The sequence below is a fragment of the Dendropsophus ebraccatus genome, chromosome 14 (genome assembly GCF_027789765.1).
Source record: "Dendropsophus ebraccatus isolate aDenEbr1 chromosome 14, aDenEbr1.pat, whole genome shotgun sequence".
NCBI lineage: Eukaryota > Metazoa > Chordata > Amphibia > Anura > Hylidae > Dendropsophus > Dendropsophus ebraccatus.
This window is the reverse complement of record NC_091467.1, coordinates 21,284,315-21,400,814: the sequence shown is the minus strand read 5'-3', so window position 1 is coordinate 21,400,814 and position 116,500 is coordinate 21,284,315. Positions and strand designations below refer to the sequence as shown.

General features: G+C 43.7%; 5 protein-coding genes across 9 annotated transcripts; 2 read left to right on the top strand and 3 right to left on the bottom strand.

Annotated features, from left to right (window-relative positions):
- Positions 1 to 21,012: 21,012 nt before the first annotated feature.
- On the top strand, positions 21,013 to 48,925 carry TBX21 (T-box transcription factor 21). Its single transcript, XM_069953248.1, has 6 exons — positions 21,013 to 22,186; positions 43,239 to 43,393; positions 44,084 to 44,205; positions 45,893 to 46,039; positions 46,457 to 46,542; positions 47,988 to 48,925. The coding sequence occupies exons 1-6, from the start codon at positions 21,594 to 21,596 to the stop codon at positions 48,487 to 48,489; spliced, it is 1,605 nt and encodes a 534-aa protein (XP_069809349.1). The 5' UTR covers positions 21,013 to 21,593; the 3' UTR covers positions 48,490 to 48,925.
- Positions 48,500 to 57,690, bottom strand: MRPL10 (mitochondrial ribosomal protein L10). The gene is made up of 5 exons (XM_069953261.1): positions 57,612 to 57,690; positions 56,814 to 56,989; positions 50,396 to 50,560; positions 50,168 to 50,312; positions 48,500 to 48,952 (listed from the first exon to the last, which is right to left on the bottom strand). The coding sequence occupies exons 1-5, from the start codon at positions 57,649 to 57,651 to the stop codon at positions 48,741 to 48,743; spliced, it is 738 nt and encodes a 245-aa protein (XP_069809362.1). The 5' UTR covers positions 57,652 to 57,690; the 3' UTR covers positions 48,500 to 48,740.
- On the top strand, positions 57,390 to 65,643 carry LRRC46 (leucine rich repeat containing 46). 2 transcript variants are annotated; one of them, XM_069953253.1, is made up of 8 exons: positions 57,392 to 57,778; positions 57,856 to 57,946; positions 61,390 to 61,498; positions 62,300 to 62,346; positions 63,128 to 63,237; positions 63,329 to 63,398; positions 64,369 to 64,517; positions 64,648 to 65,637. In XM_069953253.1, exons 1-8 carry the CDS (start codon positions 57,769 to 57,771, stop codon positions 65,358 to 65,360), a joined length of 1,299 nt encoding a protein of 432 aa, XP_069809354.1. In that variant the 5' UTR covers positions 57,392 to 57,768; the 3' UTR covers positions 65,361 to 65,637. The 2 variants fall into 2 exon arrangements, with proteins under 2 accessions (XP_069809356.1, XP_069809354.1); XM_069953255.1 differs by lacking the exon at positions 57,856 to 57,946 and having other exon boundaries at positions 57,390 to 57,778; positions 64,648 to 65,643.
- Positions 65,325 to 77,967, bottom strand: SCRN2 (secernin 2). Of its 3 annotated transcripts, none has more exons than XM_069953258.1 (8): positions 77,895 to 77,967; positions 70,077 to 70,248; positions 69,803 to 69,984; positions 69,443 to 69,642; positions 69,092 to 69,307; positions 66,725 to 66,890; positions 66,116 to 66,296; positions 65,325 to 65,678 (listed from the first exon to the last, which is right to left on the bottom strand). In XM_069953258.1, the coding sequence occupies exons 2-8, from the start codon at positions 70,242 to 70,244 to the stop codon at positions 65,508 to 65,510; spliced, it is 1,284 nt and encodes a 427-aa protein (XP_069809359.1). In that variant the 5' UTR covers positions 70,245 to 70,248; positions 77,895 to 77,967; the 3' UTR covers positions 65,325 to 65,507. The 3 variants fall into 3 exon arrangements, with proteins under 3 accessions (XP_069809359.1, XP_069809357.1, XP_069809358.1); XM_069953256.1 differs by lacking the exon at positions 77,895 to 77,967 and adding an exon at positions 73,211 to 73,337; XM_069953257.1 differs by lacking the exon at positions 77,895 to 77,967 and adding an exon at positions 73,221 to 73,337.
- Positions 77,968 to 78,577: 610 nt separating this feature from the next.
- SP6 (Sp6 transcription factor) lies at positions 78,578 to 102,143 on the bottom strand. 2 transcript variants are annotated; one of them, XM_069953259.1, is made up of 3 exons: positions 101,611 to 102,143; positions 84,723 to 84,778; positions 78,578 to 82,126 (listed from the first exon to the last, which is right to left on the bottom strand). In XM_069953259.1, the coding sequence occupies exon 3, from the start codon at positions 82,094 to 82,096 to the stop codon at positions 81,077 to 81,079; it is 1,020 nt and encodes a 339-aa protein (XP_069809360.1). In that variant the 5' UTR covers positions 82,097 to 82,126; positions 84,723 to 84,778; positions 101,611 to 102,143; the 3' UTR covers positions 78,578 to 81,076. The 2 variants fall into 2 exon arrangements, with proteins under 2 accessions (XP_069809360.1, XP_069809361.1); XM_069953260.1 differs by lacking the exon at positions 84,723 to 84,778.
- Positions 102,144 to 116,500: the final 14,357 nt, after the last annotated feature.

Here is a 116,500-nt window from a genome sequence, read left to right as displayed (position 1 = left end):
CAAGATGTGTATATACAGGAATACACCAATATACACACTATAGGACGTGTATACACAAGTATGCCAACATTTGACCATTCAGGCCCCCAAGAGTTATATAGTGGTACATGCTTTATTCATATAGTGCCCACAGTGTGCCATAATGCCTTCCCAGCTGTGCCCATATAGTAATAATGCCATCCCTGCTGTGCCCATACAGTAATAATTCCATCCCAGCTGTGCCCATAGAGTAATAATGCCATCCCTGCTGTGCTCATATAGTAATAATGCCATCCCTGCTGTGCCCATATAGTAATAATGCCATCCTAGCTGTGCCCCCATATAGTAGTAATGCCATCCCTGCTGTGCCCCCATATAGTAGTAATGCCATCCCTGCTGTGCTAATATAGTAATATTGCCGTCCCAGCTGTGCCCATTTGGTAATATTGCCTTCCCAGCTGTGCCCCCATATAGTAATAATGCCGCCCCAGCTGTGCTTATATAGTAATAATGCCATCCCAGCTGTGCCCCCATATAGTAATAATGCCATCCCAGCTGTGCCCATATAGTAAGAATGCCATCTCAGCTTTGCTTATATAGTAATAATGCCATCCCAGCTGTGCTTATATAGTAATAATGCCATCCCAGCTGTGCCCCCATATAGTAATAATGCCATCCTAGCTGTGCCCCCATATAGTAATAATGCCATCTCAGCTGTGCCCATATAGTAATAATGCCATCCCAGTTGTGCCCGCATATAGTAATAATGCCATCTCAGCTGTGCCCCCATATAGTAATAATGCCATCTCAGCTGTGCCCCCATATAGTAATAATGTCATCCCAGCTGTGCCCCCATACAGTAATAATGCCATCTCAGCTGTGCCCATATAGTAATAATGCCATCTCAGCTGTGCCCCCATATAGTAATAATGCTTTTAATTGCCAAGTGAGGTTAGGAGATATAGAGATGTGGGGGGAGCTGGGACGACACTTAACTGCGCTTGGGGGGGGGGGGGGGGTGCCACCGGCCCAGAGGGCATATGCTGCTCTGCCCAGTCCACCCTAGTACTTGTAGTTCCCCCGGGCGGCCCGTTCTGCTCATACCTGGAGGAGGTAGAGGGGGGCGAAGGAGGACGGGAGCCCTCACTTCATCCATGGTGCAGAAAACCGGGCGGGCATTGTGGCCAAGGGCAGCGAGGCGGTGCTGGGGGGACAACTCGTCCGCCGAGCCCATCTTATTGTGAAGGGGGGCTGGAGGCAGCGGAGACACATGAACACTCCGGGCGGGGGGTCAGGAGGACGGGAACGCACGGACACGGTGGGCAGGGGGTCAGGGGTGAGGAGACGCACGGACACGGCGGGTGGGGGGTCAGGGGTGAAGAGACACGCGGACACGGCGGGCGGGGGGGTCAGGGGGTAAGAAGATGCACGGACACGGCGGGCGGGGGGTCAGGGGTGAGGAGACGCACGGACACGGCGGGAGGTCAGGGGTGAGGAGACGCACGGACATGGCGGGCGGGGGGTCAGGGGTGAGGGGACGCACGGACACGGCGGGCGGGGGGTCAGGGGTGAGGGGACGCACGGACACGGCGGGGGGTCAGGGTGAGGAGACGCACGGACACGGCGGGAGGTCAGGGGTGAGGAGACGCACGGACATGGCGGGCGGGGGGTCAGGGGTGAGGGGACGCACAGACATGGCGGGCGGGGGATCAGGGGTGAGGGGACGCACGGACACGGCGGGCGGGGGGTCAGGGGTGAGGGGACGCACGGCGGGCGGGGGGTCAGGGGTGAGGGGACGCACGGAAACGGCGGGGGGTCAGGGTGAGGGGACGCACGGACACGGCGGGCGGGGGTTAGGGGACGCACGGACATGGCGGGCGGGGGGTCAGGGGTGAGGGGACGCACGTACACGGCGAGCGGGAGGTCCGGAGGACGGGGACGCACGGAAACAGCGGGCGGGAGGTCAGGAGGAGGAACAGATACGTCGGGCAGGGGTGAGGGGGATGCAAGGAGGAGTCTTAATTGGGGGGGGGGGGGGGGGGGGTGAAAATACCGCAGATACCATCCTGGCAAAGTTGAGGTCGGTTAACCGACGCCAGGGACGCTATCTGTATTTTCACGGTATACCGCCCAGCCCTAGTTCACACTACAGACCCAAGCGGAGAACCTCCGACGGATTCCGTAGTGCGTACTCGTTCATGGCCGCGCGCCTCTCTGCCGGCTTCATAGACACCAATCTATAGGCGGCCCGATTCCGCTATCCGCCGAAAGAACTGACATGTCAATTCTTTCGGCAGAATGCGGAATCCACCCATGCATAGAATGATGTCTATGGCATGGGCGGAGAGGCGCGCGGCCGTGAACAGATACGCGCTACGGAATCCGTCGGAAATTCTCCGCTTGGGTTCCGTAGTGTGAACCCAGCCAATGGGTATGTGCACACTTAGGAGTAGGCGAGGAATTGAAGAGGAAAGTTTTCTGCTTGAAATTCCTCCCCTTTTCAGCTCTGACAGAATAGGAACAGAATTCAAGTGGAATTCAAGCAGAATTAAAGCCCCATTGACTTCTATAGGATTCCTCTAGCGTTCTTTGCCCAATCATAGAATGGAGTCTATGGCACGGACGCAGATGCACGCGGGGGTGAGCCGCGTAATACTGCTAGAAAATTCTGCTGTGCGAACAATAGGACATTACTCTATTCATATTTTACGGGAGGAATTTCAAGTGGAAATTAAGAGCAGATTCCTCTTCAATTCCTTCCCTATTCCTCAGTGTGCACATACCCTCATTCTCATAAGAAGCAGTGGCATCAGGGTATATTCTATCAAAGACTCCACTCTCACAACCACTAATGGGATACAGGGAGCTGTTTCAAAAAGAAGTGACATGTTACTATTTTCCTGCATGGTTAGTCTCCCAAGCTCCCATTGAAGTCAATGGCTGCTTAAAGGTGATATCCGGGATGAGAAAAAAGCACAGCTATTTTTTTTTTGGCAGAAACAGCACCACACTTGTCTCCAGGTTGTGTGTGGTATTGCAAATAAGCTCAATCTACTTCATTGGAACGGAGCTGCAAGACCCACCCCCAAACTAAGAACAGAAATGTTGCTGTTTCTGGAAGAAGGGAGCCATGTTTTTTTCTAGGTCTAGATAACCCCTTGAAGGGGTAGCCTCTCCCCCCTGCAACTCTAAACAAGGCACACTGGGTGTGTTTTGCTTGTTTGTATAATATTAAAAATGGCAGGTCCTATATTAATGTTGTCTAGTGGTCTATATTTGAAGTAAAAGGGGCCAGGATGGTACATATACGTGTAGCCTAAGGGCAAGTGGTAATGAGAACCCACCCTTATAATGTTTCTTGGTTCCTCTTTTTCCTATGTGCGATGCAGGAATTAAAGGGTTTTTCCCGGACATTGCTACTGATTGACTTCTCTTAGGATAATCTGTATCACAGGCACCTTATTAGTAGGTGGCAAATGTCATTGCCGTATTAACACTGTCTCAGATAAGACACACATTTCAGTTAATTTATTGGAGTCTCTAAAGTCACACATTCTGGGGTTAATGGGGTTAATTCTGCGTGGATTGTGGTCTCATATATGCGGCTCCCTCTATGAGTCAGGCCGCTCTCGGGTTGACATACTTTCTGATCTGTTTGATTTCTGGGGGTGGGATGTATGGTGGGGGTGGGATGTGTGCTCGCTCACCAGAGTGTACAGAACGATTATCACTGCACAGCACTGCATAAGCGGAATGCTCGCTTCCCAGCCTTGCACCCTACCTACTTCAGCACATGAGAAACATGTCAGTGTTTTCGATGGTAAAACCTAGTAACACTTTCATTCCTCGCTGTACGCTGCAGCTTCATTTCCCCGCACTTGCATATGAATTGGAATAAACGTTTTTGACAAAACTCCTGACATATTGCTGACTGTGATCTTCAGGCGATGTGATAACTGAACGCGGTAATTCTGTTGAACTTCTGCACATTGAAAAATCCACAATTTCGGTCAATTATAGTAATGAAAAATTCTGTATCGTGTGGTTAAGATTTGTAGAATCTGATCTGTAGTAATTTCCTGTAGTACCTGTAGTAATTTCTCCCCATGCGAATTTACACTTCTGGGCAACTAAAACGCTGGATGCACAGGTCAGAAAGGTCAGTGCTTATCTGGGATCTTGGTGAGGTAAGATGTTGCAGGATGATGTTTTGTACAGCCCTGCTTTTCTCCCCTCCGTGCTCACTCACCCCCTCGACCCCTCCCCTCTCCATAGAACATAATTGACACAATGGGGGAGATTTATCAGACATGGTGTAAAGTGAATCTGGCTCAGTTGCCCCTAGCAACCAATTGGATCCCACCTCTCATTTTTCAAAGAGTCTGTAAGGAATGAAAGGTGCCCCCACCCAGATGCTGTCCCCAATAAACACTGCCTGCCTCCCCTCCCTGCTGGCCCCAGTAAACATAATGTTTGGTCCCTTGCTGCACAGAGGATGTCAGGAGAGGAGGGGGCTGATCTTATAGGGGAGGTCACAGCAGCACAGAGGATGTCAGGAGAGGAGGGTGCTGATCTTATAGGAGAGGTCACAGCAGCACAGAGGATGTCAGGAGAGGAGGGCGCTGATCTTATAGGGGAGGTCACAGCAGCACAGAGGATGTCAGGAGAGGAGGGTGCTGATCTTATAGGAGAGGTCACAGCAGCACAGAGGATGTCAGGAGAGGAGGGTGCTGATCTTATAGGGGAGGTCGCAGGGTCCCAGCAGCACAGAGGATGTCAGAAAAGGAGGGTGCTGATCTTATAGGGGAGGTCACAGCGTCCCAGCAGCACAAAGGATGTCAGGAGAGGAGGGTGCTGATCTTATAGGGGAGGTCACAGCAGCACAGAGGATGTCAGGAGAGGAGGGTGCTGATCTTATAGGAGAGGTCACAGCAGCACAGAGGATGTCAGGAGAGGAGGACGCTGATCTTATAGGGGAGGTCACAGCAGCACAGAGGATGTCAGGAGAGGAGGGTGCTGATCTTATAGGAGAGGTCACAGCAGCACAGAGGATGTCAGGAGAGGAGGGTGCTGATCTTATAGGGGAGGTCACAGCAGCACAGAGGATGTCAGGAGAGGAGGGTGCTGATCTTATAGGGGAGGTCGCAGGGTCCCAGCAGCACAGAGGATGTCAGAAAAGGAGGGTGCTGATCTTATAGGGGAGGTCACAGCGTCCCAGCAGCACAAAGGATGTCAGGAGAGGAGGGTGCTGATCTTATAGGGGAGGTCACAGCAGCACAGAGGATGTCAGGAGAGGAGGGTGCTGATCTTATAGGAGAGGTCACAGCAGCACAGAGGATGTCAGGAGAGGAGGACGCTGATCTTATAGGGGAGGTCACAGCAGCACAGAGGATGTCAGGAGAGGAGGGTGCTGATCTTATAGGAGAGGTCACAGCAGCACAGAGGATGTCAGGAGAGGAGGGTGCTGATCTTATAGGGGAGGTCGCAGGGTCCCAGCAGCACAGAGGATGTCAGAAAAGGAGGGTGCTGATCTTATAGGGGAGGTCACAGCGTCCCAGCAGCACAAAGGATGTCAGGAGAGGAGGGTGCTGATCTTATAGGGGAGGTCACAGCAGCACAAAGGATGTCAGGAGAGGAGGGTGTTAATCCTATAGGAGATGGTCCCCCTCCCCCCCCCCCCTTATAGATGGTCCCCCTCTTCCCCCCTTATAGATGGCCCCCCTCTTTCCCCCCTTATAGATGGTCACCCTCTTCCCCCCCCTTATAGATGGTCACCCTCTTCCCCCCTTATAGCTGGTCCCCCTCCCCCCCCTTATAGCTGGTACCCCCTCTTCCGCCCCTTATAGATGGTCTCCCTTTCCCCTCCCCTTATAGATGGTCCCCCTCTTCCCCCCCCCTTTCCCCCCCCTTATAGCTGGTCCCCCTTTCCCCTCTTTATAGCTGGTCCCCCTTTCCCCTCTTTATAGCTGGTCCCCCTTTCCCCTCTTTATAGCTGGTCCCCCTCCCCCCCCCCCCTTTATAGCTGGTCCCCCCTCTCCCCCCTTATAGATGGCCAGCAGATAACACAAAAAAACCCCAAAACAACACAACTCACCTGCCGTCCGTTCCCCCGTCGAGCCTCTCTCCTTCTGCAGGCTCCGGCTGATGTGCGGGTGCTGGGGGTGTCCCGTCCTATCCCCGGCAGCGCGCGCATCAGAGAGCTCCCTGTGCGCCGGAAGTCACAGCCATAGGCGCACGGGGACCTCTCTGATGCGTGTGCTGCCTGGGATAGGACGGGACACCCCCGGCAGCCGCACATCAGAGAGTCAGTGGCGGATTATAATGTGGGCGGCGTGGCGTATGCCCCCCCGGAGCCTCGGGCCCCGGGCGGCCGCCCAAACCACCCATATTATAATCCGCCACTGGAGATAGGAAACCTGTTTTTCGAGTACAGAAGGAAACTCTTTTGCTTAATAGAACCTATCACAGAATTTATTAAAATCGCTTGAACTATTAATATTTATTGATTTCTGAAAAATGCCAGTTACATGGCGACTTTAGTCTTATAACAAAGATTGTAATGCCCCACTGCGAGATCATACCTAAAGATGGACAATGTTCTTACAATGCGCTAGTTTTCCTCGTAACAAGATCCTAGCAGATCGGCGCTCGTTGACAGTTATTTTCGGGCCCCCATCAGCCCGTGTAATAGTACCCCAACTCACCTAAGGCCTTCCTCACACAACTTTTATGGTTTTGCAGTCCGCAAGACCATGGATTTTTAATGTAACGACGGCTAAAAACAATGTTCCCACTAAGCTTCAACCACTGCTGAGCGGAATGGCAAGAGAGCTGGGCAATGTTGGGGCAAAGTTTGGGCAAATCAAAAACACAGGAACGTCGATACCTTAGTCTAAAAGCTAAAGTCACATACCAAATTAAATATTGTGGATGTAGTGATAGGTAGGCATCCCCTGTAGGTAATTCCCCAATAGTAAGCCCCCCCAGTATGTAGTATTCCTCATGTAAGTAACCCACCCCTGGTGGTTAGCAACCCCCTTCCCAGTAGGCATTCCCCAGGCAGATAGCCCCCCCCCCAGCCACAAAAGTATGTTAGTTAGCATCTCCTATGTTTGACATTTGTCTAATTAGTTGGCACCCCCTTGTTAGGCATATCCGCCCCCTCCTTCCCCGTAAAAAACAAACAAACAAAAAAAAACATACCTTGCTTACACCTCTGGCCCCTTCTTCCCCTCCCTGCTCTTGGAGTGCACATCACTCGTGCACCGCTGGAATGCTGGGGGGAGGGGACGACCTCTTGTGGCCAGAGGCAGAACGCTACCTTTGGCTACAGGAGGGTTTGGCACATCAAGGAGCCAATAGCTCCTCGCCGTGTCAATCTGCCAGCTGCAAGTCACAGATCCTGGTCTGTCTAAGTGGCTGGCACAGTAAGCGGGGCTTCCCTTTAAGCTGTATTCTCTACCTGTAACACCACACAGCACGCTGTATTCTCTACCTGTAACACCACACAGCACGCTGTATTCTTTACCTGTAACATCACACAGCAAACTGTATTCTCTACCTTTAACACCACACAGCATGCTGTATTCTCTACCTGTAACACCACACAGCACACTGTATTCTCTACCTGTAACACCACACAGCACGCTGTATTCTCTACCTGTAACACCACACAGCACGCTGTATTCTCCTCCTGTAACACCACACAGCACGCTGTATTCTCTACCTGTAACACCACACAGCACGCTGTATTCTCTACCTGTAACACCACACAGCACACTGTATTCTCTACCTGTAACACCACACAGCACGCTGTATTCCCTACCTGTAATACCACACAGCACACTGTATTCTCCACCTGTAACACCACACAGCACACTGTATTCTCTACCTGTAACACCACACAGCATGCTGTATTCTCTATCTGTAACACCACACAGCACACTGTATTCTCCACCTGTAACACCACACAGCACGCTGTATTCTCTACCTGTAACACCACACAGCACGCTGTATTCTCTACCTGTAACACCACACAGCACGCTGTATTCTCTACATGTAACACCACACAACACACTGTATTCTCTATCTGTAACACCACACAGCACACTGTATTCTCCACCTGTAACACCACACAGCACGCTGTATTCTCTACCTGTAACACCACACAGCAGGCTCTATTGTCTACCTGTAACACCACACAGCACGCTGTATTCTCTACCTGTAACACCACACAGCACGCTGTATTCTCTACCTGTATCACCCTACAGCACGCTGTATTCTCTACCTGTATCACCCTACAGCACGCTGTATTCTCTACCTGTAACACCACACAGCACGCTGTATTCTCTACCTGTAACACCACACAGCACGCTGTATTCTCTACCTGTAACACCACACAGCACGCTGTATTCTCTACCTGTAACACCACACAGCACGCTGTATTCTCTACCTGTAACACCACACAGCACACTGTATTCTCTACCTGTAACACCACACAGCACACTGTATTCTCTACCTGTAACACCACACAGCACACTGTATTCTCTACATGTAATGCTGATATTTGAATGAAGTAAAGAACTTTTTGAAATTAACGCATGTATTATGATCAAGCATCTTTTATCTTTAAAGTTGAGCCCCACAATAAGGACTTTATCCGATATTATCTTACACAGTTGTGTTACTGCAATCTTTTTTGTGAATACGCTGCAGTACTGCATTGGAACTCCATCATGTGTGAACACAGCCCTAATTTCACTGCAGACTTTTGCACAATCAGTGAAGCTGCTGCACCTGTTTCTGGCCGGTCAGAGATGGTGAATCACTCAGGGGATTGGGGGATCCAGCCAAGCCTCCTGTGACATCACGCCCTGCCCCCGTCTGCATCATCAGCCTGCGCTCAGAAAACACACAATGTGAGACAGAGGCAAGGGAGGATAGCAGAAGGAGCAGGAGACAATGTGGATTGGCACAGAGGCCAGTTTTCTTCACTTCCTGGATTTAAATCAGCTACCAGTGTGGCAGAACCGTACAGATACGGTAATACATTGTATTGACACTATATGACCTATAATGAACTTTTTAATAGAAAACACGTTTTCCCTATGTGGAGCTCCCCTTTAAGGCCTGGATGCTTTCCTTGAAAAATATAATAACACAAGTTATGGGTATAAGATTTCTGGTGAGAAGACACTGATCCAGGGATTTATTCTGCTTGCCATATTTGGAGTCGGAAAGTAATCTTACAAGGGTTTTTTTTTTCTTCCTCTGGATTAATACAATAGGTTATAGATTAAACTTTATGAACTCTTTTTTTTTTAACATTATCAGCCACTCTCCTCACTAAACCTATGGCCCTACTGTAGGTTTTGCATATTAGCAAGGAGTCATTATTTGAAATACTAAACCCTGTAACCTACTATACAAATCATTATGGAGAGAGTGATTCAAACAATGATCTAGGAAAAAAATGTATGCCACCCACATAGACCAGGAGGAACTGTATTCAACTACCTGGTAACTCTGGATCACCCATCTAGACTCCCCAGGGTTACCGTATGTGTTTGAGGTTTTCAGCTTTGAACCACTGAAGTGAGTCCTCCTGCTTAAGGGTGGGTTCATACTGAGGAATTCTTGCGGATGATGTGCCAGCGTATTCCGCTATCCGCCGAAAGAAGTGACATGTCACTTCTTTCGGCGGATAGTGGAATACGCCGGCCAATAGAATGGTGTCTATGGAGCAGGCGGAAAGGCGCGCGGCCGTGCGCGGGGACCCCATGGAGCAAAGTAAGTGGAGCTTCAGGAATGCAATTCTTAGCTTTAGATTAATATTTGGTCCATCCTAACCAGAACTGCTTCTAAACCCCAAAGCGAAATGTAGAACAAGCTTTCAACCATGTGTCATGTATCTTCTAAAGTGGTAGAGGGGCATTTACAATTGCTACCTATGTACTTTGCTTAATTTAATCCCACTCAGCCAATCGCAGATGAGCAGCTGATGACTCGGCAGAGGGAGGCTGGCATGAGTGGTCCGGCCGGCCTCCCGAAGATGACGTCGTCGACCCAAGATGGCGTCCAGGGTAGACAGCAATTTAGTAAATATAATGCACCACGCTTGCGGGGTGGGGGGTATTCACTTAAATAACACACATTACAAAGTTGTATAACTTTGTAATGTCTTATTTAGTGAATAAATGTTAAATGCCGCACTACCCCTTTAAAAGCTATCAACACCTTTGAGATGCACTGTTGTGCCTATTACAGTGCAAAAGAAATTATCCATAGGTCTTTAGTAAACAAAAATTTGCTTAATTTCTCTTCTACAGCCTTTCCGTTTTTTTTTTTGTGTTTCTCTGAGAAGCAGCTTAAAGGTTGGAAATTTTTATTGAAGACAATTTAAAAAGTTGTTTTGTTTTACAAAGTGCTCTCTGCTGCCACCTCTGTCCATGTCAGGAACTGTCCAGAGCAGAAGAGGTTTTCTATGGTGATTTGCTGCTGCTGCTCTGGACAGTTCCTGACATGGACATAGGTGGCAGCAGAGAGTACTGTGTTAGACTGGAAAAAATTACCTCACTTCCTGCAGGATATACAGCAGATGATAAGTATTGGAAAACTTGATTTTCTTTTTTTTTAAGTAGAAGTTTTTTGCAAATCTGAACAACACCAGTTGAAAGGAGTACCCCTTTAGGGTTAAACTGCTGCACTGTATACATCTTTTAAGAGTACTGTATAGGTATTGACAGTACCTGAAACAGTTATTATTATGGTCTCTTCTGAATGAACAATATTCATGTCTGAATAAGGATCTTTTATTAGCACAGTTGTGATTTGTAATACATGTATCCTACAATAGTTTCACTTCCAGTATATACAGAGCTTGGTAGAAACTAGAGCTGCCCTCTAGCTACATAGCTGGAAATTCCCTCCTATTTTTCTGGTATAAACTGAAGGTGCCCTGTGGTATCTGGTGCCAAGATGTTAGCAGCAGATTTTTTAAGCCCTATAAATTGTGAGGTGCGGCCTCCACGGATTAGACTTGTTTTTCCTGCACATCCCACAGATGAAATCAAGACCTAGTCATATGCTTCAATCCCTTTTCACCGTGTGGCCAGGCATTATCCTGCGGACAAATCCCACATCAGGGATACCCCCGCCATGAAGGGAGGACATGGTCTGTACAATATTTAGGTAGGTGGTATAATTCACAGTAACAGAATAATTTTTTTTTTATTCTGTTCACAGTCCATAAATATGGATGATGTGCTACAGAACAGAGTATGGCCCTCCATCATCATTCATTCATTATTTTGCCGGGAGCTCCAGTGCGTAAAGATTGAGGGTGCCCCCAGACACAGCTTTTGTGTGGTGTTTTTTTTGGCCTATCGTTTGGCTGGTCTCCCTGAGATCCGTGATCTGTTTCTCTTATGGCTTTACTAGGCATTGCTCCCACCTAGCCAGAATCCTGCTCCACACTGATGAGGGGCAACACCCAGAAACAGCTGTATGTGGATGGTTACCTGGCCTTGGTTTTTCCCTTGTCATTACATTGACTTATATGGCCACTTAATATGGTGGTTTTGGTGGTTTCCTTACAGGGGCCACCCCTTGGCTGGGTCCTTCCCGGAGGGATATCTGGCTAGTCCTGTGTTTTGAGACTCTTCATTGAGGCACCACAGGCTCTTCTTTTGCATGTTCATGTTTCCCAGGGGGCAATGCACCTAGGATTTTACTCCATTGAGCCCTTTCACTGTTGTCTGTTTTGCGTTTTTGTTAAAAGTTTTTGCAAATGTGAAACTTTTTTTTTTGTCTCTGTGGCAATTTTTCAAAAATGCAGCATGGTGAGGGTTTGGCATTTTTTTCCCTGCAAACTGTGGTGTTTCTCTCCCATAGAGTCCAATGAAATTTCTTTTGTTCATCTCAAAAACCACATCTCACCACATCTCACACCTAAAGTCAAAATGGCAGAAAAAAAAGCCAAAAAATGCAATTGCCTGAGAACAAAAAAAAAAAACACCAATACAATTGGCAGTTTTTTTGGAGGCCAGAAAAATGCCACAAAAAAAGCTGTGTCTGGGGGCACCCTAAAACAGTTTCGGAGCTCCCGGCATAATAATGAATGATGATGCTAGGAGCTCCAAATTCTGTTCTGTGGCACATTGTCTGTGCACTAAGAAACTGTCCAAATCTTTGCCCTACTGTACTGACACACTGTGTGAATGATGATGCCGGGAGTTCCGAACTCCGTTCTGTAGCACATCATCCATATTTACAGACCGTGCATGGAATGTATGAATGCCCCCATAATCAATGTTACGTCACCTGTCAGAGGTTTTATTTTATGGCTCATGCGATTTGTAGCAGATCTAGTTGCTTGGTAAATGGGCTTGAGCTTTACCTTATAGTTGGTAGCAATAATACGGCCAAATTCCTAAACAGTCCAACAAAGCCACAAAGACATATCAAGATGAAAAGTTTTATACAGTTATGTAGTGATATATTAGAAAATTCTCAGCCATATAGTAATTTCAATTCAATAATTTTACATGTGTGTATTGTGGCTAAAAAAGTGGGTCATGCCTAAAAGTTGAGGTGTATGTGTCACACCACAACACCTACTATGTACTTCACGTCTCAGAAGTGAGTTCTGTAAGTGTGAAAATGGTACGTGTGACCCCTCTGACAGTGAGGAACCACTGACACGGCTACCTCTTCTACTACTGTGACATAACACAATACGTACATGTATTCAGATACATCCAGGCCTCTTAAAGCATACCAAAAGATTTTTAAAAGTTGCATTGTTTTGCTGGATTAACCCTTCGGAGTGGTGACAAAGTGATTTCAGTGCTGTCACTTCTGTTATTGAGCTCCTGAGAGTCCCCCCCATGGTGCATAGTTATTTCTCATGCTCTTAATTGTAGGGGTGGGACCAGAGCTGGGCTGTTTGCCAGTAGTACTCACACAGTTACTTCCTGTTGCTTACTTGTCTGGCCAATCACATAGCGCAGGTGGAACTGCACTCAGCAGCTGTCAATCTGCTGGGGGTGAAACAATAGAATAGTATCGATGGCTCTTACACAATGTGCTATGTAATCAGAATTGAAAGAAGCAGCCACACAGCAAGTAAAGGGTTACATTAAGCACTGAACTGCTGATGATCATGACAGTCTAAAGGGAGGGGTTAGATTACACCTTGAGGCTAGGTTCACACTCTGTATCTGTGCGGCTGTATTGCGGGCGGTAAATCATCGGCCGGATTTTTCCGGTTCATGCGTACACTGGAAAGTATACGATATACGGCTGCACAGTGCACACTATGTATGAATCTACGGCCCAATCGTAAACGGACCTGTAAAAAATGAACAAGACCATTGTTTGCGGCTGGAAATGCGGCCGTGGATTGACAGTCGGTCCGTACGGAGTACTTCAAAAATAGCCGGCAATGATGCCGAATGCCGATGCCTCTAATAGTTAATATATAGTTAATAGTTAATAAACACATTTTCTTTGTAATAAAGTCCCTTTCGTTGTTCAATAATTTAATTCTAACGAATCCATCATTTTGCAATTAAATATAGTGTTAAAATAAATATATATATAAATAAATGTATATTTATATATATATATATATATTTATTTTTTGACAGTATATTTAATTGCACAATGATGGATTCGTTTAAATTAAATTATTGAACAACGAAACTGATTTTATTTAAACGAAAATGTGTTTTATTAATTAAATATTAATTAGTACAGGAAGCTCCATAAGCCGTTAATTCATATTGCCGGCAATAGAGCATTTTGTACTAATCATCACTTTACTTTAATGAAAACATCAAATGTTTCTTCTAATTATGTTATCACAATAGCATTATTAGAAGAAACATTTAGAATTATATGTGCGCTCAGCTGATTGGCTGATTGGCTGAGCGCACGTATAATTAGCGGGTCCGCAGTACAGTGACTTCATTGTGCTGCGGACCAGCGAAGAGGCAACATCAGGGTGAGTATAGAGCTCTCCCCACCCCCTCCCCAGCACTGCACCCCTCCCAGCAAGGAAGGGGGGTCACTTAACCCCTTCCTTGCTGGGATGGGTGCAGTCTGACATCAGTCTGGCCCCCAAGGGGTTAAGGGGGATGCACTACATCCTCCCTTAACCCCTTGGGGGCCAGACTGTAAGCAGCGATCTGTAAAGATGCTGCATACTGTAAGGTGCACAACACCGCTCACAATGATGGGTATTGTGCTCCTGTTTGTGTGTTTTTTGTGTGTTTCTCCCTTTTTGTTTTTCAGATATCGGTATCCTGTGGATTACGTCGGATTCCGTGGACTACGTCGATGACCAGCGGTTGTTTGTTGTTGTTTTTTTTATAAAATGGTCAATGAGGGGTGTGGGGGTGCTTTTATTTGAATGAGACGGGGCGGCACAGACAGACATACAAGCCGCGGGAGAGCTGACTTTGCCGGCACTGTGAGCAGGGAGACCTGGAGGATGAGGCCCACTTCTTGCTACACTGCAGCAAATACTCATCCATGAGGGTCACCTACTTCCAGAGACTCTCCACCATCATCCCGGACTTCACCTCCATAGATGAGGAGAGGAAACTCCACATTCTGCTGGGGGAAGAAGAGGCCACCATGGAAGTAGCGGCCCAATACGTCTCCACCTGCCACCAGCTGAGAGGATTATAAGATACCATGGACTGTATACACCCTATGATCCCCCAATCCTGCCCCTTACCCCATATCCACCCTGCTCCCCACATGACCTACCCCCCCTTTCCCCCACACCCCATCTATTATATTCTGTTGCTTTGGACCTGCCAATAAAACTTTTTTGAATTGAATTTAATTGAATAGATAGGAGATAGATAGGAGATAGATAGATAGATAGATAGATAGATAGATAGATAGATAGATAGGAGATAGATAGATAGATAGATAGATAGATAGATAGATAGATAGAAAGGAGATAGATAGATAGATAGATAGATAGATAGATAGATAGATAGATAGGAGATAGATAGATAGATAGATAGATAGATAGATAGATAGATAGGAGATAGATAGATAGATAGATAGGAGATAGATAGATAGATAGATAGATAGATAGATAGATAGATAGGAGATAGATAGATAGATAGATAGATAGATAGATAGATAGATAGATAGGAGATAGATAGATAGGAGATAGATAGATAGATAGATAGATAGATAGATAGATAGATAGGAAATGGATATCTAGCAGCTCATCACATATCTTGGATTGTACATGTATGATCACAACCAGCTCACCCCTTTGAGGCTATGTTCACACTGCGTATGTTTCTGCACGTAGTTTTGAGGTTGATGCGTTCGCTTGAAAGTATACAATATACGCCCGCACAATGCACACTACGTATGAGCTTACGTCCGGATCGTATACGGCGCCGTGAAAAATGAACAAGACCATTGTTTGAGGACGGAAATGTTCCAACTCACGGCCGTGGATTTCCAGGCGGTCCCGTACAAAGTACTTATTTCAGCCAAATTGAACTTGATTTTTCGATCCAAAAGGTTCTGTGTGGTTTACGGGGCTGGGCGAAGATTTCGAATCAAGCTAGGGAAGCATATCTGTACTACGGGCGTATGTTCGCGGTTCGTACACATCCGGCGCATGTCGATTTTTCCCACGCCCGTAGTTTCAGCCGCACATGTACGCCGGCGTACGAAATGCGGCCGGACTCATACGCAGTGTGAACATAGCCTTAATGTCTAAAAACATATTACCTATACCACTATTATTTTTAGGCAAAGATCATCTGGTTAAAAGGGTTCTCCAGAATTAAGAAAAAAAAAACATAGTTGCTTTCTTCCAAAACAGCGCCACCCCTGCTCTTAGGTTGTGTGTGGTATCACAGCTTGGCACTATTCACTTCAGTCGAATACCACACACAAACTGAGGACAAGAGTGGTGCTGTCTGTGGAAGAAGGCAGCTATATTTTTCTAATCTTAAGCACTTTAAATTTTTTTGTGGTTCTATATATGAAATGTACAGAAGCCTCTTACACTGCTCTTTATCCTTATCCACTATGAGTAATGTAGAAGAATATTCCCTTTATTATTCAGAAAGCCTTGTCACCTGCTGAGGTTCCCTATGGGTAAGGTTGGTTGGGGGCCCACTCAGACTCACTCGCCCCCGCTAGGCTGAACCTCTAGCTATGAATATAGAGAGTACATACAATGTATGGGGTCCAGCTCTAGTAGATTAGTTGATTTTTCGGTGGGAAGAATATAATTACCCCACAGGCCAGAGTTTGGCACCCCTGACATAGGCTATTAAATAGAGAAACAAGGACCATTTAAGTGTCTTAGATGCAGCATTGCTGTCCTATTTATTTACAATGACATAAGAGAAAAAAAATAAACAACAACAAAACAAAAAAAAATTGTCACATAAAAAAATAGAAATACAAATATTAACCAAGAAAGGATTTCCCCTCCCACCTTTTGTATGACCAACCACTTTCACTGTACAAAACACCATGTTAAAACAGGGTCTAAAAGCCCACCATCACAAAGCTTCACAGATAACCAAACCCTAGTCATTCCTTAAAGGGGTTAGCCAGCGAAAATATTTTTCTTTCAAATCAACTGGTGTCAGAAAGTTATATAGATTTGTAATTTACTTCTATTATAAAAATCTCAAGTTTTTCCATACTTATTAGCTGCTGTATGTTCAGCTGGAAATGTTTTATTTTCAATCTGACACAGTGCTCTCTGCTGACATCTCTGGCCGAGACAGGAACTGTCCAGAGCAGGAGAGGTTTTCTATGGGGATTCATAGAAAGCCGAGACAAAGTTCCTGTCTCAGCCAGAGATGTCAGCAGAGAGCACTGTGTCAGACTGAAAATAAAAACATTTCCTGTATGACATACAGCAGCTAATAAGTATGGGAAGACTTGAGATTTTTTAATAGAAGTAAATTACAAATCTATATAACTTTCTGATATCAGTTGATTTGAAAGAAAAAGATTTTTGCTAAACAACCCCTTTAATGTCTGTCCATTAGCCCAGTCCCAATGCTCTACTTCTTACCAAGGCAGTAGATGCTACTCTTAAACTCCATTTACCCAATTTTTTCTCTTTTTAATCCAGCAATATGTTTGCATTGATGCTTGCATTACTTTTGCTATGCCAGGAGAGTGCACCTGTAACCAGGACTTGGCAATCTATTTGCATACTTGGAATAGTGTTTGAACTGGACCAAAGTGTTTCCAGAAAGTCGCCCACTTTTACCTCCATTGACACTGTTATCCCTGACTCCCTGAGGATCAGCCTCATTACTGCCCTCCAGAACCTTCCAGTTCAGCACAGACCCAAACTATATGCTTGGGGTTAGGTATCTCCTGTTTACAAGAAGCAAACCATTAACCCAGGAGGAATGGTAAACTGCCATGCAGATCGACAGGACCCCAGGTGAGATCACCACATCCTCCCATGATCTGTGCCACAGGGGATTAGTGAAGTAATACTAAAGTAACCCACCCGTCCCGGGGGCTTTATTCCTGACACTTGTCGCTTCTCCCCAAAATCACAGTCTTCTGTACTCACAGCCAGTATAGGTACTGCCACCTAGTAATCTAACAGCTGCTAAGGGGTATAATGTACCCTTGAGGTGTATAAACCTGAATAAATAATGTCTAAATATAATTAGCCTCTCAGACATCAGTGTAACTAATCCCTATCCCCCTGCTCGCTGCTGATGGATGTAGGAAGCCCCTTTGGGATTGTGCCATCCTAGGCAGTAATTTGCCCTGTCGCTTCAGGAACATATGTTTAGTATCAGCCTGTTTAAAGGGGAACTATCAGCAGGTAAGGGTAGCTCCATATTGCGCAGGAGGCGTTGAGGATAAAGGTATGTCTCTTACCTTCATCCTCGGCTCTGTTCCATCGTAAGACGGGTAGATGCACCCATACTGATCATCCAGCCAGCCGGGGACGTATCGGCCCTATGGGAGGTCCATGCTCCTAATGGTCTTACTGGGCCGAGGAGTAAACGACTAAGTGCACGGGAATGGTGCCGAAGGTAAGAGACATACCTTCATCCTCGGCGTCTCCTGCGTAATAGGGAGCTATCAGCAGGTTAGATTAGTCTAACCTGATGATAGTTCCCCTTTAAGGCTATGTTCACACTGTGTATGAGTCCGGACGCATTTCATACGCCACCGTACATGTGCGGCTGAAACTATGGGCATGGGAAAAATAGACATGCTGCCGGATGCGTACGAACCGCGAACATACGCCGGTAGTAGAGTTATGCTTCCCTAGCTTGTTTCGAAGCGATCTGAGGCAGGTCATTTACTTGGAAATCTTCGCCCAGCCCGTAAACCACACAGAACCTTTTGGATCGAAAAATCAAGTTCAATTTGGCTGAAATAAGTACTCCGTACGGGACCGCATGGAAGTCCACGGCCGTGAGTTTCAACATTTCCGTCCTCAAACAATGGTCTTGTTCATTTTTCACGGCGGCGTATACGATCCGGCCGTAAGCTCATATGTAGTGTGCATTGTGCGGGTGTATATCGTATACTTTCAAGCGAACGCATCAACCTCAAAACTACGTGCGTATATTCGTGGTTCACACTATGGCCGGAAACATACGCAGTGTGAACATGGCCTAAGAGTATAAAACCCTATTCATGGCAGCTGTGTACCCAAAGGCAGAAGGGCACTTTATACAGGACAAGGTTGATAGAGTTGTATAGTCATGGATTACTTCCTGGCATATGATGAAACAAGTTATTCTGAGCATGGCAAGACCTCCAGCTAATCTGCCGCAAATGCAAGAGGTGGTGCTGTTCTCATGGGCCAATATTCCTGCAAAACAATCTAAATGCCTAGAGGCATCTGTGCCATGATGACTAGCACCCAACCTCCAAGGAAGAGTGGCAAACATGCATGTGGTGCACTAAAGGACTTCCATTACAATATGACTACTGTGTGACTACTACCTGTGTAGGCCAACCATGCTAAGCCTTGTGCTTCATGGGCAAGCCCTTTAACCTTTAGATTTGTGGGGTTGGGTTAGTGAAGGGTACACAGATATAGGATAAAAATAAATGTGGTACTATGGGAAGATGAAATATGTGTTTCTGAGAAAATTTATCAAACATGGTGTAAAGTGAAACTAGCTCAGTTGCCCCTAGCAACCAATCAGATTCCACTTTTTATTTCTCACAGACTCTTTGGAAAATGAGAGGTGGAATCTGATTGGTTGCTAGGGGCAACTGAGCCAGTTTCACTTTACACCATGTTCGATAAATCTCCCACTTTGTGTTTTGGCCATTTTCTGCTCATGCGTGACTGCCTCCCAGTGCACAAAGCAATCCCCATTAAAGGGGTACCTATCAATCCGTCAGCACGGCTGACGGCATTGTCACAGTATGACAATGGTGACAGGTAAGCCGTCTCTCCTGACGCGAGCAAGGTGTGCCATAGACCTCATTGTAAGTGCCCCGCACCTAGCTCATGTTAGGAGAGACACCTTACCTGTCATGCAGCGTATTCTACTGCATTGACAAAGTAATAGGTACCCTTTATGTTCCATTAATGGAGTCAGGTGTGAAAGAAGATGACAGGGCTATGACTTTAATTCTATCCAACACTTTTGGGGTCAACAAGTAGGGAGACTGTGAGGACGAGGCTGAAAACCACATTAGCTAACATTAGTAAGCACAAGGCATACACAAGAGCCTACACATTATTTTCTAATATTTTTTTGCCAACAGATCTAGAATAAGATGTCTTAAAGGGGTACTCCAGCGAAAATATTTTTCTTTCAAATCAACTGGTTTCAGAAAGTTATATAGACCTGTAATTTAGTTATTTTTAAAAATCTCCAGTCTTCCAGTACATATCAGCTGCTGTATGTCCTACAGGAAGTGGTGTTTTTTTTTTCAGTCTGACACAGTGCTCTATGCCGCCACCTCTGTCCGAGACAGGAACTTTCCAGAGCAATAGCAAATACCCATAGAAAACCTCTCCTGCTCTGGACAGTTCCTGTCTCGGACAGAGATGGCAGCAGAGAGCACTGTGTCAAACTGGAGAGGATACATAATTTCCTGCAGGACATACAGCAGCTGATAAATATGGGAAGACTTGAGATTTTTAAATAGAAGTAAATTACAAATCTATATAACTTTCTGAAACCAGTTGATTTGAAAGAAAAAGATTTTTGCTGGAGTACCCCTTTAAAAGCTCCTGGAGGTGTAATGTACAGGTGTCCCAATACTTTTGTTCATGTAGTATATAGATATATGCACACTTACACTATATATATTTAGTGTATCACACCTAGAATATTTATATTAATTTTCAATCTGCGTATATATTTATATACTGACCCTGTGCATCTCCTTCTGTCGCTGCTCATGTTACCGGCAGATTCCCAGAGCTGCCGGTAATCTGAGGAGTTACTTCCTGCACATGTTGCAGAACACGCAGCACACTGCATCACAAACACACACGCTTCAAAATAAATATGCTCATCGTACAAAATGCCTTCCAGCAAAGACACATGGTCAGAGCCACAAACACATATCACCCTATAAAACTACAGTAACCCCCTGAATACCACTGGTACAATCCCTCCTAATGTATATATAGAGTATAATATAGACGTGAAATATTATAGATCAATAGTTAGAGTGATTCTATCGATGATAATAAGAAAAGTTCGTCTGACAAGTTGTTTTGTGTTCTACTCTCCTCTGGATTTGGATTTCTGTTCCTGCGAGAGAGGGGTGACAACTCATCGAGCTTTGCCAGGGTGCTAAACATCAAATTAGCAATTATATATACTCCACCCCAGTACAGACAAATAACTAGACAGATCTGTCTTTCAGAGCGGTAAAGTTGTGATGAAAAAATATTTCAAAAAGTTTTCACAAGTTTACACATGTATTTAAATTTACTGAAACTTTTTTGACTTTCACTATTGCAGACAAGTTTTTTTTTTTATAGAATGTGAATAGAAAGATATACAGAAAGTTGAGCTGCCTATTATGTGTCTGTCAGTGCACGGTGTGTATGACTTTAAGGCTCAGACACTTTACAAGTCACACTGTAGGCAGCAAGGGGGTGACACTAGCCAATCAGTGATCAGTTAATTTCTCTACGATTAAAAAAGCTCGATATCAGAGAGACAGAAGCAGAGACACAGGAACCAGATGACAGGCGGTGACTGAGAAGAGTGACGGGCAGATGAAGACAAGTGACTGGTGACACAGTGTGCAGCAGGATGAGTGCAGACTACTAGTGACAGACACATGGTGGGAAGCTCAGTCAGTCTAATCATCTAGGAGGGATGTGGAAAAGAACTTGGGGTCAGAAGCTCTTTAAAGGGTAGAAGTATGTGTGAAAGTTAAAGGGACTGGGTGACAAGTGCCAAAGTGATGGGAAGATAGTGACAGATGCGTTTAGGTGGGGGAGGGGCTGGCAACACACACATATACACACACATATACAACACGCACGTGACCCCTGTGTGACATCCACCTGGTGTGACACTGACACCGAAGGAGAAGCTCTGAGATAGTTCCATGGGTGCAGTGAGGCATTACGTGTCAGAATGCATAGAGAAACTCGGATGCACAACCTGTCAGCAGAGCACCCCATGCAGAGCACACCGGACCCGCAGAGCACTTTGAAGATGCCAAATATGTTGCGGATGCAGAGCATCGGACTGCAGAGCATAGCAGATATTCAAAGCAAGACAGGAGTGCAGAGCTCAGTGGACATGCAAAGTGTGGAGGAGATACAAAGCGTGACGACAAGGATCCAGAGCAGGACAGATGTGCAAAGCGCGGTAAGAAAGAAAGGCCCGGTAGGGATTCAAAATGAAAAACTTACATTGACTGCTGAAGAGTTGCAGAGTTTGCCAACGGTGCAGCAGAGCAAATATGAGCCCTACTCCCATGATGGCCACCATTTACCCCACGCCAACTGCTCCTATAGTCAGGAATATAATGTGGAAGATGCTGAAGGTTATACCCAAGACGATGGACATCTGTCATACTCCTTACCCCTTCCGCAGACCTTCAATCGCACCCCAAGCCCGGCATCCCAAAAGTCAGAAAAGGTGCAGGCAAACTTAGCCAACTACACCTTATGGGACAAATTTCACAAGCATCAGACAGAGATGATCATCACAAAGCAGGGCAGGTAAGTGGCGTCGTCTGTCTGTCAAATAAATGTCATTCCAAACTACCAGTACAATGTATCAGTAGTCAAAAAATACATAACATAACGTGACATGATGTTATGTATCAAAAAAATGTATATATTACCCTTGTCACATACAGACAAAACAGAACTAGCGCTATCAACACGATCTACTAGATTAAATATAGACACAACAATGACGGTAAAAAGATAGCATCGCAAATACTCATAGACTTAGTATAATGAGGATACGGAACATCAGGTCCATCAGGTTAAGAGACTCTGTTAACTCTAGGTCAAACAGGGTCAATGTCTGGTTAGTGTCTGTCAGGCCTTTGTTTATATAGTTGTCTATTAATTATATTGTAGACTACAAAATATCATAGGTTGATTTGTGATAGATAGATAGATAGATAGATAGGAGATAGATAGATAGATAGATAGATAGATAGATAGATAGATAGATAGATAGGTAGATAGATAGATAGATGCTATAAATGTATTAGGGATTTGTTAAAAATCGCAATTACGCAAAATGTTCCGTTCCGATAAAGAAATTCTATTATTTTCCGGGTGGGACGGAAATGTCATGGGCTCGCCGGTCGAACACAACTCAAATACAACGACAGTAAAAAATATATATATATATCAGTCTGTAGTCTTGTGGCCCTTGTACAGTACATGAATATAGATATAGATAGATAGATAGATAGATAGATAGATAGATAGATAGATAGATAGATAGATAGATAGGAGTGTGTATGGATATATTACATTTTATACATGAGTGTTTTACTATTGCTATTATTACTTCCTATCGCTCTTTCATCACTGCGAAAGAAAACTTACATTAGCATAAGAAAGAGCAAAATACAAGTATTATTCTGTAAAATGACACATAGATGCACACATCTGTAAACCAATCAAAAAGAGAAGAAAATTGCAGTAATTAGCATGGCCGCCTTTCATTTCCTTGCTGATAATTTATAGTCTGCCAGCTTCTTAGAGTAATCTTTGGGTTTCATGTGACTCATAATTTTCTTCACATTTTGCTCTAAACCATCAGGATCCATTTGAAAATGTATTTCTAATGTGTAATGTATTTTTTATTATTATTATTGTTCTACTGGGCATTAAAAGAGTAAGTAAGTAAGTGTTACTAAAAATCAAACCAGACAAAAAATTTTTTTCAAAACTAAAAAAGTGTCAAAATGACATTGAAAAAGAACCTATACGACCCAGTTAATGGATGCTTTTTGCAGAATTAATAGCGCATTGAACATTTTCTTCAACAAGACTTGTTTGGGCCTAAATTCCACATTTAGTTAAAGTAATAATTTCCCAACTACTGTCTCCACAATACTTTACCTTCAAAATGTCACACTACCTCCTTTACGTCAAATGTTCCAGTCTCTATCTTACGCTACTTAAACCTGTAAATTTACTCCGGTGTCTGCCTAGCACTACATAATTCAACTGTCTAGGCAATGGCGTATACATATGGGGTACAGAAGTTGGCTTTGAATCCCTGCTACTAGGGGCAGCGCAATGGGTGTGTTCCCATTAATGTTTGTATACAACTGGGGTGTCAAACTTGCGGCCCTCCAGCTGTTACGAAACCACAATTCCCATCGTGCCTGGACAGCCAAAGCCAAAGCTTTGGCTGTCCAGGCATGATGGAAATTGTGGTTTTGCAACAGCTGGAGGGCCGTAAGTTTGATTCCTGTGGTGTATAACATAGTGGTATGATTTTGTATCATAATTGCATGATAATGTATTGGCCATAGACATGGGGGGCGGATTTATCAAAGCTTACATGCTAGTTTACTGGTGAATTAAAGTTGCATATTTTTGCCCAAGCCCCAATTGCTACATGTACAACTTTTATAAAGCATTATCCACTGGACTATGTAAAATAATTGTATGGTCTAACAATTTGGACAGAGGACTGGTAGAAATTAGGCATCAGTCGCAGCAGGTTGAAGCTGTTCCCTGCTTTCATGTATGCAAGGTTTTACATACATACATACATATATATATATATATATATATATATATATATATAATTTATGATTTACATTATGCCACACTTACTTTAATGTCTATTACATCTATTGTTATACTATATATAATATGGTATGTTTATATTTTCTCCTCTTAATATATAGGAATTCATACACTCAGCAATTGGACAAAGAAGTCAAAATGTGCCTAAAAACGTACTATTGCTATATATTGGTGGGACACTATAAAAGCCACAATATCTCCAATACTCTCCTGAAGTCTACAGTATTCTGTGCACCCCCCGAACATGACTTCACATTTCTAAAGTTCCACAGTGATTCATAAGAATGGTGAAATATCACTTTGTACGCTGTGTATTTTTAAGGCACTCAGATGTGTAGGCGGTAATGAACGCTAAGTGAGACTATGCAGTATTTTAGCTGCTTTAAATTGAATGGAAATTAGTAGAAATACCAACAGCTAGAGCTGAAAAAAAATATATATACACACTTACACGCTTAAAAATATATATCCTCGCATTTGCTCAAACTTCCTTGTGGTTTGGTGGTTTGGACAGAGCTGTACCCTTCAGCAATATGTGATCTTCTGACTATATGGACATAGTACAACCGTGCTCTGTATGGCTGCTAAGAGAAAACAAGGCCCATGTCAGAAAAAGATCAGGATGGATAGATAGATAGATAGATAGATAGATAGATAGGAGATAGATGATAGATAGATAGATAGATAGATAGATAGATAGATAGATAGGAGATAGATGATAGATAGATAGATAGATAGATAGATAGATAGATGATAGATAGATAGGAGATAAATAGATAGGAGATAGATAGATGATAGATAGATAGATAGGAAATAGATAGATAGATAGATAGATAGGAGATAGATAGATAGATAGATAGATAGATAGATAGATAGATATTACGTACATAAATATCTTTTGATGGCCATATGCCGGGACATCTCTCTCTATCTCTCTCTCTCTCTATATATATATATATATAGCTTGAGAAAAGCTCATATTGATTGAGCTGAAACGTTGCTAATGCACTTTGTGGGAGAAATAAACCTCACCGTTTGAACTCGAGCTACATTGGAGTGCCGCAGTGACTTTTTGTTATTTTATGTACATTTATACCCATGGTCCTCAAGGGTATACGCTGCTGGCACCAACCGCACAAGGCTCCTGGAGTGCTGTGTCCACTCTTCAATGTTTATATATATATATATATATATATATATATATATAGTAAAAATATCCATAGGTCCACATCGACCGATGAAGGCCAAGTGTGTGGAAAAAAACCTGATGAAAAACAGATGCATTTGTGTGAAATCTGTTTGGATCCGTTTTTCTATTGACTTCTATTATATATAAAAAAAAACGGATCAAAACAGATGCGTTTTTTTCTTTTTTATTGCGTACACAAACGCGATGTTGGCCACCTTTTTGTGTACGTTAAAAGTAACCATTTAAAAATGAATACGTTAAATGGACTGCAAAAATTTGTTGTGAATCCGGCCTTAATGTTTATTAGCTGCATGGAATCACTGGTACGCTATTCCATAGAGCATCATACATTGGTAAAAAAGGATATCATTCGATATATCTATATAATCATATAATCTTTTCCTGTATCCTATGTATCATAGAATGTTGGAGGTATATATCGGGGAATTCCCCTGACATATACCTATGATGGACGCAGGAGGAAGTAATGCGATAGTAGAAACAGATAAATAAATGTGCTGCAAATGCCATTACAGATTGATGCTGTGTCATTGTGATGCCCTCAAATAACTCATTTACAATCCTTTATAAAACCACAAACAACAGAATGAGAAAATATAATTTAGTTATGCTTAATGGAAAACTCAGGTCTGCTGTATAGCTCTCAGTGATAACTGTGCAACGCGTTGCTGTTTTTATAAATTTTTTATAAATATGGACACTTTAAAAATTAGGACTTTTAATTCTATTTTTAAAATATGGACAAAAAGAGAAAGGAGCTGCTGCACCTCACCCCTATGGTTGACACTAATGCCTCTTGGCTACATTTAAAAACCACGCCGGGATGTTGGTATATAATTTGATCAAACCATATTGCCTCATGTACCACGTGCAGGTCCCCTGGTTCACATGAGTCCCTTCTCTAACTCAACACTGTGTCGGTCAGCGACCGCCAACGCCGCAAAGCGAGCACAAACAGGGAAGGGAGGCCATAGAATGGCCCTGCAACCCCAATGTCACATGACCAAACCCCAACAGTGTTGAGTTAGAGTTAGTGTAGGTCAGGGGTACTCAACAACTTTTAGTGAGGGTCCACTTACCGGGGTCTATTGTCAGGTGAAGGTCCGAACTGAACATCAGTAGGAAACGTGTTTTGTTAATTTTCACAAACGTTCAACTATTTGCATACAGAATTGCTGCTTATTAGCAGGAAAACTGGCATTTTTTTCTCTCTCAACAGCCCTTTGCTATTAGGTACAAAGGGGGTGACTGCCCTGGTAGTATATAACCCCCCCTGTTGCTCCCCCAGTAGTGTATAGCCCCCTGTTGCTCCCCCAGCAGTATATAGCCCCCCTGTGCTCTCCCCTTGTAGTATATAGCCCCCTGTGAGTGCCCCCCAGTAGTATATAGCCCCCCTGTGCTCTCCCCCTGTAGTATATAGCCCCCTTTGAGCTCCCCCCAGTAGTATATAGGCCCCTGTGAGCTACCCCCAGTAGTATATAGCCCCCTGTGCTCTCCCTCTGTAGTATATAGCCCCCTTTGAGCTCCCCCCAGTAGTATATAGCCCCCCTGTGAGCTTCCCCCAGTAGTATATAGCCCCCCTGTGCTCTCCCCAAGTAGTATATAGCCCCCTGTGAGGTCCCCCCAGTAGTATATAGCCCCCCTGTGCTCTCCCCCTGTAGTATATAGCCCCCTGTGAGCTCCCCCCAGTAGTATATAGCCCCCGAGTAGTATATAGCCCCCCCTGTGCTCTCCCCCTGTAGTATATAGCCCCCTGTAAGCTCCCCCCGGTAGTATATAGCCCCCCAGTAGTATATAGCCCCCTGTGAGCTCCCCCAGTAGTATATAGCCCCCCCAGTAGTATATAGCCCCCCTGTGAGCTCCCCCCAGTAGTATATAGCCCCCCAAGTAGTATATAGCCCCCTGTGCTCTCCCCCTGTAGTATATAGCCCCCTGTGAGCTCTCCTCAGTAGTATATAGCCCCCAGTATATAGCCCCCTGTGAGCTCCCCCCAGTAGTATATAGCCCCCCCAGTAGTATATAGCCCCCTGTGAGCTCCCCCAGTAGTATATAGCCCCCAAGTAGTATATAGCCCCCTGTGCTCTCCCCCTGTAGTATATAGCCCCCTTCGAGCTCCCCTCAGTAGTATATAGCCCCCCAGTGCGCTCTCCCCTTATAGATGGCCCCCAGAGAAAAAAAACAAACAACCCACAACTCACCTAGCACCTCGCTCCCCCGCCGCGCCTGTCTTCTTCTCTTCTCCTGTCGGTCCGGCCCCCGGGTGATACGCGGTCTCTGGGGACGTCCCGGGGATTCCCCAGCAGAGCGCGCATCAGTGACCTCAGTGTACGCCGCCGGCCTGCACTTCCGGGAAGTTCAGGCCGGCGGCACACACTGAGGTCACTGGTGCGCGCTCTGCTGGGGAATCCCCTGGACGTCCCCAGAGAGCGCGTATCAGCCGGGGGCCGGACCGACACTACCCCCAGTCCCACAGGCGTACTGACATCTAAGGACAGTACGCCTATGGGGCGGGAGGCAGTGCGGTGGGGAGCGGGACCTCCTAACAGCTCCGGATCCGGTCCGTCCCGGGAGGTTAGGAGGTCTGACCAGGGGTCCGGACAGCTGTCCGCCAGTTGAGGACCCCTGGTGTAGGTGAACCAGGGGACCTGCAAGTGGTACATGGGGCAATATGGTTTGATGAAATTATATACCAACATCCTGGCGTTGGTTTTTAAATGTAGCCAAGAGGCGTTAGTAAAATATATTCCCCTCAGATTATATATATATATATATATATATGACAATGAGGAACAAGCAAGAAATTTACTCTATACTCTCTAACTCTGTTAACATTACAGCATAAACTTTAAAGGCAGTCGTATGATGTAATGTATTCTCCCCTTATTAGTATTGCTCCATACTAAGGTATGCAATGCAACTGTTTTCTGTCACATATTTATACAACATTTATTAGAGATGTACAGAACACACTCAAAACTACTATAGGTAACATAGTTGGTATTTATAGTAGTCTAGTAACATTTAAAAAACTTTTGACATGTCACTTGGGGGGCTGTGACCCCCACCAATTTCTAGATATAGCTGGGAAAAGCATCCAGCGATGCTTTTCACTCCCTTATCTCTCAATCTGTCTCATTGCAGGAGATGGGCCATGCCCTTCTCCCTGCTATATATAGTGTTAGCACTGAGACCCTAGCCAATCTAAGCCTATTATGTCTGTAATAACAGTAAATGTATGAATATATATATATATATATATATATATATATATATATATATATAGTTTATAAACAGACATATAAAAATACTACTGTGTGAAACTTTTGTGTTTTAATGGTGCGTTCACACGTACAGGATCCACAGCAGATCTGCAGCAGATTTGATGGCACAGATTCAAAGCAAATCTGCCGTGGATCCTGTACGTGTGAACGCACCCATGTTCACATTCAGTGAAACACCAGCCGTTCTGTGACCCGGCCAGATCACAGAACGGCCGGTGTTACCGACGATCTGCAGTACCGGCTGGATGATCTTCATTTCTGCAAAATTCAGATGAGGGCCGCATGAGATCTGCGGGCCGCATCCGAATTCCCCACTGCACCCCCACCCCACCCCCCGCTGGAGCGTGTGGCTGGTGTGAACTGACAGGTTCTCTGCGCCCGCTATTTAATGAATAGTGGCCGCAGAAAACTGACATGTCAGTTTTTGGCAGTGCCTCTAGCGATCCCGGTCGGAGTGTATACTATGGGGGAGATTTATCAAACATGGTGTAAAGTGAAACTGGCCCAGTTGCCCCTAGCAACCAATCAGATTCCACCTTTCATTCTGCACAGACTCTTTGGAAAATGAAAGGTGGAATCTGATTGGTTGCTAGGGGCAACTGAGCCAGTTTCACTTTATACCATGTTTGATAAATCTCCCCCTATGTGTATAAACTCCGGCCGGGGTTCCCTCTAACTGCACTGCACATATGTTGTGTATTAATCATGGTCGTTGTTGCCGATTTGCAACAACGGCTGTGATTAATATACAACTTACGTTGTGTAAACATAGCCTTACAATGTGACTTTTTTATTTTTTATTGCAGGCTGTTTCACCCATCTGTAATAAAGATAACCTCACAACCGCTGTTGTGTCTGTATTACGGCTGTATAATCTTTTTCTTACAATACTAATACAAGTATACCCCTCTAAGACCTTTGTTTTTTTTTTCTTTATTCAGTTGCTGTATACAAAGTAAACTGTTTTTGTTGTGCTTCTCGATATGTCGGCAAACGTACGGTGTTTGTTATAACTAAGGGTGCCTTTACACAGACAGATTTATCTGACAGATTTTTTTTAACCAAAGCCAGGACTGGATTTAAGAAGAGGAGAAATCTCAGCCTTTCCTTTATGATCTGTTCCGTTTATAGTCCGTTCCTTGCTTTGGCTTCAAAAGTCTGTCAAATAAATCTCTGTGTGAAGCAGGGATGGGGAACCTTCGGCCCTGGCTGTCCAGGCATGATGGGAGTTATAGTTTTGCAACAGCTGGAGGGCGAAGGTTCCCCATCTCTGGTGTAAAGGCTCCCTAAGGCAACATCCCAAATTAAGGCGTTCACGCAATCACGTCGTTCACAAGTTTATTTTTCCTAGAATTTCCTTCTCTATAAACCTCACAGGTTCTAAGATGGTGTACCATGTTTTCTTAAAGGGGTTATCCAGCACTACAAAAACATGGCCACTTTCCCCCTACTGTTTTCTCCAGTTTGGGTGGGGTTTTGAAACTCAGTTCCATTGAAGGAAATGGAGCTTAATTGCAAATTGCACCTGAACTGGAGACAACAGTAGGGGGAAAAGTGGCCATGTTTTTGTAGCGATGGATAACCCCTTTAACCCCTAGGCGACTTAGGACGTACCGGTACGTCCTGGAAGTCTGTCCCCAGACGACCCTGGACGTACCGGTACGTCCTGAGCTATGAAGCGCGCTCCGGAGCGGAGCGCGCTTCATAGCAGGTGGGGGTCGGCTGCAATCAGCAGCCGGGACCTCACCGGTAATGACACGCTGCAGCCCGCGGCCGCAGCGTTTAAGTGTAAGTGACAGGGGGAGTCCCCTGTCACTTACCGATCGGGACCCCTGCAGTGTGACTGTGGGGGTCCCGATCGGTAAAACGGACCGCCGGAGGTCTCTTACCTGCCTCCGCGCGGTCCGATCGGCAATCTGCTGCACTAATCCTGCACATTCAGGCTCAATGAGCAGATCGCCGATAACACTGATCAATGCTATGCCTATGGCATAGCAATGATCAGTGTAAAAATCAAAGTACTGTATGTACAAGTCCCCCAAAGGGACTTAAAATGTATATAAAAAAAAAAAGTTAAAAACACCAACACACAATCCCAAAACCCCTCCCCCAATAAAAGTCTAAATCACCCCCCCTTTCCCATTATATAAATAAAACATATAAAAATAAATAAATAAACATATAATATACCGTAGCGTGTGTAATTGTCCGATCTATTAAAATATAACAAGCGTCATTGCGAACGGCGTACACGAAAAGAGGGAAAAAAGTGCGCGGATTACCGATTTTATGTTACATTATATATATTAAAAAAATAATAAAAAGTGATCAAAACGTCCGATCTTCACAAATATGGTATTATTAAAAACTAGAGATCATGGCGGAAAAAATGACACCCCATACAGCCCCGTAGGTAAAAAGCTAAAACCGTTATAAGCGTCACAATAGGCCCATTTTATTAATATTTAATTGCCAAAAAAAAAGGATTTAATTACAAAAAATATATATATAACATTAGAGAATCTGTGTAACCTGCATATGGTTGTGTTCAGACTGACCTATAGAATAATAGTATCATGTCGCTGTTTCCATATAGTGCATTACGTAGACACAGGAACCCCCCAAACGTTACCATATTGCATTCTTTTTTACGATTTCACCAATTTATATCTTCATAAATAATATATTTGGAATTCCATCATACATGTTATGGTAAAATGAATGACGCCATTACACAGTACAACTATTCCTGTAACAAATAAGCCATTACATGGCCTGTAGATAAAAAACTGAAAGTGCTAGAGCTCTTAGAAGGGGAGGAGGGAAAAACGGAAACACTAAGATCAAAATTTGCGCGATCCACTGTGTCATTTTGGGCCTGGTCCTCAAAGGGTTAAGGGTGTCATTTCTTTTGTAGGTTTGCTCACACTAGCTGTCAGGATCTATCGGGTTATTTGTTGATCAGGTCCTTGTAGTCCCCATAGTCCCATTTTATCTTTACATGATTGTCCAGGGCAACTTCTAAGATCTGTTTCTAGAAGGTCTGCTCTGCAGATGGTGAGAGAAATCAATAGTTCACATGCCATGATCCCGGGCATAACTTGGCATTGGTGCTTCCTGCTGGATTATATGATGATTTGTGATTACACCTGCCGCTGCGTTCTTCCGCTAAGTAAAATAAGATCGACTAGTAATTCCTTTCTCAAGACTACGCTGCCTGGAACTTGAAAGTCTTATCAATTTTAGATATGTATTTCACATGTAAACTATATAACAGAACAGGGTGTACAGATACAACTATGCGCCATGGTTTTTAGGCCGTCTGCCTCAAAGCTGGCGGCAGTCAAGAGAGTCACTGCCCCTGACTGCTGTAATTACAGATCTGTAAGGGCCGAACATTGTATATAGAGGAAGCAGAACCATACTTGTATACTTGGTACTACAACTGGGCTATTATTATGGGATAATGCAGCAGATTGGTTTGACTGAAATAGCCTTCTGAACAGTCTCCTAGTTTCTGCAACAGGTGCGTGGACTCCATTCAGATGAATGAGACAAGCACAGATATTTTTTGCAGAAATCTGCTGCATGTGAATATATCCTTAACCCTTTGGGGACCAGGCCAAAAATGACCCAGTGGACCGCGCAAATTTTGATCTTTGCGCTTTCATTTTTCCCTCCTCCCCTTCTAAGAGCTCCAGCACTTTCAGTTTTCTATCTACAGGCCATGTAAGGCCCCATTCACACGTCCGTGTCAGTTTTTACTGTCAGGAAATCCTGATCAGGAGACCTCAAATGTCATCAGGATAGTATCAGGATTTCCTGACAGTAATCCGTTTTTACCATCAGGAAATCATCAGGAAAAACCTTCAGGATTTCCTGATGAGTAAAAAAAAAGTGTTTCCAACAGGGGCATGATGAGAGTTGTACTTCTGCAACCTGGATGGCCACAGGCTGCAGAAGTACAACTCCCATCATGGCCTGTCAACAGGGACATGATGAGAGTTGTACTCCTGCAACCTGGATGGCCACAGGCTGCAGAAGTACAACTCCCATCATGGCCTGTTAGCAGGACATGGTGGGAGTTTTAGTATTGGGGGGGAGAGGGCTGTGTATCTCACCTGTCGGCGGCGGAAGAACAGCGGCGGCAGCTGGTGGGAGTCCCGGGCGGGCGGGTGCAAGCTGCTGCGGACTCGGAGAGGGAGGGGGGGGGGGAACAGAGGTCGGGGTGGCGGCGGGGTGATGCGATGCGGCGCGGTCATCGGGCGGCGGCGGCGGGATGATGCGATGCGGCGGGGTCATCGGCGGGGTGATGTCATGCGGCGGCGGGGTCATCGGGCGGCAGCGGCGGGGTGATGCGATACGGCGGCGGGGCGATGCGATGCGGCGCGGCGGGGTCATGCGATGCGGGGTCAGCGGGCGGCGGGGTAATGCGATGCGGGGTCAGCGGGCGGCGGCGTGATGCGATACGGCGCGGGGTCATCGGGCGGCGGCGGCGGGGTGATGCGATGCGGCGCTGCGGGGTCACCGGGCGGCGGCAGCTGATGTCCGGGTGCAGGGATCCCTTGGGTGGTGGCGGCGCGGCGTTCGGGCAGCGGGGATGCCGGCGGGCTGTCAATCATCCGGAATCACGGGCACTTTCCTGATGTACATCAGGAAAGTGCCCGTGATTCTGGCTCCCCCATAGCCTTCTATGGGGGGTCCGGGACGGAATTCCGGACAAAAATAGGACATGTCCTATTTTTTCCGGATATATTTTCCGGAACGGACACCCTTCCGGAAAAATCCGGAAGGGTGTCCGTGACCAATTAAAGTCTATGGGTCCGGAAATCCTATCAGGAAATCCGGACGGTTTTTCCGGACGTGTGAAGGGGGCCTAAGTGCTTGTTTGCTACAGGAATAGTTGTACTTTGTAATGGCGTCTTTCATTCTCCTATAACATGTATGATGGAATCCCAAATATATTATTTATGAAGATATAAATAGGTGAAATCATAAAAAAGAATGCAATATGGTAACGTTTGGGGGGTTCCTGTGTCTACGTAATACACTATATGGTAAAAGCGACATGATACCGTTATTCTATAGGTCAGTCCGAACACAACCATATGCAGGTTACACAGATTCTCTAATGTTATATAAATTTTTATAAAGAAATCCTTTTTTTTTGGCAATTAATTATTAATAAAATGGCCCTATTGTGACGCTTATAAGAGTTTTATTTTTTCACCTACAGGGCTGTATGGGGTGTCACTTTTTCCACCATGATCTCTAGTTTTTATTAATACCATATTTGTGAAGATCGGACGTTTTGATCACTTTTTATTATTATTTTTTTTATATATAATGTAACATAAAATCGGTAATCCGCGCACTTTTTTCCCTCTTTTCGTCTACGCCGTTCACCGTTCGCAATGACGCTTGTTATATTTTAATAGATCGAACAATTACTCACGCTACAGTATATTAATGTTTATTTTTATTTTTTATATATGTTTTATTTATATAATGGGAAAGGGGGGTGATTTAGACTTTTATTGGGGGATGGGTTTTGGGGTAGTGTTTTAGTGATTTTAACTTTTTTTTTATATACATTTTAAGTTCCTTTGGGGGACTTGTACATACATTAGTTTCATTTTATACACTGATCATTGCTATGCCATAGGCATAGCATTGATAGTGTTATTGGCGCTCTGCTCATTGAGCTTGCCTGTGCAGGCTCAGTGACCAGAGCGCCGATCGGACCGCACGGAGGCAGATTAGAGACCTCCGGTGGTCCGTTTTAACGATCGGGACCCCCGCAGGCACACTGAGGGGGTCCCGATTGGTAAGTGAGAGGGGACTCCCCCTGTCACACTTAAACACTGCGTCGTTTAAGGAGTTGATGTCACGCTGCAGCGCGATTGATGCAGCGTGTCATTAGCGGTGAGGTGCCGGCTGCTGATTGCAGCCGACCCCCACCTGCTACGAAGCGAGCTACGCTCCGGAGCGCGTTTCATAGCTCAGGATGTACCAGTACGTCCTAGGTCGTCTAGCGGTTAAAGAGTCACTGTTGTTTTATTTTTATTTTTTTGCAGAAATCAATAGTACAGGCGATTTTAAGAAGATTTTTAATTGGGCTTATTAGCTGAAAAATGCATTTTTATAATGAAAAAGCAGTTTGAAGCTCTCCCCCCTGTCTTCATGATTGTCTATGGAGAGGGGAGGAGTTGAGGGAGATGAGGCACTCAAACAGGACAACAAAGAGTTAATTTACAGCTACATCATGGGGCTATCTCCTCTGACTTCAGCACTGACCTGTCTGACCTCTGAATGCCGGCTTTCACACAGGTCCTGCTGTGTAATCCTTTCTTCTCTGCTGGCCACTAATCTCCCTCCTCCCCCCTCCCCTCTTCATAGAACAGACAGGACTCGACTGATGTAAAAGAATTGAGATTTCCTGATAATGAGCAGTAAAAGAGAGAGAGGGGGGGGACCCGCGGAAAGTCTTTCTGAATGCAGATAATGGCATATTTGCCTAATAATCCCATTTACAAAGTTTCTTAAAATCGCCTGTACTATTGATTTCTGCAAAAAAAAACAAAAAAACACAACAGTCACACTTTAAAGGGATATTCTGATAAAACAAAACTTTTCATATGTTGCTGCACATGGTGAGACTAACAATTCATTCCATACTTCTGAGCTGCTACTTTCTGCTGAAAACACAAAACACTGTGTGAGCTTTTCTCTCCCCTCCCCCCTCTCTTCTGAGATGGCTGATGTAAACAAGTCCCTGGCAGGCTGCATCTGCAACTTTGTAGCTTCTTTGTGATGCCAGGAGTTACTCTGAGGTCAAGTTGTTGATGAACTCATTGTGATTATCCCTCCCAGCATTACAAAGTTGCAGATAGGGACTTGTTTATATCAGCTGTCTCAGAAGGGAGAAGGGAGGAGGGGGAGATAGAGTGAAAAGCTCACACAGAGATTTTTGTGTCTTCAGCCGAATGCAGCAGCTCAGAACTAGGGGAACGAGACTGAATAGATAATAACAAGTATGGAAGGAATTTTTAGTCTCACCTTGGGCAGCAACATATGAAAAGTTGTGTTTGAGTGGAATACCCCTTTAAGGCCCCTTGAAGTACATGGGAGTGCTAAGAACGCATGAGTAGTAAAACATAAAATTGGGTATTGCTATAGTCATACCGACTTGCTGAACAAAGTTACCACTGTGTGACATAACTAACGTCTTATAATAGCTAATATTAAATAAAGCAATATTTCAATGCTTAAAGGGATATTCCCATCTGAGCCTGCCATCTATAGGATCAGGGATAACAAACTTATCTGTGTGGTCCGACCACTGGGACACCTACTGATCCTGAAAACAGTGATATAATCCACCTGAAATTAATAGAGCGCTCAGCATGCCTGTGCAGCCATCTGGCCAGGGCTCCTGAATGTTTCCAAGCAATCATAGGAAAAACAGGCTCAGATGTGAACACCCCTTTAAGGAACTTTTATGGACTACTATTATTGATGGCCTGTCCTCAGGATAGCTTATCAATGGCAGCTGGGCAGGGTACTGACACGCGGCACACCCAGTGATCAGCTGTTTGCCCCCCCCCCCACACAACACAGCGAATAGGACCAGAAGCGGACGGCTTTGTTCACTGCATAGTGGTCAGGCCCATACCCTTGAATAGGAGCATAGCACCTCCACTAAACAGGAAGCTGAGTCAGCTGCTTCCAGCCCACTGTGTAGTTGCTGGCATTGAACAGCTAATTGTCAGGGGTGTTGGCTGTCTGCACTTGGTCGATCCTGAGGACAAACCAGAAAACCCCTTCAAGAAGTCTAGATGAAGGCATGTTTACATGATGACTTTCTAGTAGTGAGACTATTAAAGAGGATTCTTAGGGCTGCACGATCCGCTGATGAATGAGCATGTGACTGCTGGGTCCTTTATATGATAATAAACGGCCCGTTGTTCTTCGGCTCTCACTAGTATTCATACCTCCCAACTTTGACTGAGTGCAGAGGGACATAGACACGCCCCAACCAACCAAAAAAAACACGCCCTAACCATACCTATGCCCCACAAGACACACCCCCAAAACACTTCTCCCACAATCACAGGGTAGCGCAACACTGATTTTCTTAGGCCCCTGCTGCTACTGAATAAAATCCACTGTACACAGATCACTATCACCTCATCTAGTCATATAGACGTAGAGCCAGCCCGACACAGGTTCTGTACACTATATACATTACAGTGCAGTTATACCAAGTGACTCACAGGGGAAGTCTTCTCTGATCAGAGTTCTTCCCTTTTCATCTTCTTCTCCATCCGCCCTGGGCCGTTATAAGAACTTTTCCGACCCACGAATCCACAGATTCTGCCAGACAGACATATTGGGCTCCTCGCTCTGGCACCATCTCCGTCTCTCTACAAATTGCACATCTGTATTGGCCCCTTTACAGCCTCATTTGGTGGGTAGCCCTGACACTATGTTATCTCCCGTATATAATACTCCACCCATGTGTTATCCCACTTAGATGCCCCCCTTTTGTTGTCCATCACCCCTATAAATGGCCCCCTTATAGATTGTCCTCTTGTACATGTCCCCCTTATAGATTGGACCCTTATACATGTCCCCCTTATAGATTGCCCTCTTGTACATGTCCCCCTTATGGATTGCCCCCTTATACATGTCCCCCTTAATATTCCTCAGACAAAAAGAAAAAAAAAACAAACAACTCACCTAACTCCCCCGCTGCGGCTGTCTTCCCATGACGGCCTGGCCCCCAGCTGATGTGCACTCTCTGGGGATGTCCCAGGGATTCCGCAGCAGAACACGCACCAGTGACCTCTCAGTGTGCGCCGCCGGGGCTGGTACTTCCGGTATAGGGAGCGTCTCTAACAAGAGCTCCCTGTACCGGAAGTACAGGCCGGCGGCGCACACTCTGGTCACTGGTGCGTGCTCTGCTGGGGAATCCCCGGGACATCCTCAGAGAACACGCATCAGCCAGGGACCAGGCCGACACTACCCCCAGTCCCACAGGCGTACTGTGCTATCAAATCTTGGGACAGTATGACTAAAGTGCACAGAAAATATGGTGCTGAAAAGAGAAAAGTTGCCCTTGACAACAAAAATCACAGCTTTCATTTTTTCACAGGGAACAGATCTGAATGGTCGTTATAGCAACCACCACCCTCTTTTCGACACACAAGGTCCAATGTTCACGATGGTTTTCATTGCCGTGTCGCGAATGTTTGTAGTTTTAGCACCAAATTGTGAGCGGTTCAAACAAAGTAAAAAAAAAAGGACATTGTGTTAACATAGCCTATTCCGTCTTTGTCACAATAATCAAAAATGGTCAACCCCATCTTTTATTGTGGCCATTTACAGCACGGCGAGCCAAGACATCCGTTATGACAGGACTTTGTTCTCCTGACCTCACCTCACACCAGTCCAAAGAACAAACCTGGGCATACACCTGATGTCCATGACCCCCCCCAGGAGTGTTCCATCTCTTCATGGGCAGGGGAATAAGAATGAACCACTTCTAAAGATGCAATTAAATTACATTTGGGCCTCAGTACAAATCTACATGACATTAATAATAAAATAAACTGCATACAGTGGTACCTTGGTTTAAGAGCGTTTTGGTTTAAGAGCTCACAGTTTTTTAAAATTGTAACTTGGTTTAAGAGCATTGCTTTGGTTTAAGAGCTCCCTGTACTGGGTGGGAGCGCAAGTGAAGGAGGGACATGGTCTGCATAGCGGGGTCTACAGCACTGTACTCTGACACAGGAAGTCTCCCTCATCTTCTAAATCATGGCAGATCCACATCAGGCTGGGGCTTACATCAGAGGACAGGACTGTGGAGGTAATCTCTTCATAGCTGTAACCCCTCTCTCCCCGGACAGAGAGTGCTGCATGTATGTGCCCACATCAGCCCTTGTGTTTCCCATCCTCTCCATTACTGTACAGTAACTTATAATATCACATATTCTGCTGTTTCTAGATGTTTGTTTCATTTGTTTTACATGTTATTCAGAATAATAAATCATTATTTTTGGGGCATGGAACCAATTGTCTACATTTCTATGATTTCTAATTGGAAAATTTGCTTTGGTTTAAGAATTAATGGATGGGGCCACCAGGACCCTGTGTTGGCAAGCACTATGTGAGTGCTGCAGCCTTTTCTAAATTCTGTATACATTCATACATCTCGCTTACACATTCTATAGCTGTGAACATACCATAGAAGCCACATGGTACATACACACAATTGCATCATACGTCTACTTTTTTTTTTTTCCTCCTTACATGCAGTTTTTAATGTAGAGGTTTGACTAAACTGCTGCAAATAACTGTGGTTTAATCAAGATAATAAATAAAATATTTTTTAAAAAATAATCACCTTTTTTGGTGATTTTCTATTTTTATTTTCCTTTTTACCATCTATGTTATAAAAAAAAAATCCTGAAATCTTGCCGTTTTCATTTTAGACTATTTATATAATTTAGACTATTTAGACTATTATATAAGTGATTTTTCATTTTCGCAAACTAACGATAAACAATCACAAATGAGAATTTTTGGGAACAACCTGAAATCATTCACCATAATACACAGAATGACAGTCGTTAGTTAATTTTGAAATAACGGATGTTATTTGCATAATTTGCACAAAGTCTGTATTATGAAAGATGGACGTCATTATTACATAGTGTGAACCTAGCCATACAAAGAATACAATGTGGAGATGATTATGAGGCTTGCCGTAAAGCATGTCACTAATTGCTGTGAAAAAACAGCTTAGGCAAGATGGCGGCCCCCATAGTAATACACTACAAAGAAAATGTAAAACATTGTAATTAGAAAATAGGAAAAAAAGAACATGTTCCAGTATCTTGCCCTAATCAGTAAAAACAAAACTAGACAATAAATTCCCTTTAAGGGGCTTATCTGGATAAAAATCAAATCCACCATGCTCAGTGCCACTGCTCTAATCCTCCCCAGCGGCTTTGCACTGGCCTCAGGAGTATATGACATGGGACCACTGAGGCTACTGATTGGCTGCAGTGGTAACATAGGAATATTAACATGTCATGATGCAACAGTAAGGAACAGTAAGTATAGCTATTTTTTTCATATTTAGCGCAATAATAAGCCCTGGGATAATTTAGTATATGCTGGTCAATCTGGCTTATATGGTAACTTTCCACTGTGGCATACATCTAGGAAACACTATAGGGAAGGTGTACTGTTGTAAATGGTAAAAATTTAGTGATGAGCGAACCTCGTGCACGCTCAGGTTTGACCAAACCTGAACATTTGTTTACTAGTGGCTGAAGAAGTTGGATGCGGCCCTAAAGTTCCAGGACTCCCCAAGCCCTTCAGCCACCGGTAATCAAATGCAGAACGTTCGAGTTTGCATTAACCTGGGCGCACTCGAGGTTTGCTTATCTCTAGTAAAGATGGACTGATACCTTTGGCACTTGATAGACATGCTACACCTTGTTGCTGGCGTTCTTTACGCCAATATTTTTTGCAGCAGGGTAATACATTTGGCATAGGTTACAACCCTTACATATGTGTAAAACATCAAAAGGGAGGCACAAAAGGCGTCTAAACCAGATAATTGTTTACTGTAAGCAACGCCCCTGGTTCCTGTCTCTACTAGTTTATATACATTAGCTTGGTGTGGTTATGGTATGTTCAATTCCTCTTGTACTGCCTATTGAGAACAAGCCCTACGGCCCATATATAATATTAAATATATATCCTCTGTTAGGGCATATGGACATTATAGAGGGTGTTTATTTCCTTGTATTAGAGGAATGGTTTCTATGTAAAGGTTCCCATATACCTTTAATATCTGTCAGCCAGGCATTTGTTTGGCCAAGTTATCGCTCCTGGTCTCCCCATACACATGAATGTTCATGCATTGGGAATAGAGAGGGGTAAGACCACAATTGTCCTTGTATCATTGGTCTGTCTGTGGATGGATACCTGGCTTTGATATTTCCATTGTCATATCCTAGACTCGACATAAATTGAGTTGGATATTGACTTTAAGGGCCACTTAATATAGTGGTTTTGGTGGTCTCCTTTGGGGCCACCCCTTGGTTGGGTCTTTTTTTCAGTGTCTGATGATAAAAAAAAAAGTGCCAGCAAATGTGATTTCTAACATAATTTGTAAATAACACCATTTACCACAAATAAATCCTTACCCCAGAAAAAACGAGTCTAAAGTCTTAGCCACTAGGTGTCCCACTTCCCCCCAAAGGGCTGTTCACTGCCTGTTGTTAGGGGGATCCCAACTCTAGCAGCAAGAAGACTAAGATGTAATACAGGAAGTGGGGGTGGGGCTTAGCTAGTGTTATGTACAGGAGGGAACTTTGACAGTGTGGATGAAAGCTGATCCTGTCTACCTACTCTAGGTGAATCAAAGCTTTCCTCTTATCTGTTACAACCTATAAAGTTCTGGATGACTATCCATTGTGTAAATTCTTGTGTTCTTACTACGAGCACTGTTTTCCCTATTGCCTCCCCCTTCAGCCATCATCATTATCAGCATGTTACTGGTTAGACGAGGACTGCTTTTGTGATAATGCATTAATAGCACCTACATACCATGTATAATACTTTACTATAAATCATTCTCCAGAATAGTGCCAGCTTGTGGCAGGCTGTACCAGCAGAGCGCTAATTTAATAGTTCAATGCAATGCATATGCTTTCAACTAATCAATATAAACAATCAAATGAGTGAGTTTAATAGTCCCCTACGGAGGACTAAAACAGTGTTGAAAAAAGGGAAATTGTTAGAATTGTATTCATCCTTATATATTTGTCGTATGAATATTTTTCTTTATGCTACAGTAAAGGCTGCCTGTGAAAAGTACACAAAAATTATAATTAAAAAATTAATTGAAAACATATAATTATAATAAATAAAAAAAAATGGAGGGCTCTTTAAAGAGAGTTTTTTTTTTTTTCCCATCAGGGCACCTAGCAGCCGGGCGTGACAATCTGCTTTTGTTTACTGAAACTGACGTATTACTATTTGTAAACTTCCTTTTTTTAAATTACAGATAGTCACATCTAGACAGAGATAAGTCACCCATGCCCTTGGTAATATGCATATCTATTTATTGCACATATATTCCTCAGGAACCCCCCGCTTATATACATGCTTATCCCAAGCTCAGATCTTATACAGATATATATTTTATTTTTATTTTTTATTTTTTTTCTCATCTTATATCTATCTAACACCAGGAGAGAGTCCGAACACTCTTATACACAGTCTAGCGGCTGCTTACCACTCCCCTCCTGATAGAGAACACATGAAGGTTCATATGTATGGGGAGTATGGGAGAGATGACTTTAAATGATAGTTACTGAAGTCGTGTAGGCATCTTTAGGTACAACACACCTTCCTTCTTCTGAAAGAAGAAAGATTTTCTGTGATTCCAATATATCCATGTACTTTCCAGGCGATTTATACATGTGTTTTTAAGGGGTGTGATGTGAACTAGTATCAGAAGTGAATCCCTATGCTATTTAGCATCATATATCTCTCTTGTATTTCCTGACCGTAAAAACTGTAGTTAAAAAAATAAAAAATGCCTCCGGCCATAAGAGTGACGGATGGGGAGCCAATGGCCTGTCAAACGCTGCGCTGTCTTTAATTGTATGCATTTTTGATTAGGAGCACATACAGTTAAAGGGCTCAGCCATTGTCTGGTCCGGTCTGGCAGGCAACAGAATTTAGCAAGATTCCAGATGCACATCCAAAGCTGTGCGGAAATCCAGAGGCTCCCAAAGGTTCTATAAGGCACCCATGCCGGAATTCTGGACAAAAACAGGACATGTGGATCTATTTTCCAACACAAAAATCCTATAGGGTATCCATGCCTAATAAAAACCCTATGGGTCACGAAATCTATCCAGATTTTTTACTTAAAGTTTTGCTGTTGTTATAACTTTCAAAATCTAAATCAGCAGTAGATGTGATATAAAGCAAGTTTGCAGTTTACATTCATTATTTTTATTTTTTTTTTAGTTATCATGGAAAACACGGCACTTCCTGTTTTCTGACTCTTTTTTTTTCTCAAAGAACAGGAAACAGTCACAAATCAGGGAGTCCTGTGTATCCCAGGCCATCTAAGTGCTCACAGAGAGAAGGCAGTCATGTGATTGATGGACACATTGAGCCGTGACTCTCTGTACTGGCCAGAATTCCTGTGTTTAGTCTGTTTTTTTTCACCCAGCACAAGTCAGAAAATCTGCCTGCAGGAGACTGGACCTGGGTTTCTGGTAAGTACAGCTTTGTTTTACAGCATGATAACAACAAAAATAATAATGAATGTATATTGCAAACTTGCTTTATATCACATCTACTGTTGATTTAGATTTTGAAAGTTATAACGACAGTGACACAATTGTGCCCTTACTAGATATATGCACTGATATATCTGCTGTGTTCCCTTCCACAGGCGCATGTTTCCATTCCTCAGTTACCGTGTGTCCGGTCTGGATCCTCTGGCTCAGTACACTCTCCACGTGGATGTGGTTTTAGCAGATCAAAATCACTGGAGATTCCAAGGTGGAAAGTGGATCCAATGTGGCAAGGCCGAGGGCAACATGCCAGGTATTAAATGCAACAAGATGCTTTGAGGGTTATACATTAAAACCAGTTCAGATAAACGTAAAAGTATCACTCATACGAACATTCATCCTTGTGGGATGCATCCATAGAGATCTATGGATCTATCCAATCGTGATGAATGGGCAAACATATACCCAGACACCGCTTTAAGGCAGTCATTGACTAGAGGTGATCGAACCTTGGGAAATCCTAGGTTCGATGACACTCGAACATTCCCGAACCTTCCGCATTAGATTGCTGATGCCTTCCCGGTCTGTGGGGAAGGAGGAGAGTGCCCAGGTACCGCCTGGAATTCCGGGATTCAGCCTAGGTAATAGGCTGAATCCCGGAATTCCAGGCGGTCCCCGGACTGCCTCCTCCTTCCCCACAGACCGGGAAGGTATCAGCAATCTAATGCGGCAGGTTCGAGAATGTTTGAGTTCGATCGAACCTAGGATTTCCCGAGGTTTGATCAACTCTATCATTGACTACATGGTGCTATATGCTCTCTAATGAGACAGACATACATATATGAAAAGCTATATCAAAACCAACGCATTAGATAAAAAAAAAAATTAGAAAGTTTGGCGAGATCATAAAACAAAATTTTTGTTTTGTATCGTATTCTTACATGTAAAAAAAATAATTCTATTTCAGCCAAAATGTAATAAATGATCCTTCTGTCCTGACCAGGAAACCGAATTTACCAACATCCCGATTCCCCCAACACTGGTGCACACTGGATGAGACAGGAGGTGACGTTCAGCAAACTGAAACTGACCAACAATAAAGGGGCCTCCGCTAACCAGACTCAGGTATATAAGCCAATGTTATAATGTACACACTGATCAGCCATAACAGCCTTATACATGCATCTATATCGAATGGCCGCTATTAGAGACCTCCATTTAGTTGCATATGGAAACGCCTTTCAGCTAGGTGCCAAAATCATTCTGCTCGTAGGATAGATGGCTGCTAGGAAGGGATGAACTTGAATGCTTAGATAGGCTCTTCATCCACAAGTATCAGAGGTCACAGTGCGTGCAAAGAAAACATCTCCCACAACCTCCACCATCTTGAACTGTCCACATCTGACATACAGTAAAGAGTTCATTGGTTCATACTATAGATGAGTGAAACCGAGCATTCGGCATTGTATTACCTGTTGCTGCAGAAGTTCGTTGCAGCCATAGAGAGTCCTGGAAAACATGGATTCCATCTTTCCAGGCAGCCTTAGGGCTGCATCCAACTTCTGCAGCCACCAGTAATCCAATGCCACATGCTCGGTTTAGGATGGACCTGAGCATGCTCGAGATTCACTCATCTATAGTTCATAGTACTTACATGCTGCTGAATTCTAACTTGCCCATCAGTATAGTGCAAAAGAAATCTGGATCCATCTAGTCAGGCAATAGTATTCCACTGCTTTGCACACTGAAGTCTTCTCCGTCTCCCTCGAGTTGTTGTTATTTCGCATCCATACTAAGTAAAAGCAAGTTTAGATACTTTGGATGTTTTTGTATACTAGTTGCTTGACTGTGGCCCACTTCTCCCGCAGTACAATTCTGGACACCCTTCTCCTTCTATCGCACACACACAAAAAAAGAAAAACTCACAGGGTTAGCAGCTTTCAAGATCCTGGCCCTGGCTAGTCTATCATTGCTGATCAGGCCTCATTCAAAGTTAACCATCATCATCAGCTGCTGTATGTCCTGCAGGAAGTGGTGTATTCTTTCCAGTCTGGAGAGCAGGAGAGGTTTTCTATGGGGATTTGCTTCTGCTCTGGGCAGTTCCTGACACGGACAGAGGTGGCAGCAGAGAGCACTGTGTCAAACTGGAGAGAATACAGCACTTCCTGCAGGACGTACTGCAGCTGATAAGTACTGGAAGACTTGAGATTACAAATCTCTGGCAGCGGTTAATTTTAAAGAAATTTTTTTTGTGAACTACAACTTTTATGCCGCACTCCAAGGTCTTCCATACAGGGAAGCTTAAATCAAGAATGGTACATATATTCCTGAATGTATATGCCGAAAGTTGAATATTTGGTTGATCATTTATCTTACACGTAGGCCGCCCTTGGGCACGGTCGTAATAGCCGTACACATTTAATCACTGCAGCTGGCACCTGCAGTTGAGGCTTTAATAAGCAGCAGCAAGTACTGCACATATGCTGGCCACATTTATTGGGGAATCTTAAGCACTAGCGCCTCTTACCGCCACGCGTAAGAGCGGCCTTAGAAGAAAACAGCTACAATATGGCAATTATCAACAGAAGAGGGAACGTATTAAAACTGCTGCAAATAGAAACAGGCTGCTTAGAGGCTTGTACTACAGAACAGTAGGGATTCCATCTGCCACCGTACAAGGGCTGAGTTTCCAGCATTGCAATATGCACGGATCCATGCTCTTACAGCATTCTAGTATTGAATTCAGGACTATTGTACATTCATAACTCAGGTAAAGCCAGTAACGTGGATCTGATGTTTTCTAACTTTACAGATGGTGGTTTTGCAGTCTCTTCACAAGTATCAGCCTCGACTCCATGTGACACGACTGTCAGATTCAGGCAACCCGGAACCTCAGAGTCATACCTTCACCTTTCCAGAGACGCAATTCATAGCGGTCACCGCGTATCAAAACGCTGAAGTGAGTGTTATAACGTCTTTATTACAGTAAGAAAATCATATAGAACCAACTGGAAAAACCTATTAAGGGGACATAGACATCTGCGATAGGACAGAATCTTTATTACAGTAAGAAAATCATATAGAACCAACTGGAAAAACTTATTAAGGGGACATAGACATCTGCGATAGGACAGAGTCGCCCCTACTCTGGTGGATCCAGCCCATTCATTTCAAAGGTTGCCATAAACCATTCCCCATATGGCAGATGTTAGTGTCAAGGATTAGTAAAGCAGGACTCTTATAGCGGTACCAGTAAGGATTTCAGGGTACAGAACTACCCTAAACTACTTATCCAGCTAACTTTCTTCACTCCGCCATGTTTATGTAGTGGCAGGAAGTCTTCAAAATAACGAGAAAATGTATCTATCTATTGCAGATCACTCAGCTGAAAATCGATCACAATCCATTTGCTAAAGGATTCAGGGATCACTGTGAATCCCAAGTACACGGTGGAATCATGGGGTAAGACAGACATCAGATCTTGTGATCTTCCGTTTACCTGGAAATAAGTGTGTCTTATATTACTTTTTACTCCCAAAGATGCGGTATGTCTTATTTTCAAGGGATGTTTTATTTTTCCACAAAGAATTCACACTTCCCCCCTGTCCTGACTCTCCCCTCACTGCCTGGTTGCCCTCAGGACTGGTCTATGTACCTTTGTCGGGTCCTGGTAATAGCATTGGGTCTCAGACATAAGTGTGAGACCACGGTGGTCGCACAAGGCGGCAACTGTCAGACCTCTAGGTGGAGACAGCGGGATGGCTGTAGCTACCAACACCCCCTGCTGTGCATCCCCAGCACACTGCCTGGCCTTTTCAGAGTGGCGCATAAACATTATCACCCGCCGCCCACGTCTTCCCCTCACAAGGTGCACCGCATAGGCGTTATCTCACTGGTTGCAGGACGTGACCTCGGGCATGCGGCTGGACATGTGGCAGGATGCGGGGGCCATAGAACAGTGGTGTGCCTGCAGCGTCAGCGGTAAAGGATCACATGGGGCTGGTGGTGGAGGGTGGCAGAGGATAGCGGCATGGTGGTGGCGGGGGGTCTTATTTTCAAGGGGATGCCTAATCTTAAAGGGTCACTGTAGTTTACATTTTTTTGCAGAAATCAATAGTACAGGCGATTTTAAGAAACTTTGTAATTGGGTTTATTACCCGAAAAATGCATTTTTATCATGAAAAAGTAGTTTGAAGCTCTCCCCCCCTGTCTTCATTGTTCTCTATGGAGAGGGGAGGGGTGGAGGGAGATGAGGAACCAAAACAGGACAACAAGGAGTTAATTTACAGCTACATCACCGGGCCTACTCTTCTGACAGTTCGCACTGACCTCTCTATACAGGCTTTCATACAGTTTCCGCTGTGTAATCCTGTTTTCTGCTCTCTGCTGCCGACTAATCTCCCTCCTCTTCATAGAACAGACAGGGCCTGACTGATGTAAAAGAGTTGAGATTTCTTGATAATGAGCAGTGAATGAGAGGAGGGGGAGGGGGACCTAGGGAAAGGCGTTTTGAATGCAGATAATGGCATATTTGCCTAATAAACCCAATAACAAAGTTTCTTAAAATCGCCTGGACTATTGATTGATTGATTGATTTAAACTATCATGTAAATCCTCCACTATGTCTTATTTTCGGGGAAACAATGTTTCTGCATTATATCTGCGTCAAACGGAAGACGTGCCTAAGTGAACCTGGCTTCTTTGGCTTAATTTTACATACCTGTATTCTATAAAGACAATGGAGGGATGGTGGAGGTGGTGGTTCATGATGATTTTGTATGTACTTGTAATTGTTGTGCATGTGGGATACTGGATTGCCAACACAAGATCAGTTGTCCGACAAGGAAACACCCTGAATGCTTGCACGTTTCCAAGAAGAGACCTTGACAATCTCCTTTATTTCACAGGTTATGCGCCCAGTCTGCAGGTGATCGCCTCACTCCATCCCCACCGATCCGTTATCCTCCTCCTTATTTGCAGGACCCTTTGCAAACCACCCGACTTTATTCTGTGGAGCAGAAAGAGCCACCGCCATGGTACTTGTCCTCGCAAAGTATTGCTCCACATCGGGACTACACGCATTACGACACAACAAGCAAGATGGCTGCGGCCTATGCAATGAAGTGTTATCCTCAGCCACCTCCATTGGCATATTATGCAGACACCCTGGGCTCTGCCTGGGCAGGACCAGCACAGTACCACCCCAAACCGAGCCCTGCAACCACAAGTTGGTTCCATCCCTTTTTAGATAACCGTGGAAAAGAGGAAGATTGCAACCATTGGGGAGACCTCACAGCTTATGTGGAGGACAGCAAGCGAAGGAGACTGTCACCTTACAGACCTGATGGATCTTCCCACACATGCGACAGAGACATAGACATTCCCTTTCCTGGGTTCTACAGCCAATAACACAAATTACAAACTTTATGACATTTATTAACAAACCACAGTATTACAGCTGTAAAGTGGGGGCAACACAAGTGCATATGGACTTACTATGGGGCAGGGGCCCATTACCATGTTACATACTTACTATATAGCTGTTTAGACATTACACCCCATGTACTCAGTGGTCTTGCTAATAAAATGTTTTATACACAATATAGTTTTCATTACATATATTTTTTTATTAAAGAGTCCTTTCCATATACTGGGGCTTCTCAATTATCCTTGGCTTCTTTGCCTTCTTCTTTCGCATGTTGCTCTAGCATGGTGCTTAGCTGTGCAGAATGATGAGTCAGGAGACTTGACGTTTGCGCTGTGAGCATTGTCAGGGTCCCTACAAGCTCGCCCTGCAACAATTCCTTGCTCGGCAGTTTGGAATAGTTTACAATCCCTTGTTTGCTCAGTAGTCTGTTCTCAATACAGGCTCCTGGAGGAAGGGGAAAAACACATAGGAATAGGGCACAGAGCTCAGCCTTTAAATATATGTTTTTTAAGAATGGTGATGCTTTGCTGTGTAGCCTTCATGAATTCAGTGCACAATACTGAATGTTTCTGTTGTCATGCTACAATGAATCAAGAGTTAGGGTGGTTTCACTCAAAGATTTTTTTTCTTCTTAAAACATCACTAGAATTTTTGACGCATGTAAATACACAAGTACCATATCCGCTGCAGATCTGATGCAGTGTTAAACTTTTTTTTAAACTGATTTAATAGTCTCGAAGCTTCCCCCTGGCTGTTTGTCGGGATTGTAGCCTCTCTCAGGAGTGAGACCCGGTGTGATCAGTAACGTGTCTGAGGACACGTCAAAAGCTACTTATACTGATGGTACCTATTAAATGCTTCTCTGCTTTCTAACCATAAGACTGTCAACAGAAGACAACTACAAAGGCCTTCTTGTCCACCCTTATACTATTTCCTTCTTATTTTTATCTTAGTAGGAAAATGCCTGATCTTAGGCTGATCGGATCTCTGGACTGCTTTTAAATTTATTGCAATCGACCGCACATCTTTCTGTGTAAACAAGGATGGGTGGCTGATATGCATATATCCATGCTGTCAGTTTCCAGATCACACGTGCAGTCCAAAAATACCTTATGCATAGCTGTGTAATCCAGCATCCCGCTCTCTGGCCACCGGCAGTAACTTCAGTCTGCCACCTCCTCCGGAATGATTGACATCCGGAGGAGGCGGTGGCGGCCAGAGAGCAAGACGGCAGAGCCAGAAAGCAGGATGCCAAATCACAAAGCAGCGCACTTGACATGTACGTATGCACTGCTTGTTTGATCTGGAAGCTGTCAGCATGGATATATACATATCGCGCGGCCCAGCTGCTCAATTATTCCACCACGTAAAGACACTGCAAAAAGGCGCCAATCTCGCTCATCGGCACCCCCTTGCATCCTTAAAGTGTAAAGGGACCCTTACTGGTGCAACACAGGCGATGCTACCACAGCTATCAGCAGCCTATTGATATTCCCACCTGATAGTAGCATGTAACATTGAAGCACGGCTATGGTATCCCATTGTGTCAACTGCAGGTTGTGCATATCTGTTCTATGCAATGTCTAGCAGGCAAATAAAAGCATTGGAAACTATAAAGATAAAATATCATCATTGCGGCAAAACTGATAGGGGACTTACCTAGAAGCTGTATTTGTGGCGCAGCCCGTATCGCCTGTAACATCTCCTTTGCTTTAGCATGCGGACTAACTACCATGAAAGTATGCCCAAAAAACAGTGGTAACAATCCCTGAAGGTGGGACTGGCCTAGAACCTTTCTTATTACCTGTGTGAAGACATAAACTGTTACAATCAGCCAATAAGGGTCTCAGTCCTTGAAGAATTTTTTTTTCTTACAATCCTTAATACCTGGAGAGGGAAAACCTTAATGTAGATCTCATGCTTGTGGAGTCTGTGTTTGAGATGTAAAAAATCGTCAGCCCCAATAGCATTGCGCTGGAACACCGCCACCATCTTGTTCTCCTGGATGATATTCTCTAGCTGAGAACATAGAAACTTTTCCAGTAGGTTCTCCTAATAAGTAAAGAACAACTGGTGATATAAATATATACACACACACACACACACACATATATATATATATATATATATATATATATATATATATATATATATATATATATATATATATATAAATATATACACATATATATATATAAATATATACACACATATATATATATATAAATATATACACACACATATATATATATATATAAATAAATAAATAAAAAACAACAGCTGCTGTGGAAGGGGATATATCTTTATACTGAGGTTTTAGGGCCAAAGTGTCACTAGAATGCATGGAGTACATGGCCTGTTGCAGCCAGTGCTCTGTTCATTCTATACAGGGCTGATGGACTGCCGCAGATAAACACATATCATCCTGTGGATAGGGGATGACTTCTTTAGATGGGAATACCCCAAGAGGAAAAATCTGCATCGAGTCTGCAGCACAACCACCATGTGTGAACATACCCTTATACTGCAATATGAATGTTTTTCTATATAACTTGTTAACCAGATTGTTCTTTTTAATCTACCAATAACTGTGCATTAGATGGAGACCTTGCTTTTTTTCTAGGCTCTGATATTCATTTAGACAGTCCCCTGTGCTGGTCCGTTCTGCTGTTTAGATGCAGTCTCCTCTACAAGTCATTACCCAGCCATGACTGTAATTGCTGGAGGTACAAATGTTAATTTTAGTTTCTGCAAAGTATTATGCTTGTGAGAGCAGTGGGATGTGCTCCAGAGCGGGGGTCTTCCTATTGTATCCAGAAGCATCAGCTAAGGCTTCCTGTCAACTAGAAACCAATTCAAAGGTTGTGAATGTTACTTCAGCAAAGGCCCAGACCAGTTTATCTCTTTAGTACAAAAACCTATGGCATTCCTACACTCAGCTACAATACAGATGGGTTTATGGTTTCTGTATCAAGATGGAGCTGGTGATTTTATGGTTCTGGTTGAGCTTCCATCAATGCTAGTACTAGTTCTGAGCCAAACAAAGATTTTGTACAGGATTAAGAAAAACAATGTGACAGCCCACATGCACCTTAGAAGATTAGCATGCAAAATCCTTAAGTGTCACTGTCGTTTAATTTTTTTTTGCACAAATCAATAGCACGAGCGATTTTAAGAAACAAAAGCAGTTTGAAGCCCTCCCCCTGTCTTCATGATTGTCTATGGAGAGGGGAGGGGTGGAGGGAGATGAGGCACCAAAACAGGACAACACAGAGTTAATTTACAGCTACATCCCCGGGCTATCTCATGTGAAGTCAGCACTGACCTCTCTGACCTCTGAATACTGGCTTTCACACAGCTCCTGCTGTGTAATCCTTTGTTCTCTGCTTGGAACTAATCTCCCTCCTCCCTACTCCCCCCCCCTCCCCTCCCCTCTCCATAGGTTACACAGGGCTCGACCGATGTAAGGGTATGTGCACACTGAGCAATTCTCGAGGAATTGTAGCTGAAAGACTTCTGCTTGAAATTCCTCGCCTATTCTGCTCTGGCAGAATTTGAGTGGAATTTGAGCGGAAATCAAGCGGAATTACCAGCAGAATTCAAACCCCATTGACTTCTATAGGATTCCTTTAGCGGAATCCGCCCAAAGAATTGACATGTACATTCTTTGGGCGGAATGCGGATTCTGCGCGGAATCCGTGCGGAATTCCGGACGGAAAGCCGGAGTTACTCACCGGTAATGTAGTTTCCCCGAGTACATGACAGCACCACCAGAGAGAGGGACTCCGCCCCCCAGGGACAGGAAACCTAGAGAATAAAAGGAAAGGCCCTCCTCTCCACCCTCAGTGAATATCCGAGACTGAAGAGAGCCTTATAATTTTTAATCATGCATATACACGGTGTACAAACATATAATCATAACATAAATTTATCCATCTTGCTTTTAGAATAGGAAAACACCTCCTTACCTATGAACTGTTAACAGAACCCCCTAGGTGTTCACCCAGTGAGAAATAGAGTATTAAGGGGTGGGAATGTAATGGTGCTGTCATGTACTCGGGGAAACTACATTACCGGTGAGTAACTCCGGCTTTCCCCATCGACATGACAGCACCACCAGAGAGAATACCAGAGAGGAATTCAGGGTGGGACTACAGCTTGCAAGACCCTTCTACCAAAGGAAATATCAGAAGTAGAAGACAGATCCAAACGGTAGTGACGAAAAAAAGTGTGAGGAGAAGACCAAGTGGCAGCCTTACAGATCTGCTCTAGAGAGACATCTCCCTTCTCTGCCCAAGATGTTGACACTGCACGCGTGGAGTGAGCCTTAAGAGAGAGAGGAGGCGAAAGACCAGTGGAAACATAACATAAACTTATGGCCTGTCTGATCCAGTTTGCTAGCGTACCTCTAGCCACCTTGTTCCCTTTATTGGGACCAGAAAATTGTACAAATAAATTTTTTGACTTCCTAAATGGTCTAGTGATGTCTAAATAGGCAAGGACTGCCCTCCTAACATCTAGACAATGATACTCTCTCTCTTCCTCATTTGTGGGCTTATCAAAAAAGGAAGGCAAAACCACTACTTGGGACCTGTGAAAACTTGAAGCAACCTTCGGCAGGAAAGCTGGATCTGGGGTAAGTATAATTCTATCCTCTAGAACCTTTGTATAGGGTTCCGCGGCCGAGAAGTGAATCATCTCACTTACCCTCCTGGCCGACGTAATTGCTACCAACAGGACAGTTTTTAGAGTTAGCAATTTTAGAGACGTCTCTGCTAGCGGCTCAAAAGGGGCTTTTATTAGGGCTGAGAGAACTATATTAAGATCCCAAGGGGCCACTCTATTAGTAATCTTAGGACAGAGTCTAGTTAAGGCCCTAAAGAATCTAACAATCCAAGGGTGTTTTGCTAACGGGTGATTGTATAATGCTCCTAGAGCCGAGACCTGTACCTTAAGAGTAGCTGCTTTTAGTCCTTTCTCAAGTCCTTTTTGCAGGAAGTCCAGAATCGCAGCCAGGTTCGGTTTGTCAAGGTCTATTGTCGTGGTGCCTATAAAAGTAAAATATGCCTGCCAAATCCTAAAATAAATTTTACATGTTATAGGCTTTCTACTTTTTTGCAATGTCGTGATGACTGCATCCGACAACCCTTTACCTTTCAGGATTAACCTTTCAAGAGCCAGGCCGTCAAGTGGAGCTTGTCCACTTGTGGATGCTGCACTGGCCCCTGAAGACGCTCCGAGAATCCCGTGACGCGTCACCGCGCGTCACTTCCGGGTATTCTCCCGCCGGATCAAGCTCCACAGCCCTGCGATGAGGCGCACGAGCGTCCGGCCGGCCTCCAGGACTGTGAGTGTGGGCTTATGAACCCAACTAGGGCCCGTTTGAGACTCCCCCTCGGCCGCACCGAGCCACCAGGGATTAGAGGGAGCTCCAGCATGCTACATCTCCAGGCTCCCTGCAGGGACAGGAAACCACTGAGGGTGGAGAGGAGGGCCTTTCCTTTTATTCTCTAGGTTTCCTGTCCCTGGGGGGCGGAGTCCCTCTCTCTGGTGGTGCTGTCATGTCGATGGGGAAATTTACTCTGTGTGCACGAGCAGTCGGAAATCCCATTGTTCTCTATGGAAGGAGCAATGTTGCATTTATACGGGCGGAATTCCACGCGGATTCTGCCCGCTTTTTATGGCGGAATTCCGCGAGAATTGCTCAGTGTGCACATACCCTAAAAGAGGTGAGATTTCCTGATAATGAGCAGTGAATGAGAGAGAGGGGGGAGCTGGGGAACTGGGGAAAGGCTTTTTGATTGCAGATAATGGCATATTTGCCTAATAAACCCAAATACAAGTTTCTTAAAATTGCCTGTACTATTGATTTCTGCAAAAAAACAACAACCCAAAACAACAGTGACACTTTAAAGTGAATGCACCACTAAAGCCAAGGAAATGTATTTTTAATATCACCTGGTGGGCGCCAGCACAGATCCTGCGGTCCATTTTTCAAACCACCAACTGGTTCCCACCTTCAGCCACCAATATGGGCGCTGGGAAAACGCCGGATCCTTGGATGATCTTGTCTTTGGAACAGGCTTTACAATTTATTGTTATCGGCCAAACATTTTTCTGTGTAAACAGGGGATTTGAGGCCGATAACGATAAAGGTAAACTGACAGCACAGGTATACATACATCCATGCTGTCCGTTTCCAGATCCCACAGCAGTACATACTTACCTAGTGCGCTGCTGCTGTGATCCGGCATCCTGTTCTCTGGCACTCCCATGCAGCCGTTGTATCTTCAGGCCTCAGCTTCCTCCAGAATGATTGACAGCCGGAGGAGGCCAATGTACCATTAGGTACCTTCACTTTAAGTGTTGCACATAAATAGAACTGTGCAGCCAAGCTGGTGCCATGGTCCTTTTTTTGAACCGCAGCCCGATTCCTGTGCACGGCGCCATTCTATTACAAAGCTCTGGCCCGGGCTGAAGCACTGGAGGCGGGCCAGCCTGCCCTAGTGGGAGGAAACCCTTGTCTCTCTGTAACGCAGCTCCATTAGAATCAATGGAGCCGCATCATAGAGGGGCAGGGGTTTCCTCCCACTAGGGGCAGGCCTGCCCGCCTTCAGTGCCTCAGCCCGGGCTGCTGCTCGGTAATAGATTGGCGCTGTTCTGGAAGGCAGTTTGAGAACTGAGCAGTGTTTTCCCATAGGAAATAATTTAAATGTGTTTAGTTGGTTCCAGCATCGACCAATAATTAGCAATAAGGCAAGTTCACTCATTACTACCATGAGACACCAGCACCTGCAGGTATTAGGATAAAGAACAAATTTCAAGTTCCGGTAAATTTTTGTTCGAATACCGAAAAGTTTGAACACGGAAGTGTTCGAAAACCGGGGAACCACTGTACTTTCAAAGAGCTGTCCAGCCACTACGCCAGCATGATCTGTCTTCTCTTAACAGGTTGCTTAAACAATCCCTTTAAGGGTAAAAAACACACACAGTCCGGATCCGCAGCGGATTTCATGCTGCAAATTTGCAGTGAAATCCGCTGCCAATAGTTTCTATGGGAAGACATACTGACATCCCGCTGTGAGTCTGTAAGTGACAGCCCTGTAAATAATGAATAGTTCGATTGTATCTCTATTAGCAGACTAGTACTACAACTGTTAAAGGAGAAGTCCGGTGAAAATTTTTATTAAAGTATTGTATTGCCCCCCAAAAGTTATACAAATCACCAATAAACACTTATTGAGGGACACAGGGCACTGGAGGGACACTGAGCATCCCCCTGCCATCATCCTCTCCAGCAGCCACAGCCCGCACAGCTCTGGGAGTCGGGTCATGACATCACCATGTTATCCAGGAAGTGACATCACCATGTTATCCAGGAAGTGACATCACCATGTTATCCAGGAAGTGAAGCCTTGATGCAGTAGTAAGTGCAGGGAAAAAAGCACTTTATAAGCATTTCCCCTTAATAAGTGTATATTGGAGATTTGTATAACTTTTGAGGGGCAATACAATACTTTAATAATAAAAATTTCCCGGCTTCTCCTTTAACCCCTTAAGGACCGGGCCAATTTTGATTTTTGCACTTCTGTTGCTTAAAAGGCCATAGCACTTGCATTTTTCCACCTAGAAACCCACATGAGTCCTTATTTTTTGCATCACTAATTGTACTTTGCAGTGACAGGCTGAATTTTTTCATAAAGTACACTGCGAAACCAGAAAAAAATTCAATGTGTGGCGAAATTTAAAAAAAAACAACTGAATTCTGTTTATTTGGGGTTTTTATGTTTTTACGCCATTTGCCCTGGGGTAAAACTGACTTGTTATATATGTTCCTCAAGCCGTTACGATTACAACCATATATAACATGTATAACTTTTATATTAAGTGATGGCTTGTAAAAAATTCAAACCATTGTTCACAAATATATGTTCCCTAAAATCGCTCCATTCCCAGGCTTATAGCGCTTTTATCCTTTGGTCTATGGGGCTGTGTCAGGTGTCACCCCACTAGACACCAGGGAATCGGCTGCATAAAGGAGTTCAGATGCAGCTGTCAACTTTGACAGCTGCATCTGAATTCTTAATTAGCAGGCACGGCGATTGGACTGTGCCCACTAATTGCCGCGGTCCAGGGCTACATGCGGCACCAGGGATGTGCAACCCCGCTCTGAACACCCCGAGGTGGCCGGAGGGCGTAAATATACACCCGTGGTCGTTAAGGGGTTAAGGATGTCAAAAGCTTAGAACTCCTGTAGCAATGAATTCCTGATAGGATTTCCCCTTCATCCACATCTCAGCATTACCTTGACTGTGTCATCCGCCCGGGCCTTCTGTTTCACACAAGCTTCACTGATAGCTGGTTTGGGTGCAATGTATTGGGTAAGTGCCAAAATCTTCTGCCTCTGAAAATGAGTGGCCCTCTTGTGACGGGTGACCGCTTTGGAGCGATGGCGGACGCACTGCAGGGACGGGAGCCAGGCTGAGGAAGAGAGGAACAGACAGACTTGGTAAAACTATCAGAGTACCCAAATCACAGATGTCAAACTGCAGCCCTCCAGCTGTTGCAAAACTACAATTCCCATCATGCCTGGACAGCCGAAGGCTGTCCAGGCATGATGGGAGTTGTAGTTTTGCAACAGCTGGAAGGCCGAAGGTTCCCCATCCCTGATCTAGTGTATAGGAGCTGTTCAGGCATGATGGGAGTTGTAGTTTTGCAACAGCTGGAGAGCCACAGTTTGACACCCCTGAGATAAAGCAAAAAAAAAAAAACCAAGAAAATTATCACAACCAATCAGAGCTCAGCTTTCATTTTCAAAACTGCTCTGGAAACAAGAGCTGCGCTGTGACTGGTTGCTATGGGGGAGGGGCAAGTCTACTTCATAGCAACACGTGTATGTGACTATTGCAGGAACCGTTAAGCCTCTGTGTTGGGCATAAGATGGCACAAGGACTGTTGCCCCCACTACGTGTCACCCACGAGAGGTCACAGTGCCCGGCGACATTACTGACCCCTTATACTGCCCCCTATCATTAACCCTTGCTTCCCCTCTCAAACCCTGCCCCATAGGTGTCCGACACCAGTCACGTGTCCCGCTTCTCACCCAGCTCCCGGGCAACTCCTCTAACCAGGGTCGCCGCCATTCTACCGGAAGTGAAGCTGGCGCGCTGCCTTCTGGGAACCGGTGGTTACATAGCAACCAAAGGACGCGCACGTTGCTGCAGGAAGCGTCTTATTAGCTGTATAGAACTGCATGGAACATGGCAGGAGGTGAGTGTGACAGGGAGCGGGGGCTACAGGACATCTGCCGGGGGAGGACAGTGTTATAATGTGCTGCTATACTACAGGGGACAGAGAGGAGGAGGAGGACGCCATACTGAGGGCTATAGTGAGGAGGAACCTGGAGCCCCGCGTACAGGCAGAAACACAGGAGCAGCTGTAAGTATTACCATTACTATGTATCCTGGGCATACATTCTTATAGAGTTCATAGTATGCTGTCTGTATCTCTGCTTGCTGTCATGTAATATCAACTCTCATTGTTGTCCTGGGTGGATATTATTGCAACTGTGGTGTCGCAACGTGACATCATTCACTGCGGTGAGAGGCTGTGATGCGTTACAGGCGACCGTGTAACCCTATACGTATTATAAGCCGAGGACGTGCATGATTATAACCCCATCTGTATTATAAGCCGAGGACGTGCATGATTATAACCCCTATCTGTATTATAAGCCGAGGACGTGTATGATTATAACCCCATCTGTATAATAAGCCGAGGACGTGTATGATTATAACCCCATCTGTATAATAAGCCGAGGACGTGTATGATTATAACCCTATCTGTATAATAAGCCGAGGACGTGTATGATTATACCCCTATCTGTATTATAAGCCGAGGACGTGCATGATTATAACCCCATCTGTATTATAAGCCGAGGACGTGTATGATTATAACCCTATCTGTATAATAAGCCGAGGACGTGTATGATTATACCCCTATCTGTATTATAAGCCGAGGACGTGCATGATTATACCCCTATCTGTATAATAAGCCGAGGACGTGTATGATTATACCCCTATCTGTATAATAAGCCGAGGACGTGTATGATTATACCCCTATCTGTATTATAAGCCAAGGACGTGTATGATTATAACCCTATCTGTATTATAAGCCGAGGACGTGCATGATTATACCCCTATCTGTATAATAAGCCGAGGACGTGTATGATTATACCCCTATCTGTATAATAAGCCGAGGACGTGTATGATTATACCCCTATCTGTATTATAAGCCAAGGACGTGTATGATTATAACCCTATCTGTATAATAAGCCAAGGACGTGTATGATTATAACCCTATCTGTATAATAAGCCGAGGACGTGTATGATTATAACCCTATGAGTATTATAAGCCGAGGACGTGTATGATCATAACCCTATCTGTATTATAAGCCGAGGACGTGTATGATTATAACCCTATCTGTATTATGAGCCGAATACATGTATGATCCTAACCCTATACGTATTATAAGCCGAGGACGTGTATGATTATACCCCTATCTGTATTATAAGCCGAGAACATGTATGATTATAACCCTATGCGTATTATATGCAGAGAACATGTATGATTATAACCCCATCTGTATTATGAGCACACTATATGTATGATCCTAACCCTATCCGTATAAGCCGAGCACGTGTATGATCACAACCCTAGCTATATCATGTGCTGAGCTCGTGTATGATCATAACCCTATCCGTATTATGAGCCGAGCATACGTATGATTATTACCCTAGCCGTATTGTGACCCCACTACATGTATTATCCTAACTCTATCCCTATTATGAGAGGAGCTCATGTATGATCATAACCCTATACGTATTATGAGCCCACTACATGTATGATAATAACCCTATACGTATTATGAGCCCACTACATGTATGATAATAACCCTATACGTATTATGAGCCCACTACATGTATGATAATAACCCTATACGTATTATGAGCCCACTACATGTATGATCATAACCATAGCCATATTGTGAGCCGAGCACGTGTATGATCATAACACCAGTCCTATTATGAGCCGAGCACACGTATGATCATAACCCTAGCCATATTATGAGCCGAGCACGTGTATGATTATAACCCTATCTGTATTATGAGCCGACTACATGTATGATCCTAACCCTATCCGTATTATGAGTCGAGCTCATGTATAATCATAACTACCGCCATATTATGAGCCAAGTACTTGTACGATCATAACCCTAGCCATATTATGAGCAAACATAAGTATGATCATAAGCCTAGCCGTATTATGAGCAAACATATGTATGATCATAAGCCTAGCCGTATTATGAGGCAAGCTCAGGTATGATCATAACACGACCCGGACAGATTTATTTTTCGTGTGTCATGCAGATATGACCAGGACAGGTTTTCAGACTGATTGTCGCTTTTTTCTGACAACAAACTAAGTATAGCGGAGTTCTGTTGCATGTACAATTCTTTTATGCAATTTTATACAGTTTCAGTTTGGGAGTCATCACTGAATAGGGGAAGCAACCTGAACTTTTGCCGTAGTCAATCCTCTCTGTCCAGGCAGACTTAAAGGGGTACTCCAGGAGAAAAAAAATGTTTTCAATTTAACTTGTATCAGAAAGTGGCAGAGATTTGTAATTTACTTTTACTATTAAAAAATCTTTAGTCTTCCCATACTTATCAGCTGCTGTATGTCCTGCAGGAAGTGGTGTATTCTTTCCATTCTGACACAGTGCTCTCTGCTGCCACCTCTGTCCATGTCAGGGACTGTCCAGAGCAGTAGCAAATTCCCATAGAAAACCTGTACTGATCTCTAAACTGGAAATAATACACTACTTACTGCAGGACACACAGCAGCTGATAAGTACTTTGAGGACTGTAGATTTTTTTTTAAGTAAATTACAAATCTAGCACTAGTTATTTGAAAGAGGTTTTTGTTTGCTGGAGTACCCCTTTAAGGCTATGTTCACACAATGTATATTTTTGTAAAACCACGGCCGTAGTACAATGGCCGTGAATAGTACAGAAATATACGTTACATAGCCATCTATGGGATCCCAGCCGCAGAAACCTATGTCAGTGCACACTGTAAAGCGAGCGGCTCCGGCTGCACGCTCCATAGTGTGCTGTGGGGAGTTCTGATGCGGGCGCGCATGGATGCGCCCGCATCAGAACTCTGCAGCCCGAAAGATCATCTGGCTGGTACTGCAGTACCGGCCGGGATGATCTTTTCAGAGTCCGGCCGTTCCACGGAACGCCCGGTCTCTTACTGCATGTGAACATAGCCTAAGGCCGTATTAGAGGGCGATCAACCGATGAGCGGCAATTGCTTACTCATCAGCCTATCACTCTATTACATGGGAGGATATCTACCTGAATTGTGAAATGGATCCTTTACAATGGAGCTGTTTGCTTGTTTTACTGATAGGTGGGGGTCTTAGCAGTGAGACCCCTACTGATCAAATGCTGTTTATGATGACAAGTACACTTTAAGTTATCCCCTATCAATAGGGGTAAACAAGCTGATTCATAAGTGATAATAAGTTGATTAGTGGGGGTCTGACCACTAGGATCCTCATGTATCGATAGGACAGGGACATAATTTTGTGGCCTGCTGTCCCATAGACAATGAATCGAGCAGAGGCTATGTATGCACAGTGTGCTGCATTCATTCTGGGGGCAAATATGTCCATGTTCTCGGGATCTTTTTAAGAGCACAATGGCCAAACCCCCACTGATCAGCTTGGATAGAGAATATATTCTTTAGATGGGAATACCCCTTTACACCAACCTTCGCCTTTATACATTTGCCCTCAATTTGTTTCCCTGTAGGTCTCAGCCGTTGCTCCATCTACACACAGTGAGACTAGACCGAGAAGGCATCACAGTGCTGAAGAATCTGGAGATGGTGAAGGAGGTGCAGAGCCTATACCTGCAAGAGGTAACCTGATCCCTGCTCCTAGCAACAATAAACAAGAGGGAACCTTACCTGTTACCTTCACAGGGGTGTATCCTGCTATGACTTCAGATACAGACCCATTTCTGTTTTCTTTTGTTCTAACACCCACTTAGTTTAGTTGCAGATAACATAAAGAGTATTCAGCGTGGCTGCCAGCATACAAGTCATGGCCTGTCTTGTAGGAGGATGCTACAGCCTATGCAATGCTTTTGTTATGACTTCAGCCCAAGAGATACTGCTACGCGCTGTTTGGCATTTTAGGCCATGTTCACACAACATAAGTTCCGTACTAATCACGGCCGTTGTTGCAACGGCCTTGATTGGTACAGAACCTACGTTGCGCTGTAGGCCGAGGGAATCCCGGCCAGAGTGTATACACTCCGGCCGGGATCCCTAGCGGCGCCGTAGAAAACTGACATGTCAGTTTTCTGCAGCCGCTATTTATTAAATAGTGCATAGGGTGCAGTGGGGAGTTCTGATGCGGGTGCGCACGGATGCGTCTGCATCAGAACTCTGCGGCGCTAGATATCATCTGGTCGGTACTGCAGTCAGTTAGCGGGTCCCAACCCCACCACCACCATGATGGTGACGCTTCTGCATGCATTGCCAAACTACTCTCCTATCTCCCCTCTGTGTTATAACCCCCGTTTTATATTTCTTATAGCTTTAACTGTCATGAACCTTCGCGGTTACTATATAAAGAAATCTTAACTTAAAATCTTACAGGAATTTTAACTTTATTGAACGCGCCATGTGATCATCAGTTTTCTCAATTTTTTTTAGAATCAAATAAAGAAGATCGAAAATCTAGATGTTCTCAAGAACCTGCGGTGAGTGTGCGCAGAAGCATCAGCATCCGTGTGCTGGCTGATACCATCATGATAATACTGCTTATCTGCTTACACCGCGGTAGAACATAACCTGAAATTTGGCTGACACTGCCTTAGTATTGCTTACCACAAACCTGCCAGCACCTGAATGCTTGCATGTATGAATGTATGCAAACAGATGCTGAATATTGTTTCATTATCTTCCCACAGAATTGTGAGAACACAGTCTTCTACTACATGAAAAATTTTAGCCCTTGTTGCTATATAGCATTGGCAGTAGGGATGGTCCGAACCTGCCGAAGTTCGCGTTCGTACGAACCCAGACTCTCAGCAATGATTCCCGCTGTCTTAAACCTCCGTGCAGAGGGTGGATACAGCAGGAGGACCGCCTGGAAAACCGGGATACAGCCACAGCCATAGGCTGTATTCCAGTTTTCCAGGCGGTCTTCCCGCTTTATCCACCCTCTCCATGGAGGTTTAAGAAAGCGGGAATCATTGCCGAGAGTCCGGGTTCGTACGAACCCGAACTTCGGCAGGTTCGGACCATCCCTAATTGGCAGTATCTAATGTATCTAGTGACTGACTGCCAGCATCTTTAACGCAGTTAGTACTAGATTGGCATTGTCTGAAACAGAGCGGTACTTGAGTGGCAACTATTTTTCACCTATTTATTACTACACTGGACCTGTCAAAGTGGCCTAAAGCAATAATCTTGTACCTATAGTTCACTGAAATGATTGTTTTAATGGTATTACTTATTTTAAGCACACTTCTCTCCAAGGTTCCTTAGTCTTTCTTGGAACAGAGTAGAGGAAATCCAAAACCTCCGGGGTCTGACAAGTCTGCAGTTCCTGGACATATCCCACAATTTGATCAAGAGGCTGGATGCAAGTGAGTCATGAGATCGATCCTTCTGTATTAAAATGTGAGCAATAGACTGACACGTCTATCATTTAGGTGACTTTTTTTCCCCCCTGTTCAGGTGAATTACCTCAGAGTCTCCTCATCTTGGACCTTACCGGAAATTCATGCACTAAGGCAAAAGAATACAAGTGAGTCATCTACATCTATAAGCTTTCATAAAAGGTTATGCTGCACAAGACATGCCACTTACATATCCTTAAAGAGGGTTGTCCTGGATATGAAGTAAGGGTCCTATTACATGGGATAATAATCTGCCCAATAATAAAAGGCAACGATCAGCATTGACCGATCGTTGTCTTTCAGCATGTTGTAAAATCATTGGCCACCGACCACGCATTGCTCAGTGTAATAGGAGATGCCTGGTCGGCAGCTGATTAAAGTATATAGAAAATAATAAAGTTTTATACTTACCTGTCCATTGTCCCTGGTGTTCTACTGCCTGTTCCCACCGCTGAAGCTTCTACACCTGTCTCTGAATTGACAGGCTGCTTAGCCAATCACTGGCAGCGGCACTGTCCCATCTCAGTCAGTGGTTGGGTGAGCGGCCTGTTACTTCAGAGATGGGTGTAGAAGCGTCAGCGGGAAACAGGAAGGAGGACAACAGGTAGCGTGAACAGGTAAGTATAAAACTATATTATTTACTATAGAAAGCAACCTTAATCATCTCTGTACAGCCCTTGCCGCTTTTTAATCAAGCCGTATAATAGGCTTTGTAAGCGAGCACTATTGGGCTGTGGCCCTAAGTTTTTTCCAGAGTCAGCTCCACTCTTATCTGTCTGGGATTGCAGCTTGGCTCCATCCGCTTGGATATCTGTAAGCTCCAATACCAGATTTAACCCATGTACAAGAGTGTGTTGCGGTTGCTGGGTAAAAAGAGACACCCTATACAATCCCTTTAAAAGGTAAACTTCTGACAGTTTATAACCACTATGTTACTTTGTGCTTTTCCTTGGTAGAACTGTGCAGGTCAGTCGTGACAAATATTCTCTTTTTTATCAAAATGAATATTTGGTAGTCACAGCCACTCCCCTTTTATATCTATAATGAAATGTTATGAGACCCTGACCTATTTGTTTTTCTATTTGCTTCTCTGATCAGACAGCAAATACTAGAGGCCTTACCCTTCATTCAAAAACTGGACGGAGAGACAGTGAGAGACTCCCTAAGTGACGACGAGGATGAGGAGGAGGAGGATGGAAGTATCAGTGATGACAGTGATGAGACATGTCTGCCCTTTGATGCTTCAGGTACAGTAAGATGTGTCAGTACCACATTCAGACACTGGCACATTTATCTGATAGCTCTGCACACTTGATACTGACCCATTATCAAGTACTGATAGCAAATCAGTCATTTTTGATGCACTCTCCTCCTCAGGCAGTCTCTCATCTGTGATTCAGGAGATAATACAAAGGTCCTATCAGAGAAGACACAGGGCAATGAGAGAACATGAGGAGCGCCTATCTGAGATCAATGATACCCCGGATAAAGAGCCACTCATTCCACCCAGAAATGACACTGGCGATGAAGTGCTACAAGAACGTTCCTCCACATCTCTGCAACAAGTGACACCCTGTACATCCAAGCCACAAAATACTAGTATTTCTGTACAGAAACATCACAATTCTACTTTTGTCAAGAAGCAACTCAAAGACCAGCAGAATAATGGTGCCTGTGTACCAGCTTTCAAAACAGTCCCTAAAAATCAAGGGGCAGCCTCATCCTTCCCTGGAAGGTCAGGTGTAGGACTGAACATGACGTCTTCTAAAAAACTGCCACCTCCTTTCCCTCGATCGAAAAGTGATCGTGTTCCTACAGGAAAAACCGATACGGTTACTGCTTGTCAGAAAGACAGACAGGCTGTGTCTGCTCCTTCCACTAGGAAACTGCCCACCAAAAATACAGTGCCGACACCAGTAAAGACCGCATCTAGACTTAACCCAACCACAACTGCGGCAAGACCTCAAAATGAGAGACAGGTGACATCTGCACCTACCAAAAAGATCCTGCAGTCAAAGGAGAAGCTGCCGATGACTCAACCCAAAGTCAGTGCTAGTAGTGCACAGGGACCAAGAAAAAAGACCACGTGATTATTTTGATTTCTATGTGATTTTATAATTGGTGATTGTTTTAGCAACAAGCATATTAAACAGATCATTATCATTGTTGTTACTGCCTGGATGAGTGATGTCATCAGACAGGGCAGTGACACCACAAGGGGAGGCAGATGGTGCTTTTTAATGGTTTTCTTCTCTGTATAAAGCAACTTCCTTCTCCACACATGAAAGAAAAAGGTCAGACAGGTCTGAAAGGTCAGGAGTCGGTGTTCCACTGAGAATATTGTTGACCAATAAAAGATTTTCAGCCTCCATCTTCTTTTGCTTGTCCTGTAGGTTCTGCTGAGTGTTCTGTGTGAATAGAAAGGAGTTTGTTGATGCTCTTGCTACCTTTGTATTCAGAGGTCCATACTGTCATATCCAACACCTGGATGAATGAAAATGCAGTCCTATATGCAGACATCATGGACGCCTGGCAGATTGACATATAGCTTTGTGCAAAAAGTTCTGGGGTAAGGCTGAGTTCACACTACGTTTTTGCAATCCGCTTTTGTAATCCGTCTTTTATAATAGAAGGCAATGGAAAAACGGATCAAAATGAATGCACACAAATGCATCAGTTTTTTTAGCTGCACACACAAAACAGTAGGTAATTTTTAACCATGACTTACATTATCTGTGGACCAATAAAAAATGATTGTAATAGTGCAAGTACAGAATGAGAAGTGTATCCAATAATGTGAATTTGGATCTGACAATATGGCTGTGTCTAGTGCAGTATTTCATACCTCTTTCCCTTCAGATGCCTCAAGTGCCCTCTGATGATGCCTGTAGAGCTCATGTCTTCTGTCTACCTGTGTCTGAAAGCGAGGAGTTTGCCTGAGAGGGTCATTTTCTCCAAAAGTGGGTGATAACACCCTGGGCACTTGTGTCACTCGTGGACCAAACACAAAAGGTTTAAATACAGACCTGTGAGAAACAGGGACACAATCATCCAGACAATTCCTTTAAAAGGGTTGTACAGGGTTAAAAATACATGGCTACTTCCTTTCAGAACTGTCCCACATCTTTCTATGGGTTGTGACTGAATAGAATCTTCTATTCTCCCCTCCCCTCCCGCCAATAAACTTTTTTGTTGACATCTTTTGGTGACATCTTGAGTGGCTCTGGTGCAGGGGCGCAGTGCTGGAGGTAGGTAACAGTAACATTTTGCTGCACTTAAATCTATTTGATATCTGATTATCTTAGAAGTTGAGCTGCATGTGGAAGGTAGGTATGCCAGGTGATGTATAGCACTTAGAGGTGAAAATGGACTTTAATTACTTTAAGAAGCCAGCCAAGCCCCTGAACAACTCTACGGCATTTATAATTCAATGGTAACATCAGTGGTCTCTAACCTGGATGGATCAGGTGTAGCCGTCAGTAGATGGATGCACGGCAAGTGAGGACACCGAGGAAGCACAGACACCATACTGGATGTAGTACGGAAGCCCCCAGAGTCCATGCAGATCCCACTCTCCTTATTTCTCAAAAGCTGCATCATTGACTCTGCTGTAATATGTCCTAAAAGATAAGTCTGCGTTACTTGGATCACGCTGTACTGAGGATTAACGTATTCATTCAAATAAATGAGAAAGTTGGACCAACTTGTGGCATGGATTCCACATTGTGCCCTCATGTGCTTGGTGTGTAGCTGCCAGGAGAAGCCATAGACTGCTTTCCCAAGGGTAACCATCAGGCATAACCACAATTGCGGGTACGCCGCTCCTCTGCGGGTTCGTGGTTATGGGACAAGAATGTGGCAAATCTACTGAACGCATCACTTACACCTTAAGGCCCTATTCCACGGAACGATTATCGTCCGTATTCAGTCAATATCGACCGCTACGGACGATAATGGTCCCGTGGAATAGAGTGCAACGATCAGCCGACATCGTTCATGTCGGCTGATCGTTGCAGTCGCTTGTTTTTCAACATGTTGAAAACAAGCGACTGATACAGCAACGATCTGCTGCCGTCGCTCCGTTGAATTGGCGCATCGGCAGCAGACGCTGCTGTATCCTATGGGCTGCCCGGACGATCAGCAGTCACCCGGGCAGCCCCCCCGCAGCTCCCCGCCGCCCCTCCCGCACTCACCCGCTCGCTGCTGCCGCGTTAAATAGCGGCGGCAGCGAGCGGGGAACGAACGCTGAGAGCGTTCATTTGCTCCTCTAAACGACCTGTGAAATAGGGCCTTTACACTGTCAGCACCTCTGTTCCGGTTCAGCTGCTGACAGATTCACTTAAATCACTGTAATGTAATGCCTTTACCTTGGAGCTTTTTGTATTACCTATGCTGCTGTAACACACAGAATTTTCCCCATGGTGGGACTACAAATGAGTTATCTTATCTTACTTAAAAACAGCAATTTGCACTCTCTTAAGGCCCTATTACACTAAACTTGTGTAATAGAAGACAACAATCAGCGGATATGAACGATGTCGGCTGATCATTGCAGTCGTTTGTCTTCCAAGATGTTGAAAGACAAACGACTAATATAGCAACAATCTGCTGCCATCGCTGCATGGAATAGGAGCGGCGGCAGCAGACTGCTGCTATTGGCTGCCCGGACGATCTAGCGATTACCCAGGCAGGCCCCCCCCAGTACTCACCCGCTCAATGCCGACGACTGTAATAGCACAGGCAGCGAGTGGGGTACAAGGAGCAAACGAGCGCTGAAAGCGCTTGTTTGACCCTCTCTGTCGCCCCGTGTAATAGGGGCTTTACATGTATGTGGTACACATCTGACTTTACCAACATTGCTCCGTGGGACAACCCCTTCAAAAGGTCCTTTTAGGCACATTGATATTTGCTCATGCCGGCCCTTTTACATAGGCCAGTTATTGGGCATGAGCTTTCCTAAGAACGCTTATTTGTCCCATATAAAAGGCCAAAGCCCCAAAAACTTTAAAAACAGCAAGGGGTGGGTGAGAAAACAAACAAGTGAACTCACCCATCCCCATGCCTCTGTTGCGTTGCTCCAGGATCTTGTTTATCACCGCCAGCTGTCATCTTCTGCAGGAAACTGGGTACATCACATACTTGGCTCCTGCAGCAGCAACTTCATGGCCTGGCTTAACGATTGCCCGCTCATCTGATGAGTGATTAAGGCAGTGTCCCACTCCAGTCACTCATTGGCTGGGCAGGCAATCACTCAGGAAGGGCATGATGTTGCAGCTAGCGGAGCTGCAGCCCCCCAGCTGATGTGAACAGGACCTGGGAGCGCCAGTACAGAGGCACGGGGATCGAGTTCATATGTTTGTTATTTTCTCACCCACCCCCGTCTGCCTGCCATTTTTACAGCCCGTGGGACTTCTCCTTTAAAGCAAATGTACCATCAGTACATTTGCTTTAAGTTTTGCACATGGATAGAACAGCGTGGGGAAGCACTGGCCAGGAGTGAAGCACTGGAGGCAGGCTGGCTCGCCCCCTGTAGGAGGAAACCCCGGCCAATGCTTCACCTCCGGCTGATGCCCGGGAATAGAACGGCACAGTATGCAGGAATCGGGCCGCGGTTCAAGAGAAGGACCAGTGTGCGCCGATCTACCCATGTGCAAAAATTAAAGGGAATGTACTGATGGTACATTCGCTTTAAGATCTAAGTGCAGTGGAGTTGTAGCTACTTTGTTATGGAAGAACAAAAACAACCCCAAAACACTGCCCTAAAAGTGATCTAAATAAGAAGCGAAAGATGTGGGGCTCCTTGCTCTTCTTACCACCTTACCTTCTTCTTTCTGCAGTAGTTCCTGCCCGGCTTTGTATCTTGCTTTTGCTGCCTCCATACGCACTGGCTGTGTCTTCAAAGAATAGACTGTCCTGAAGTTGAAATCTTCAGTGCCATTCCACCAATCCTGTGCCAAGGCATGTGATCGGAGCTGAGGGTGCTCCTGCCATATTGAGGTGCCTATGCTCAGCTGGTTAGAGATGTTCCGGGCACCCTCTGTGTAGAAAAGGTATTACATTCTCGTGCTCAATCTTTTACATTTCCTATTGTAGTGGTCATGCTTTTCCAACAGTGCCAGGATTGTGGCAGAGTGATATCTTTTTCATACATTCTTTGCCTTGTAAAGCTTACCTGTAATTCTCTCAGCCGCCCAGTATGGACCAGCAGTCTCGAGCACATAGGCCTCTAAGCGGTCACACAGCAAAAACGTATTGTGATACATGAAAGGCTGGGGCTCTTCCTTGCAGCTACCTCCTTGTCCATATTGGCCAAGCAGATCAGTGATCACCCCGACAGCATCTTTAGCAGAATGGGCACGCTCCAGTGCCAGTCTACACGGAAAGCAAGAATGGGATGTACAGTAGAGGAACGGGACAGAGGAGGTTTTATATATATATATATATATATATATATATATATATATATAACCAAAACTCACCTACTAACTTGCTAATATAGTGTTTTTATAGCTTTTTAGGTTAATTTTCTCACCTGACCAAATCCATGCCAAGGAGTGCATCACGCTCTTCTACTGGTTCCTTGGTCCACACAGCCTCATTCCCAATACAGACCCCCAATTCATTGGCACCCATTTCTGCACCCCATAACCAAGCTGGGCGACTTAACAGTACAGCTAGCGTCTTTGGTGCTTGCTCCACTTCCACGTAGGTGCACTAACCAGTAAACAACAAGTGTTTATTACATATAAGATATGCATACAGCAGTCATACAGCAAAAGAAAATGCACTGTGTTGACTTATCTTACCATAACCTTTGACCCTGGCGGGTGTGTGGCTGCACCATAATACACCACTTCCTGGACCTCCATACTAGGTCGGTCTGAGTTCTTTGCGAAAACTACAACTTCTGAGAGTGAGGCTGGAGGAAGCGACACAAAGCAGTCACAGGAGCTGGGGTACTCTGCGGCGGACATGTTTCTGTAGACAGATAAAAAGAAGGGTTTTGTCACTTTGTACTTGTTCCTCTTCTGCCCTCTAAATAATCCCTACAAAGTCTGTTTCTAAAGATTTAAATATGTCAGACATTGTGGAAAAATTAAAGGGGGACTATCAAGTAACAAGAGGGCAGTGTTACTTAGGTTTGGATCAATGAGTTGTTGGATTCTCCAGTCCTTCCACTATTTCCTGTGGTATCTTATTTGTCAGTACGGCCTACAGTGGATGAGGTCTTCTTGTGGATTTCTTACTAGCTTTCAATTTACTAGAATTCTGCCTTTCTGTCTGGCCAAGCTTCTAGCTTCAGTTACAGGAGGAGGGCATCTGTTATATTGGTTGTTGGTCACTTAAGTATAAGAGTTTTATTTTTTCCATAGGTACCAAGAGGTTGCCCTGTTGGATCAGTGGTCGCTCCTTTATTTATTGGAGCTGCTGTTCTGGTTTATTCTACTAATTTATCTTTGTACCCAGAAATTTTCTCTGTTTGCCATCCCTGGTTAGAAATGGAGAGAGAGTTGTATCCTTTTTTCGAACACTTGCTTCCTCTTTGCCCCCATCCTGATGTGGTCATCATCCATATGGGGGGGGGGCAATGATCAAAACTTTGGACCTAATTTGCAATTCGGGAGATGAAATGTGGCAAGGCTCTTCTCCAATGCATTTTTTTTCAGAGATAGTTCATACATCGGAATGGAATAAACATGCATACATGTTAAAGGGGCTGGGGTGGGGCAGTATGCCACCATTTTTTGAAGAAAAAACACACCATATCCTGCAATTTTTAAAAACTAACCCCCCCCCCAAAAAAAAAAAAAAAAAATTAAGTATGATGTTTTATATTTTCCATTGACTCCCAGCTAATGTGGTAAATATGGTGTTTGGGTTTTTTCTTACAATACTAGAATACTTTTTTGTAAGTTTCAGCTTTTGCTCATTTAAAGTTAATCATTTCAAGCCAATAAACCGTGGAATGTGCTGAACAAAGCAAAGGCCATCAAAACTACATGCTATACCTGTGATCTATCTATCTATCTATCTATCTATCTCCTATGTATTCTCTATCTACCTACCTACCTATCTCTCTCTTTCTCTATCCCTCTATCCCTCTTTTTATCTATCCCTGTGACGCACAGATAATATAATCTTGATAATACATAACTGCATTGTTGCATACACTACAGTAAGTATATGCAGTTCAGCATCATGTGCCCTGTATGGAGAGGGCACCTGAGAATGTCTGGCACCAGAAGCATGTGACTGCTACGAATTTTAAAGCGACTCTGTAACCACACCCTGACCCTCCCAAACCACTTGTACCTTTGGATAGCTGCTTTTAATCCAAGATCTGTCCTGGGGTCCGTTCGGCAGGTGATGCAGTTATTGTCCTAAAAAACAACTTTCAAACTTGCAGCCCTGTGTCAAACGGACGCGGCCTACAATATCTGTGCCCTAACTTTCCACCACCCCTCCGTCCCTCCTCCCCACCCTCTTCATCATTAGGAACGCCTCTAGAACATTTTCTCCTGTCTGAACATTGCACAGGTGCCTTAACGATACAGCCCATGTGCCGTGCTGACACAAGTGGGGAATAGGAGACAATCTGCGTGGAGCATTCCTAATGATGAGGAGGGCGGGGACGAGGGACAGAGAGGGTGTGCCAGCCTAATGCATACACAATCTAGGCCACGCCCATTGGGCACAGGGCTGCAAGTTAAAAAGTTGTTTTTTAGGACAATAACTGCATCATCTGCCAAACGGACCCCATCACCTGCCAAAGGTACAAGCGGTTTGGGGGGGTTAGATTGTGGGTACAGAGTTGCTTTAAAGGGGTGCTTCTAGCCTTCCAGTACTTATCAGATGCTGTATGTCCTGCAGGAAGTTGTGTATTCTTTCCAGTCTGACACAGTGCTCTCTGCTGCCACCTCTGTCCATGTCAGAAATGGTCCAGAGCAGCAGCAACCCCATAGAAAACCTCTCCTGCTTTGGACAGTTCCTGACATGGACAGAGGTGGCAGCAGAAAGCACTGTGTCAGACTGGAAAGGATACTCCACTTCCTGCAGGACATACAGCAGCTGATAAGTACTGGAAGGCTAGAAGTACCCCTTTAAAATTTTTAGTAGTCACATGCTTCTGGTGCCAGACATTCTCAGGTGCCCCCTTCACTTTAATACTGATTGTAAAGTACTTTTATATCCCAATTAGATCAGTATATATTGGTTGTATTTGAGCGCTGTATGGTGGTATTATTTTTGCAGCATTTGGAGGCAGGACTGTATAAGCAATTAAAAAGGGGGGTTATATGGCCATTTTATTGCACAGTACTTTAGTACTAAATATGGCTGAACACTAAAAAAAGGTGGATCGTCCCTGTTGTTACGTGTCCTCACCAAATGACTGCAATCTCTGCAGCCGCAAATCACTGCCAACCTGCATATTCAGCTGACATGGCAGCAATTTAGACAATTCCTATTAAAGTATATCTATAAGTGCCTGTTCACACATTCAGGTTTTTAATCACAATTTCTAATTACAAAGCCAAGAGCAGGTGATAATAGGAGGACACGTATACAGGGGAGACCGATACTTCTGCTCTTTTCAAATGTTTCCAGCTTTGTATTCAATAAATTGCAATTCAAAGCCTGAACGTGTGAACACGTAGGAGACATAGGAGGACACGTGAAAGGGTTAATGCTCCTCATTGTTATAAGAAGATGATTGGCAGGTCAACGCCTACTTTTATTTACATATATGTTATATATCCCGCCTCCCTCTCATGGCTCACAATAACATATACATGCAAGTTGTGGCAACAGGAATCAAGACTGCAGCAGGTTACACACATGCCAAAGCAACATCAACTTCCCACATGTATATACTTTCCACACAGAGCGTCATTCATATCTGTGCTTTGTCCCCTGTAATTTAAACCACGCGGTATAATACCCGGGATTACTTAATCTTCTCCTTGTAGATCTTAGTAGGGTTGTTGGAGCTTCAGATACTGCTGAGTGTGTGCAGACACCTAGTAGTAGGCTGTGACCAGGCTGAACTCTGGAGCTGTCAGGGCCAGATGGTGTAGGCCGCGTGGAGAGTCAGTGCCCCTAGAGGATTTAAATGGAATTGCATAGATTTTTTTTTTCATTAAAGGTAATCATTATCTTCAGCTTACAAAGATCCCCTAATAACTCCAGATCCAGCGGTATAGTACCATATTTCAGGTTTGGAAATCCTCCTGCAAAGTCCCAGTTTGGCCCATTGACATGTAGCCTCATCCATTTTATACGTTTTCCCCCAACCTCTTTATGGTACTCCGCCAATCAGAATAACCAGCAGGAATTCACATCCTCCTCCACATTAGCGCTGGGCATAAAGGAGTCCATGCTGGCATCTCTCCACCTGCCGCTCCGCCTGGCCCCTGGCAAAGCACCAGCACACACCTGTGGTCTCCGTAGCACAAGTTGCGTTGTAGTTTTCAATACTGCAATGAAATTCTTCTGTTACTATTGGAAACTGACATGATGCAGTTACAAACCGCAATGCAACCTGACCATATGTTGTGACTAGAGATGAACGCAACTCCAGCATGCTCGGGTCCGACCGTTCCACATTTGATTACCCGGTGAATATGACTGGGTGATATGGCCAAAAAATAAAATCTTTTTTTTTTTTTTTTTAAATGTATATATAGGATAGGATAGTAGTATATAGTAGTAGTTGTGGGAGTAGCATTGGCAGTTACTTGTCGTGGTGGGGGAGGGGCAGGGCACCATGCTGGCTCTGGGTCTCTCCTGCCCTGGATGATCCTTGGTGCCCGGCTGTTGCTGCTCCTGGATCTCTTGTGTTCGGGCGGTGGCAGCAGAGCTGCAACAAGCAGGAAGCGCTCTGACCTGCAAGGTGAGCAGCTTACAGTGTCACTGCTCCCCCTTGTAGGTTAGAACGCAGTTTTGTTTTTTTTATAATTGAATTAGCAAATCCCCCTAGAAAACCTCTCCTGCTCTTAACAGTTTCTGTCTCGGACAGAGGTGGCAGCAGAGAGCACTGTGTCAGACTAGGGCTGTATCCAACTTCTTCAGCCACCGATAATCAAATGCCGAATGATCGGACTTCCCAGATCTTGCCCCTTAGTCTGCTTTGGCTGAGGGTGGCGCTCTGTGCCATTGATTTTGTGCCGGTGTGCTTGGCTAGGGATTGGGGGTGGGTAGAGCTGGCGCACGGAACATGCCTTCTGCTCACTAGTTGGGTGGTATGACCTCATATCTAATGATAGTGAATAAAAACCTTCATCAGTTATGTGTCATAGTGTCCGCTTAGATATCCTGTGATATTTTGTGCTTGGCCAATGTATCTGAACTTATCATGTGTGATTCAATGTATTATGCAGATTCATAGGAGACTCCTAAACTAAGGCCAATATCTTCTACATAGCGTGAAGCGCTGCAGACCAGAATGACTTCATATACTGAGAGGTGATGGACAATCAGATAATAGGGAGCAGCTCCCTACTCCTCAGTGACTTCTATAGCATCTTCTGTGTCCAGTAAGGTAATGAACAAGTCGCCCTCTCGAAAAGAAGATCAGGAACAGTTCTGGAGTTCTACCCCCCCTCCATTGTATTCTGACATTAAAGTTTTACATATTTGTAAATTACTTCTATTTAAAGTCTTCTAGTACTTATGAGCTGCTGTATGTCCTGCAGAAAATGGCGCTCTCTGCTGCCACCTCTGTCCATGTCAGGAACTGTCCAGAGCAGTAGCAATTCCCCATGGAAAACTTCTCCTGCTCTAGACAGTTCCTGACATGGACAGAGGTGGCAGCAGAGAGCACTGAGAAAGAATACACCGATTCCTGTGGGACAAACAGCAGCTGATAAGTACTGGAATACTTGAGATTTTTAAATGGGAGGAAATTACAAATCTATATAACTTTCTGAAACCAGTTGATTTGAAAGAAAAAGATTTTCACCATTAAAGTCAATGGAGCCGGTCTGGATCTGTTATGAACAGAAGTCATGCTCGCTTATATATATATATATATATATATATATATATATATATATATATATATATATATATTTTTTTTTTTTTTTTTTTTTTTTTATTTTATTTTATTTTATTTTTTTTCAAAATCTCTGCTTCTTGCCAGTGAATGGAAACAGTCATTGCCATTATTTGGAGTCTTGTTATTGATCCTGCCCTAGTTACACAGCTGATGGACTCGTTACAGTGTATCAGTGAAACTGTAGCAGCAGCGCAAGTCACTCGTCCTGGACACTAGGCTAATAGTTCTACATTGCACCATCTCCAGCAGCCCCTGAATGTTTTCTTTCCATATAAGTGGGCAGAGATATGGCAAATGATGAGGAAATGAAACAGAAAGTCTAGATCAGAATGACTTTCTTGGAAATCATGGTCACAGTAAGAGAGCAGCACGTAGGTGACACAGAGCCCACACACTGTATGGTTTATACTGTAGAAATGAAGACGGAGTGTACAGCGCCCCCTTTTAGGAGGATTTTGTGTTCATGTTTTACACTTGGTTCACTCCTGTGATTGTTTTAGTCCTGTGATTTAAATAAAGCTGTGGCCATCTTAACACCAAAAAGTGTGTTTTGTGCCTTCATTTCGTAATCTGTTATTATTGTTGTTGGCGTTGTTTCAAGGGGAAGCGAGGGTCCATCCCATATCCAAAAGTCATGCTATCCTTCGATACCCTCAAGTATCAGCCATCGGTGGTCTCATCACCATGACCAGCTCCACTAAAATGTCCGGCTAAATTTGTTCTTTCATACATGAGCCTTTTCCACCTGATTGCTCTTACAGTAAAAAAATCCTATAGTATAGAAACTTTTTTTTCTCTCTCTAGACATAGATGATGTCCTCTTGTTACAGGTACAGTCAAAGATGTAGTGCTACCTTCGTAATGATTAGAGGTGAGCAAAATTACAGGAAGTTCGGGTTCAGGCAAACCTGAACGCACAGTGGCTGGAGACGATAGCCATACAGCAATAGGGAGCCCTGAAAAACATGGATACAGCATATGGCCCTTGGACTCCATCCATATTCTCCAGCAAGAAGGATTCAAATATGGATCATTCGGGTTCATGCGAAACTAAACTTACTGTAAGTTTACTCATCTCTTATAATGATTTGCAGACAAAAAAAAAAAAAACATTCAAAACAAAATAGTAGAATATCTTGTTTTAATATTTAAAGGATCATCATTATGTGGGAGATTTATCAAAGGGTGTAAAATTTAGATTGGCGCAAACTGCCCACAGCAGCCAATCACAGCTCAGCTCTTAGCTCTGCTAAAAGGAAAGAGGAGCTGTGATTGGTTGCTGTGGGCAGTTTGCACCAGTCTTTACCTTTACACCCTTTGATGAATCTTCCCCTATATGTTTATAGATACAACAGTATAATGCATGAATCAGTATATAGATAAATAAACCAACAGAGACCTAAAACCCTGCACGCTGCTCTGTGGTGCCAACACTCCAGCATGGGTCAATGAGCTCCTTTCCAAGAAAATCCTATAAGGCCAGATTCACACATACAATTTTTGAACCCATAGGTCAGGATTTCCTAATGCAAGTCAATACGGGCATATAGATATACATAAAACGTTGCCATTCACAGCTTAATTAAGTCCTATGGTTTTGCAATGCTTTAAAATAGGGTAATTGGATAGGTAGATACAAGGGGGGAGATTTTTAAAATCAGCAACCAATCAGATTCCACCTTTCATTTTCCAGAGAGTCTGTGAGGAATGAAAGGTGGAATCTGATTGGTTGCTAGGGGCAACTGAGCCAGTTTCACTGTACGCCATGTTTGATAATCTCCCCCACAGTGTACAGGTATAGCGTGTAAAGTATTGATGGTTTTTATTTTTTTAACACATATTAGAAATTATTAAACTTCAAATGGGCAAAAGCTTATTCTAGTATTGTAGGAAGAGAGTTGGGTTGAAATTCCCAACCAAAAAACACCATATTTGACCTGTTGGTTGGGAGTCAATGGGAAAAATATAACAGGTAATACTCAGATTGTGTTTTTGGTGGCTTTTTAGTTTTTTAAAAAATTGCAAGGTATGGAATTTTTTTGTTTTCAAGAAATGGCGCACCCCCCCCCCCCCCCCATTATGTTTTTATCAGGCATTATCTCCCCCAATTCTTTAATCAAATACACTGATTCACATGATGAAAGAATCACATGACTTGTAACGAAAAAGAAAGTGCAGGGGATAAAAGTGCCAAATAAAAAAAATTAAAAACCCTATACTAAAACACATTAAAAGGGGTATTCTGCTTGAAACTAAGTTTTGATATGTTGCTGCCCATGGGGAGAACATAGTGAATTACCTATTTGCACTGCCCCGGCTAAGACTCGGTTCACACTGAGCAAAACTGGCGGAATTCCACCAGCCTCCCCGTCATAATGATAGTCTATGGGAGGCTCGTGCACCTCCTCTTCCCGCGCTGAAGAATGAACATATTTATTCTTCAGCGTGGAGAGGAGGCACGCGAGCCTCCCATTATGGCACAGAGGCTGTCAGGATTCCGGGGCGGAGAATTCCGCCTGTCTTGCTCTGTGTGAACGGAGCCTAAAATACGGCATCTTCAGGTCCTTACCGAGACTGACTGTTCCACCTCCACTTCTGAGATTGACAGCCTGCTCAACCAATCACTGGCAAGGAAAGAAACAGTTATTGACTGTATCTTCTTTCACTATTGCTTGCTAGCCACCTGTGTACAACTTTTCCATTGTTACCATGGCTACCGCCCAGTGCTTGGAAGATGCTACTTGTCTATGACATCACAATAGGGGTGACATCATAGTAGAACTCTGCAGGGCTATATAAGCAGCCTTATAGCCACTTGCCTTTAGTTCTCCTCCTCTCAGTGTTCTACTATGATGTCACCCCTAGTGTGATGTCATCGATAAGTAGAAGCTTCCAATAGCAGTTATTAAAACATTCATTTTTACACATTGAGTATCTTTACACCTGCACATATTCCTTTTATACAAGGAGCAGCTCCTCCTGTACCTGATGGTAAGTGTATGGCTCCAGCTGGTGCTCACTATACTTCAGCCCTGGCAGCCCATCCCCCGGATCACACCCACAGAGACCACAAATCTCACAAGAGACGCTGATTCATGGGTTATACAAAGTGCTCACCATCCCGACGCCTGCAGAGGAGCAGACTGTGACCCAAGCTCCTGCCCCCTCCCTGCGTCTGCCCCAACACAACACACAAACTCATCACAAATCAGACAGATTTTTTTTTTTTTAAATCATATTCTTTAATGTCATCACAAATTTATTGTTTTCAACAGTGTGAGATACAACATATGATATAATCCGGACGGACGACAAGGTTCCAGAGGACGGTTTATCAGGCATCCCCAAATATGCGTCATTTGTAGCACTAGTTTCCTTGCTTGGCGCAGAGGCCATTTTGGTTCCATCATTTTTCAGGGCCCAGGTGCAACTGACAATTCTGCACCCCCTATAGATAGTGAGGGCCCAATTGGGGTCCTAAAAGCAACCTCGGACATGCATCCTAAACTGTCAGACATACCTGCATGGGATATGACCAGCTGTATATAGATTATATGCATGCCCCTTCCCCTTTTTCTTTCCATGTATTAAAAAAAGTATATTTCTATTTTTTAGAAAAAAAAAACTGCTTTCTTCCATAAATAATGCCCCTCTTGTCTTCAGTTTGGGTGTGGTATTGCAGCTGAGTTCTACGGAAGTGAATGGGGCAGAGTTGTAATGTTTTTGGAAGAATTATTATTATTATTATTATTTTTTTAAAATCCTGCCTAATCCCTTTAACTTAAAATAGAGATGAGCAAATATACAGTAATAACAAAGTGAATCGCTTTGTTAGCTCTGCAGTTGGCTTTTCAGCCGGTTGCCTTTTAACTCAGTGATGCTACTCCTCGGGGGTGTGGAAAAGCTGGATCCATTCCTGTGAAACTTCTCCCAGTTTTCCAGGACTGGATCCAGCTTTTCCCAGAGTTATAAGGCAGCAGGCTGATAATCGTTTTGCTAGCTTGGTAGTCTGCTTCACTTCACTTACCCATTACTGCAGCTCGCTCATCTCTATATCACATCACTGCTTGTTCCTACTTAAACGTCCAACCTCCAAAAGGAATTATTTGGATCAGAAGATTAATTTACCTATGAATTATTAGCTAGAGTACCTTTTAAGGCTCCTCCTCTTTTTGGAAAAGAAAAAAAAAGAAAAAAACTACAAAGAGCGTCTCTTGCTCTGGAGGACCTAACCTGTCCTGCATCACACAGACAACCAGTTGATTGAATGGTCACTGTGCAATACTTTAATTCGCCCTGTGGTGTCACTGCACTGAAATCGAAGACTTACTACAGGCTACAACAGTCCAAGCAGACCTCTCTATTACATAGCAAAAGGGGTAAATCTTTGTGGAAAGAGTGAAGTGTGCACGTTTTTAACTTAAGAGTAAAACTACCTATAAATACAGCCTATATACAATGTAAAAACAATGTGATGAACTACAATAGATCCACCATCTTTCTCTTTAGGTGGTAAAAGCAAGAGTGACCCAATATGGCCGTCTATTGGGTCATTGTTAGAAGCAAAGAGAAAAAAAAACTAAAAAAAAAAAAAAAAACTTCAAGTGACAAAATCACAATAAAATACATAAGATTAGTTACTGGCCACATCCCATTCCAGGCCTCCCGCTGGACTGGTTCTAATAAATAATATAAACCTGCAAAGACTGGACAGGAGACTGAGCCTTAAATTAGAAGAAGGTATAGAGCAGCTTTTAGGGTTTACGGAACCTTTCATACTATCAATTGGCACCGCGTAGACCCCTACTTATGGTAATGATAGCCCTTTAGGGTCTCGGCAACAAAGGCCTCTTGTGTAAAAACCATCTATACATTGTACCTGCTAAGTCACCAGAAGACTGGGGACACTCATACAATGGAGGAGCAATGTGATCTTGAACTGTCTTTTGCATTCATTCAAGCAAGCAGAGTCCTTTGCAGAAAAGCCCCATCTGGTTATTGCAGCTGCTTACAGATCACCTGTGAAACTTCCCAATAGCAAGGAAAGGGTTAAGAAAGCACCCTACAGGTCCCCTGGGTGCAGCCAGTGCGTGCCGGTGCTTTACTGGGCGTGGAGGTGTTCTCTGCCCGTATCCCTCCACACCCAGTTTTATAGAGACATTCCCCCCATAACATGGAGACTGCGAAGAAGAGGAAAAAAAAAAAAAAAAAAAAAAAAGATTAACAGCAAAGAACAGTAGTTGTTCCCTCTAATCCATGCACTCTGGAAGCGAAAGAGTTAAAATGAATGAAGCTTTTGAAAAATGTGTAGCATTCAATGCATGGTGTTTAAAAAAAAAAAATAATTGCCTAGGTGAAATGCCTTCTGTGATTTTAACATGACGAAATCTCAAAACACCATTCCGGGTTGGGGCACCTTGTGATCAACTAGTATTGCAGAACTACAAGCTCTATGGAGGATTCTCCTTTGCCGTTTCCTATAGTCTGCTGTCCTATTCTGCCATCTCTACCCCTATTATCTCCTCTAGATTACCCTGGCTCAAGGTTCGTCTGCTGAGTCTACTGGCCCATCTCTCTACCTCTCCCTCTACTCCTACACCATGGTACGTGGTAACGTTGGAGGCAACGCTCTATCTACAAATAAATTAATACCCAATAGAACCTTCCCCACAATACTGTACTGTGGAGGATCACGTTGGAATAGATCATTCGCATCACCACAGAGCTTTTTCGTCAAGACGGGAAGGAGTCTCAGTTTGTATGACCACTAGTACTCTCCTCTGGCTCCCTTTTGGCCTTACTAGATGTTTCTGTGGACCCCCGGGTCTCTCCGTCATGGGTCTTCATATGTTTGGTAAGATGATCGCTCCTCATGAACACACGGCTACAGGAAGGGCATGGGTATTTTTTTGCCCCCGTATGGGTTTGGAGGTGTCTCTGTAACTCATCACTCCTGGTGAATCTCTTGCCACAGAACAGCCAGTTGCAGACAAATGGACGGTCACCACTGTGCCAGCGTAAGTGAGCCTTTAGATGGGAGGTCTTGGCGTATGCTTTTCCGCATCCTGGTATGTGGCAGTTGTGCATGGTTTTTCTTTTAGTTACATCTCCGCTGGTGCCAACACGTTCTGCTTCCTGGCAGTTGGGGCAACGACAGGCGGTCTGGGCAGCACTACGTGGCATCGCTCGTCTGGTACCCTTGGGACGGGGAGAACCATCAGAACTTTGTTCTGCAACATGAGGCTCCATTGTGGCTTCTAATGATCCCATGAGATGAGGTGTGGGAGGCAGCATGTGCGTAGGGGGAATACACAGCTCGGTGCCGTATCCACCCAAAGGGGCCTGGTGGGGTGAGGTTGTAGTAAAGCCTCCTGTTCCGGGCTGCATATCCATCCAACTGGTGCCAGCATGGAGATCCCACCATGAAGGAACACCAGTCTCGTCACCAGGACCCCCTGAGGCTGGAGGTCTCATCCAGGATTCATAAGGATGAGACATCTCAAGAGATGGGTGCAAAAATTTGGCGAATGAAGTATTTTCGGCAGATTCCCGTCCTGCAAACGTTTGACAGGGAAGTCTTACAGAGGAAAGAGAGGTATATCTCTCAGGAGGACTGTAGGGGGGCTCTTGGGGTTTCTCTTGCTGAAGAGATAGTCCTTGATCAGAGTCTGATGGGAGGGTATAGGATTTCAGAGAGAGCTCAGAGGTGGCTGGTGATCCAGGAGCCTCCGATGGCTGGTTTCCCAAAGAGTTACATACAGCAGTCAGCATTGTAGATACGGTTGTCCAAGCAAGGGTTAACTGTGAAAAAAATTAAAAATCAATAAGAAAAAAGGATTTAGAAAGAAAATTCTATTCTTCTCATACAATAAAAGTGTTCTGCCTTGTGCACCTAAACATAGCAGAGGACACGGATTACAAAAGGTAGCGCACCTATGACCCATGACTCCACGTAATGAGAGAACACGGAGTCCAGATATTCCTGTACCCGGTGATTATTAGACTTTATTACAAGCTATAAATGTGGGTAACAGTGGTGACTTTATTCTCTAACTCACCTTCCCTTATTGTACTTATCCAACTAGGCACCATAGACAGAGTGGCATGACTATAGTGGTGACACAGACAAAAAGGACAGCGGAAAGGAGGAGAAAAAGGAGAACGCCAAATGGTTTTATTTCTGTGTAGGTTGTAAGACCAAACACAGTCATCAGTCTTAAAGGGGAACTCTGGTATAAAAAAAAAAAAAAAAAAAATTCTTTCAAAAGCAACTTGTCAAAATGTTATAGAGATTAGTAAATTACTTTTATTCAAAAATCTCAAGTCTTCCAGTACTTATCAGCTGCTTTATGACCTGCAGGAAGTGGTGTATTCTTTTCAGTCTGATGCAGTGCTCTCTGCTGCCACCTCTGTCTATGTCAAGAACTACCCAAGGCGCAAATGTCTATAGACATTCTGTTCTGAACAGTTCCCAACATAGACAAAGGTGGCAGCAGAGAGCACTGTGTCAGACTATCACTTCCTTCAGGACATACAGCAGGGGTATGCCAGTTTTCTCTTTCTCTGGAGTACCCCTTTAATAAGTTTGTATTTCTTCCCATATTTTATTACAAGATCATATGCATTGTGTAACCTGCAGATGTACTCTCTACTTTCAGAGATGTACCCCATCATCTGCCTATTTTTTTCAGTGCATCGTGACCCCCTATTGTGCTTTCCTTTAGTAGGAAGTATCCAGTATCCCCCCCCCCCTCTTTCAAATCAACTGGTGTCAAAAAGTCTTTCAAAAGTCTCCCAGTACTTATCAGCTGCTGGATGTCCTGCTGGAAGTGGCATATTCTTTCCAGTCTGACACAGTGCTCTCTGCTGCCACTGAATCCAATGGGAGCCTCAGAGCTTGCAACCACACCACTCCCTAGAGGCCCATACCACAACCTCCTTGTAAGTTTGTATGGGATATCAATTCTACTGTATTCTCATATTCAAAGTATAGGATGTCCAGGAAGAGACAGTAGATGAACACTGCATTGTAGTCAAACAACAAGGAGTGTCCGCTAAGCAAGAGGCCCTGGAGAGAAGATTCTGATAGACTAGACAGTAAACGTAATCTTGGGAAAGGGGCTCATTTGGATTTTAGGTAGGGCATCCATTTTTGGCTTCCATAGAATTGAACCTGCACCACCAGGATGTGGGCTAGATGCGATAGAAGTCAGGGGATGCCGATTCCGGAGATAGGTGCGGAAACCACATCCATCAATTACGACATATCCTGGTACGTTCCCCATAAATTCTGTCCTATCTTTGGTTAGCATACACTAGTGACAGAGAAGCTGAACAGAATGCTGTATCACTTATATTGTTCTGTGCAGCTGATTCAGCCATATCCTCCTGAATAACATGGACAATAAGTAGTCCTCTCCATTGTGTGCATGAGCCCAGTAGTCCTGGATATTCATGAGAAGCAGAAAACTCCGCCCACCAGGTGCTGATTGGCAGTTATCTATCCATGCTGTGTATAGGCAGTCACCTGTCAATCAGCAGCTGGAGGGCGGGGTGTGGCAAGAATCCTATTCTCCTGCATATTAGGAGAACGGCTGAACAGAATGATGGAAGTAATACACCGATCTGCTCAGCGTTTCTGTCACTAGTTTATGTGGCCCTCATTAAAAGGCAGAATCTAGTAACAGATTCCATTTAAAGTGTCCATACACACTACAATAATATCATTTTCGCCAACTCTCTATTAGGGGCCTACTGTTGTGGGAGTAAAAAATATGGTAGTGGGATTTTAACATGCCTAACCCTTCCATTTTGAAAAAAGATAAACTAGTCTAGTAGAGGCCTACTGCCCGCTCTCTATTTAGAGTGCACGCATTCTGGGCACAGATGAATGTCATGTGTATGGGATGGTTGGGAGAGATGAAGGAGCATAGCCTGACAGACTACTAGATTCTGCACTGACTTGGGCCATGCTAACTCTTGCCTCCCTGGTAACTCCCAACCTCTGACGTGTTCTCCTGGGTCCTAGTGCTTTTAGGTTGTAAATTGCCAGATCAGGATCCCACGTCACCCACTCTGATTAGATGTTTTCAGATATACAGAGGAAATGTAAATACAGTTTATCTTTCATCCTAAATATCCCAGGAGCCAGCAGCTGTAATAAAGGGCTGCTGGATGCAAATTACAGTAATTATCGTCTGAGTCGTAACGAGCACTGGAGGCAGAGAGAGACCCCAAGGATATTAGGTTCAGAAAGTCTGGGGAGCAAAGGCTTAACCCGTACAGTGCTGGAAGGTCTTAACCGTGGTATATTAAAAACGCCAAATGCAAATGTATTGTATTAAGATAAAAATTTACAAAAAAGAAAACATAATACAATGACAGGTGACACGCATACCTTGGACTATTGCTGTAAGGAAGACCTGCTTTTTCCAGTTTAAGCGTATGTCCACACTGAAAAATAGGAAAGGAATTGAAGAAAGTTTGAAATATCCGCTTTAGCTTTGGGGAAATAGGCGCAGAATTCGAGTGGAAAGCAGAAATTAAAAAAAAAAAAAAAAAAAATACATTAACTTCTATGGGATTTCTCTAGCGGAATCCACCCAAAGAATTGACATGCCAATTCTCTGGGCGGAAAGCAGTTGTACAGCGGCACATTCCACTCGTAAATTCCACCGTGTGAACAGCAGAGAAGAAATCCCATTGAACACATGGGATTTCATGTCCCATGGGACATTGCTCTGCACATATTTTACAGGTGGAATTTCAAGTGGAATACACGTAAAATTAGATGCGGATTCCGCTTAAAATTCCTCACCTATTTCTCAGTGTCAACATACCCTTAAGTGGCCACTGTCACTTTAAAAAACAAAACACACTCTTGATTGGTTGAGGTCTGGATGTTCAGACCCCCAGTTATTGTTAGATAGTGCCAGGAGAAGCATTCTTCTAAGCTCTTCACTCCCCGACCAGTTGCTTTTTCTGTCATGCTGTAGGACAGTGATGGCTAACCTTGACACTCCAGCTGTCGCAAAACTACAATTCCCATCATGCCTGAACAACCAAAGACATGGCTTTGGCTGCCCAGGTATGATGGGAATTGTAGTTTTGCAACAGCTGGAGTGGCAAGGTTAGCCATCACTGCTGTAGGAGATGGTCTCCATAGGAAGTCTAGGGAGACCATCTATTGCAGCGAACCATGCTTAGCGTCTGAGTACCCAGTACCCATCAAAACTTTTCATGTGTCCGTGTGGCATGTAAAAAGTTTTTTTTTTTTTTAAGTGACAGTGGCCACACCTTAGTCAAAAAATCAATATTGTAACCAAAGTATAGTTCCTCAGGTGATATTTCCATTCTATAGTCCCCAGCTCTCGACTGTATATGGTGCATTTGGCTGTTACACAAATAACTGTCCCATAAAAGAATGTTCCAGAGTGAGTAATTGTTACTTAGAATTTAGGGTATGTTCATATAATGCAGATTAGCATCAGATTTGCAAAAATACTTAAAAAAAAAAGTGTCTTTGAAGTACCTGTCAGCTGTTTCTCCCCACTCTCGTATGCAACAGAGACTGTTAAATAGACTTACATGGCAGTCTGTCTCGGTGGAAGAGAACAGGCTTAGCGCACACTTCTCCATCCTCATTTTAGCAATCAGTCAGGGTCTGGACACCGGGACCCTAACCAATCAAAACTACATGTGTCTATGACAGTGATCCCGCATAGAGGTGGGTGCCACAGGCTGTCATTACTTGCCAAACATCAAATCAACTGATTCCAGCAAGTGCCAGAGATTGTAATTTACTTCAATTACAAAATTTCAAGTACTTCCAGTACTTATCAGCTGCTGTATGTCCAGCAGGAAGGGATGTATTCTTTCCAGTGTGGCACAGTGCTCTCTGCTGCCACCTCTGTCCATGTCAGTTCCTAACACAAAAGTGTTCAAAGTATAAAATTTACTATATATTTCATATTGAAAAACTGCAGCATACAATGTATAAAAATACTGCAATAACTTAATGCAAAGTTGTATGAAGTCAGCTAGTGTATAAAATATTACACACAACCACTTTATGGACATATGTATTTTTTTTTTCAATCATATTAACTATGTAACCACCTCTACAATACTTAGCATCAAACGGAGTTGACAAAATGCCATGAAAATTCAAATTTGTGACTAGAGATCCACTATGCAAATAAACTGTATGATGTGCGTAGCTCATCATATCCACCCAACATGCCTAGCAGTCTATGCATTCTTTGATGCATGTGTTAACCCCTTCCTCTACTACATACAGCTGACACCTTATCACAGCAGGTGGGATCTGAGAAAACACTGAACTTGGCCATTTAGATTCCCCTTGCAGCCAGAGGCCTAATGAAGTTTCCGGCCTGTCTCCTCTGCATGCCTCTTTGACCCTGCCAGAGGCCTGATAGATTCCCTTTTAAACTAACAAGCCTGCCACTAGGTTTATTCTGCCTTAAATGAGGGCAGCATAAACTAGTGATATAAATGCTGAACAGATCGATGTATTAATTACATCATCTTGTTTAGCTGTTCTCCTAATATGCAGGAGAATAGGATTCTTGACCTCCTCGCCCCACCACACACACAGCTGCTGATTGACAGTTGACTGCCTATACAAAGCATGGATAGATAACTGGCAATCAGCAGCTGGTGGGTGGAGTTTCCTGCTTCTCATGAATATCCAGGACTATTGAGCTCATGCACATAATGGAGATGACTACTTATTGTCCATGTTATTCAGGAGGAGATCTCTTGATCAGCTGCACAGAACAATGTAAGTGATACATCATTCTGTTCAGCTTCTCTGTCACTAGTTTATGCTACCCTGAGATAGTACACCATAAACCTACTGACAGTCTCTTTAATATATGGAAGCATTGCAGTTTATTTTTTGCTACCACACTCCCTGATAGGTCACCTCTGCTCTCTACAGTCTGAAGTATATGTAGTGCAACTTTTTCTGTGGATAGATCACAGACACTGGGTATACTGGATCACTGTTTCATTTGCCATCATATATTCTTTCTGTTCATATGGCGCCACCTCCTGTAGATTTTTAATAGCTTTACCATGTCCACCTAAGTAAATGTCAGAGGAGACGCTAAGCAAGTGCAGTTGCAATCCTCTCTTCTGCCAAGCAGGAAAGACACTGTAAGTTGACAGGGATTTGGATCACTACATTGGAGATCCATCCACATAGCCAGTAAAGATGAGAGAGAAACATGAATGTCCACCTGAGGTGGACACAGTAAGGCAGCAGGTGGAGCTATACTAACATTATTCTTATAAGACTTAAATGTAAATACAAAACATGCTCAGAATTTTGGAGTGGATTTAACTTGAGATATTTTTTATGGACAACATCTTTAAAAGATCCCATGAAATGAAAAAAAAAATTTTTTTTGATAGAGAGACAGAGAGAGACACACAGAGAGAGACACACAGAGAGACACAGAGAGAGAGAGAGACACAGAGAGAGAGAGAGAGAGACAGAGAGACACACAGAGAGAGGCAGAGAGAGACAGAGAGAGAGACACAGACAGAGACACCCACAGAGAGAGAGACAGACAGAGACACAGAGACAGACAGAGACACACACAGAGAGAGAGAGAGAGAGACACACACAGAGAGAGAGAGAGAGAGACACAGAGAGAGAGAGAGAGAGAGAGAGAGACACAGAGAGAGAGAGAGAGAGAGAGAGACACAGAGAGAGAGAGAGAGAGAGAGAGACACAGAGAGAGAGAGAGAGAGAGAGAGAGAGACACAGAGAGAGAGAGAGAGAGAGAGAGAGACACAGAGAGAGAGAGAGAGAGAGAGACACAGAGAGAGAGAGAGAGAGACACAGAGAGAGAGAGAGAGAGAGAGAGAGAGAGAGAGAGAGAGAGACACAGAGAGAGAGAGAGAGAGAGAGAGAGAGAGAGAGAGAGAGAGAGAGAGAGAGAGAGAGAGAGAGAGAGAGAGGGGTGTGAGAACATAAAGTATACTTACCCATCCTTTGTAGCTCCGTTCCTGGGTTAAGCTGACAGCTGCTGGCCTCCTGCAGCTCCTCCAGCTGCAACGTCACGTACCCAGCTCAGCTATTGCCTGCTCAGCCAATCAGTGACTAGGGAAGGACACTATAAGCAAGTGCCAATCTGCTATATCAGCGGTCGCTTACCGAGCCTATTATGGTGCGTTTACACAGAGATTTATCTGACAGATTTTTGAAGCCAAAGCCAGGATTGGATTTGAAATGAGTCTTTCAGTCTTTCCTTTATAACCTGTTCCCCGTTTATAGTTTGTTCCTGGCTTTGGCTTGGGGGGGGGGGGGGGGGGTGGAACAAAAAAAAAAAAAAACAAAAACGGTCAGATAAATTTTTGTGTAACTGCACCATTACACAACTCAATAATTGCCTAGCCAGGGATGCCCAAACATCGCTAGTGATGTACGTACAGCCCATTGCTTATTTAGCCGCGCATCTAGTGTTGGACTGGCCCACCAGATACCGGAGAATCCTCCGCTGAGCCCCCGGCTTTAGAACCTGCACCAAAATTAACTGACATGTCGTTTCTCACTGGTTCTTCATTGGTGGCCCCCAGAATAATTTCCTCTGGTGGGCCCCAGATACCCCAGTCCGACACTTCGCACATCTTTTATTACATGAAGAGATTAGCGGCAGGTGGAAGTTTACTTTTAGACATGCTAAAAGACAGCGATCACTTGTTAGCAGATCGCTCGCTTTATGATAGGGAAATGACTGCTTGATTTGGCAAATTGTCTCTCCATGTAATGGGGCCTTTAATTTCAGGCAATGATTCATGCAAAAATATATGCAAAATGCATGTGTAACTACAGTCATGTGCACAGGCTCAGTAGACAAGTTTTGATCAATAACATTGACGCTTGCTATAGGGACCTGCTTGGCCCATGAAAAAAAACCTTCACCCTGGCTCCTGAGAACTGCATCTAATGTAGTCTGAAAAAACTAAATATTCACCTAAAACAATTGATATTTTCACGTAATAAATTTCTCTTCCATCATGATCTCTGTATTAGGGTATGTTCACACTGAGTAAATCAGACAGAATCCCGCCTGCCTCAGTGTGCCATAGCCCGTCTAAAGGAGAGTGCGCACTCCTCCGCTGCCGCCGTTCTCCGGTCGAAGGAGTGACATGTTACCTTGAACGGAGAGGAGATAGATAGATAGGAGATAGATAGATAGGAGATAGATAGATAGGAGATAGATAGATAGGAGATAGATAGAATTGGCTAGCAGCTACTATTAGAAGTTTTCTGACCTGACAAATGGTGCCTTTACGCAGAGAGATTTATCTGACAGATTTTTTGTATTTTACTTCTATTAAAAAATCTCAAGTCTTCTCATACTTATTAGCTGCTGTATGTCCTGCAGGAAATGTTTTATTCTCAGTCTGACACATTGCTCTCTGCTGACATCCCTGGCCGAGACAGGAACTTTGTCTCTGTTTTCTATGCATCCCCATAGAAAACCTCTCCTGCTCTGGACAGTTCCTGTCTCGGACAGAGGTGGCAGCAGAGAGCAGTGTGTCAGACTGAAAATAAAACATTTCCTGCATGATATACAGCAGCTAATAAGTATGGGAAGACTTATTTTTTAATAGAAGTAAATTACACATTTATATAACTTTCTGACACCAGTTGATTTGAAAGAAAGATTTTCGCTGGACAACCCCTTCAAAGTGAATGTACCATCGGTTCCATTATTTATTTATTTATTATTTTTACACACGCGCGCGACACCCATTTTCTACGTTTGGCTCTGGTCTTTTGCCATGCACTGGCTCTGGCAGAACAGAGAGCCAATGGCTGCTTACTCAGTCCACTGTATTTAACCATAAGGGCCTATTAGGTATGGAGTAGAGTACCTTCTGCTTAACCCTTTATGTACTGCAGTGTGTTAGTGACCCAAAGCTCACTTACATGCTGCAACACAAAAAAAAAAAAAAAAAAAAAAAAAAAGGTTAAAAAGGCAAAAGACAATGAGCTCTCTGCTTCACTCCTCATGCACTGATAACCCCTGACCTTGAAGCTTGCAGCCAGAGAACAGAGGTCAGGGGTTTTCAGCAGTGAAGCAGAGATATCCCTATCTTCTGCTTTTTAACCCTTTTTGTTTTGCAGCATGTAAGTGAACTTTGGGTCACACACTGTGGTAGATAAGGGATTAATCAGAAGGACACAGGATGGCTCTTATCTTCCCTGTGCATCCCCAGGCCCCCCTCCTGAACGGGACCCATAGCAGCTTTATAGCCTGCCTCTATGGTAGCTAGTGCTACGCCACTGGAGCCACGTCACAGTGTGGTGTCTCACCACTGGTGTTTTTCTCTCTCCTGTCAAAAAAGCCTCTCTCTCTCAGGTTAAGTGGTGGATGAAGGATATTACTGACACCTAGTGGGGAAAGTTATTTTCTATATGTATACATATTTATGTGTGTTGCACAGCTGAAGCTAGTCATAGGTTAATGTTTTATGTATACCATGTGTTTGTGCTGACCAATAGGAGGTGCTCTTTGCTTCTCGGCCTATTATCTTTCTCCTGCACACACCCATCCCCAACACTCACAGGTAGGCACATTACCAGCCCCTGTAGGAGGAGTTTACACTGATGGAGGAAGTGCAGGGTTGTCTTATTCTCATCCAGATTCTCAGATACAAAAAGCAACAGTCCCTGCAGAAGTTAAGCCAGGGTCTGGCTTATGCCAGGACAGCAGTCAGTAAAGTTGACTCTAGTTATCAACGTGTACAAATGCAATCAGAGATAAACAGTTCTTTTACTACATCTACTATATCTATTATGCAGTACTAAGCACACAACAGTGAGAAGTAACCAAGGAACACCCTGACCCACCCCAGGAACACTCCAACAAAGAGCAGGGCAGTATCCTGACACAAGAGGAACTAGCCTCGATAGGACAAAGCAGCCAGTACGGAAGGCCTACGTATCCTATCACGCAGTGCAGGTAACTGGGACACCTAGTCTCACCCAGATAACCAAGACTGGGGCTTGTACTATCCTACTGGGACAGGTTCAATTAAACCAGGGGGCAGAAGGTGGTAAGATAAGGTCTAAACAGGAGTACAAGTAACACTTCACTATTTAAGATATATCTAGGTTCCGGCAGAGTACACAGCTACACTGGGTTGGGGCTCCTTTGGCAACTTCCTTTCTTCTACGTTCTACTCTAAAAAGCACCACAACTACCTCTCTTACTTCTCCTAAAGCACCTTCTCAAAGCACAAAGGTCAAGCACTCCAGTGTGTCAATGAAGCCTTACAGTAAAGCTGTTCTATTTTTATACTACCAGGACTCAGCTTCTATCCGCACTGGCACCTATACACACACACACACACACACACACAACCGTACACCTTGGGTTATTTTTCCCCCTTTCTGCAGGTGGTGGTGCCGACGAGTCCAGGTGGGTCAGTTGCCACTCAGGACTGCTGTGACAAAACGCCAAGGGACCCACAACAACCCGGCAGATTACCAAAACGGTCAACATCAACATCACACCTGTGTGCTGGACTAGCACTGGCGTCACAACACTAACACCACTGGCTGAGCTGACAAACACCAGTACCTCCATCTCACCTGGTACCCAGAAAAGCGGCCTACCACAACAGAGGGGAGGGGAGGCTTGGCCCCAGTGCTGAGAGAAACATATACTGAGGTTTAGGTTAAGTCTTTTCACTTAGAGAAATAGATTGCTGAAAGTAGCTAAAACAACTGCAGGCTGGATTTTGTGATGTCCTATTTTGGCACCATTTAATATAATATTTAATACATGAAAATGGGCAAAATGGCACACTCCTGTCTTTTGTTAGGTGAAAACAATGGAAGCTGCAGTTTAATGTTTTCAAATGTACAATAATGCATTAGGAGAGAAGGAATCCTCTATGCAAGTATCATATCGGCAGTTCTGTCTTAGCAAAAACTTTAGAAGAGAAGGATTTAGGGGCAGTGATTTCTGACAGCCTTAAAATAAGTCACCAGTGCAGGAGGGCGGTGGGGAAAGAGGTAGGTGTGTGTGAGTGTGTGTGTGTACACACACACACCTACCTCTTTCCCCACCGCCCTCCTGCACTGGTGACTTATTTTAAGGCTGTCAGAAATCACTGCCCCTAAATCCTTCTCTTCTAAAGTTTTTGCTAAGACAGAACTGCCGATATGATACTTGCATAGAGGATTCCTTCTCTCCTAATGCATTATTGTACATTTGAAAACATTAAACTGCAGCTTCCATTGTTTTCCCCACCGCCCTCCTGCACTGGTGATATATATTATATATACACACACATAGAGTAGTGTCTGGGATTACGAGCATAATTCATTCTGGGTCAGTGCTTGTAATCCAAATCCACTCTTAAACCAAAGCAAATTTTCCCATAAGAAATCATAGAAATGCAGACAATTTGTTCCACACCCCAAAAATAAATGATTTACTATTCTGAATAACACGTAAAACAGATGAAACATTCAGAAACAGCAGAATATGTGATAAGTTACTGTACAGTAATGGAGAGGATGGGAAACACAAGGGCGGACAGAGACAGCAAGGAGCATGAAGGAATGAGCAGGGCAGATGTGGGCACATACATGCAGCGCTCTCTGTCCGAGGAGAGAGGAGTTACAGCTATGGAGAGATTACCCCCACAGTCCTGTCCCCTGATGTAAGCCCCAGCCTGAGGTGGATCTGCTATGATTTGGAAGGCGAGGGAGACTTCCTGGGTCAGAGTAAAGGGCTGTAGACCCAGATATGCAGACCAGGCCCCTCCTTCACTTGCCCTCCCACCCAGTACAGGGAGCTCTTAAACTAAAACAATGCTCTTAAACCAAGTCACAATTTTTAAAAACTGTGAGCTCTTAAGCCAAAACGCTCTTAAACCAAGTTACTCTTAAACCAAGGTACCACTGTATATATAAATAATGGCATCCTGATGGTAAGGGCTGTATAGCTGGAGGTATAACCAGTGGGAAGCGGGAGATTGTGATCCCGCTGTATAGAGCTCTAGTGACATCACATCTGGAATTCTGTGTCCAGTTCCAGAGACCTCAACTACAAGGATATTGATAAAACAAAAAAAAAAAAAGAGGCCAAAGACTTAGATTAGTTGGGAGAAAGTTCAGAAGCAACATGAGACAATATTACTTTACTGAAAGAGTAGTGGATGCTTGGAACAAACTTCCAGCAGATGTGGTTGGTAAATCTACAATAAGTGAATATAAATCTGCCTGGGAGAAACACATATCTATCCTAAGAGAATAAGAAAGGAAACAATATCAGGGCAGACTAGATGGACCATGTGGGGCTTTTTCTGTCGACAATTTTCTATGTTTCTTTGCAGGTATTTGTAAGCTGAATGGATTCCAGTCATTGACAGCAAACACTTTGTTCTAGCAATTTGTTCGGATGATGTGGGATTAGGTACATCATTATTCAAACTTCAGCTTGAAAATGGAAAATCTGGCAGCTGATGTATGAGAAATGATTAATTGTAATAATTATGGAAGTATCATCTATAACTTAAGTGTGGGCCCAACCATTGTGCTGCCCGGGGCTCTTCTCATTACTCACGCTGCAGCATAAAATGTACATTACTATAATGTACCGCACTTCATTCCTCGCTCGCAAATCAATCAACCTCATTGGCCGTCCACTTGTGCCTATTGTATTCATAGAAATATTTCCTATGAGCCTGCGTTACTACAGTAAATTTACATGATTTGGTAGATTTAGGGTCTATTTATTTTACACAGAAAGATTATCTGCTAAAGATTTGAAGCCAAAGCCAGAAACAGACTATAAACAGGGATCAGGTCATAAAGAAAAGCCTGAGATTTCTCCTCTTTTCAAATCCATTCCTGGCTTTGACTTCAAATCTTTGGCAGATAATCTGTCGGAATCTTTCTGTGTAAATGGACCCTAATGGTCCTTTTACACGGACCGTTTATCAATCGAATTTGCACCATAACGATCGGATTTGAACGATGATTGTACGTGTAAACGCAGCTAACGATCGAATGACGAGCGAGAAAAGCGTTCATTTTGATCTTTCAACATGTTCTCAAATCATCGTTGGTCGTTCGCAAAAAATTCGCAGATCGTTCCGTGTAAATAGTCTTTCACCGATTTAACCTATGTGCGAGATAGGCTTAAGCGATCGCAAAACGATTTTTCCCGTACGATATATCGTTCCGTCTAAACGCTGATCGTTATAAAAAAAAATCGTTACTTCGAAATCGTTAATCGTGCAATTGGGCGAATTATCGCTCCGTGTAAAAGTACCATTAGAATACATCATCATCTAGAACAGAGATGTCAAACTCATGGCCCTCCAGCTGTTGCAAAACTACAAAGCTTTGGCTCTCCAGGCACCATGGATATTGTAGTTTTTCCAACAGATGGAGATCCACGAGTTTCATACCCCTGATATAGAAGACATATAATATAGGTTTACCCTTTGCACAAACGTGCATTGAAAAGCAAAGCGAGGAACAACTTAGTTAGTACTCCACAAATACGTATAAGGCTGGGCCCACACTACTTTTTTTTTCCCATACATTTTTGCAAAAAACGAATGAAAAACAGAAAACGCAAAAATAACGTAAAGTACGTTTTTTGTGTACGTTAAAAAAAAAACAGATGTGTTTTGACCGTTTTTTTAAAAGATAGAAGTAAATTAAAAAAAAGCTCTGATTGCAAAACAGTGTGAACCCAGCCCAATATAGTTTATAGTATCCATATTAATACCCAGGCTGCCATGGGTCCAATGACCCAAACCACTAGCATCAAAGACAATGCAATGCAGTGCAAAAAATGTGTGAAGGCATGTCAACATGTATAATGTATATGTATATATATCTATGCAAAAAAATGTGACTGCACAGCTACATGCAACCGTGACATGTGAACCATGCACGATAAGGACAATCCATAGTGATAACTATTTTACCCATATAATGGCTTCACATAAAATGATGTAACATGATCACAAAATCTTGTATGGGCATGTATGAGCTCCCTAGTCGTATCATGTTATAGGAACTGATATGGCAGCACATGTCTCTTGTACAATATATACTGTATATTCTAGTTCAGCTTCAAACATATATATAGCAATAGAAGTTTTTCATTTAAAAAAATAAAAAAGTGCTATAAATGGCTGACACCAATCCTACCTACTAAACGGCTCACACCAACAATGTGTCTTCAGCTAACCCAGGGGTAGGGAACCTTGGCTCCATTGAGGTTCCATATAGCTTGTATAGATCTGCAACTGGACCCATAGTTTGGGGAGGGATTCTATAAAGACGCATGACATGTCGTACAGACGTGTCAAAAGTTTTGTTCGTGGGGGGGTCTGAGATTTCAGACTTCAGCCAGTCAATAAAATAAGCCGGGAATAAAACACGACCCACGACTGAGATGCTTCAAGCGGCATAGAGACAGAAGAGCACATGCTTAGACCACACTTCATGGTTCATTCTAACGATTGGTTGGGGTATAAACCCAATCAAAATTTTTGACATGTTTCTACATTATGTCAAAAAGTTTTTTTAAAGTGACAGTGCATATTTACACCCTACTTGTATAAATAAAAAATTATCATATAGACAGCTGGATACATTCTGATAGAGGTCATATTCTAACTATATAGAGTGGACCATTTTTAAACAATGTGGTCACCATTCCATTCAAGTGCCATTGTTGGACAACTCAGCTACTACATATAAAATACTGCTCAAGGGTGCGTTCACACGTACAGGATCTGCAGCAGATTTGATGCTGTATTCAGTTATTTAGATCAAATCTGCTGCAGATCCGCAGCAAAAAATCCGCTTCGAAGCGGTGTGTGAAGCTATCCTAAGGCTGGGTTCACACACATATTTCTTTCAGTATTTGGTCAGTATTTTGCAACCTCAACCAGGAGTGGATTGAAAACACAGAAAGTATCTGTTCACACAATGGTGAAATGGAGTGGATGGCCATCATAACGATAAACAACTGCCATTATTTCAATACAACAGCCGTTGTTTTAAAATAACAGCAAATATTTGCCATTAAGGGTAGCTTCACACGTACCGGATCAGCAGTGGATTTCACGCTGCAAGTTTGCAGCGAAATCCGCTGCGGATCCTGTGCTGTGAAGCTGAATGGGTCCTATACACGCAGCGGATCCGGCCCCTTTAACCCCCCCACCGCCGGCCACCCGCAGCCCCGAGCATACATTACCTGCTCGGCGCCGCATCTGTGTGTGAAGCTCCCGGCTCCCCTCGCTCCCCATTAGCCAATGGGGAGCCGGGAGCGTCACACACAGCCGCGGCTGCTCGGGGCCGGGGCAGCAAACTCGCAGTGTGAAGTCCTCTGCGGATCCAGTACGTGTGAAGCTACCCTAAATGGCGGCCATCCACTCAATTTCAACAGTGTGTGAACAGAGCCTGTGTTTTTAATCCACTCCTGGTTGAGGTTGCAAATACTGTGTGTGAACCCAGCCTAAATATACATCAACATATTAAAATGTAAGGACTACTAGCAATAGCATTCAATAGAGGCTGGATATATCATGCCATTTTATCCAAGGGTTTGACTGTTTTGGTTCACCATGATCCATTATGACTCATTGTATGTAGCTATTGTATCAGGCAACACAGGCGGCCAACGTAGACTCCTTCTCCCTTTGCTATATGCAATTGGTACCTGGATCTTATACACCTAGATATATAATTTACTGCAGTTCATGGGCATCCAGGAAGCCGATCGCTTGCCTATTTGGCACCAATAGATCTCTTCATTGAACAGGGATAGTACCAGCTGTCTAACCTTTTTAAGGATACAAATGTAGTTTTCTGAAGAATCAAAATTACGGTAATATGCTTCAGATTCTTGGCTTTAAAAAAGCCAGGTTCTCTCCAATGACCTAGTTAGGCCAAATTATACTTGAATAATAAGCAATTAGGAATTGTCAGCGATAGAGATCATTCCCTTAAAGTGTAAGTAAGTAAGCCTCCTGTCTGGAATCGGATACACTTTGAGATTGTACACGGTCTAAATCACTAGCCTGGGATTGCTTCTCTGGGCATGGCCATGGGCATATGTTTTCTTAGGTTAAGGCAGGGGTAGGGAACCTTGACTCTCCAGCAGTTGTAAAACTACAACTCCCATCATGTCTAGACAGCTAAAGCTTTGGCCGTCCAGGCATGATGGGAGTTGTAGTTTTGTAATAGCTGGAGGGCCAAGGTTCCCTATCCTGGGGTTAAGGAGTAGTTTGGTAATTCACCAGTTGAGCTTATTTCTGGTACTATGACCATTAGCAGAGAAAATGTACTGAGCAGCAGGTGAACACTAATTTATCAAACATGGTGTATTGTAGAATTGGCTCAGTTGCCCCTAGCAACCAATCAGATTCCACCTTTCATTCCTCACAGACTCTTTGGAAAATGAAAGGTGGAATCTGATTGGTTGCTAGGGGCAACTAACCAGTTTCACTTTACACCAGTTTGATAAATCCCCCCATAAATACAGCATAACAGATTGCTTGAGAATAGCTCCATTGGGGAGCAAAGATCTTGCCTTGACTTGATCCTTTGATTTTTGACATATAGGATGTACACAAGATCCAATCCCTTCATGAGTCCTAAATATATTGTATGTTAGATACTCTGTACAGTTTAAGCAATGCTGCAAAAGTAATTTTTTTTTTTTTTTTTTAAATAGCATTACACTATATGGCCATGTTCACACATCACATTTTGGTCAGTTTATGTAGCCAAAATCAGGAGTGGACCCGACAGGGCAACTTTATAATGGAAAGATGTGCACAGTTTTTCTGTTTTCGACCAACTCCTGGCCGTTGTTAGGGTGCGTTCACACGTACAGGATTCGCAGCAGATTTGAAGTTGCAAGGCAAATCAAATCTGGGCCATGAAATCTGATGCGGATCTGCTGGGTGTGAATGCAACCTTAAAAAAAAATAAAAAAAAAAAATGAATGTCCTTACAATGACATAAAATTTTTTTTTTTTGATGTTTCAGATATTTCAATACTTTTGAACAGTGAGGGCATGGGTGTCTGGGAGCGGAGACCCCTGCCAATCACTAGAACGGGCCAGGCTAGTTACTTCTCCCCTCCATCTTGTTGTTTGGCGCAGGAAATGGCTCTATAATCAGTAAGGTGGGCTTCTCCCGGCTCATTCAAGAAGTAAAATTTTTTTCACACTGTTTTTTGCAGTCCATTTAACACATACATTTTATGGGGGAAAACAAAAACAAAAAAAACGGATGCAATCAATTTGAATGCATTTTTCCATTGACTTCCATACTTAAAAAAAAAAAAAAAAAAAAGGCGAGGGGGATCAAAATGTATGCTTTTTTTTGCATACACAAAAACGTGGTTGACCACTTTTTTTGTACATTAAAAGTAACCATTTAAAAAAGGATATGTTAGACTGCAAAAACCCAGTGTGAACCCAGCCTTGGTCTGAATTTATTGAATTCTTATAAAAATGGATAACAACCAGAGCCCATACAGGCGCAAACATTGATACAACATATGGAACAAATATTCAAAGAAGTATAAATATGGGAAATTACTAAAAGAGCCGTAGCCCAAACCTCAGTTAAACTAATCAATGTGGAAGGTAGGAGAAGATAGATGAGGGGGACAGAGGCGGAAAGAGATTAAAAAAAAAAAGCCGCCATGACATGTCAAAAGTGACAGGGTCAAGGACTGGACAGAATTCCTATAAGACTATACATACAGATATAAAACTTCCGTTACTATATAGTCAATATCAATGTAAAAGAGCGAGGATATATACATGGTCGAGATTCCTTCCATTTCCAAATGAAACTAAATAAAAACTATAACAACGATCTTTAGAGACAGTCCCAGCTCCACATTTTCCAGAAGATTGGGAAGCAAGGAGTGAGTGAGAAGGTGAACAAGTTCGAGCCCTCCTCGCTTTGCATTGTGGGTGTGGCAATACCAACCAGTAGAAAGAACAGAGACCATCTTCATTTTTGCTAAATGTTTGAAAACTTTTGACAAATTTTATGAATTTTTGCATAAAAATTTATGTTTTATTTGACTATAAGTAATATAAGATTACCTCCATTGCTTTTACAGTCTTCTAATGAATATGGTCAATAGAAAACCCAAGCTTTAATACATCAGAACTAAGGGCAACTATAGTAGTAAGGTTGTTTCTAAAAGTCTATCCAAAACTTGGCCTGGACTCCCTGGAGGACCTAGAGGGTCTAGGCCCCAAAGGCCTAACAGAGCCTATCACTTATCTAATGACTGGTTTGCAGTCACCCATGTTATGCATTTACAATGCAAGTGGTCAGGCATGTATATAGATGGAGGATAAGTGCTCTGTACATTTCTTTAAGTAACTTAAGGACCCTCTGTTTAAGACTATATCCAAGCTAACTTTTCCACATGGATTTTGTGCAGCCCTATTAGAATAAATGCCTGTCTTAAAGGGGCTTATAAAAAAATGTCAATTTCTTCCAGAAACAGCGCCACTTTTAGTCTTCAGTTTGCGTCTGGTATTGCAGTTCAGCTGAAGTGAATGGAGCCAAATTACAATACCACACACACACACACACACACACACACACACAACATGGAGTGCCGCTTTTCTTTTCGGAACAAACAGCTATGTTTCTGTAATCCTGGATAACCCCTTTAAACCTTACGAATAATTATTTGCATGATATGCAAATCCTGGAAATTCCTCACATTGGCTACACCTCTTAATACCTCTAGCACATAATAAAACCTTGCTGCTTTAACAGGTGCATTGCTGCAATCAGATGATATCTATATGGAAATTCCTTATCGCCACTCATCAATCCTCAAGGGCAACGTTTATCAAGTTCTAGTGCCGCCATACTGCTGTGAAAATCCACACGCAATTGTTGAGTCGTCACAACGTTCCATGCTGTCCGACTACAGATCCCTCTAAGCTTAGGAAGTAGAGTGACATGATGCTTTCAAGATTTCCATGTAATCTAAAGGCCCTATTCCATGGAACGATTATCGTTCATAAACTCGCTCCAACGACCGCTCGTTAACGATAATCGCTTTGTGGAGTTGGTGTAAACGAGTGAACGACAAAGGCAAAATTGTTATATTGTCGTTGAAAATTGTTTTTCAGCATGTCGAAAAAAAAAATAGTTGGTCTTTGAAAGATAATTCGCTAATCGGTTCGTAAAATTAGAAATCTTTCAGTCGCTCGTAAAAAGGTTTAAAAAAATAAAAAAGTAGGTGTGTGTCGTATGGTCATGATCACCCCGGCGAACATTTTAAACGACCATGTAAGGACCGCAAATTAATCGTTACACTACATATATCGTTCACATTATGTGTTATCGTTCGCTAAAAAAATAGTTTAGTAATTGTTAACAATCGTTGGAGCGAGTTTATGAACAATAATCGTTCCGTGGAATAGGGCCTTAAGGGCAACTTCACACGTACCGTATCGCAGCTGATTTACTGCTGCGGATCTGCAGCGGATTTTACAGTGCGGATTTAGGGTCTATTTACACAGAAAGATTATCTGCCAAAGATTTGAAGCCAAAGCCAGGAACGGACAAGAAACAAAGTTCAGGTCATAAAGGAAAGCCTGAGATTTCTCCTCTTTTCAAATCCATTCCTGGCTTTGGCTTCAAATCTTTGGCAGATAATCTGTCAGAGAATCTTTCTGTGTAAACGGACCCTTAATGCTGTGTTCATTCATTTAGTCAGATCTGCTGCGATACGGTACGTGTGAAGCTACCCTAAATAATGATCTACAAATAGGTAGCAAATTAAGGGAACGTTCTAAGATGGAGAGGGAGATGAGAACATGAGATCAGAGGTAGGCTATTGGCACACTCTACATCAAAAGTGGGGAACTTGTGGCCCTCCAGCTGTTGCAAAACTACAATTCCCATCATGCCTGGAGAGCCAAAGCGTTAGCTTTGGCTCTCCAGGTATGATGGGAATTGTAGTTTTGCAACAGCTGGAGGGCCACAAGTTCCCCATCCTTCATCTAGGGTGCCGACACATAGTCCCAATCCTCCCATAATATCCAGATCCATAAAACATACCTACACACACATAATATGGTGCTTATAACTTTATTAAAAAAATAAAATTATATAATATATATATATATATATATATATATATATATATATATATATATATATATTATATATAAAATCCCATCGTTCGATTGATCTGCATACATACCTTCACAATCCGGACACTTCCGATGAAGATGCGGACAGAGGGATCACCAGTCTGGCCCCACTTGGAATACCATGCGATTTAAGAACATGAAGTCCATTTGTGACTATTGTGATCTATAGTCTTTAAAAGATGAGGGTACCTTCTCACGTCAACCATACGCCCCCTTACTGTGCTTCTACTTCTTCTTAAGAATATGGATTTTAGTTAGTTCCTCAGAATCTTTACCGTCCATCGACAAGCTGAATCGTTACGCCGCTGATGGTTTGTGGTGTATGGTTACAGGGTAGTCATTGAAAGGAGTAGCCTGGGGACATCCAGCGACCAAGTGTCCTAGGAAGATCTTGTGTTATAAGCTTGAGGCAAACATCCACACTTGGAGAAGTGAGCATCAGCATCTGACCCCATGCACACTCAGCTCCTGAAATACTTTCAGTTCCACGCTGCTCCTCTCTCACACCTAAACTTTCCAGGTTGCACCTCTGCCTTTTTTTCCCAGTTGGGGCTCCACCTCTCTGATCACTTTAACCCTTCACGTAGTTTCCATTGCTTTCCCCTGTGAAGTTTAACTCATTAAAGGGAAGGGGTGTGTCGCCCAGCAGACGGCTGAAACACACAAGAAAGGAAGAGGGATTTGAAGGATTACCTGGGAGATGTACAATAGTAAAGGAAATGTAAGAAAGCGAAAAAAAAAAAAAAAGCGCCTTAGAGTCTGCAGGATGTATCGTGTGCTTAGGAAGGAAGCAATGACAGCATCCGTAGTTATCGAGAACACCTGGATTAGACTGTAGACCTCGGCTGTTCACACTCCAAGCGTCTACATTATGAGCGCTAAAAAATATTGGAGGTTATAATTCATTTATGCGCTGTAACATAAAATATTTTCATTCAGATCAACTGGTTTCAGAAAGTTATACAGAATTTACTTTTATTTAAAAAATCTCCAGTCTTCCAGTACTTATCAGATGCTGTATGTCCTGCAGGAAGTGGTGTATTCTTTTCAGTCTGACACAGTGCTCTCTGCTGCCACCTGTCCATGTCAGGAACTGTGCAGAGCAGGAGAGGTTTTCTAGTTTTCTATGGGGATTCGCTACTAATCTGGACTGTTCCTGACATGGACAGAGGTGGCAGCAGAGAGCACTGTATCAGATAGGAAAGAATATACCACTTCCTGCAGGACATACAGCAGCTGATAAGTATGTATTATTATTATTTATTTATAAAGCACCTTTTATAAACATCCGTAATGTCCGCAAAGGATGCAGCTCACCTTAATTTAATCATTGCCTTTACATTTTTGCAACAAATACAGATGCACTATAGAGAAAATTTTTTTGGATTGTGGACGATGATTGCGGACATAATATACGGTTCTGAAAAAGTACTGTAAGGCTGGCTTCACACTGCCTCAAAATCTTTGAATAACGCCAATAAAAATGATCTGCCTTACAAACATAGGGGGAGATTTATCAAATATGGTGTAAAGTGAAACTGGCTCAGTTGCCCCTAGCAACCAGTCAGATTCCACCTTTCATTTTCCAAAGAGTCTGTGAGGAATGAAAGGTGGAATCTGATTGGTTGCTAGGGGCAACTGAGCCAGTTTCACGTTACCATGTTTGATAAATCTCTTTTTTGGGGGGGGGGGGGGGGGGGGGGGGGGGGTCTCTAGCGTTTTTGAGTCTCTTTGGCAGTTTTTCCAAAATGCAGCATGCCGAGGGTGTGGTGTTTTTTCTGTCAAGTGATGTTAGAGGGGGAAAAAAGTTCAGTACACAAAAAAGTAAACCACAAAAAAGATAATTCACAAATAAAGCCTAAACTGTCAGAAAATAATGAAAAAACACATTGGCACTTTTTCTGGCGCTTTTTTTTTTAGAGCCCTGAAAATGCCACAAAAAAAGCCAGGAGGTAAAATCAGGATCAAAGTCAGAACAAGGAGGGAAAAGAAGAAGAACCAGAAAACACAGCAAGCAAGCCAAGGGTCAGAACACAAAAGATCCAAATTGCAGGATAAGGCTGGGTTCACACTGTGTTTTTGCAATCTGTTTAACGTATACGTTTTATGGAAAAACTGATGCAAAAATGAATGCATTTGTGTGTCATCCGTTTGGATCCATTTTTCCATTGACTTCTTTTATTTTAAAAAAAGTAGTGTTGACTACGTTTTTCTGGCCTTTAAAAGTAACCAATTAAAAACCAATACGTTGAACGGATGGCAAAAGCCCAGTGTGAACCTAGCCTTAGGCTATGTTTACGTGCTGTTCTATAACAGCCACAATTTGAATTTACAATAATGTTCATTGTTTTCATTATTCAACGATTTTCATTGAAATCTATGGAAACAACGGCCATTGGTTCACTCAATGTATAAAATAATGTAAAATTTATCTTCGTGTCATTGTGTAATTGCGCGAATAGCGGCCCTTATTTTGAGTTGTTTACACGCATATTTTTTTCCATCGTCCTTTCCACTACTAAAACAATGGATCTTCAAAAAAGAACCCCACCCAAAAGGGCCAGCAGTCAGCCTTGAACTAGAATAATTTTCCAACAGCTGTTATTGCAATGCTGGCCACTGGAAGATGTAAACCGCGGACGTTGTTTGGTACTCAAAACACAAACGTTAATTTGAGTATTAAATAGGGGCCATAAAAAATAACCTTTGGCTATGTTCACACATGGTATTTTACTCAGAATTTTGATCAGTATTTTTTTCAACCAAAACCAGGAGTGAAACTTACAGGGCAAAACTATAATGGAAAGACTTTCCCAGTTTCTGGGTTTTGGTTGCAAAAATACTGACCAAAAGACTGATGGAAATACTATGTGTGAACGTAGCCTGAATGTCACTGTGCCCAGTAATCACCTACTTAACCCCTTCATGACCAAAAGTCATTAATACCCAGATGTCCAGGTCACATTGAACCAACGTTCCTCCCGCCTTCTAAGAGCCATAACTCTTTTATTTTTCCACCTACAGGGCTGGTTGGGGCGTCTTTTTTTTTCTATATTTTTTATTAGTATTATGTTGATGTCAAAGAAAATTTTTAATCGCTTTTTATAAAAAAAAAATTCAGATGTATAATTTAAAAAAAAAAAAACAGCAATCAATGCCAAATATGTTTTTTATTTATTTATTTTTTACCTATTTTTATTTGCTATAGATCATAGAGTTTAAGGTGTTAATGGCAGGCAGCTGCCTGTCATTATCCCTGGCTCCTGGGACACTTATGTAATGTGTGTGTTTACAGAGACAGATTTATCTGACAGATTTTTGAAGCCAAAGCCAGGAACAGACTATATTGATACATCATGCCAGCCAGGGAAAAATTCCAGGACGGCGCTTGCACGGATCTACAGCCTGTAATATACTGGACGTGTGCATGCAGCCTTAGGCTATGTGCACACTTAGTATGAGACCGGAACGGCTGGTCTCAGAAAATATCATCCTGGCCGGTACTGCAGTACCAGCTGAATGATCTTTAGCGGCGCTAAGCTCTGATGCGGGTGCATCCATGCATGCCCGCATCAAAAATCCCCACAGCGCACTATGGAGCGTGCGGCCGGAGCCGCTTGCTTCGTTGTGTGAACTGACATGTCAGTTTTCTACGGTGCCGCTAGGGATCCCGGCCAGAGTGTATACTATGTGGATACACTCCATCCGGGATTCCCTCAGCCTGCAGCACTACATAAGTACCACAGAAATCACGGCTGTTTGTAACAACGGCCGTGATTTCTGCGGAAATTACGTAATGTGAACATAGCCTTAAAGTTATCCCTGCTGGAACCCCCCACCATTCATGAGAATGAAAGTAAAATGCCCCCTATGAGTGAAGGATAACTTTAAATTGTTGGTTTATCACTTTAAGCTCTTATTTCCACTTCAAAATGAGGTCCTGCAGCAGCCGTGGTATGTATTATAGTAGCAGTACTAAATCCCCCATTCTATACAATTAAGAATAATCGTCTGGGGCTCTGGACTTTTGTATGGTCACAGAATTTTAATATCCTTGTTATTACACGGTAGGCGATGGAATGTTCCAGATCTAATAAAATAATAATAATTTTACACGATTCACTTTGAGCAGGGGGCCTATGAAAAATATTATGTATGTAATTTTAAGGTTTACAAGGAGGAGTATTATAGCTTATATATGCTTTTGTCGAGAGATATAAATTTATGTACAAATATATTATTTTTGATGATTTTTTTGATTCCATAACAGGATCTGAAAGCAATTCAGAGATGAAGAGGTTATCGTATGGGACGTAATATTTTGGGTATGCTGCCCCAGCCTGCAAGCCTGCCCTTGGGTGGGAGCCTGGGATCAGACCACACACAGAACAGAAATCCAATTCAGTCACCTAATTATACACTCTCTGCGTCTGAATTACCAGGTTGCAAAATGATGTAGCCTCAGAAAAAGATCTAATCGGCTGACCAGACCTGGATTTCTGAGTATTGCTGGGGGGGGGGGGGGACTAGAGACTGTGTGGCACATGAATATACCATGGCGGGTTTACTGTAATGTTTATCCTGTAGTCTTTATTGAAAACATGACTTTTTGTTACATTTATAGATTATGTGAAAAAGTACATGATGATCTCTTCCTCCTTCTCACTGATTCTGTTCACCCTGCCATGCGAATTTTATAAAAATGTCTCTTATGTGTCCAGACCCATTAACCCTTTTATAGACTTTAAATATGATTTTAGTAATTCCCCAAACTTTTCCTGCAAGATCCATTTATTCTTGGAACCTGTAAAATGTATTGCAGACTTATAAATAGGTCACTCCTTTCCTTCTGGGACCAGTGTTTTGTGTGAAGCCTGCTGTGTCATCAGATCTGTCATCAGAAATCTTGCAGTTTTCATTCTGGCCACTAAGCCTAATAATAAGCTGACACTTGCTGTTCTGTACAGAAAACTTTCAATAGTGTCTTCCTCAGTAGATAGATAAGTTGGGACCAGGGCTTTAAGAATAGGTGGTGTTCAGGGCTTAAAGCGTAGGTACAATGCTTTGTGTTTTTTACATGAACAGACCGGCCGGCGCAGGGGTGCTGTGGTCTCTTTTTTGAACAGCTGCCCAATTCCCAAGCATGGCGCCGGTCTATTCAGTGTCGGCCTTCCAGTGTCAGGAAGCCCCCTCACTGACTGATCGGGACTCCTGCAGCGATAATTGCTTGTACCAGCGGGCGGGGGTAAGCCACTTTCCTCCGTCCTGTTGGATGGGCCATTTGTGCATAGAGTCTGCTCTGAGGCTCTTAGAAGGCGGGGAGGAAAATTGCATTAATTTGACCCGGACATCCTGGCACCAATGACTTCGGTCATGATGGGGTTAAGCTCAATGACCTCCATACAGGTCACAGAGCATGCATATAAAACTGTCCCATAGGAGTCAACAGCTTCTCCTCAAGCCAATTCTTTCTATGTCATTGGGGCTTGCTGTATCTATAAACACTGGTGGAAGCAGCCCAGGCAAGATGGCCACTTTATAATTATTTACAACCATTGAAATGCCTCATCCGAGTCCATCTGTACTCCGTAAAAAATAAAATAAAAATCTGCCCCCCCCCCCCCAAACCACCTTTGGATAGTTGCTTTTAATCCAAGATCTGTCCTGGGGTCTGTTCAGCAGGTGATGCAGTTATTGTCTTAAAAAAATACTTTTAAACTTGCAGCCCGTGCCAAACGGAGTATCTGTGCCCTAACTTTGAACAACCCCTCCGTCCCTCCTTTCCACCCTCTTCAGCATTAGGAATGCCACTGAAACATTTTCTCCATGCTGAACATTGCACAGGTGCTTAACGATCTAGCCCATGTGCCGGGCTGACACAGGTGGGGAATAGGAGGCAATCTGCTTGGAGCATTCCTAATGATGAAGAGGGTGGGGAGGAGGGATGGAGGGGTGGTGCAAAGTTAGGGCACAGATACTCCCGTTTGGCACAGGCTTCAAGTTTACTAGTTGTTTTTTAGGACAATAACTGCATGACCTGCTGAACGGACCGCCGGACAGATCTTGAATTAAAAGCAGCTATTTGAAGGTACAAGCGGTTTAGGGGGTCAGATTGTGGGTACAGAGTCGCTTTAAACTATATTTAAAATAATCCTGAAATCCTGCAGTCTTCATTCATACGGCTTAACGCTTAAACTAAAATACAGTCTCTCTTAAGGCCCTTTTACACGGCCGATTATCCTCCATGAGTGTTGCTAGAAATGCAGATAATTGGCCTGTGTAAAAGTGACAGCGACTGGCCAAGGAGCAGGAAAATGTCCGATTCTCAAATGATCGCATTTTTTGTAAAGTGGCAGAATATATCGTGATCGGCCACACATCTCCATGTGTGATCAGGGGATGTGCGACCAATAGCAATACACTTAAATGGGCAAATGAATGATACAGTGATCGTTTGTGTGGCCCGGCTATTCGATTCTTTGTGCTTTCTAACGAGTGCTGATTAGCAAGATCTGCAACCACAGATGGATGAAGATTGTTAGGTCTAACGGTGCGGTATTTTTTAACAGTTGGCCACAATAATCCATTATTAATTAATGATGGGGGCATCACTACTACAGGGGGTATTATTTCTATATGTGGCACAGGAGGCATTAAGAATGAGTAGGCATTCTGTTGGAGCATTATTACTGCTTGGGGGCACAGTTGGGCATTATTCATGAGTGGGGGTTATAGTTGGGGCATTGGTAGTGTGATTATTATTACTGTATGGTACATTAATGGGGGAGCAAACTCTACAGAGATGAGTTGCAGTTGGGAGAAATCACCATTATGGTCTGGGACAGATGGATAAGAAAAGGAGAAGTGAGCAACTCTGATCAATGAAGGCTTAATCTGTTAGTAACTGAATGTAACTGTACTGTAATCACTTATGTGGTCTGCAGAGTGCCTATAGGTACCTGTTGCTATATAGTCATTGTATGGAGGGAATATTGGTTATATTTGGTTTTGCAGTAGATACAGTACTGTTAATGACACAGAGCCTCAAATATTTTCTTTCTATTGGTCACCACATTTTTAACAAGTTTTGCATAAATCAATAATAAATGAGCATATAACAAACTTTGTAATATATCTTATTGGACAAAAAAGCCCCTTTCTCTAGGCTCACCTCCTCCTGACGCCTCCTAAACTACTCTTTTAGGCTAGGTTCACACAACGTCAAAAATATAGAGCTAGGAGATTCCCTTTATACAACTTTGTAATGTATGTTATGTCTGTGAATCGCCCCCTTCCCGTGTCCCCCCACCCCCGCACGTGTACCCGGAAGTGTGGTGCGATATACATACCTGACGCGTGTCGACCCCCGTCTTCTGTCGATGCAATCTTCGGGAGGCTGGCCGACTCGCTGCAGCCGTCCCGCATGCCATCCCCCCTCTGCAGCGTCATCAGCTGCTCAGCCGCGATCGGCTGAGCATAACTGTGCTCAGCCAATCGCGGCTGAGCACAGTTATGACGCGGCAGAGGGGGGCTGGCAGGAGCGGGTCGGCCGGCCTCCTGAAGATGACGTCTTTGAAGAAGATGGCGGACGGGGTCGGTCAACGCGGATCAGGTATGTATAGCGCACCACACTTCCGGGTACACGTGCGGGGGTGGGGGGACACTGGAAGGGGGCGATTCACAGACATAACATACATTACAAAGTTGTATAACTTTGTAATGTGTGTTATTCTGTGAATAATTGCTGAGCACCGCACTACCCCTTTAAGGCTTGTCATTTTATTTAAAGTGTTTTTACTGTACTCATCTGCCCCACTACCTCTCCCCCATGACGTTTTGTTAGCACATGGACTGCCTGCTGAGCCAATTACTGGGTTAAGTGGGTAGTTCCTGTCGCTGCTGCATAAAAGAAATAACCCAGGAACAGGAAGAGGAGGAGAGCAGCTGGGACGGACACTGACAGAACAGCTGCAGATCAGGGCAGATGAGTATTTGTCTTTTATTCTCCCTGCCCAGAAAAAAACAATCTATTTATTTCTATGGGTTTCTGAAATGTTGGAGCTACATTCTAGAAAATATTACGAAATTGCAAAAATAGTAAAATAATATAAAGAACTGATTTTAGGCTTTGGGGTTGCACAGGTTCCACACAGCTTTGTGAAGCAAGCACACCCATAATCTAGCTAAAGCAACAAGCTTTTTAATGGTGATTGCACTTCTATTATGACGTTTGGGTTCTTTAATTGGTATTCAATAATTATCCTGTGTAAAAGTTCACCTTTAACATAGCAGATGAGCTGGGAACTGGCATGAGTACAGCCTCCTGGCAAGCTTCTTTCTCCTGACTCTCCTGTAGATGCCATGTTACATAAGCCTGCGGAGCACCAGTCATACACATTTCTGGGGGTGGAGGGGTTAACGCCCGGGTTAATTATCTATACCTCTGGCAGATTTATTGGTAAATAATTGATCCCCCCTCCTCCCCACCCACTTCTTGCTACCTCAGGGGAGGGCAGAACTACAGAACTGGGGGAACAGAATTACCAGGAAAACAGGGCTATGTCACCTTATGTGCCAGAGGACTCGAACAAGACTATTTCTATACATAACCACATGCTGATAAGAATCATGTACTCTAAGTAGCGATGAGGAAACCTCAAGCATACTCAGGTCGGTCCAAACCTGAATGCATTTAATGCATGGATGAAGAAGTTGGATGCAGGCAGTCCTGGAAAACATGGCTAAAAGTTACAGCCTATGGCCTATGGCTGTAACCATGTTTTCTAGGCAGCCTTAAAGAGGTTATCCAGCGCTACAAAAACATGGCCACTTTTCCCCCTCTCTTGTCTCCAGTTCAGGTGTGGTTTGCAATTAAGCTCCATTTACTTCAATGGAACTGAGTCCCAAACCCCACCCAATCTGGAGAGGGGGAAAAGTGGCCATGTTTTTGTAGCACTGGATAACCCTTTTCAGGCTGCATCCAACTAATAAGCTACTATTCAGTATTTCAGTTGCCAAATCCCAATTATATCCGAGCATGTCTGGCACTACTATAAGAACCTGATAATATGCCATTGTCACAATTTTATGCACATTAGCATAAACACCACCAGCTTTTCAAGACCATGACGTAACCTTTAAGCTACCATGTAAGGCTATGTTCACACTACGTAAAACTACGGCCGTAGTTCTCACCGCAGGGTCACGGAACGGCCGGTTGTTCACGTAGTGTGAACATAGCCTAAAAGTATATTTTATTTTCCTTCGGCCACTGTTACCGGTAGCGCAGTTTCTACATGGTGCAGCATTGATGGGTTTGTTCCAGTATGATCTGGTACCTTCTTGAAGTAGATGAGGCCTTTTGTGTTTGATATTATTTTTCATTTATACTGATCACCGTGCAGGTGTATATTTTAATAGTTCAGACTATTCCACACGTGACAATATTTAATTATATTCAATTCTTTTTTTGTGTCCTTTTTTATTTTTAAAATTAGAAAAATGTGGCCCTTTGAATGTTAAAAACTTTTATTTTTTTTATAGCTTTTTAAGTCCCTCCCTTTATATGCAATCATTGGATTGTCTATACTGATCAATGTAACGGTACCCCATTGCATTGATCAGTGCAATCGGCGCTCTACCTGTACAGCCTAAGGCAGACTGTACTGGCATATTTACCATGACAGATACAAAGTCCTTTGCAATCTTTCCGGCTGCCTATACAGACCAATGCAATGGTACTCCATTGTATTGATCAGTGCAATCATCGCTCTGTTCATACAGCCTAAGGCAGACTGTATTGGCATATTTATCATGACAGATATAGAGGCCATTACAATCTCTCCGGCTGCCATGGTATCTGAACAGCTGTGATTGTGTTGCGGGGGTGCCAATCTGGCCCCTGACAGCACCTGTCAGTTCACTCTTTGCATGCCACCGTCGCTATTGATCACGCTGCCAGAAGTCACCTGCCGAGTCCATCCTCTATGCTTTATGAGGTTAAAAAAGGTTGCCTATCCTTGTGCATCCTGTCCTCATTGACTTATGTGTAGAGATGACCGAACCGGGTTCAGGATCGAGTCCATCCAAACCCGAACGATCGGCATTTGATTAGTGGCGGCTGCTGAAGTTGGATAAAGCTCTAAGGTTGTCTGGAAAACATGGATACAGCCAATGACTATATCCATGCTTTCCATATAGCCTTAGGGCTTTATCCAACTTCAGCAGCCACCGCTAATCAAATGCCGAAAGTTCAGGTTCGGATGGACTCGAGCATGCTCCAGGTTCCCTCATCTCTACTTATGTGTTAAAAAAAACAAAAAAAAAACAGGGGTCAACATATGGGTCAAGTCCTTGCTTTGCTGTGATGCCCTGTTGTTTTCTATTTTAGGTACATTTTGCCCCCCACCCCCCAAAAAAAAAAATCTATAGCTTTTGACAAGATGCAAAAACACCCAAATCCACACAAAGCAAATTGTCATGTCAACTGGCTGTAGATTCTATTGCAAAAGAAAAAAATTGACACCGGATATATTGCAGCCCTGCTGAAGTAAATAGGGATCATAACAGCTCGTGATTTTTTTGCATGGATAATGTATGCGGTAAACTGCACATAGAAGAGGCCTGTGTACAGTCAGGTAACAATGGATCTATTAAGCCTTGACATAAGTATATGAATGAATTAGCAAGTGCTTCAGAATAACAGTATAATCAGCTATCTGTACTTTCCTCCGCTGGCATACAGGTACATCTTAATCTCCTCTTACATTTCTTAGTCTTACATGAACAATTTGTTCAGTTTCTAAGTGGATAAGTCAAGGTAGTAATAGGCTGCAGTGAATATTTAATCCTATAAGAAACATCTGTGGGAGGTCTATAGTAAGAAACATACTGTCCTGTTTTCCTTCTTTAAACAAATAATTTAAACCTTTAAAGGGAACCTGTCACTAAGTTTATGTGGCCTTAAATGAGGGCAGCAGAAACTAATGACAAAAATGCGAACAGATCGGTGTATTACTTACATCATTCTGTTCAGCTGTTCCCCTAATATGCAGGAGAATAGGATTCTTGCCACACCCCTCCACCCAGCTGTTGATTGACAGTTGCTGACTATACACACCATGGTTGATAACTGCCAATCAGCAGCCGGTGGGCGGAGTTTTCTGCTTTACATGGATATTGGGAACTACTGGGCTCATGCACATAATGGAGAGGACTACTTATTGTCCATGTTATTAAGGAGGATATCTCTGAATCAGCTGCAGAGAACAATTTAATTATTCTGTTCAGCTTCTCTGACCCTAGTTTATGCTACCCTCAGATAATACAGCCTAAACCTGCTTAGTGTTTAGTGTTCTAAACCTATGCATGGCAGTATAGACCAGGGTGGCAGGCATAGCAGCTTCCGTGGGGCCCGGCAACTAAGGGGTCCAAGAGGTAAGCATAGTAATGCCTATTAAAGATGGAGGAAGGCATAAAAGCATGATTGGTATGCTCCATTCCAAGAATTGCTATGGAACCCCAGAATTGTTATTGTTTATTAAATAAATATATATATATTTTTTAAATGCACGGAGTCTCCCCTATTTTCCATAACCAACCAGATACAAAACCAAACAGCAGCAGCCTGACACTACCAGGGTGGCAAGGGCCATTTATTTTGGCTGTTTCCAGCCTAACAATACCAGCCTGCTGCTGCCCAGTCCTGGATTGTCATTTTCTGACGCTGCAGGCCTGACGGTATATGGCTCTTCCCGGTACCCCTGGTAATAAGTGGGGGTTAGTGCTGCAGTAGCTATTCTGTGCGCTAACATTATGCCCCGGCATAGTAATGGATAAATAAGTACGAAAAAAAACACAAAAACTTTAAACGATCTTTATTGAAATAAAACGGCAGAGAACCCTAGTTGACCCTTTTATTACAAAAAAACGGAATATTCTTCTTTCGGTACTAGGCCAGTCTTCTTTATTTTAACCTGTAAAGCAAAAAATAAAAATAAAATACACTCTCACTGAGTAGAAAACACTAGCCTAGTGTGATTATTAGGAGGCCCTTGCCCTCCCCAGCCTCTGCTGAGACCCCCTTATAATCACACTAAATGCCACAAACACCCCCACCCACAAATCGATGGCATACCGCCCCTAGACGCGATGTGGGCCCTGGCACTTGCCTGGGTAAAGCCCCTATTACACAGGGCTGTCAGCGCTCCCTTGCGCTATTACACGCATCTGCAGTGAGTGGGTGAGTACGAGGGGGGGCCGCGTGGAGTTGCAGGGGGGCTGCCCGGATGATCAGTAGATCGTCCGAGCATCCCATAGAAGATATTCCTATTCCACAGAGCGAGGGCAGCAGACCGTTGCTACAATAGTCGTTTGTCTTTCAACATGTTGAAAGACGACAGACAGCGTTCATCCGACATTGTTCATGTCGGCTTATCGTTGTCTTCTATTACACAAGACGATTATCGGCCGTTACTGGCCAAATATGTCCGATGATCCTTTTGTGTAATAGGGCCTTGAGCTAACGCCGGCCATGGTTATTATTTCTGCACAGAGATATCGCTACTTCACTTTGAAATCACAGTGCTTATTATTACTGTGCAGCAACATCAGTGTACTGTGACATCACAGTGTTTATTATTTCTATGTATCGGCACCAGTGCGTGCCCAATCCAGGCGAACCTACGAACCATGAACCTATGGAAGGTGATAATATTACTCAGAAGCATACATCACAGAGGCAGATATGTCAAAGTTTTATATAAATCTCCCCATGAAGATTTTTCTTTTTAAAGAGCAGCATTGCCACTTACCATTCGGCAAAGGGGCTTTTGGCATGTATTATAAATAATATTATATATTACTAATGTAGGTCCTGCACCTAAAAAAGGTAGATGAGTTCCTATGTGAAATGCATGGGTCAAGATTCCTAGGTTAGGGACCTATTCATCGGGCCGAGCAGGGCCCGATCAACGATGTAAACAAGCACCGGTCTGCTAGATCGGCGCTCGTTTACTGGGCCTATTCCACGGCCCGACAATCGTTAGTAAGGGCTGCAGGGACATCGTTACCGATGTCCTTGCAACCCTTGCAGCATACATTACCTATCAGGGCTTCTCCTCCGCTCAGTCTTCCTCCCGGTCCCGCCAATGATTGGCTGAGCCAATCACTGGCCGCGGCGGTCCCAGCCAATGATTGGCTGAGCGGTCTGACAGCTTAGTCAGGCCGCACCGAAGCTGCTGCTACGCCGCGGGACCCAGTGAGGAAGACGGAGCGGAGGAGAAACCCTGCTAGGTAATGTACGCTGTTTCTCAAATTGTCGGTCGTCTGCCGCGCACCGCTATTTCACGAAGCAATGCATGGTGGGTGACTGAGGATTTTAGGTTTGGGCCTAAATAAACGATCAGCCGATGACACGATCATCAGCTGATCGTTTTGTCTATTCCACCGAGCTATAATCGTCTGAATCGGGCCGATTCGGCTGATTATCGCTCTGTGGAACAGGCCCCTTAGGGTACTGTTACATGGATCGATTTTTAACGATTAATGACTAACGATAAACGATCGCAAACGAGATTGTTTATCGTTAACCTGAAATCGTTCACCATATTACACAGAACGATGGTCGTTAGTTACAATCGTTACTATGATCGTTTATTCCTTCTGATCCCAGTAAAACAATGAACAATGTGCAATTACACTGAACGATTAGTGAACAAATGCGGAACTTGAGCGAACGAATGTAAAATTACAGCTAATTATTAGCAAACGATTAACGATAATTTTAGGTTCAGATCTAAATGAACGATCAACAACATACGAACGATTTTTCGATCATTGCCTGCAATTACAAAGAACGATTATCGCCCTATTCCACCGGACGATTATCGTTCGCATAATCGTTAACGATTAATGATCTCAAACGACCGCTATTGCGAAAGACTTGAAAACGTTCACTCATTTCCATGGAGCGATAATCGTTACTTATGATCGTTTTTTCTTTGCTTTTTCTTCGCTATTGCGTTCGTAACTACTGCGAACGACCGAACGATGTCTTATTCAATGCGAACGATTTGCAAACGTTTTGCAAACAAGCAACGATAAAAATAGGTCCAGGTCTTATAAAGCGATCAACGATTTCTCGTTCGGTCGTTAATCGTTAACTGCATTTCAACCGAACGATTATCATTTAGATTCGAACGATTTAACGATAATCTGAACGATAATCGTCCGGTGAAATAGGGCCCTTAGTCTAAGTAAAAGTAATACCTAATATATACTGCAGCTATATATATATATATATATATATATATATATATATATATACATATATACACAATAACGAAAGCAGGTGGAGGACAGCATCATGTTCCAATTAAAACGACTTTATTGTGCCAGTCTGCATAGCAATGCAACGTTTCAGCTCTTTAGACCAGAGCCTTTCTCAAGCATAAAGGTGGGTTGTACTACACACTTTTTTATATAACAAAAGACCAATCACCGATCACAAACAATTAAAAACATCCAATCATAGAATTACGGGTGGGCATTACAAAGTAGAAGTAGGCGGTACCAAGCCACTATTCACAGTGCCATTATACACATCACTATATCTTATTTCTACTATATACAAAATCATCCTACATTTCCGGAATCCATCCAGATCCCGTGCCACCCTCCATCATGTCCTCCGATTCTTCCATCACTCGGGCATCATGCCTCTCAGATCGCCATGCCGGCCGTGGCTCCAGGCTTGTAAACAATCACACTGCGGTTGCGTACGATCTCTTCTCCCATCCAGTAGCAAAACATTTTGTGGAAGCAGGGCACTCAGTATGCCAGTTTAGGTTTCGTGTGATAGATAGTGTTCCCCCACTTAGAAGGGGAGGTGATAGGGAGAAGATACTTAAACAAAAAGAAGTGAGGATCTGGATGGATTCC

Coding starts and splice junctions, on each gene's coding strand:
- TBX21 (XM_069953248.1), top strand. CDS start 21,594: ATGCATAGAGAAACTCGGATGCACAACCTGTCAGCAGAGCACCCCATG. Junction 22,187..43,238: donor ATCATCACAAAGCAGGGCAG/GTAAGTGGCGTC, acceptor TCCCTTCCACAG/GCGCATGTTTCCATTCCTCA. Junction 46,040..46,456: donor CCGCGTATCAAAACGCTGAA/GTGAGTGTTATA, acceptor TATCTATTGCAG/ATCACTCAGCTGAAAATCGA.
- MRPL10 (XM_069953261.1), bottom strand. CDS start 57,651: ATGGCGGCGACCCTGGTTAGAGGAGTTGCCCGGGAGCTGG. Junction 50,313..50,395: donor TTAAGGTTTTCCCTCTCCAG/GTATTAAGGATT, acceptor GTCTTCACACAG/GTAATAAGAAAGGTTCTAGG. Junction 48,953..50,167: donor GCCACAAATACAGCTTCTAG/GTAAGTCCCCTA, acceptor CCCTTCCTCCAG/GAGCCTGTATTGAGAACAGA.
- LRRC46 (XM_069953253.1), top strand. Junction 62,347..63,127: donor GATGTTCTCAAGAACCTGCG/GTGAGTGTGCGC, acceptor CTTCTCTCCAAG/GTTCCTTAGTCTTTCTTGGA. Junction 63,399..64,368: donor ACTAAGGCAAAAGAATACAA/GTGAGTCATCTA, acceptor TTCTCTGATCAG/ACAGCAAATACTAGAGGCCT.
- SCRN2 (XM_069953258.1), bottom strand. CDS start 70,244: ATGTCCGCCGCAGAGTACCCCAGCTCCTGTGACTGCTTTGTGTCGCTT. Junction 69,985..70,076: donor CGCCAGGGTCAAAGGTTATG/GTAAGATAAGTC, acceptor TTTACTGGTTAG/TGCACCTACGTGGAAGTGGA. Junction 66,297..66,724: donor GCTACACCTGATCCATCCAG/GTTAGAGACCAC, acceptor TGTTTCTCACAG/GTCTGTATTTAAACCTTTTG.
- SP6 (XM_069953259.1), bottom strand. CDS start 82,096: ATGCTGACTGCTGTATGTAACTCTTTGGGAAACCAGCCATCGGAGGCT.